Genomic DNA, 107,020 nt, shown 5'->3' with positions numbered 1-107,020 from the left:
CATTTTTAATTAATAATTGATTCTCTTTCTGTATTTTTACTCAAAAAATTTAAACCATAACCTCAAATTGTTTGCTTCTTAGGTACCTTTCTTGGGAGCGCGTCACAAGTATTTAATTATTAAACATAACTTATTAATTACCGTCAACTGGGGCTATTTTGTGCATCCGGGGGCTATTTTGTGCACGCGAGTTTTTTAATAAAAAAAATTATTAAAATGAATTATTTTAATCTGCTATTTTGTAAAATGAAAGTTTGATTACATGACAATAGAGAGCACTAAATGTCATTATTTAATTCTTTGGTAATTAAGAGAAAAAAATTTCTAAAAACGGAAAATTTGTTTAAAAATTTTGAAAGTTCGGAAAAATTATACCAGATCTTCTAGAGTTTTAATGTGTCTCATAAACTGTGTTAGACATTTGTTTTCAATTGTGTTGTGATGATACATACGTAATGCGCTAACTTTTTATTCATTATTTTAAGAGAAAAGTGTAAAAAACTGAAAAACCAGGATTCCATGGGGCTATTTTGTGCACTTAAAAAAATCAAATATTTTTCATAAATATTTTATTTAGTAAGTAAAGAAGATTCTGTTTATCATTTTTATACATTTTTGTCTTACTTTTCTGTCAAAAAACTGTAAATACGTTAATTAAAATCATTAAAACGATTAAAAGCTCAATCGGTGCACAACGTAACCTCAAAAAATGAACATTAATTAATATTTATAAGTTTTTAAAATTAGTTTTAAAACTATTTTCTCGTTTCTCTTAAAATAACTTGAAAAGCATATTAGATATTACATTGTTATCTATTTAACCTTAAAAATATTTATTTCAAGTTTTTTAAAAATATCATTCAAAACCATTAAAAAAGCTCCTATTGAAATGATGTTTTAAAGTTATTTATAAGTGTTTAAACGATCATTTTATAATTATATTAGTATATTATTATAAAATATATATTAAAAAAGAAAAAAATGTTATTTACTATCTGCGTAATATACAATTTAAAGAAAGATTGTTAATTTTTAGTTTGTTCAGATTTTAGCAAAATTTTAGTGCTTTATTTTACATTTTTTGTATAATATATCTACAAAAAAGATTTTACTAGGTCATTCTTTTTTTAACTTACTCTCAAATATATACACAAAAGATTTTATGAAGCAGAAACAATTAAAAAAATGTTTATGCAACATTATAGGAAAACAAAGTTCGATGCACAAAATAGCCCCATCCCGGGAGTTATTGTGTGCACAACTTTCAATGACTATAACTAAGACAAAAAAATTTTTTTCTTTGCCAAATTTATAGGAAAGCTTCAGAAGGATGTCCACAACATATATCAAAAGTTGATGTTCTTTATTCTCTTAATTCTGAATTTATATAAATCTTTGAATAAAAAAAAGCTATTTGGTGCACAAAATAGCCCCGGTTGACGGTATTTTAATTCACAATATTATTCATGTACTCCATTCACTTCATCTCGTTTATGAGCGAATTTTTATGCCGTCTAGGCGGCAATTAAATGAACTATATTGGCGCGAAATTCAAAAAAGGGAAAAATTTAATTGATATAATATATTAATATTAATAATATATAATTAATTAAAAGATTAATTGTATAACATCGTACCAAATAAATTCCAGAGAAAGTCTATATAATATAGAATGTTCACTATTGAGTTTATATATACAATTATTCTATCGAATCATTTTAATAGAATTTTGTAGAATTTTTTTGAATGGGAACAATTCAATTTTATATATACTGTTATGAATCATGTACTCGACTCATCATTTCATCTCGTTTATGAGCGAATTTTCATGCCATCTGGGCGGGAATTTTATGAACTGTTTTGGCGCGAAGTTTTAAAAAATATAAATTTAATAAATAATATATAAATATTATTAATATATTAATATTAAATTTTAATTAATATTAATACTAAATTTTAATTAATAATAGCCATATAATTAATTAATATAAAAAACTGTGGACATTTTTTACCTAATATTTTACTATTGCTAAGATAATTTACCTAGATCCGGCAAGGGTCCTGGTGGCATGTGGACGAACTAAAAAAGTTCATTCCTAAGAAAAGGATAGACATATCTGCATCATTTTCTTACTAATGGGATTTTATAGTTAGTCCACATGCCACCAAGGCCTTTGCCGGATCTAAGTAAATTATCTTAGACTATATATAGTATAATTTTCTTTTCCACTCCTCTCATGTAGGTTAAAACCTAAATAATAAATGCAGACAGTAAAATTTACTGAAATGGCGCTAAAATTTACTAAACCAACAGATGGCCCTGCTATTATCTCTCACAATTTATCCCCTAAAAAAGCCTTAAAACTTAACCTTCTTCTCTCCAAATTTTCTTCCTGCTTTCACAGAAATTCATCAAAAACAAAATTCTAACAAATCCTCCAAATAATTAAATTATCTATAAAAACACTTGTTTAATTAATTCGATACAATTACCCTCTTTTTGTTAGACACAGTGTTAGACAGTTAGACAGACAAACAGATAGAAGAAACTAGATAGAAAGAAAAAAAAATTGGTAGAAAAAAAACGAAAGAAAAAATCCCCTCAGAAAAACAGTTGGAATATAAGGTTCATTAACAGAAAATTGATAAGAATACATTTTTCGAAAAATATTTGTGCGTGGTGAAACGTGCTGTTGTAGGCGTGTACACGACAGGCGTAAACGATCGAAGAACCTCCTCTAGATTTAAATAGGGCTATGTCTGCCCGGATGCTGGTTTGAAAAAACGGACCAATCCGCGATGCGAGACGGCCACTACTGGGTACCTAAAGTAGGCGCGACTGTGGGCGCCTGTATGTATGCGACACCGACTAACATCATGATCCCCACCCTTGCGCCCGCGGGTCGTCGCGACGGGCAAAAGCAGCCGTTTCCGGGGGTTCCCTGCCCTGACTTTCCTTGTCTTGCTATCCTTACCCACGACAAGCCACCCCAACGTGACGGTTCTTCAGTTGCATATCGTCGCGACTACGACACGGACACATCACACATAATTATATTTTAGACAATTTTTTATTTACCTTTCAAATCGTTTATTAGATTCTTAACCACGGGTCCGAACTCTCATCAACAACGAATTTACCGCATAAACAAATCCCAATTGCCGCAAATGTGTGACAAAATTTTATTGTTATTTTTTTTTAACTTTTTGACAAAAAGTGACAAAAGTTTTTATCGCTCGTACTGATAAAGTGTGATAATAATAAGTGATCAAGATTGGAAAATATAGAGTGGATCAGTGATGAATCATCGACAATGTTGAGGAATCTCTATATGCACATAAATGAGGATAGCGCAAAGGCATCTGGGGACGTTCAATTCTGAAATCCGATCTTTTTGCAACGCGGATGAAAGGCTCAGGTATCCCTTAAAGAACGCTGTCTCACTTAACGGCAGAAATAAGACCATTCAGGTTTTTGGAGCTCAGAATTATATTATTGTAGTCGAGAAGTGTGCGTCAATCCTTGAAGGATCATCCAGATGTATTAGAGAGTTTTGGAATTCACTGGACAGTATTCAACGAAAATGTCACTTGTGACAATGTGCTCTAATTAGATTTAGATTATTGAGTATTTATTTAAAGAATAAGAGAGAAACTTGAATCGAAATGTATTCTAAGATGTCCTTCCTTTAGGGAAGAGAAAATTTACTAGAAAATTGAAAAAATATAACTGTACCTGATTACAACGAAACTAATCAATCAACGAAGGGGTAGATTTTGAAATTGGTGATAAATTTTCTATGCAGTGGGAGTGAACATTCGCGGTAGACATTCCGGAGGTTTGCCGTCGCTCGCCAAAAAGTCGCGAATCTAGCCGTCGCTTCGGATTTGCACTGGATTGCATTACGATTTTTGAAACAATGGAAATTTACGAAAATACTTAGAATTTGTGTCCTGTTTTAATAAAATGACTATACAAAGTTTAATAGAAAATTTTTCAAATCGAAAAATCATAGTGTGATTAACATTCTACTTTTTTGATTAACGTAAACAATATAAGTTTTTCGAATTTATTATTTAGAACATGAAAATCAAGTTACAAGCAATAGCAACTCCGTGTTTGCTACGAAAGTAGCTTCCGCGGGGTGAAAAACAGTTTTAATTAATTTTCAATTGTGAAATGTTAATTTAATCCATCAAGATTCATCCGAAAGTAACGAAAATGCCGCAGCGATCGCCATTCGCGATCCAGGAGCTGCTCGGCTTAAATGGTAGCGGTGCCGATCGAGGATCACCGCAAGGCTCACCACCGGCTGGAGTGTCGGCCGTCTCCTATGCCCCGGCGACGTCTCATCATAAATTATGGGACTACATGCCATCCCTGACGAATCATTTGGGCACAATAGGAAATCTTGGCAATCTGGGCAATTTAACGGCATCGCGAATGGCATATTTGAATGCCCAAGCGGCCGTCGCTGCGGCTTTTTTACCACCACCGCATCCCCATCCGGCGCATCATGTTGCTCATCATCAGGTACATCAGCCAGGCCAACTTCCGTCTCCTGGTGTCAATGTGCATCCGGCTACACATGCGCAACATGTAATTTCGGGCACTGCCTTGTCCGCCAATCACAATCAACATAGTCCCAGTCAGCATACACCTCCTCAGGGTAGGTTGTTGTTGTTGTTGTTATTCTTGTTATTGTTATTAACTTTATGGAACTGCTCATTATGTTTAGTGCTCATCATAAATGAATACACATATATAATCCAAAGTAGAAATTATCAAATTATCTTCATATCCGGATATAATCGCGGAGCATATCGAAATCCCCTATTATATTCTCTGAAATGATTTCATTTGCATAATTGCACACTGTGTGCATTCATGTCTAAAATTTGCAATTGTACACGTACACGATACTGTTTCTAACGTAAATTTTGGATTTAAACAATTGAGTTTTGCATTTGTTATAATCTATAAAGGTTAGTCAATATCATTTTCTGTTTGAATCGAGTACAACATTATAATGCATTATTGTAGTACTCTAACCATTTGCATCACGGATTGTACGATCTAAAATTTACAGATTGTACCAATAATACAAATGCTATTATTTGCAGTATGAACTGTACTTTTATTAATCAGACGTAATACGAATTGTACACTAGAATCTTTATGCCTTTTCTTTGAAGTTGCTTCTAAATAATAAAGTTATTGTTAACTCCTCTGTTTCGGAACAATTTCAAGTACAAAATATTTGTAAGCTTTAAAATTGAAAATTAGATTGTACTATCTGTAATACGGATTGCATCATTTGAAATAAGTTTAATTCAGATTTTACCACTATTATTGTAGTTTGCAATTGTATTTTTTAAATAAATGGCATCATCTGCAATTAGCAATACACAATTCGGAATTTACAAATTGTCATTATTTGTAGTAGGAAAATGTACCATTTTTAAAGGATGGCATCTGCAATTTTATGCCTTTTGCCTTGAAGATGCTTCTAAACAATAAAATTATTGTTGACTCCACTGTTTAGGAACAATTTCAAGTGTAAAATATTTGTAAGCTTTACTGTACCAATTGAAACTTGCAGATTGTACAATTTGTAATTTGAATTGTACTGATAAAAAGTTACATAGATTGTACCATTCGTAATAAAAATTGTACCATTATTTGAAGTAGACACTGTATAGTTTTTAAAAAATTGACGAAGGGCATCATCTGCACTAAGGAATTTTGTATTTGGAACTTACTGATGTTAGTATCATTTTTAATACAAATTGTACAATCATTTGCACTTTAAATTCTATCATTTTTACACAAATGGCATCATCTGCAATAAGAGTTGTGCCATTTGCAATAAAAATGTTCCAACATTTGCAGTATGACTTACATAATTTTTAATAGAATGTTATTTGTAATACGGATTGTGCAATTCGTAAAACGGATGACATCATTCGCATTCGTTCCTGAATTTTTCATCACAGATTTTATGAGTTGCTGCTTACAGATTTTGAAACATCAACAATTTACAGATAGTACCATTTGCAATATAAATTTCAAACTAGTAAACTATAAATTGTTTTATGAAGTAGATTTCCCCAATTTCTATTTGCAATTTGCATCATCACTAATTTACAAATTCTATACTACTATCAATACGAAGTGTTCAACTTACAATACAGATCGTTCAACCCTCACAGTCCGCATTTACAATCATCTACTACTGAAAATATAGTACATTTCGAATTCCTTCATCCACCCAACTCAATTTCAGATTATATGTAAATACAATTCCAAGCATATCCTACAAATAAATTAAGCAACTCTACAAACTATTTTGAAAATTAACGATTAGGCCGAAATAAAAACTCAAAAGATGTTCGTCACCTACCAAGTTGCACATTCCTCACTAATTGCTCTTCCTACTTTTTTATACTAAACTATAAATTCTATTTTGTATATAGTATATACAATAGTAAACGTTACGTATACTGATACATAATGCATTAAAAATTTTGCATAATATTTGCTTTTTGAGATCATTTTCTAATAAAAAACCTAAATTATGCATTGTTGTAAAAAAGAGAGTAAATAAATTGCAACAAATAATAAACAAATAATTTTTAAACATTCGAAATAGAACTCAAGATGAAAGAATAAAGGAAGAGTAATAAAAGAAGGGAATATAGAGAAGGGAAATACTATAGAAAAAGGAAAGAATATAGAGAAGGAAATAGTATAGAAAAAGAAAAAAAATATAAACAAGGAAAAAGTGTAGAAAAAAAATAATATAGAGAAATGGAAAAAAATATAGAGAAAAGAAAGAAAATTGAGAAAAGAAAGAATATGGAGAAAGGAAATAATATACAGTCAGAAAGAGTATATAGAGGTTCATTTAGAATCTTTGTCGCCTAATGGAATTGTCTATAGTTATATTATATATACGTTACACCAGGAATATTCATCGGCTTAAATTCACCGTAAAGGATCTTCATGTTATCATGAAGATGTTATCACAAAATCAATATACCATGCACCAATACACTAACGCTAACGACCCCTGAGTCAGAAGGCTAAAGTAAATTTATAGGTGTATCAGTGTTGCGTGAAACGAGCACTTAACACGCCATTTATGGCTATCACTTAACAGAGGGCCACTCAAGATCGAATTACCGAAAATCGAACTTTTATTCTATCAACTTTTGTCTCCTCAAGATCCACAATCGGGGTCGTGTGTTCAGATGTCAGACAATTTACGGAAACTATTTCACACTTGAACTGCATCTGCCCTCTTTCTCTATTGTTACACACTACACTTTTCAGTACATATAGTATGCCCATCCATCTATTATATGTTTTTTATTGTTCACAATTCATTTTCCAATGCATTCACATCTATAAAAATTACAATATTGGGAAAATTAAAATAAAATTTAATAATTGAATAAAAAATTTCGTTTTTCTTTTGCAACACATCATTTTGTAATTAATAGTAAAGAAAGTGAATAATAATGATAAATATTTCAGAACTTCTATATGCAAACAATTGAAATCGATATTAACGAACAATGAAGTGATTTTTTCTTCAACTTTTTTCAACTACAATGCAAATTTTCTTTATAACTTCATCAATGGTTTCGTTCCTTCATTAGTTCTGATGATCCAACTCAATTATAAACCAACACAATTGAACACAGCAAAGTGATAAAAATTTCGAGTTATTTTATATCCCTCATCGTTAAAGAAAGAAATCTTTCCAATTGGCGAGGTTTATTATTGAAAATTCTCGAGTCTCAAATCAATTACCCATTATTATCTCATCATCAATGAAATGTTTTTCCAAAGACGGTGCATTATATATATATATATATTAACAGTATATATATACCTATATACACAGCGCAGTTATATTCCCTTTTCAATAATAAAAAAAAAAAAACCAAACACGTTGAGAAGCAACGAATCTTTTCATTTAAAAAAAAAAGAAGAAGAAAATTACGGCTAATTGTTTCGTTCAATGAGAGGCTGGCATTAGATAAGCTCAGCGATGAAAAACGAGGTCTTGGGGATGAATAAAGAAAGAATAATATAAAAACAGGAAAGAAGAAAGAGAAGAGTGTAGTGGGTACACTGTGGGAATTGAGTATTTTCATCAGAATAATCCCTAGCGTTTTGAATAATTAGTGGTATAATGAGTTGAGTGTTGGGCAGACCTGCAATGTCTCACCAAAACACAAAGAGCCTGAACAAAACGTAAAAATGGCCGCTCATCAGCAAACTGTTCTCAACCGCGTTCTCGTTTCTGTTATTTCATTCTCTATAAATGAATCAGTCACTTTTTCATTTATAGCTATTTATCAGCATTTATAAACTAAATATACAAAATTATGGACTCGGGAAAAAATTATATCGAAGAAAAGAAATAAGTGATAAATCGATAAAAAAATGTTTACAAGTTCTTTCTGTTTTGAATTAAATTATTATTAATTTATAAATATTTAAACACCAGTAATATTACTAAATTCAGTACAGAAATTCTAAATATTATTCATTATCCAATTGTTATATTTTATAATAATTTGGAGATAACAATATTCTAAATTATTGATTGATTTATAAATTTTAGTAATTTTTAAACTTATTTTATTTTATATTGTTTTTAGAAATTTTTAAATTTATTTCATATTATTTAAAATAATTTTCAGGAATTTGTAGAATGAAACAAATAATTTTGTAACAAAAATTATTTGAATTGCTATTTTTCGTGCAGAAATTGATCCACTCTTCCCTATTTAAAATTTACCATTCTAACAAGGCACCAGTTAGGTACTTATTTGAATCAAAAAATGAATTACTTAACTTATCATCAAGTAAATCTTTACTTGAAACAAAAGAATTTTTAACGAGATCAAATAAACTCTATTCGAATCAATACTTTTTGCATTTGAAGCAAAGACTATTTTACTGATGGAATTAAAATATATTTTATTCAAATGTAAGTTTATTTGGTACAAATAAACATTTATAGGATTCAAATAAATATTTATAGGATTTGAATAATTATTTATTGGATTCAAGTAAATATTTATTAACCCCTTCGCTGTTTGGAAAAATATTCATTTTAGTGCCTCAAAATGTCCATCAAAATCTTTTAAATTGTTATATTATTTAAAAATAATAAACAATTATTTATTTATTACTTTTTCTAGTATCATTAATACCTATAGTATGTGAATAATGATATGAAAGAATTTATTTTATAATTTAAATAACAAATTTCTATTTTTTGCTAAAACTTTCACGACCCAACGTTGGGTCGTTAAAAGGCAACGGGTTAAAATTGTATAAATATTTATTAGATTCAAATAAATATTTACTGCATTCAAATAAATATTTACTTTACTTATATATAATTATTTATTGCATTCAGAAAAATATTTATTGGATTCAAAGAAAGTAAATAGCATTCAAATAAATATTTACTGTACTTTCAGAAGTATTTATTGCATTCAGATAAATATTTCCAGAATTCAAATGAGTAAATAGCATTCAAATAATTATTTACTGAATTTAAATAAGTATTTACTGGATTCAAATAAATAATTCTACAAAATAATTTTACTTTTATTTAAATATTTAATGGATTCAAATAAGTATTTATTTTACAATGATCAAAGAATCCACAACTAGAATCAAGTAAATTATTTTCAATACTTTATTTATTCAAACATTGAGTAAATAAAATAAAAATATTATAAATATATTATTATAAATAAAATATATTTATAAATATAACATACAAAATAAAAAAAAAACCTACTTAACTCACTTTGACGCTAGGGACGAAATTCACACAATCGGATCGTCAAAAATCTACCTTAGCGACAAAGAAACTAAAAAAAATTTTTACTTCGTACGGCAGAATAATGTTTCGTGGTTTTCAGAAGGTAATGAGCGCCGAAATAATTATATGAAGTAAATAAATAATAAATTGATGCAGGACTTACAGAACGTCAACAACAAGTTAAGAATTTCGCATATTGGAGTAAGTGGATTTTGAGAACGATTTTCAGGTATCGGATTACCGAGACAGTACAAAGAACCTACCCTTCCATTCAAATGTCACTCTGGCACCTCGTCTTACAGTGAGAGCATTTAGCGCGCTTCGAGCAAAACTCTTTTTATTTATTATTTGTCTTAAGTCTTGAGGGCAGACTTAAAGACGAGAGCACAGACCTCCGAAGACCCCACACTACTATAAGCGAATAGCACATTTCTCTAAATAGAAAATTATACACATAAATGCGTGTATATAATATATATATATATATACGTATATATTATATATATTATATGTGCATGTATATAATATATACATAAATATATATAATATATACTCGTATATATATGTAGATGCACATATACATACACCACATATATAATTAGATCGATCTACCTTGAATCAAATTCTCAACACCTTGGATAATTAATCACTTCACCTTGAAACACATTCCTCGTCTCATAGAAATCCCAACGTTTCTTCTATTATTCAGAATCAATTTTATAAGCGCGATTGCTAGTCAAAATAGATTTAGAGAAAAAGGACGGATGTTCTTTATTCTAATTTTTTAGAGCGCACGACACATTCCAAAGTTTCTAAAAGGGGAAAAAATATAATCGCGAATCTTTGTTTATAAACTGAAATTGGTAACTATTTCTACTAATTCTCACTATAACACAGGTTTGCCACAAAACATGGATTTTAAAATTCCATAACTTTTTCAGGTTTTTCAGACCATTTTTTAAAAAATACCAGACCCTAAAATAAAATTTTTTTTGATAAATTTTTATCTAATTACGACAAAAAGTATAAAATCCTTCAAAAGTAAATTATTAATAACATAAGTTATTAATTTCCAATTTTATAAACAATTAAAATTTAATTTAAAATTTGCGAGATTATTTGTGATACACTCCGAAGAAAAGTATACCTATACCTTAGAAGCAAATCGTTTTAAGGTTATGTTTTTGTGTTATTTTTAACTGATTTAAAAGTTTTTATTTAATTTTATAAAACGAAATTTAATTTTGATTAATTATTTCAGTTGTAATAAAGATTTTAATATTAGTTTTTTATATTGAGAGTTAATCCCGCATTGTTTCGTTCAGAATATTTTACAATTCAACGAGTATTTTAAACATTTTAATAAAATTTTTGGATTTCTAAAATGCATTTAAAAATATTAATTTTAAAATTATCCAAAGGATAATATTGACCAGAAGAAACTAAAATTTAGAAAAGCCACATTGATTTCAACTCTATAAGCACTAAATTTAAAATCAAAAAGTTGTACAATATCAACTTGAAGACTTGAGATTCTTAATATTGAAATAAAAAAAATTGAATTTTTAGAATAAAACTTTATAAAATTCCCTGACAATTCCAGGTTTCCCAGATTTTCCAGGTTTGTGGCAACCCTGTTAACACTTTGCTTATAGATGAAAAAAACTTTGCCTAGATCAGCAATAATTTTCTCTAAAATAGTGAAAGTCTTAATTTTAGCAACTAAAAGTTTCGCTAATCTAGTGAAATTTGTTGCTCTTCCAGCTAAAGCTTTTTTCAGTAAATAAAAAAATTACTAGGATGAATGCATCAATTGCTGCGGATGCTTCAGTTAATACGCTTTTGTAAAAAGTGTAATTATTTATAACAAAAGAAAATGTAATTGTTTCAAAATATTGAAAAACATTATTTTGAAATTTACTTTATAGAATTATGATTTACATTTTAAATTATTAAAAATACAATAAATAATAAATAAAATACAATTACATTACTTAATTTTAAATTCTGACTTAACGCAGTAATTAAAACATGAATGTGTTTTAATTCCTGCAAGCAAAATAATGCTCTATTTTTACAGAGTATTAAGTTTTTTAAATTTTATCTTAATAAAACAAACTAGACCGAGAAAATTATGTTTAATTTATGTTTAATTCAAAAATAATTTTTGAATTTCTTTGATATAAATATTTCTTTTTCTATGCCCAGTTACGAAGCAAAAGTGTTGCGAAGCAAAATTTTTATTCGTTTTTTGTCTTAATTTGCTATCCTTAGAAAAACTGCAAAAAATGACTACAATTCCACAGTAATTGATACAGTAACCCTATAAAATAAAAATAATTCTTCTTTTGCGAAATTTTTCCCCCTTTTTTAAGAATCTCGTTAAGAATGCTAATTTCAGATTGAAATCTACCGAACAAAAAGCATAAATAGCGTACTAAATTTTTTTTTAGTCACACGAAAGGATAAATACAATTCGCGCATATTTTCCTTTTTTCTGTATATTATAAAGAAAAAAATTCAAAATATATGCACGAATTGTATTGTTTGAAGAATTCAGGGAGATTTTTTCTTTTTTATAGTAGCATAAAAGTCAAGTTTTTTTACCTTAGAATATAATATCTTGGTGAAAAAGAAGGAGAAAAAAAAATATCGATTTACACTTTTTTGAAAACTCTCGCTCTCTCACTCTCTCTCGGTACGTTTGAAGTTGGCAATCAAGTAGATTGCCTATCAACGCTTGAAAAACTCACGCACCTCTCTTTTTCCATTTCCTTTTTGCCGCTTTACTTTCACACCCCTTCGTATGCTTTCCCGCATTCCCAGTTTCTTTATACAAACTCCTTTCCTTTCTCTGACTTAAGGTCTTTCCAATTTAACAATTGTAAAACGCTCGTGAATATTCACTTGGCTAATATAAAACTCACACACATTTATACAATAATAGTCTTGTGCTTTCAAAAAAAAAAAAAAAAAAAAGAAAAAAACAGAAAAAAAACTGAATCTCTTAGTGACTTGTTTATAGTGACTTGTTTCTTCAAAAAATGTTTATTATTTTTGCAATGCATAAAGTCAAATTAGTCTCGAAAGTAGAGTAATTATTTCAAATGAAGTTTATATCATAATAAATTTGTTATTTAAAATTAAATTAATTAAATTAAAAAATTTGAAGATCATTTTATTTAATTAATACCTATTAATTAATTATTTATATTTAAATACTTTAATTATTTAATTATGTTCTATAATTTATCCTTTGTAGGTTAATATTTATGTAAATTATTGTTAACAATAATAATATTATAATAATCCTAATAGAAACGAACTATAAAATTCTGACTCTAGGGGGACTCGAACGCACGATACATAACGTCAATATTTGAATGCTTTAACGATTGTGACCAACCCGGCTTTGTCCTAATTTTTCCCGGTTTTTTTTCTCATCAAATTTAAATTTATTTGATTTCGATAATAAATAAATCTACAAATGGCATCCAAAATTTTAATTAGAGTTTTTATGAATAATTCAATTTCTTTTGACAAGTTTCTTTAAATTTTTTGAAAATAATATTTTTTAAAAAAATTTTAATTAAAAATTTGAAAAATAATTGAATTAAACAAAAAATTTTTTTAATTTTTTAAAATAATCTTGTCTGTTTATAATTATAATTGAAAATTTTATTAATTCAATTTTATTAAAATGTATTGATACTAATTGAATTTCTGCAAAGAATTTTACTATTTATAAAAGTAATTGAATCTTTCCAAAGAATGTTATTATTTATGAATATAATTAAATGTTTGCGTAGAATTTTATTAAAATTTTGAAATATAATTGAATTGTGGAGAACAATTCAATTATTTATAAAGATAATTGAAATTTCGAGAATTTAAAAAAAAAATTTAAACATAATTGAATTTCTGCGAAGAATTTTATGAAAATTTTTGAAAATAATTGAATTCTTGTGAAGAATTTTTTTAAAAATAATATTCAAAAGAATTTAGTAAATCTGAAGAATTTTGCCATTTATGGAAATAATTTAATTCTTGAGAAGAATTTTTTTACAGTTTCTAGAAATAATTGTATTATTTCGACGAATTTTAATAAAATTTTTAAGAGTAATTACATTTTTCGAGGAATTCGATTAAAATTGTATTAAAAATAATTGAAATTCTGCAACGAGTTTTACTATTTATGAAAATAAATTGAATATATTGCGAAGAAAATTAAAAAAAAAGAAATTATAATTATACGGTGACTAACATCCCTTGATTATTTTCGAAAAATTTAAATAAAATTCTTGAAAAGAATTTAATTATTTTTTAATAGAATGTAAAGAAATTTCAATTATTTCAAAAATTTTCAATTATTTGTTTTTAAAAATTCAATTATCTTGAAACAATAGAATTGAAAAATTTCAAAAATCTTATTTTTTAGAATTTTCAAAAAAACATTGCGAAAATTCATTTTATTAAAAAATTTTAAGCGTGTATGTTTTTCTAAATTAACTAATAAAAATTTTAATTATTAATCTTCGCATTAAGAAACATGAATACATTATAACGTGACTCTTTATAAAATTCAATTATTTATCAATTATTAAATTTAAATACTTTGAAAATTCGTTTTTTTTAAAAGTTTTTAATGAAATTCTTTAACAAATTTAATTATTTTCAGTTGAATATCACAAAATTTCTATTAATTCGATAATTTTTTAAAAATTTATTTACATACTATTTTTGAATCAGTGAGCTTAAAAATACTTTTGAATCATATTGATTTTATAAAACCTAAACTTTGATTTTTTTTTGTTTTTTATTTTAGTAAATACATATTAATTGTTAACGTTCTAAAGTAGTAAACGAATAATAAGCTGCATTCTGAAATAAAATTTTCCAATGACCCTGAATTATATTACAGAATCAATAAAAGTTTTAAATAAATTATATAATAAAAATCATTCAGTGAAGAGTTTTCAGAAAAAGAAAACCCTTCCAATATGAAAATATCCGTTTTGAGTTGAGGGATTTTGAATTAAAAATGAATTAACGCACAATATTCATGGAACGTTTGTTAAGAACAGATCGATAATTATTAGTATACTTGAAAAGGTCTAAAGAGTCTGGAGCCCCCTGATTCGACAGGTTTTGCCACAAAGCGTATACTCCAGCAAAAAATCTTCCCTGAATTAGCAAATTATGCATTCGTTTTCGTTTTCACTTGTACAAGTTTATGTAAATTTTTATGTACACATTAATGAGAATATAAAGTACATAAGAAATCGAATCAATCTCAAATTATTCTCTAAATTTTTATTTATTCCCCAGAGAAAAAAATGTTCAACTAAAACAGTTACAAATTTTACTATATTAGCGAAATTTTAATCTTTGTTAATTACCTAATACTTTCGCTATTTTAGAGAAATTTATTGCTGTTCCAGGTGAAGTGTTTTTCTGTGCTTGAAATACTAAATCGAAACTAAAGAAAATAAGAATGTATTTAAATGCTATTACTACTAATTATTTGCTTAATAAATTGATCAATAAATAAATAAAAAATTACTAATTTTAAATTCTCTTTAAAGAAGACTTTTTAACACAAGAAATTGTTTTTTATAAAAAAGAAAGTGTTATTTCCACATCAAGAATGATGTTTAAGTGCGAACTCGCATAAAAATTAACACCTTTTTTAGCTGTAAAAACAATTCTATTAAGAGAATTTTCATTTATTAATATGAAATCAATTTCTTCAAGTGTCTTTGTGCATATGTGCGCTGAGTTTGTTTGTAAATTTATTGGAATTTATATTAAGGGTGTTTGCAAAAAAAAACCTCCTTCAGTTATTCAAATCAAAGTGCGAACTTTTGCTATCGCGTGTGGAAAAGTGGATTGCAATTCAAATTAGCCTCCTTCAATATATTATAACCGATATATCGTTCAAAAAGCCATAAAACTTGGAAAAAAAATTCTCCAGAGCATATTTTACATGACTCGAAATAATAAATTCACTAATTGGAGGGGTTATTCAAAATTCATCAATACATTAAATCTATTGAACATTTCTTCAAGTTCGTACTCTTTATACCTTTATATCAAAATAAATTAAAAAAGTTACACTGTAAACACTGAAAAAAATTTATTTGATTCAAATAACGGACTATTTGTCTTTTGTCAAATAAATATTTACTTAAATCAAATAATTTTTTTTTAAATCAATTAATTTTTATTTCAATCAATTAAATTGTATCTGATTCAAATACCGAAATTATTGGTTCAAATACAATTTAATTGACTTAAATTAACTTGTTCTTAATAATAAAATTGTCCATTTTCTCTATCCTAAACCTTTATTCGGAGTGATCGTTAACTACAATTTTTAATTAAATAAACTTTATTTGATCCAAATAAATATTTATTTGATAATAGACAAATAATTGGTTATTTAATGTTAAAAAAGTTTTTTTTCAGTGAATACACACAGAAAGAAATATTTAACTCAGAGCCTACTAAATATTTCAATTGTTTCAAACTTTATTTTGTATAAATAAAAATCTTATTTTTGTTGACTAAAATTTTTATTTAACATAAATAAATAATTTATTAAACTCTTTATTAACCGGAAATAAATATTTGATTTAAATAAAATTTTTCTCCAAGTGATAATTCCTACAATTTTTTTTTTTTTTTGTACAAAAGGTTAAATAAAATTCTGTACTTCGAAAAAGAAAACTTAAAAAATTATCCAATTTCCGTAATGAAAAATTCCAAATCGAATACAAAACCTTCGCAAATTTGAAAATAAACACCATTATTCTCTCAGCGCATTAAAATTCAACATTTTAACACGTTTTCTCGACTAAATCGTAAACTATTTCATCACTGAAACTCAATAATTAATTCCCTTGAGAGCGGCACGTTTAATTAAAAATTCCTGTGCTGATAAATTTTTTCAACATCTTTGAAAATCAATTAATTAAAATAAATTACAGAGTGTTAATATTGAAAAATTTAATACAAAAAAAAGCAAGAAAACAAATACGGGGCAAAGTTTTCCCCACCCCCTCTCTTTTTTTCCACAAAAAAAAAACATATAGATTTAATTCAAAATTCAAGTTCAAATGCAATGCGGTACACCAATATAGCAGCTTATGCAATTGTGAATGCAAATTAAAGGAAATTAAACAGTTAATTAAAGCACGAGGAAGACTCCGAGGGAAGTTAATTGAGATTCTTGGGAGATTTGTCGTGTGGAATGTCTTAATTTAGTCCCTTAAGCGTCCTAACTCGCCTTAACAACTTAGAATAATTGGATAACACTGCCGAGAGGTCGAGCAAGAAAGAGATGGAAAATAAGAGGAGGTTGATGATAAGAGAAAAAAGAAAAATTAGAGAAAGGGGGTGGGGAGTAAAAGAGAGAGAGAGAGACAGAGAAGAAGAGAAGCTATTTGCAATGGTTGAAAATTCCAGACTCAAAAGAACACTTTTTAAACGTACCTCTCCTATATACTTCTCATCCTTTCATTATCGCCAGTTTCTCCGATTAATTCTTAGACTCCAAACTCTTGAAATTACATTCAATCTAAGCATTTATAATGGAAAAAGAGGAAAATAAAACTTTTTATTTACAAGTAAAATTAATCACTACGAGCAGAGGAAAAAAAAAGTCAACTATTAATAAATTGCCCTGAGGCATTATAATGACTCGATGAATCGTGCTACTTGAAAATAATTATTACTCAATTCAGATATAATTGCAAATATTTTATCAAAATGCAATTATTTTATATAAAATGCAATTATTTTATATAAAATGCAATTTCTTTATTATAAATGCAATTATTCTGTTAAAATACTTCGATTTCATTATACATAGTATAATAAAATTTTTACAATTAAAAAAACGAAGAGAAAATTTATCCACGAGATAATAATTTTGTAACGTACAATTAATTACATTTGCAAGTGTAATTAAAATACCCACGAAATTTATCCTTTTAAAGTGTCTAATTCTCTTTATTAAAATATGTGTAAGCTTACAAAAAAAGAAAAGAAAGTCACGATTAATTACACCCTATAAAGAGAAAACTTTATTTTAGTGGATTTCTCTATAATTTTAATGCATATTTTCCTCTTATATATGGTTTCAAAATAAAATTCTTTATGATTTTCTTCTCGCACACCGAAAAGAAGCTTCACCTGCGGAATAGTTATACAATTTTCACTAAATTAGCAATTTTTTTGGTTGTTTCAGTTAATACTTTCGCTACTCTAGACAAACTTATCGCTGCTCCAAATAAAGTTCTTTTTCGTGCAAGTGTCCAGGCATATTATTTGACAATAATTGTGGTTGCGAATTGACAAAAAAAAGATGTCTTGATGCACTAAATCGAATTTTTTCAATTTAAAAAATGTAATTAATAATTAATTACTTACACGTTAATTAATTAATTAATTAATTAATTAATTACCTTATATATTTATTTGTTTTCCTTGAATTCAATGTTTTTGACATTAAACCTTCAAAGAAACTTTGTTATTTATTAAAATTAATAAAAATTTATTAAAATTTATTAAAATTTATTTATTTTATTTATTATTCTTAGAGATGACAGTAATTTTTTCATGTAATATTATGTAACACAGTCGATTTTAATTTTTAAACAAAGAATATTTTTCAAATTAGGTAAACCATTATTTTATTATTTTTTTTGTTATGTATATTTTTTGAAAAATTTTTTCTGTTAACTATTATTGAACATTTTTTTAAATCTTTTTCTGTAGTCTGTAATTGTTGTGAGTTATAAATGAGAATTTTAGTTAGACCTCTATTTTTGTTTTAAAATTCTATGAATTTTCTCATATTTGAACTGAATTTTACGAAAAATTAGTAAAATTTCCTCCAAAAATAATAAACTTTAGTAGTATTGAAAATTGTTATTTAGACGAGACAAATACTTTTACTATTTTTGAAGAAAAATTATTTTAAAAATTAGAAATATTTACTTTATTAAAATAGTAAAATTTACTCCGAAAATGATAATTTTTTAATAACAAATTGTACTAGGTTCGAAGAATACTTCAAAATATTTTAATTAAAAATTAACTGTAGAAATACATAGTAAAATTTTCTTCTAAAAATCGTAATTTCCAGAGTAAATTCTAATAAAAATTAGTAAAATATATTTTCAATTAAGTAAAATTTGTTCTGAAAATCAGGGTTCCCAATAATTTTTTCTTGTAAAAAGGGATAAAGAAAACAAATTTTTAAAAAGGGAATTCATTTTTAAAAAAAAGAGAATTTCTCAAATTAAATAAAAAATTATTATATTTTAACATTTACAGTTTACTATAAATGTTTTTTCTTTTTTTAATCAAACATTTTTGTTCAATGTTTTCAGTTAGTTATTGATAGTTTTCTTATCTTTTTCTGTAATTAGAATTTTTTTAAAAATTTTAAATCAAAATTTTTTTTAGAACACTAATTTTGTTTTAAAATTCCATGTATTTTATTATATTTGAAGCAAATTTCAGTAAAAATTAGTAAAATTTACTTTGGACTTGGTAAAATTTTCTCCAAAAATATAGTAAAATTTACTATTAAAAATTTTTATTTCCAGAATAACTTTTATTATTTCAGAAGAAAATTTCTTTAATGAAAATTATAAAAATTTACTTCAGAAGAAGTAAACTTTACTCTGTGAATAATAATTTTTAAACGTTCGAAGAGAACTTAAAACATTTTTTTTAAACATTCTTTGGCCTAAACATCAAAGCAAAAATTAAAACATTTTTATACAAGAAAGAATTGTGGAAATAGTAAAATTTGCTATTAAATATCGTTATTTTAAGAGTAAATTTCATAAGATCCGAAGTAAATTTTACTAAAAATTATTAAAATATACTTTCAACTCAATAGTAAAGTTTATTCTGGAAATAGTAAAAATTAACATAAATTCCAAACACTTTGGGTTTTACTTTGTAAATTATAAAAGATTTTTACGTTTGATACCTTGTATTAAAAAATTTCAAAGAGAGCAAAAGAAATTATTTTCTTTAATTGAACTAAAAAAATTTCTAAAGCTTCCCTGTTAAGTTTATTAAAGTATTAAATTGCAACGAATTGATACGAAAAATGTGGATCAATTAAAAAATTGAGTCAAATTTTTGTTTTCAATTTAATACATTCAAGAAAATTGTATTGCAAAAGAATAACAATTATTTTTGTAATTTTGCCTCATCGAAAAAAGGGAGGTAAAGGGGAAAATATGCATGATTTTAGGTGTTTCAGAGGATTTTCTAAATTTAAAGGAATAAAATTAAAATTTATAATAAAAAAAATAAAAGAAAAAAGAAAAGAGGAAAAAAGACAAGAGAATAAAAATATTCTACAATGAAGAATAGAATATTTTTGTTTTGAGAGGATAAACTGCAAAGATATTAGAACAGCACTTTTTTTCCTAATAATTATGAAATTACTTTTTTCAACACATGAGATTATCATTTATTACTCATTTGCCTTCAAAACAACTCAATACTGAAATTCAGTATAAATAATATATTATCGAAAAATAATTTTCTAATTTTCTCTGATATAATTAAATTTCCCTCACCATGGGCAATATTTTCATTCGACATCATCATGATATCGAACGAAAGAAATGATTAGTTCAAAGCGAAGTAATCGAGGGAGAGTGAAAAGCCTATTATATATATATATATATCTCAATGGCGAATTTTCTCGTCTGGTGAGGAATGATTTTTCCTAATTACACCCTCCACACAGTATTGTCAATCATTTTGACCCTCAATTGCAGCAATCCTTCGTCTAATCGCATAATCCGCTTCGACAAATCAATTTCAAACCTCGGAACAAAAGCGCTGTCGCGTCTACTCCCATAGTCCCTTTTGCGTGCGCCTTCTCGACAGCTGCTAAAGGAAAAGGGCTAACTGACATTCAAGCAATCTTAGATCGAACTGTGAGAAGTTCTCCATTGTTTCACACATTCTTCAAGTACAAATCACCAATAGTCTTTGCAAAAAAAAATAATAAATAGATGAAAAAGCCAAAATTCACTCGAAATAAATTCTAATTGAATTAAAAGTTAATTTAAAAAAAAGACTTTTTATTTGTTTTAAATACAAATTTTATTCAAATCAAATTTTATTTAAACCAAATAAAATTTATTTAAAACAAATAAAAAGTCTATATAGTCAAATATATCTTTTCTCTGGGTGTAATCAGTATAGAAATCATTATTTATTAGTAAAATTTATTAAATCAATAGCAAAAGGTCATTCACTGTTTTAAATTATAGTAAATATTTACTACACTGAAAAAAAATTTTATTTGATCCAAAAATAACAGATTAGGTACTTGTCTATTATCAAATAAATATTTACTTGAATGAAAGAATTTTTATTTCAATTCAATAAATTCTGTGTTTCAATCAATAATTTCAGTATTTCAAGCAAATACCATTTAATTGACTCAAATAAAAATTGTTTGATTGCAGTAAATATTTAATTGATAATACAGGGTTGCCACAAAATTTAATTTTGTCTTTCTTTCCCTGACTTTTCCTTGACCCGAAAGAATATTCTGATCTACTCTAAAAATGATAAGATACTCAAAAAAATGATCTATTGCATTTATTTAAGAATTCGACGAGAATTCAATTATTTAAATGCATAAATAAATAATTTATTGAATAATTGAATGTTTCTCAAAAATTGAATTCTCATAAAGAATTTTATAAACAAATTTTTAAATAATTGAATTTTTCCGAAGAATTTTAATAAAATTTTTAAAAATAATTACATTTTTTAAAGAATTCGATAAAAATTACATTACAAATAATTGAAAGTCTGTGATGAGTTTTATTGTTTATGAAAATAATTAAATTCCTAATCAAATTTTTGTTATTTTTAAAAAATTGGAAAATAATTGAATTCCTGTGAAATTTTTATTATTTATGAAAATAATTAAATGTTTTCGCAGAATTTTATTAGAATTTTTTTTTAAATAATTGGATTCTTTTGGAAAATTATATTAAAATAGAAGATAATTGAAAATTTTTAATAATCGAAAACTATAAGAATTTTATTAAAATTTTTTTAAATAATTGAATTTCGGAGAGAATTTTTTTTATTTATTAAGATAAATGAAATATTGCTGAGAATTTAAAAAAACTTTTGAACATAATTGAATTTCTGCGAAGAAATTTATTACAATTGAAAATAATTGCATTCCTAAAAAAATTTATAATATATGAAAATATTTATGAAAATAATTAAAAATTTGCGTAGAATTATATCGAAATTTTATTTAAATAATTGAATTCTTTTAGGAAATTTTATTAAAATAATAAATAACGAAAATCATTAAATTGAGGAAAATTTTGAAAAGTAATGGAAATTTTTCGAAGAATTTTATTAAACTTTTTGAGAATAATTGAAATTTTGTCAAGAATTTTATTAAAGTTTTAAAAATAATTGAATTTCGGAGAAGAATTTTATTATTTATAAAGATAATTGAAATGTCGACAAGAATTTTTCTAAATTTGTTAACATAATTGAATTTCTGCGAAGAATTTTATTATTTTTGAAAAAAAATTGAATTTCTGCAATCATTAAATGATTGCAAAAATTCAATTATTTTCAAAAATAATAAAATTTGGTAATTTCTCAAAAATTCTAATTTCAATTAAACTTTTCCCTAATTTCCCTGATCAATTCTACTTTCCCTGACCTGTGGAAACTCTGTAATAATAATTTTTAATCGGTTATTTTATTCATACTTATTCTATTTATTTCATCGTTTATTTGAATCAAATATTTTTTTTTAAATGTAATTCAAACGTACAGAGAATAACAAGTACATTTTTCACCGAGATTAAAACTAGAATTTATTATTTATTTACATGTTTACTAATTTATAAATAGGGTTTTCATCTCGTAAATTTTCACCCTTTGACGCGTATAGTGAAACTGGTGGCAACTTCCACAGGGTTCTCAAAACCCTCGAGGGACCTGCGGGACGTTAATGAAATAACACGGGAATTAGTCTCGGACATTAGCAGCAAACTGTGGCCATTATCGTGCAGTACCTATACGGACAGTACAGTGGCTCTCGGTTTAGTATTTAGCCCTTCATCGCACCCCCCACCCACCCTATTCCCACAAATACACACACCACACACGAACGAGTCATCGCATCACCCTCTTATCCCCTCTAAGACTCCTCGGGGAAATATTCTATTTGCTAGCTGATCGAAATTCCCCTTTTACTATCTAATAAATATTCCACAAAATACATTTTTTAAATAGCTCGAAAATACGTGACTTTGAATTTATTACTTGCGACTTTTCTACATTTTTAGATGGGAGAAACTTATTATTATTGAATAATCGAGAATTTTTTTTTACACTGAAAAAAAATTTATTTTATTCAAATAACCGATTTCTTGTTTTTATTAAAGTCTGCAAAGTTTTGAACTTTAAAATGAACGAAATATTTTCAGAAATTACCGATTAATTTTAATTAATTAATACCGATGAATAGGAATGGAAAAATTTAAATTTTACATTTAGAAAATTTTTAATTCTTTTTTTTTTTTGAGAGTGACGCAAAATTATTGTGAAATAAAAATTTAATTCGAAGAAGAAGTAAAATAATAACGTTTCATTTGAATGTTTTGAACTTTAGAATCAAGTTTTTTATCAAATAAATATTTACTTGAATTGAATAATTTTTATTTAAATCAATTAAATTTTCCATTTATTTTAATTTAGTTCAGTTTCATTCAAAAAGAAATTTCAAATTTTGAAATTATTGGTTCAAATTCAATTTAATTGATTCAAATAAAAATTATTTATTTGCTAATAGACAAGTAATAATAATTAGTTAAAGTTAACTAATTTAGAAATAGAGAGAAATGTTACAAAGTGAAAATTACTTGTTACAAAAAAATATGTACTTGATAATAATGAACTAACAAATTATTTAAATTCAATAAATATTTTTCCATTGGAACTAGATAGTTACGTAACAAAAGAGCAAAATAGCTAAATTCGAATAATACTTTTTTATTAAATAATAAATTATTAATTAATTTTAAAGTTTAATATACATAATGTGTATTAATTTCTATTTATTTATAGGTATATAATTTTATGTAATATAAAAATTTATTAATTAATAAATAATAATAATAATTAATCAATAGTTATTATAATAACAAAAAAATAAATTTAAATTCAAAGAATTTCTGTGCGTTAAAACATAAAACAAAAAGAACCATAAAGTTTAAAAATTACGATACAATTAAGTCGCCCATGGTCGTAAACGTTAAAGCGTCTCTTCGCGCGTATTTGGGTGTTAAGGTTCGATCCTCCCCGGAGTGTAAATTTTTTTTCAGTTTGCACTAATTTTATTTGTATAAAAAAGTGACTTCTTGTTTTCGGAATTAAAGTTCCACGTGAAAATCGAATTAACTAATAAAAATTCAAAATTCCCAATGGAGATAATGATTCCTAGACAAAAAAAGAAAAAAAAATGACAAAAAGAAAATGGAATAGAGAGACAGACAGAGAGGGAAAGAAATAATAAAAAGACAGAGAGAAAAAGAGAGGGAGAGAGAGAGCAATGTTTTATATAGATTTGAAGATTGTATAAAAGTATGAAACATGGGCCAATGTGCGACATAAGATGTATACGCTCTCTTGTGTACTTGAAGGGTAAAAAAACTGTATATAGCATATATACTTGTCGATACATAAGTAAAGGTATATATCGCATACATCGGGCTTTCAAGCGTAGCAGAGTAAGTCGCTCAAATTGGTATGGATTTCCAGTCCAACACCTCGATTGTCCCCAGTGAAGAGTACTTCGCGAGTATACATGAATTCACGCCTCGTCTACACGCGTATTGCGCGCGCGTTTCTCATTCCTATATATACCTACACCCTCCCTCTCCCCAACCCCTTTTTCCCTGCCCTACCGAGTCCACTCTCTTCCAATACAGCCAGGGTTGCTTATCCCTTCATGCACTTGCAGATAATTATATGTTTATGTCTCTATTTCTTTTTTTCATTCCAGCAACATTTTTTGCCTAGCACAATTTTTCTTCTCTTTCCCCGAAAAATGTATAATCTAATATTTAAATTATTATATTTAATTTTATCCAGAATTTTATCTATTTTTTAATGAAAGATATATTTATGAAATCTTTTTTTTTTTAATATATAAGAATATTTTTTAAAATTTCTTTTATAAATTTTTATACTCACTCAGGTTGCAATTTAGTTGAAACAACCAAATTTTAAATCAATCAACTAAATAAATGCATTAATATGCAGGGTGTGGCTAAAGTACCTAAACCAAATAAAATTTATTTAAAACAAATAAAAAGTCTGGTTCTGAGCCAAATATACCATTTCTCTAGGTGCACACCCTGTATACAATTAATCAAACATTTGTATGGTTCAACTAAAATTTTACTTCACGGGACGAAATTCTTTCTTTCAAGATAAAATTCATTAAACTGTGTCTAATATTTATTTAAATAATGTAAATATTTATTTATAATTTATATTAAATGAAACCTTTTTACAAGTTTTACCTTTTTATTTATAAACCTGAAATTTAGGCTTTTAAACAAAATAGAGCATTTTATTCAAACTTAATTTATTTTTTTCTTAGTGTTCCTACACCCAAAGTAATATTTTATTTAAACTCAGTATTTGTTTCAAAGTCAGAAAATGATTCAATATAGTTTAAAATAAAAATTCCATTCCACACAAACAAAATTTTTATTTTTTTTATTAAACGGCCTTTAAAAAATTACCACACACCCTTTCACACTCATAAAACAAAAAACTATAAAACAGTAGGGTGGCCACATGTCAGTAAAGTCAGGGAAATGTCAGGAAATTTTTTTTTTTTTTTTGAGAAATTAATAAAATTGAAAAATTTTTTTCGATTTGTTTTCAAAAATTGCAAATTTTTCGACTTTTCTTCCAAATATTGCAACAAAATACCACATTTTTAAGTATAAAATGCATCTTATTTCTATTTTTATATAGTGCGAAAAATAACTATAAATAAATCTTTCAAAAATTATTTTTGAATAATTTCTTAAGATAATTAAATTTTTCAAATATATCTATCATAAAAATCTTTTTGAATAATTGAAATTTTGTAAAATTTAATTGAAAATAATTAATTTTTTTTAACTATTTAGTCACAGTTTTTGAAGATTAACTTTTGGAGAATTTTAATTACAAATTTTCAAAATAATTGAACTATTAAAAATTTTAATGATAAATCTTGTAAACTTAATAATGAAAATTAATGAAAATTTGTTCCTAATTTTTTAAAATTCAATATTTTTAATTACATATTTCCGAAAATATAAATAGATACCTACAAAAAATATTTTAGAATTATTTTTAACATTTTTGAGGAAAAAACCATGATCAAAATTTTTAATTAAAATTCAATTGTTTAAAATATAAAAAAAAAATTAATATGTAAGAATTTCTTTATTATAATTTATTAAAAATATTATATTTTAATAACTTAAGAAAATATCAATAAAAAATTGAGTTTTTGTACTTAAATATAATTGAATTCTAGAAGAACTTTCTAAAAATTATTTAAAATAATTGATTTAGAGGTGAAGTTTAGTTGAAAATTGTAGAAAATAATTGTATTCAGGAAGGATTATAATATTGTAATTTTTTTAAATTATTAAAATTCATAAAGTTTACTCATTTTCTGTAAACTTTCATATTTTCATGTAAAAAGAATTTTGTCGGAGAAAATAATTTGAATTTTAGTAAATTGTCAGGGAAATTGATAACTGAAACTTGTGACCACCCTGTAAATTAATAATTTATTAGGTTCAGAGTCAAAAACTGTTTCCTATAGGTGTAGTTTTTTCCTACGCTCAAAAAAAATGTTTTGCTCACAACCAACTAGAATTTTTATTTGTTGTAAATAAAAATTATATTCGAATTAATTTACAAGATTCAAACGGTTTTTTTTTAATTTTATGATTTTCTTTAAAACATTTTTTTTTCACGAATGATTATCTTGAACATCAACAACGGTTTTTCAAGGATATCAAATTGAGACAAAAAACGAATCAAAAATTTGATACCCTTAGAAAAATATAAAATTTGGAACTGCTCCTAGTGAAGATATTTTTCCGTGACGATATAATTGTAAAAAAATGTATGAAAGTAAAAGGGTGTATTGAACAAGTTTCCACCCAGTTCTCTATATGTATAAGTAGCAGCTCATTCGGTGAGACCTACACTTTTTTGTCGTGGGAATAAATGATGCATGTATATATGTATGTACATTCACTTAGCATATATAGGTGAGAGTGTATGAGTATGTATAAAAAGAAAAGCATTCCGTTTCCCGTCGACCGCACAGATAAGAGGTAAAAGGTGCGAGAAAAGTGGGACTCTTGCGAAGAAAGAGACGCCGAAAGTATTTCGATCTCTGGGGATTATATATCTTGTCATTTTTCAACTTTACATTTTACAAGCTCAGAGCAAAAATAAAGCAAAATATTACAAAAAGACGCAGAAAAGTGCCTTCGTTTCTGCGCTCATCGTTTTTTGAGACAGTTTTTTTAAAATTTTATTTCTTATGACTAATATTAGAATAATATTTTTTTTATTTTACTTTTTAACATGATTAATATTTTTTATATTTAACATAATTAATTTAATCATTAATATTGTCATAAATTAATAGTCGAATTAAAATTTTAAAGAGATAAAATTAATACTCAATTTTTAAACTGTTTCATATTAATAGTAAAACCATTTTTAATAATTTAAATCCATAATATTCTAAATTCAAATCTGCAGAAAAGGCAAAAAGTTAATGAAAAATATTCTTTGGAAATCTGATGAAAATTTCAATAAAACAATACTCTACAAAAACCAAGAGACTTTCCCGAAAATTCGAAATACTTTCCGCATGCAATCTATCTGGGGAAAAAATTCTCTTTCTTTTCAAGTAATAATTTTTACCAAAAAGAATATTTAATGTAAAAAGAAAAACACTCACCGGTACGATGTGTCTTCATAGTTGTCACTATCGAGTAATGTTGACTTTTCATATCTGTAAAAATAGAAAAATAGGATTAATTTAAAAACAAAAAATTTCACATTCAAAATAAGAATGTTAAACGTTTCTTTACTAATTTACATTTAAAAGTCAATAGAATAAAACAAATTTTATAACTATCGATAAGTACTAAATTTTATGTGAGGCTCTAAATAAGTAAATTTTTTTAAAAAATTCCAGAAAATTCCAATTTGTCTAGATTTTTGATCTAGGAAAAAAACAGTCTGAAACCGTTTACATAATTATATTAAAACCAAAATAATTGAAAAGAAGCCTAATTTTTATGCTTAAAACTTTAGCTAGAAAAAATTTAATTTAAACCAAATATGATTTATTTGAGTTGAATAAACGTATATATTTATCTCAGAGCCTACACGGAAAAAAATTAATCTCTAAACTTGAAATAATATTAATTTGAAGTCCAATGAAATATAAGTGTATCTAAATTAAACATTATAGTCACAATTACTGTGATAAATTGTGTTTGATTCTGTCAAACTTTATACCAGAAAACGCCATAAATTCACATCTCTGATTTAGAGATTTGTTAATTTCACAACTTTTTTTATATGAATTAGGTACATTGTGTTTTAAGTTAATCAGTGACAAAAAAGATTTAAACCATTTTAATTAATTAAGTATTAATTTTATTTTCAAATATCCAAATAAAAGCGAAGGTCTGTGAAGGAAGGTCTGTAAAATTTGTAGGTTACAATTATCGCCCGACAAAATACAGCACTGACTGATTTAAATGACGTGAAATAGGTAAATAAACATTTTTCAACCACTTTTTCTCTAAACACAGACACTTTTTACAAAATAGGCCAACATACAATGGGTAAGAATCTTCTTAATTACCTAAATTCAAAAGATGGTTTAAATTCATGCAGAAATGCGGTTGTCAAGCGGTTGTAAAATGTAAAATTGGAAATGATTGGAAAGTAATGTAATGACAGACAACAAGAAGCGGATTACTGCCAGCCGCCAGAAGAGGGCAGAAGCATGCAGAGAGCACAATGGTCCAGGTGTTATATTCTTAGCATTACATCACTTTCCAATTTTACATTTTACAACCGCGTTTCTGCATGAATTTAAACCATCTTTTGAATTTAGGTAATTAAGAAGATTCCTACTCGTTGTATGTTGGCCTATTTTGTAAAAAGTGTCTGTGTTTAGAGAAAAAGTGGTTGAAAAATGTTTATTTACCTATTTCACGTCATTAAAATCAGTCAGTGTCGTATTTTGTCGGGCAATAATTGTAACCTACAAATTTTACAGACCTTCCAACGCCGTTAAAACAAAAAAATGAAATAAAAATATAAAATTCGTATTGTGCTTTAAAAATATCCAACTACTTTTTTATACTTGTCAATGTATAGTTCATACAGGGAAAACAATATAAATATTTTGTGAATAATTCTCACTCTAAATTGTGATAAATTATAAATTCTTATTACATCGAGTTATTACAAAAATAAGAATTATATAAATATACGACTAAAATTTTTAATATTGTTTATTCAAATAATATATTAGATTTGAATTTATTGAAGTAAGTTGATAGTTTAGAACATATGTTCCATATGTCATAAAATTTGAGATTCCTAATATCATTTTTAGGCATAAGAAATACGTGTTCTTCACAATACTAATATTCGGATTAGATATAATACCAAATTTCAGTTTTAGTGATCTGCTTACATCTTACGTCCGATTCCAGTGATAGTTTATGCCTAAATCTCAGATTTAATCTCTAATTTAGAGATTAATTTTTTTCCGTGTACTAGATTATTAATTTATTTGAAATAAAAATTTTATTCAACACAAAATATAATTTTAATTTGAACCAAACAAAATTTTATTTGAACCAAATAAAATAAACCAAATAAAATAAATTTGAAACAAAGAAAAATGTCTACTTGTCTCTGAGTCAAACATATCTTTTTTCTGTGTATAAATTAAGTTAATTTTTTAGCGTAAAATCATACTTTCAAGGCTAAAATTTAGCCAAAAGTGGTTCCAATGCAAATTGGAACCAACCAAAAATAATCCAAATTTTTCAATATGTATTAAATAAAATTTATTTTTTACAGTGCTCTATATTCTATTGAAGATCAATAAAATTTGACTCATTTTCAATGATTTTATTTTCACGATTTCTGTCAGTTTAAAAAATGATGAAGGAATCTGTTAAAAATGATTAAAACTAGACTGATAATTCAATCATCCTATTCATTGATTTTTAGGGAAATCTCACTGTTTGAAGTCGTTTGAAAAGAGTAACTATGAAAATCAATCAAATTTCAATGATCTTCAGTGGAATCACTGCTTCACTCTCTAAATTTGAATAAGTTAAAAATAACTGATTTCGAAGCGCAAAAAGTAAGTCACTAATTCAAATTTTAATATTTCCACTGACCATTTAATTAAAAATAACTGATTGTCAGTCAAAAGTAATTAATGTTTCAATAGATTTTTTAAAACTGATTCAATTTGTTAAGTTTAACTAATTTTCTCGTTAATTTTTACTGAAAATCAGCTGTTTTTAACTGATTCAGAAGCAAAAAGTCAGTCTCAGATTGTCAGTTAAAACTATGATTTGTAACTAATTCAAATTTAGAGAGCATTCCCTAAATTTGAATCAGTTTAACATAACTGATTTAGAAGCAAAAAGTCAGTCACTGATTGTCAGTTAAAACCATGATTTTAACTGATTAAAATTTAGAGAGAAGATTTCGAGAGTGCGTTAAAATTTATAATTGCAAAATTGAGATGAAAATTTCTAAAATCTTAGTCAGAGAACTTCACTCTAATCACAGTTTTTCTGCAGATATCAAATTGAGACAAAAAACGAATCAAAAGTTTTGTCAAGCAACATTTTAATTCGTTTTTTGTCTCAATTTGACATTCTTAAAAAATCTGTGAATAGAGAGTTGAAGATTCAAAAAGAATAAAAACTCTTCAATATTCCTGTTAACGGGGATAATGAAAAAATCAAATCGTCCCTTATTGATAAAAAAAATCAGTAAACCAATTTGAAAAAGTGTGTCTTGAAAAAGGACGTAAATAACGTTAAGTATGGGCACGCGCATTTTCTAGGAAAAGACCCATGAAGATGAAGAAGAAGAAGAAGGAGGGGCGGTGAAGAATTCATTCAAGGAGTAACCGCAAATCCTAGTATAATACTAATAGGACTATAATAGGGTCAATAGGGCTTAGCAGCACTGCGACAATAAGATCTTGTCAAAATACGCTTGTAACACGAGACTTAGGTACTGAATTTCTCAATGGTTCCCCATTTTTCTATCTCATTCCAGTCAATGCATCAAGAGCCATGATCACGCTTTTTCATAATTTTTTTTTTTTCATTCTTTCTTTCTCACTGTCAACGTGTCTTTTTTTTCAATCGAGCCACATTCCTCCTCCCTCTTTTCACAAGTCCCATTACCAGGCATTATTAGACGTTTTCGAAAAATTTCGAAAGACAAATTTTCTCATCTGCTCTATGTATACATACACAATATAAAGATTTGTTTTTCCCCTATGGACCGAAAGCCTTTAATCTAATTACCAATTTTTCCCATTGGGATTAGGTAGTGATTTTCTCATGTAAACAGAAAATAATCAACCAAAAAAATACTTTTTTCCTGACTCTAAAGAATGTTCTGATTTACTCTAAATTTATTAGAAATATACATTCAAAAATGTTTATGAATATTTTTAATTGAAAAATCATTAGAAAATCGTTAATACCTACTTTTTTTAAATAAATATTTAATCACTCTGAAAAAAAATTTGATTCAAAATAACCGATTACTTGTCTATTATCAAATAAATATTTACTTGAATCAAATAATTTTTATTTAAATCAATTAATGATATTTACTTCTAATAATTTATTTATTGGTTCAAATACAATTTATTTGATCCAAGTAAATATTTATTTGATAATTAACAAATAATCAGTTCTTTGAATCAAATAATTTTTTTTTCAATTCCAAATTTTTCAATTCTTTTTTTAAAAATTAAGATTTTCAAAAATTTTAAATTTCAACCCTTTTGAAATTAAATAAGTTACAAGATTTTTTATTGTCAATTCTCCAAAATTGTTGTTCTAATTTTAATTTAATTATTAGCTAGGATTTTTAACTAAAATTTTTTTCTAAATCAATTATTATTAACAATTTTTGAAAATTATATTATTCAAAGAAAAAAAAGTAAGTTCACCTAAAATAGTTCTGAAATTCACTTGTTTATAATTCAATTTTACGAAATTTCCACAATTCAAATATTTTTCAAGTAAATATTTTATTTAAATATTATGTTTAATTCAGAATCATAAGATAAACGAAGACATTCAGACAAAGATTCTTTAATGTTACTTTAATATTTAATTCAAATAATTTTAATCGACACAAATAAAATTTGTATTTGAATCAAACAAAATTTAATTTTAACCAAATATAATGTATTTGAAACAAATAAAAATTCTAGTTGGCTTGTCAACTATATCTTTTTTTTGCATAAATTAAATCAATTTTTGGGGTTAAAATCATAATCTCAAGTTTAAAATTCAATGAAAAATGGTTCCAATGTAAATTATAATTAAATAAATTATAATTTTTCGTTGACTGTATAGCAAAGAAATAATTATTTTCTATTCAACATTCAAGGAAAATTTAAATTTGAATTAAATACTCTATTTTGTTGCACTTGGGAAATAATTTGCTTGAAACAACGAAATTTTGGTTGAATCAATAAAATAAATGCTTTGCTATACAATTAACCAAACATTTGTCTGGTTTAATTAAAAATATGCTTCAGATGACCAAATTTTTTCTTCTGTCCCAACATTTATTACTCAGAACCAAATATTTATTTGAACCAAATAAATATTTCTGTTCGTTAAACAAACTTTATTTACAATAGCTTAAAAATAAGGTTTACACAACAAAATAGAATAGATGATTAAAAAACATAACTTTTTTTCTAAGTGTTTATAAATTTATTTTATTTTTATTCTAAATTATTATATTTATTTAAAATAAAATTTATTTCAAAAAATATTAATTAAATAAATATTTATTTAATTTAAATAAACATTTGGTTTAGTTCGATAAATTTTGCATTCTAATAAAGAAATTTAATCAAAATTTCGTTGTTTCAAACAAATTTTTCTGAGTGAAACATTATTTTCTTAATAAAGCAAAAAAAATTAACTTATTCGTAATATAAATGAAAACATTTATATTTTTATTAATTAATTTATAATATAAATTTAAATAGTCGATAATAAATAAGTATTAAAAATTTTAACACCGACGGGATTCGAACGCATATAACACATAACTCGCACTGCAAAGTGCCTTAACGACTACGACCAATGCGTATTTAGACAAAAAATTTTCTTTTCTCAATTAATAAATGATACATATCAATGAAAAAATAATTTTCAAAGGAAGAGGAAAGTAATAATAATTTCTAAAAACACGTAAATTATGTAAAAAGTCATTTAGAAGGTAAATTTAACATTTGAATTATTTTTTCAATTTGAGAAAGTGGTTGTTGGTACTGAATGTAATGCGCATTGTTCATGAATCATGAGTGGTTGATGACGATTCTCGTGAGCCCTTGTTGTTTCCTTTTTTGTCGAATTAAGCTTGTTAGCTTGAATGCTAAAGTAAAGTGAGTGTAACTTTAGGAAAAGTAAATTTTCTTGTGTTAATTCGAGAAACATCTGCGCGCAAAAAAGAAAATCTCAGTCTCCCCGTTGTAAAATACCGGCTCGTTAAAGCAATTTTAAGTTGGGAGAGTTTCGAATCCCAATGTCTTCTTCCTCTTTTACACCCTCCTTTTTCTTGCACGTTTTCTTTATGTCTCTTTCAAATATATATAGATATAGATATAGATATAAAACCTCCCCCCAACTTTCTTAATAGGGAAATCTTTACCAGTCTTCTTCCCTCTTCATTCATTTTCTCTTTCGCCCTTGTGAACTTAACCCGCGCTATTTTCACGACGAGTTTATTAGAAAATGCACAGCTACGTTTAAAACACTCAAACAAATTCTTTTATGCTCCATTTAATTTCACATTATAACCTCTTTTCAATAAATAAACGATTTTTCGAGCAATTTTTTCACACAACAAAGTGAATGAATTTTTTAAAAAAAAAGAGCCTCAAAGGTTTATTTCAAATTTTTTTCACAATTTTTCTTGAAATAAAAGAAAAAAGAAAAATGAATTAAAACTTTATGAAAATTGAATGTTAAAAAATGTACGCACGTCACTTCGGGTGTTCGTTGAAAGAAAGCTAACAGCTTGTGTATTTAATTGCATATGTTAGAATATAACGAAGTTGTCCATATTGGAGGAAAAGTGTGAAATATTTTACATATAGTCAGAGAGAACGAGAGAGGGAGAGAGAGAAATTACAACCATATTTTAAATCCATTATTTACGAATATATTCACGTTAGGGAAGTAGTTGAGAGTAAAACAAAAGTTTCAACAGAAATGGACCAGTACAAAATAAGTGACGCTTTAGTGCTCTTTAAATGCAAAAATTCGTCCCACTAAAGAATTAATTAAATTTCCAATTACGTCCTGGAAAATTCATACTAAAGGCACACGTACAGAAAATTAATTCATTTTAAAGGCTGATTTAGTGCTTTTGCCAAGTTTTAATGGAATTCACAACGCTAATGAAAATTCATGGTTATTTTATTACATTTATATCTGTCGTTGAAATTTTCCATTTGCAAAATATAATTTCAAAAAATATTTCTACACTGGAAAATTATAATTATTTCTAAAAGCAATTTTATTACAATCAAAGGACTGTAATTCCTTTCTGTTCTTAAAATTGAAATTATTATTAATAATAATAATTTTTAAATACATTTAAAAATTTTCGTTTAATATTTCAAATTTTAATAAACTTATAACATCTTTTTTGGTATAACTCTTTCTTCAAAAATTTTGGTTGAACTAAAAATTTAGTTGTTAAATTAACTAAATTTTGCTTTCAATATTAGAATTTTACCAAACTTTGAATTGAAAACTACTAATTTAATGGTAAAAATATCTGTTAATTGAAATGAACCTTTTTTTGTTTGCTACTCTCCAAATGTGAATTGGTATAATTATTTATTGTTTTTTTAATTAGTAATTGTCTGATAATTAGAGAATTTAAATAAAATTAAAATTATAAAAATTAAAAAGTAAAAATGTTTACTAATCTGAATTAGTGACATACTTTTGCTATTGAATTAGTAAATTTTACTAATAAATAGTAGGTAGTTTCTACTAATTTTCTAGTAAAATTTACTAATTTAAAAGCAATAAGTCAGTTGCTAATCAAATAAGTAAACATTTTTACTAATTCAAATTTGGAGAGAAATTAAAACAAAAAAGCACTAATTTATACAGTAGATAGTACGTTATAAAATTATCGTTGATTTAAATAAAACTTTGGTTGCAATTTTAATAAATACAAAAAATTCATTTGACTACCAAAAAGAAGAATTATTTTATTCAAATAAACTTTTTCTTTCTACAGAACAAAATATTTGTTTAAGGAAACAAAGAAAAGTTGAATAATGTGTTTGGCTCATTGAAATAAAACAATTCAATTGGAAAATTTTGCAAAAATACATAAACATTTGTATAGCAAAGCAATTATTTGCCTGATTCAACCAAAATTTGGTTGTTTCAAATAAATTTTTTTCTGAGTGAATACATTATTTTAAGCTTTTCCTAGGTATTATTTTTAAATTCAATAATAATTTTGTTGGATTCAAGTTTCAAACTGAAATTTGAATATTAGAAATGAATTTTCCACGTAACAAATGTTAATTGTAAATAATCGCATGTAAAACTTTTTTTAGGGGGCATAGAAGCCAATGATATGGTTAAAATCAGTGGTCACGATGGCGTCACTTGAACGAAGGGAAAAACTCATTTTATATTCATACATGCTCCCACGGATGATTCTGATTCTTCCGAACCATTAAACTTAGCAGCATCACCACGCAAAATGATGTCGTGTAAAACACGGGGCGACAGGTTGCAAATGATTACTCGCGATGTCATTCGCTACTATACACACACATATACATAGATACCTAAATATATACATAAAGGAATAATAATCTGTTCACTCAACTTTTCTTTCGGCTCACATTACAAGCACTTAAATTGCAACTCGTTATTTTTCAATTACATTAATTTTGAAATATGATTTGTAATAATATTCCATTTGAATGAATTTCTCAGATACTGCTATAGATAATGCTAAGATAATCATAATATGTATCATTAGAATCTTATGATGTAAATAAATAAATAAATTAGAACCCTTATTAAATAATATTGTAATTACTGAATTAATTCGTTTCAAACTTCGAATATTTTTTAGACACTAAAAAAATTTATTTATGTAAATCAGGCGTATTAGGATCACTTTACCTATAGCTGTATAGGCGCATACTAAGTTCTCCCTTATAGACCAGCGGTCAATAAAGTGCCCATTATTGCCCTAGGGCAATATTTTTGAGAGCAATAAATTGACCGCTCACAGTTAAATAAAGTACTTAATATTATCCTAGGGCAATAATGATCACTTTATTGACCTGCACAATGTACTATTCTAGATAAAAATTCTAATTTTTAAAAAAATATTCTTTAACTACAACAAAAAAATGTGTTTGAATTTGAAACAATCAAAATAAATGAATTGCTATACAAATAACCAAATATTTGTTTGGGTTTAACTCAAAATTTGCTTCAAATGACCAAATTTTTTCTTCAGATCCAAAATTTATTAAACTGAACCAAATGTTTATTTGAATCAAATAAATATTTGTGTTCGTTAAACAAACATTATTTAAAATAATCTACAAATAAGGTTTACACAAAAAAATAGGATTTGATTAAAAAATTTTCTCCAATTGTGAGTATAAATATTTCTTAGCTGAGTTTTTTTCGCGATTATATGTTCAAAAAAATTTTGATGAAATATTTTGATAACAGAGAAAAAATGTTCATAATTGCATTTAATTCTTGTCAATTTTTTCTCATATAAAAATGTCCTTCATCATTAACTCATATATTTCAATTTTGCCACTTTTCCTATTTGTATAATTTAAATCACCACCGGTTTTAATTCTTTCATTTTGAAAGTGTGAAAAAATTAAATCAAGAAACTGCCTTTCAGTTCTCTTTTAAATTCCTTACTTTTCCGTGAGCTTCTAAAGAAAGCAGCGCGTGTCTTAAGAATATGAAAATTAAGGTAGAAATTTTAATTAAAACCTAGTTTAAAAATTTCATCAAGTTTTTTCTCCCTTTTTTTATGCTTATTTTCATATTTTTTAACTTTTTTAACGAGACCATAAATATGGAATGTATACACATGTATAAATATATATATTTCTCTATTAAATTTGAAATATATAGAAATTTTTCTCAGCAATACAATAAAAATGTAATGGAACACTTTTTCAAATATATATATATGAACGTGTATTCTGAAATTAAAAGAGCCTAATTCAAATGTGTGGTGAACGCATCCGTATATATATTATATTTATATATATAGCAATTCAGCTACTTTCCTATAAGATGCGGAATTCGCCGTCTCTTTTCAAGAAAATCGATATCCTGTGGATTTTTTTTTAAATCTTACATGAAATGCCTCAGTAAGGGAGTGGTATTAGATTTCTTGTCAAAACATTTCGAAAATTGGTTCGCGAACGACAACCCACCCGATACGCCCACTCTTTCATTGAAACGCTAATCGGTAACAGGATATTTTCTTTGCGTGTTCTCAAATCCGCTTATTTCTACGGAAAGTGCCTATTAAGAATTAGGGGACTAGAGATTTTAAATCTTCAATTTTGACAAATTTCAATATCAGAGAATTTCATTCAATGCAATTATCACTTTAATTTAATTTATATGAAAAAGAAAATTTTCTTGTGTGATTGAGAATGTATATAAATTCTGACAAAAAATAACGGTGCACTTCGAAAAAAATTTGTTTGAAAGAACAAAGTCTTTAAGACTCAAAAAAAGTCGCTTTAGTCGCATAAATTTACAACAAAAGTCAAGAAAAGTCGCATAAAATTTCCAAAAAAGTCGCATGCAATTTTAGAAAAAACGACAAAAAGGAAACACGAAATTGTCAAAACTGTAAAAAAAATCACATTTCTCAACATCGGATACATTAATATCGAACAATCAGGAATAAAATTTAAAAAAATTTAATAAAATTCATAGCAAAATTTTAATTAGGTATTTTTAACATTTTTTTAAAAATTCTCTTTAAAATGTCAATTACTTTTATAAATAATAAAATTCTTCTCCGAAATTCAATTATTTAACAAAAATTTTAATAAAATTCTTGTCAAAATTTCAATTATCTTTATAAGTAATAAAATTCTTCTCTGAAATTCAATTATTTTCAAAATTAATAAATATTCTTCGCAGAAATTCAATTATCTTCAAACATTTTTTTAAATTTTTCTTTAAAATTTTATAAATAATAAAATTCATCATAAAAATTTAATTGTTTTCAAAATTATTTTTTCAATTCTCCTCAAAATTTCAATTATATTTATAAATATCAAAATTCTTCTGCAAAATTCAATTACTTTTAAACACTTTTTAAAAAAATCTGTTCAAAATTTCAATTATCTTCAAGAGTAATAAAATTCTTCGCAAAAATTCAATTATTTTCACAAATTTAAAATAAAATTCTCCTTATAAATTCAATTATTTTCAAATATTAATAAAAATATTTGTAATAATTCAATTATTTTCAAAAATAATAAAATTCTTCTCTGAAATTCAATTATTTGCAAAGAATTTTAATAAAATTCTTGTCAAATTTTCAATTATCTTTACAAATAATAACATTCATCCTAGAAATTCTATTATTTTCAAAATTTTTTTTAAATTCCTCGTTAAAATTTTTATTATCTTCATAAATAATAAAATTCATCCTGGAAAATTAATTATTCTCAAAAGTTCTGATACAATTTTTTGCAAAATTCAATTATCTTCAAAAGTAAGAAAATTCTTCACAGAAATTCAATTATTGCAAAGAATTTTAATAAAATTGTTGTCAAAATTTCAATTATTTTTGTAAATATTAACATTCTTCTGCAAAATTCAATTACTTACTAATGTTTTATAAATTTCTTCCCAATAATTCAATTATTTGCATAAAAAATAATTTAAAAAAATTTTTTTTATAAAGTCTTAGAATTTAAATTAATGCTTTTATCACTCGGTCATCTTTAATTATTATAAAATGTGAAGACATCGATTGCTCCGAGTCGAAGACTGAAACAGAACATTTTTTTGACTCAAACTTTTTCCTTTAAACTTAAAAAAAATTTTTTAAATTTCATTCGCATTTTACTTAAAAAAATCTCGAAAAAGTCGATTAGTCGCATTTTTTCACAAAAAAGTAAAAAAAAAACTAAAAACTTCATTTGGTTTAACGAAAAATTTGCTTTAGATTCTTTCTTCAATGAAACATTTTTACTAATTCAACTTTAGAGAGTGATTTTAAAATTATGAGTGTTAAACTATTTATAAAAATTAAAAACAACAAAAATAATCTAAACTATGTATTTAGTTTCATTAATTACTTCTTTGAATTAAAAAAAAATAAAGACTGACTAACCAAATGCATCCGGTTTTTGGAAAAATTTATTTACAAAGTAATAAAACTTGCTAAATAAAGTGCAGAAATTCTAACCAGCAGTTATAAAAGTACTTTTTCTTCCAACCAACCTAAAGTTTATTAATTTAGCTAAAATTTTCTTTAGATGTAAAAACTTCTACAAAAATGCACATAAATTTCAGAGTTTTACTACTTTTTTTGTTAAAACTTACTAATTTTTGCTAAAAGTTACTTCGACCATAGAAAAAATTGACACAAAAATACGTAAAAATTTCAGACAGTAAGGGTAAATTTGACTTCCGCTAAAGTAAATTTTACTATACAATTTTTGCTGAAAGTGGCTTCTACCAGACCAAAAATTGTGCAGAATTAAAATGTTTACTAAAAAACTAATAAAACCTATACTTTATTCATTTCCCCAGTATAAAAATATGGAAAGAATATGAAATGATTAAAAATAAATATCTCAAATCAATATAAAATATTCTCCAAGATCTTGAAATATTTTTATCCCCAACGAAACGTCTTTCATTTTTTTTCTTCCTTCTTTTCTTTAAATATACTCGCTTTAACAAGTCCTGACGAAACACTTAGAAAATTGGAGGAGGGAACTGAGTGAAAACGATCGCAAAATGGGAAAAGGAATAAGAAAAAAAATTTTTTTTTGTGGTTCTGTAGACATACGATGCTAAGGTGCTTTGCGAACGTAATAGTCCAATTTGTCGGTAAAGGAAAATACGGATGGTTGCTGAAGAGTAAAAGAGCTTGGGTCTTAGTAGTTTATACACATATATAAAGCTAAAGTGGAAATAATCCAAAGAAAAGAAATACGATTTACACGTTCAACGTCCAAGAAAATAATAATTAGTGACTGTTCTTTTTCTTCTAGAATAAGAATTTTCATTTACACACCAGACACACAAAAGGCACCGCAAAGAAAAATAAAAATTTTCTTTCATTTTAAATGTAATATATATACCGAATTTTTACACATATGATCCATTCAGTAATGAGAAATTTTTTCTATACTTTCTTATAATTTTTCTCCTAAATTTATTCTATATTGTAAATAAATATTATTAATATTTTCGAAGGAATTTTTTTAAATATTATAACTAATATTGACGAAGAGGGAATAAAATAAATATATCTGAGATTTCTCAAGTCGAATATATATATAGGTATAAATATTTGAAGTGCACGCGCGTCTCATGTCTGATCCAATCATTTCATTTCCCCTTTGCGCCCTCATGAAAGAAAGATATCGATTTCATCGTAAACGACTGAAAAAAATTTTTTTTTTCCATGAAAAGAAACGTATTAGACAGGTCTGAAGACGAGAAGAGGTTGGTGCTTAGGTTAAAAATGAATGTAGACAGCTTGCTCTTATAAACGACTTTAAATTATCCGAAAATAGAATTATAAAGTCTAATGTGAGCGTGAATCGTCTTTTTTTCTCATAATTTTATCGACAAGTCACGAATAAGTAAAATCCTAATTTACCTACCACATAGAACCTAAGGTCTAGAATGTAGAATTACATAGTCTAAGACAAACATTTTTCTTTCTTTATACAAAAGCCTTTTTTTATCCAAAAAAAAATTTGCATCTTAATTTAAAACTGCCTTAAAATAAAACTTTCTTTTTTATATTTTCTATGTAATTCTTTGATAAAAAATAGAATATTTTTCTGAGGTGTAAAATATTTGTACATATACAGAGGATCATGAGTGAAAAGGATTAAAGCGAGACAGAAATAAAATTGCGGAAATAATATAAAAATACATGTAAATTGAAGTATATATAAGAAGGCACGAAAGAGAGACAAGGACAAGAAATATATATATACACATGCGCAACAAAATTCAAGGGGTAAAGTGAAAATCAAGGAGGAATTAAGAGTCGAGGGTGGTAACGTTGGAGGAGGCAACAACGATATTAATTAAGAATTAACACGCTTACTAAAACTGCCTTTAGTTAGTAAAAGCCAGAGTCTCGAGTTGCGGTTCGTTTGCACTCGTTTCAGATTTCCGTTACCGGATATGAAATTAAATTTTCAAAAAACTTTTTCTCTTCGCAAAATTCATTAATTTCATATAATATAATTTTCACCCGAATTTATTTATTCGCTCAATTCAATTTTGCTAATGACTCCACTGAATTAAATCGATAAATATTTTATTATAATTAACTATGAAATTACAATTTTTCAAATAAAGAAAATAAGAAAAATTAAAAAAAAAATTAAAAATCTAATTTTATAATTATTTTTTACTAACAAATTAAATATTAATAATTGACTTCTGTAATATCTCACTTAAATTGTTGATTGTTTCATGAACAAATTGTTATTGTCAATATTGGCCCAAGATTTTGAAAAATATTTTTGACCATGATACAAAGAGTAAAACTTATTCAATTGGTAATAATAATTAATGTATTATTTTTGTAAACATAATAATTATTAATAAATTCAGTGAATAGATGTTGTTTTTCGTTTCGACTTATTTGAGTAATTTATTTAAAATTTTATAATTTACTTATTTTGAGTCATTATTATTAACAATACAAGTTCATTTATAATTGTAAATGATTATAATTATACAACTGATTTTAATAAAATTCTAACGGCTGATTCTTATACCCTGTCCACTTCATCTCGTTGACGAGCGAGTTTTTTCGCCCCCTAGGCGGAAATTCACAAAATTACATATAATGGCGTGAAATTCAAATTCAATAAAAGCAAATAAGTGAATTTTGTCAAAAATAAAAACTCTTACTAATTAATCTAGTATTCAAATTTAGGGTTTGGTATTGCTTCTTAAATTTACAATCCTGGGCCAATACTGGCTGATTACAGAACAAAAAATCCAGACCGAAAAATCTAAGAAAAAAAGTCCAAAGTACAAAAAATCAAAAATAAAAATATCCAAAGTCAAAAAATCCAAAGGTTTATACTTTTTACTCTATAAAATCAAAATTTAAAATGCTAATGTTAAAATCGCAGGATTTTAATTATTAACATAAATAATAAAATTCTTCACAAAAATTCAATTATTTTCATAAATATAAAAAAAATTCTCACAAAAATACAATTATTTTCAACAATTTTGATAAAATTCTTTACAAAAATTCAATTATTTTTTTCAAAATGTTATTCCAATTTAATTGCTTGATTAATTTAATTATTTTCAGAAATTTAAAATATTAAGTTTACCTATACATTCGATTCACAGTTATCGAAATGAGTAACTCAAAAAAGGTCAATTTCATTCAAGGCAACCATTTAGATTTTTATATCTTAATTTTTTTCATTGGATTTTTATTTTTTTTTGGACTTTTTGACCAGGACAAAAAATCTAAAAAATAATTCCAAAGTGAAAATATTTTTTTTTACTTTTTTGGATTTCATTTACTTTAGATTTTTTGGTTTGGACTTTTTGTTTTGGACTTATGTTCAAATTTAGTTGGAATTAATTATAATTTTTGGAAACTAAAAGTTATATTATAATTAAAAATTAAATAATATTAATAACAGGTTTCTATTATATCCTATACTGAAAATTTGTTTTTTTTATTAAATCACTTCTTACTGTTAATATTGGCCCAGGATTTCGAAAAATTAATTTTAAACAATAAGTTACAAAGAGTAAAACTTTATTATATTAGAAATAATAATTCAATAGCTTTAGAAGCAACAAATTATATTAATAAAAGATGTTTAAATTCATTCGTTTCGCCTAATGGCTTTAGGCCATTAGGCTAAACAAATGAATTTAAACATCTCTTATTTATTAAAAATAATAGTTAATCTTATTAGTCATACAACAAAAATTATTATTGAAAATACAATTATTAATCATTTATAGCTGTAACTGAACTGAATAGAATCCTAAAGAAAGCTAATAATTATATTCCTGTTTACTTCATCTCGTTTATGAGCGAGTTTTTTCGCCCCCTAGGCGGAAATTCACAGAATTATAACGGCGCGAAATTCAAATTCAAAAAAAGCAAGAAGGCGAATTTGCGGATAAAATTTTTGAACTAATTAGTCAAATGTTAATAATAATTAATTACAAATAGTAATTAAAAACAATAATTAAAAACAGTAATTGAAAACAATAATTAAAAACAGTTTTCAATTAATAAACGATTGAAATGACTAGTAAACTTTGAAAAATAATTTCCAAATATATACCAGTCATTTCAATATCAAAAAATGAATAATATAACTCAATTCACAGGCAAGAAAAAACAATTACATTGTCATTAGTTTATTATTTTTAAGGCACTCATATTTCAACAAACTCATGCCCGTCTCGCTCAGTAGGTTTCAACACTATTTGCCCCTTTTTTCCCCCCTTTTAATAAACATATATAACTCTAAAGAATAACACAACTATGTTTCTTCAAAGAACAATGGTAAAATTACCATAATACATATGTTCTAATATTATTGAACGCCCAGGTGAATAAATTGACCAATCGAAGACCCACACACATTCAATTCTCCAAATACACACATGTGTGACTTATCCTGTTTTTATTAAATTCCCCTCCACCTCTTTTAAACTCCCCCTTCCCTATCAGGAATACCAGTAGAGCGCGCGGACAAAATCGATCCTCCCGCGAGAGTACTATATAGATACGCAAAATATCGTGTGACGTCACACGTTGGAGGCCATTTTGGCTCAGCTGGTCTCAACAAAAGGTCCTTGATGCCAGGACGCCATATCCTGCACTGGAATACAATGAACAATATATATATATATATGTACGTACACAAATACATATATAACTCACGTATATATATGCGCATATAATTGCTCATGTATTGCTGCCTACACACAAGTTTACAATTTCTATGCAGAATTTTGGAACCCCTTTGACTAACTAAAGACGAAGAAGAAGAAGAGAGGGTTGAGCCACAACTGGAAATATTTTGACACATGGGGGCGTGGTAAAAAGTAATCGGGGCTCTAGTGAAAAATTTCAAAATCTCACCTTTCGCTTATTCTCCTCTTTCTTCTTTTTTTTGGGAAAGAATATATATTTAAAGCTATACCAAATAAAAATATATATTATATTGAGATGTATCGGGTTATAAAAGGATATATACTGATTTGAAGATATCGACTTCTATATCCGCATCTAGGGTGAAATATTTTAGAAGGAAACGTGAAGATAGAAGAAACGAGCGAGGGAGAGAGAAAGAGAGAGAAAAGTGAGAGAGGATTCTCATATTGTGGGTATAGGGGGCTTATTGTGTGAAACCACTGTGGGCATTGTCACCTTTTGAGTGCTGGAGATTCACACCTCTCTTGAGCCTCGTGATTTTTCACCGGCTGCTTTATTCAACTGAATGGATGAACAGCCTAAAGAAGACTCTGTCAATGTGGATTCTCGGTTCCAAAAGGATGAACCGATTGGTGAAAAAAAGGAGTATATGTGGCTGAATCTTCCCGAGGATTTGTCGCGAATCGAGTAGTGCATGAGAGTTTGGAACCCCAAAATGTACAAGGGGAGGACCTGCGACTCATATTTACTCATCTCTTTCCATTTTCACCCTTTTTGGAATTTATTTTCTCATTGCTAATTCTCAATTTTTCTCCTAAAGCTCTTCAGACTCATAGTTATAATATAAAGACATTCTTTGACTATACTATTTTCGAGAAAACCAATTTTGGTTTTTTTTCTTCTGTAAAAAAATAAAGTAACTTTTACTATACAATTACTATATACAAAATAAATTCATTTACTATCTGAAATTTTGCGCATTTCTGTTATGGTAAACTTTACTATTTCCGGAGTAAATTTTAACAAATCCGAAATAAATTTTACTAAACTCGAAGTAGATTTTATGAATTATAAAATTCATTAAAAAAATGTTTTGAATCAAGTAGTTGAAATTTATTTATGATCAACGATTAAAAGAAAATTTTCCAAGAGAAATAATAAACCATTTTGTTCAAGGAAGAATCTGACAAATAATCGAAATAGAAGTTAGTCCCATGTCAAAATTTTGAATTTTAAAAGAAAATGTCACATTTTTAAATTTCTTTTGGTAGAAGCGTAAGGAATTTAATTTTCTACATTTTAAATAATTTAAAGTTATATTTGAATACAAATTATACTTTTTTGGCAATAATAAATAAATTAAGTAACATAACCTAAAATTTAACAAATGCTTCTTATTGACAGAAAATTGTAATTGTTCTTCAAATGTTTATAATTAAATTCTTCGCCTTTCCACCAAAACGAATTTCAAATTTAATTTATCTTCTTCTTTTAAATTACAAAATTATGACATTGAACTAACTTTTGTTTTGACTGTACATCAGATTCTTCCTTAAAAATTTCTTCTACAAATGGTGTATCAAGAAACTTTGTAAAAAAAAATTTTGTATATACCTAGAAATTTAATTAAAATTTGCTTAGAAAAAATTATGTTTTTTTAAACCATTGATGATAAACATTGTAAACTTCACCAAAGTTTTGAATCAAAATTTTCTGTTGTATAAACCAAAGTTTTAGTTTATTTTAATATTTTTAAAAAAAGTTTCTTTAACCTAAAGAAATATTTGGTTTAGTTTAATAAATTTTACGATCCTAAGAAATAATTTGGTCACATGAAGCAAACTTTTAGTTGAACTAAACAGATATTTTGTTAACTGTAGATAGAGGAATGTATTTATTTGGTTAATTCCATCAAAACGAATTTTCAACGAATTTTTTCCTTAGTCTAGAAATATGCGGAGAAATTTCAAACTAGTTTAGATTCAGTTTCTCGATAGTAAAAATTACTTTGCATTTTTTTCGGCAATTTTTTTAACGCTTATGTGCTTTAAAATGTGATAATTTTGTATAATTAAATTAATTTGACTAAGAAAACTAAAAATCATGTTGAATTATGCTCCAAAAATTCAGAAAATTCAAGGCCAAGAAGTATTTTTTTAATATAAATATTTTCAAAAATTAGTGACAGCAATAAATATAAAAAACGTGAATTGAACAATATTTAAAACTTTATGAATTAACTAGCAACGATTCGCGCGGCTAACTTCCTGATGCCTTTTTTAAATAAAATTAAATTACCAATTTTAAAAATAATAGAATTTAAAAATTTTCTAATTTAAATTTTTGTTGAAAACACTAAAGAAATTCAATTTTTGAGAAATTACAAATATTTGCAGAAATTCAATTATTTAAAAAAAAAAAAATTCATATAAAACTCAACTGTGTTCAAAATTTGAAAAAAATTCTCGTAAAAATCCTAATTATCTTTTAAAATTACAAAATTCTTCTCCAAAGTTCAATTACTTTAATAAATATCAAAAAAATTCTTGTCCTAATTTCAATTATATTTTCAAAAATTTTTCTAATTTCAATGATTTTCAATATCTACTATTTTAATAAAATTTCACAAAAAGAATTCAATTCTTAAAAAAAAATTTTAATAAAATTGTATGCAAACATTTAATTATTTTCATAAATAACAAAATTTTTTTAAGGAATTCAATTATTTTCATAAAAAATAATTTAAAATTCTAGAAAATAATAATTTAATTAAAATGATGAAAATAATTTTGATGAAGTTACAGTAACAATATTCTTATGATATAAAATAATGATATAAATAAATAATGATATAATAATAATTTCTTAATCACAGATGTTTAACAATTTTCTAATTTTTTTTAGAAGTAAAGAACAAAAATCTGCATAATTTCAATTCGACAAAACATAATGTTTAACAAAATTTTAGTCTTTTAATGAAAAGAAGTGAAAAAAATTTTGATGATTTCTATTTGCCATTATAATTTTCAATTAATTATAAAATAAAAATAATTATGACATAATAATAAAATATACAATCAGTACAACAGTAGTATAACATTTGAATTTAAAAACGAAATAATCGAATTTCCTTCATTTTAAAGCTCAAAACTTTGGGAAAAAAAATTCGCTTCTACATTTATTTTTAAAATTTAACTCTAAATCTGATTAAGTAAAAATAAGTCATGCACTAATTCAAGTCAGTAAAAATTCCTATTATGCAATTCTTAGTAAAATTTTACTATTTTATTCAGAAGTTTCAAATTATTTTACTCAACTTTTAGTGGAAAATTACATGTCCTTAAAGTTTTAAAGGTTTAAATGAACGCCGATATTTTTGTTACTATTTTTAATTTGAATTTCACTAAAAAATATTGTAATAAAAAAACTTAATGCTTAACTAAGAAAATGTTGAATTTACACTATTTTACAAGCCATGTTTGAAAACATTTAGAAACAAAAAATAGTTTCGTTCACTTGAACATTAAAATTTTCAGTGAAATAAAATTACTAAAAACAAGTAAAAACTTAATACTCTTTCAAATTAGTGGATTTTTCACTAATTTTTGAATTTTAAAAGAACACTTCACGACTACGTCAAATGTATGAACTCGTGCACAGAAAAAAAACGTGTCGGACAAGTGAAGGGAGGCAAAAAAAAAGAGAAAAAAAAGTAAAACCCATAATGCATTTTGTACTCCATAGGCGACGAAAGTCGGTCTTTGAAAACTAAATTTAGTTTGACATGTGCGAACGTAACAGTGTCTGGCGCCAAGCAGTAGGAGAATACACGTTCAGAAATATTAGGTTACTCCACAAACACCCGACGGTCAACACCTTCCTGAAACGTTACACGTGTGTTTGCATACACACGTAGAAATTGACGATGCAAAAGAAGAGAACTACTTTCAAATTGGTCCTTTGAAAGCCATCACACACGGGCTTCTAAAACAGTTCTTAAAAGATTGTTTCAAGAAAAAAAAAAAAATTCCTGTGCTTTCATGTGATGCTCTAAGGACTAAAAAATAAAGGAGACATGAGATGCGGTACACGTCAAAACCAACAAGTCAAAGATTGACACTTTTTTAAAGATTTATTTAAAGATAAAATAAGTCAGCTGCTTTACAATATATATACTCTTGTGTAGTTGATTTTATTCTTTTGTTTACTGTATAACAAAAGTTAAATCACTTCCACTAATTATATGCATCAGAAAAGCTAGACTCGAAACAGAACCGGATTTAGTAACAAATTAGCAAAATTATCTATGAGGAAAGTTTCGCTAACTATTTATAGTATGGAAAACTACACTCTATACGCGAAACAGGTTCAACTAATGGAGAAACTAAAGCATTCACTATTGGAATTAGTTAAATATTTATTAACTTTTACTCAGAGTAACTTTCGCTAGGAAACAGTCATTACTATATAGCAGGAAAATTTACGCAAACAAATTCTAAACTTTCTTCACTAAAAAGAACAAAATTTTCTAAACAAAATAATTTCTAATGAAATTAACAAAAAATAATGAGTTTTACGTTTTTTTTATTGATTCAACAACATATTTTCTGTACTTCTATAAATCTAAACAGCACTTTAACCTATAAAGTCAGAAAATTTTATTAGCTTCAAATATCTGGCAATAGTTTTCAAAAACAATTTCTTAATTTTAAGATAATATTTATAGAGCAAAATGTTATTTTAATCAAAATCAAACTTAGAACGAAAAAAAACTTTAGATAGTGAATTTTCGGGGCAAAATATGGATGATAATACGCAGGGAAAAAAATTATCTATTTAAAAAATTATTATTAAAATTATTTATTTTTTTATTATCTATTTAATTTAACATTTAGCTACTTTAACCGATTTTAATTGCTATTATAAAGATGACTCACGGTTTTCAAAATTAAGCCCTTTTCGAAATTCATTCTTCAATTAAACATAAAATATTTTTTTTTAAATAAAACAGATCTACTAATTGTTAAAGAAACTTAACTAAAATTTAGTGAAATGTAGAACAGACCCAACGCTTTTGTATTACTCCTTAAATCTGAATTAATTAAAAGTTACTAATAAAATGACGAAAAGTAAGTAACCAAATGATTCATTAATAATAATTTTACTGTTGTAATCAGTGAAATTTTAATAATTGTTACCAAAACTTTACTAACAATTAGTAGAATTATTTTATTAAGAATCAATAAAGCAGTTTTACTAATAATTTATTTAAAGAATTTGATGACTAAAAAACCAGTAAAATTTTACAAACAACTAGCTATATTTAACTAAACAAAATGGGAAAAAAAGTCGGAAATATTTCCAACAAAATTTGAAATCTGTTTAACTTTTAATATAACAGATTTCAAATTCTGTTGGAACTTTAGGAGTGGATTTATAACTCAAAAAAACATACTCACAACTCCTAATATCATTTACTCCCTAAATTTTTTGCAGTGCAATATTAATAATAATTTTAGAACAGAGAAAGAATGTTTCATCTGGAACATCAACAAATCTTACTATATTAGCAAAATTTTTAGTTGTTTCAGTTGAGGCTTTCGCTATTAATAGAGAAACTTATCGCTGATCCAGATGAAAATTTTTTTCTGTCAGGTTTTTAATTATTTTTTAAATACAGAAAATTATGCCGAAATTTTTTACATCAACAGTTTTTTTAAGGATATCAAATTGAGACAAAAAACCAGGGTAGTCACAAGTTTCAGTTTATCAATTTTCCTGACAATTTACTGACATTAAAATTATTTTCAAAATAATTGACAAATAAATGTTTTTTTACAGGAAAATATGAAAGTTTACGGAAAATGAGTAAAATTTATGAAATTTAATAATTTCTAAAAATTACAACTATAACACTTTTGAATTAAATTATTTTCTGCAATTTTTAACTAAACTTCATCTCTAAATCAATTATTTAAAATAATTTTCTGAAAGTTTTTCGAGAATGAAATTATTTAAATACGAAAATTCAATTTTTTATAATAATTATAACTGTCCATGTTTTTTTTCAGTTTATAAAGATATACCTAATATTTTCAAAAAATAAAAATTTTTTGAAGAATTTTTGAGCATGATTTCTAAGAAATACTAATAAGTCCAAAAAAATAAATTTTTATTTGCTTTATTAGAAGATCATTAAATCTTAAAAAATTGTGACAAAAAAATTCTAAGAATTAAGTAGTTTTTAAAAATATTTTAATGTAATTTTTCAAAAACAATTGAATTTTTTAAAAGAGTTTTTGTACTATTTAAAAAAACTAATTAATTTTTTGATAAATTTTAATTAAATATTTTGACATGATTTTTTTCTTCAAAATGTTAAAAATAATTCTAAAATTTTATTATTTTTTGTATGTATTTGACTTTTTGAAAATATGTAGGTAATTAAAAGTTCTGAAAATAATAAATTTTAAAAAATTAGAAGCTAATTTACATTGATTTTCATTTTTAAATTTACGTTTAAAGACTTTTCATTAAAATTTTTGATAATTCAGTTATTTTTAATATTTGCAATTAAAATTCTTCAAAAGTTGATTTTCAAAAATTCTAACAAAATACATGAAAGAAATTAATTATTTTCAATTAAATTTTACAAAATTTCAATTATTCAAAACCTTTTTAATTGTATATTTCAAAAATTAAAATAGAAAACTGATTCAAAAATAATTTTTGAAAGATTTGTTTATAGTTATTTTTCGCATTATAAAAATCGAAATGAGTTACATTTAATACTAAAAAATATGATATTTTGATGCAATATTTGGAAGAAGAGTGGAGAAAGTCGAAATTTTTGAAAATAAGTAGAAAAAATCTCAATTTTCTCAATTTCCCTGACAAAAAAATTTTTCCTGTCATTTTCCTGAATTTACTGACTTTACTGGGCCACCCTGAAAACGTATCAAAAGTGTAGCGAAGCAACGTTTTGATTCGTTTTTGTCTCAATTTGATATCCTTAGAGAAACTGTGAATAATTTAAACTTATTCATCAAGAATAAGTCATTATCCCATAATACTTTAAACTTTCTCACGCACTTATCCGAAATTATAACAGAAAACAAAAGATATATTAAAATTCATCAAACATTTTCTTTCATTGAAATAACTTAATTTCTTAATGGACATTTCTATGATAATTCCATTGAAGTAGTAGTAGTGACAGCAGCAGCAGCATAATAATAATAATAATCTATCTTAAACAAAGCAAGTACGAAGAACACCCCTTTATTTAGAAGTGGAATACCGGACGGTTACCAGTAATTTTCAGGATTATCGCGTAAAGTCAATGCTCATTGTACTGTCCGGTAGTAAGGATGGGCAGGGGTTATTCTGTCAGTCGACGTGAAAGGGTTGAAGGAGATCCAGCAAGAGCGAGTGAGAAAGAAAGGAAGGATAGAGGAGAGAGGTGTTAATGGGGACGAAGAGTAGAAGTGGCTATAGCCTAGAGTCGTGTTAGGGCCAGGGCCATTAAGCTTAATGACATAATGAAGTAAATGGCTGTGCATGCCATACCATGCCAGGGACTATAGCTTATAACCACCGCACCCCCGCGCAATATACTGCGTGCCAGAAATTCCTGACTTATGCCTTCGGCACTTGTACTGTCCAAAGGGTTGGAACATTTCTACCGGTGGCGGTGGTTCTCTACCAAATGTGTCGGTTATAGTTGTTGACAACCCTGTATTTTAAGCTCAAAAGCCAACTGCGAGAAAATTCTACCGATATATGAACAGAAACTGCATTGCAAGGATGAAATTTACAGACGAGAGTGATTCTGGTTAATTTAGAAGCAGAATTTAAGATAAACTATATACAGTACTAGGAAAGATAAATAGATGAAATACTAGTTTAGTTTAGTTTAAAATGTTCTTTAACTTATTACTTATCGAATTTGTTTCAAAAAACAAAACATGTCATTATTTCTTCTTTATTCGTTTGATGACTCGTTAAAAGAACCCCAACCCCCAAAATGCCGCATCATCATAGAGAGCGTCGACACTTATTGTCATTAATTTTCTGGTAATTTGGATCGGAGCCAACATTACAACCATGGAGTGGTATATATTCCCATAAAGGGTTCTTCAGATTTCTTTGAAATTGTTTAACAAAAATCTCAATTTTACCCCAAATAAAATTTAGACTCTCTTTTGTTCCTCATATTTTAATCCTATTTTGATTCTCAAAAAAGTGCAGCTATTTTCAAAGTCTGATGTTCACACTGAAAGAACATCTTCGTTTGATCCAAAAATAAATTGTTAACGAAAAAATCTGTTTGAATTAATCATATATTATGATTAATCATATTTATCATATTGTAATCGTAATAAAGTAAATACCAATTAATTGACTACAATAAAAATTATTTAATACAAATAAATATTTATTTCATAATAGACAATTAATCGTTTATTTGCATCATAAATTCTTCTTCAGTGAATTAAATTGTTTTGAAAATGAATTTATAAATTGGTGATGTACAGAAATTTATAGATTTATATATAAGATTTATGGAATTTCTTTATAGAATAAGCAATGTTAGCTCTCTAAATTTGAATTAATAAAAATTAATTAATAATTAATTAATATTTATTCAGGGCTCGGATCGTCTTTAAGACTCAAAAAAAGTCGCTTTAGTCGCATAAATTTACAACAAAAGTCAAGAAAAGTCGCATAAAATTTCCAAAAAAGTCGCATGAAATTTTAGAAAAAACGACAAAAAGGAAACACGAAATTGTCAAAATTGTAAAAAAAATCACATTTCTCAACAACACATAAATTAATATCAAACAATCAGGAATAAAATTTTAAAAAATTTAATAAAATTCATAGCAAAATTTTAATTAGGTATTTTTAACATTTTTTTAAAAATTCTCTTTAAAATATCAATTATTTTTATAAATAATAAAATTCTTCTCCGAAATTCAATTATTTAACAAAAATTTTAATAAAATTCTTGTCGAAATTTCAATTATCTTTATAAATAATAAAATTCTTCTCTGAAATTCAATTATTTTAACAAAAGTAATAAAATTCTTCGCAAAAATTCAATTATATTCAAAATTTTTTTTTAATTTTTCGTCAAAATTTTATAAATAATAAAATTCATCATTAAAATTTAATTGTTTTCAGAATTTTTTTTTAAATTCTCCTCAAAATTTCAATTATGTTTATAAATATCAAAATTCTTCTGCAAAATTCAATTACTTTTAAACACTTTTTAGAAAAATCTGTTCAAAATTTCAATTATCTTTGTGAATAATAAAATTCTTCTCTGAAATTCAATTATTTGCAAAGAATTTTAATAAAATTCTTTTCAAAATTTCAATTATCTTTATAAATAATAAAATTCATACTAGAAATTTAATTATTTTCAAAAGTAATAAAATTCTTCGCAGAAATTCAATTATTTTCAAAATTTTTTTTAAATTCCTCGTTAAAATTTTTATTATCTTCATAAATAATAAAATTCATCCTGGAAAATTAATTATTTTTAAAAGTTCTGATACAATTTTTTGCACAATTCAATTATCTTCAAAAGTAAGAAAATTCTTCACAGAAAATCAATTATTTTCAAAAATTTTTTTTTCAAATTCTCTTCAAAATTTCAATTATCTTTGTAAATATTAACATTCTTCTGCAAAATTCAATTACTTACTAATGTTTTATAAATTTCTTCCCAATAATTCAATTATTTGCATAAAAAATAATTTAAAAAGTTTTTTTTTATAAAGTCTTAGAATTTAAATTAATGATTTTATCACTCGGTTATCTTTAATTATTATAAAACATGAAGACATCGATTGCTCCGAGTCGAAGACTCGGAGTGATCGATTTCTTCATGTTTTATAACAATTTTTTTTAAGTTGTTTAATTTCAAAAAGGTTTGAATTTGAATCTTTTGAAGAATTTTAATTCTTATGGAAAAATAATAATTAAATATTTATTTAAAAAAGAAGTAATTGATGTTTTCGAAAAATTTAAAAGAAATTTGTAAATAAATGTAACAGAACATTTTTTTGACTCAAACTTTTTCCTTTAAATTTAAAAAAAAATTTTAAATTTCATTCACATTTTACTAAAAAAAATCTCGAAAAAGTCGATTAGTCCCATTTTTTCACAAAAAAGTCGAAAAAAGTCGAAAAAGTCGCACAATCCGAGCCCTGTAATTTATTAAAAAAAAAGTCGTATTAAATTAAATTTATTAACATTTTAATTGATTCAAATTTAGAGAGCGTGATATTAAATTTAAAAAGAAATTTAGACTTAAATTTTAATAGAAAGTAAAAATTTTTTAAATCGAATAATCCTTTTTAATTTAATAATCAAAATTTGATATAAAAATTTTTTATTCATTAAATTTGAATTGAATTAATTCCTTATCCGGGTAAAAATAACCCAGTGTGTCATCGAAAGTTTAAAAATTCTGAAGTCCTATAGATCCTAATGGACTTATTGAAATCGTTGAAAAAGTAACATTTGTAGCTTCAATAGAGCAACTCAATTGTATGTAACTACGTGGAAAAATACAATTTTTGTTTTCGAATTTAAATAAAACTGTTTTAGTCCTCTATTGCCCTCTTTGTAAAAAAAAGTTGTGAAAAAATACCTGCACGAAAAAAAGAAAGATTTACTTTGATTTATACAGCACTAAAAAAGACTTATTTTGTTGCTCTGACAATTCAAATTTGTTGTACTAACAATAAATATTTTTAAGCAACAAAAAATGTAAAACAAACGAAATTTGTTAATTTTATAGTAAAAAATCTTTTTTCTCTAATTTACTTCTAAGCACAAAGTCTAAATTTATTAAAGAAGAAATTGGCTCAAGGGAAACGTATATCTCTCAATTGTAAAGATTTATTCTAAAAAATTATATTCTTAAAAATCACCAACAATCTATTTTCGAAATGAGACCAAGTTGGCCACTAAGCATTCAAAATTAGTAAAAGATCAATTTTCAAGACAAACAGAAAACGAGTTTCTCGGTTAGCACATCTTGTCACTCTATTTTGTTTTCAGAAAATCCGTTAAAATTGCCCTATTCACCCATTATTCTCTACCCGCGCAGTTATTTTAGGACCGAAACAGAAAACTAATATCTTTGGGAAAATGTGCAAATCTTAGCGGAAAATTACCTCCACTAAAGACACATATGTCTTCAACTCTCATCATCTTGAAATAAAAATAACACTTTCCCATCTTGATGGAAATATTGGTGGGAATATAAAATAAATAATTTTTGAAAACAAATTCTCTCAATTTCGACGAATAAACTACGAATTGACACCATGAATGAATACCAGAACGAAAACCAGTTTGATTTAAATTAAAGTAATGAAAAGTAAAAAAAAAGACAATGTAGTTGGATGTCCCGTGCCTCACACAAGACTCTAGCAGCAAACAAAAACACCTAAGACAAAGTAGAACATATTCTAAATCTCAATTAGAGTAAAAAAAAAGATCTTGTTTTCGGAGAATCAACACTTCTCCCATTGTTCCTCCATGGCATCTCAATACCATAACCATCATAATATTCACACCGAGTACAAGCTCAAATTTCACTATGGCTTTCGAAGAAAGAGTCGAGACACGCACTCCTTTAAATCTTCTGTCACACCGGGTGTGAAATTAAAAAAAAGAATAAACGAATCTAAAGAACTTCCTTCTCTAACCATTTCACCATATACATCTAACAAGGAACTTGAGGACTCTGATCCATGTTTTGCAAATGGAAAATAAAAGAATTATTTCACAACTTCGGATTTTATATATATATTCAACTCTCTAAATCTTAATCAATTAAAAATCACTGATTTGACAGAAAAAGTCAGTCACTGATTCAAATATTAATACTTCTATTATATTCAATAGTTGATAATCAGTTATTAGTCAACCGATTAAAAGTCAGTCACTGATTCAAATAGTAATGCTTCTACTAATCAAATAGTTCGTAATGACTAATAATCTGTTGGATTCTTTTGTAAATTATGTCAAAATCAAAATTTTTTCGATAACTAATGCAATTCATCAAATTTGACTATTTACTTAGTTGTTTCTTAATAATTTCTGAAGCAAAAAGTCAGCCAATATTTTACTAACAGTTATTTTAAACTAATTCATATTTAAAGAGCATGGTGTGCAGCTTCGTCTAATTAAATTCAAGAAATCGACGAATTAAAAATTTGAATTGCAGATGTAGAAAAATGAAATACTGGTGAACAAATAAATGGATATAAGCATAGATAACTGGTGCTAGAGTATATCAAGCGAATCGACTACACTTGCAGTCTGCAAAGAGAAGATCCCGAGGGATGTTTCGGTAGATTAGGGACCCTTCGTTTTTGCTACACATGTAACACTGGCTAAAATACTTGTAAAGAAACATAACATAGGGAGCCTAAGCTGCTAATGCTACCGCGATGTTTTGTAGGGTCGAATTAATTTGCTCAATTCAATCGATTTACAAGAAATTTTTTTTGTTTCACTTTCCATCAATGTCCATAAATATCCATAAATATTCAATATCCTATTTTATATTGTAGCCCTCATTAACTTATTTTAATTTATATTTAAACTTTTCCCACTTTTAATAACTTTTCTACACAGTAAAAAGAAAATCTCAATTTAAGTTCAGTCTTAAATTCAGCATTGTCTGCATCAATATCAAATTCTTAAAAATTCGTTCAGTAAATTCAGCATTGGCTGTATTAAAAATGTTACATCTTAATTTAAGATCCCTTAAAATAAGACTTTCTTTTAACTGTGTAATGAATTTGCGACTCAAAAGTCAAAAAGTAACTACTATCTAAATTTGAATTCGTAAAAATTAAGCCATTAATTCACAATATTAAGAATTTGTACTACAGTCAAAAACATTTATTTGCTTCAAATAACTAATTAATTGTCTATTAGTAACTAAATACTGACTTGAAACAAATAATTTTTAATTTCATAAAATAAATTGTATTTGAACTAACACCAAGAATTTCAGTATTTCAAGCAGATAACATTTAATTCACCATTTAATTTTTAGTGTAATTTTTTAACATAGGGATCACAGAGATTTTTTCATGTAATATTAGGTAAAAAAGAGAAATTTAATTATTAAAAAGGAAATTAAATTTAAAAAAGGGGGATTTTGAAATCTAACTAAAAAGTTATTGTACTATTAACGTATACAGTTTATTTTAAAACTTTTGTCCCTTTTTTCTTAATTGCAGAATTTTTAAATAAAACTGAAAAAAAAATTTGATTCAAATAACGAATTACTTGTCTATTATCAAATAAATATTTACTTGAATCAAATAATTTTAATTTTAATTAAATAAATTGTATTTAAATCAACAATTTCACTTCAAAATTAATAAACTTTAAATCAAAATTTTTGCGAAAACAGTGCTTTTGTTTTAAACTTTCATGAATTTTATTATATCTGAAGGAAATTTAAGTAATAATTAGGAAGATATAATTCTGCCATGGTAAATTTCTCTCCAAAACTAATAAAATTTACTATTACAAATTTTAATTTTTAAAATAACTGTTACTGTTTTCGAAGAAAATTTCTGGATAAAAGTTAGAAAAATTTACTTTAAAAGTAGTAAAATTGACTCTGGAAATAATAGTTTTTAATAATAAATTGTACATAAAAAAATATATTTGACTCAAAGCCAACTAGACTATTAATTTGTTTCAAATAAATTTTATTTGGTTTTAATAAAATTTAATTTGGTTCAAATAAAAGTTTTATTCATGTAGATTGTAGAATAAATAATCCAATTGACTTTAAGACAAATACATATTTATTTCAAACTCAAATAAATTATATTTGGTTTAAATAAAATTTTTTTCTGAGTGTATTACGTACGAGGAAAATTCTAAAAAATTTTATACAAAAATCGACTATGGAAATAGTAAAATTTGCTATATTTAAAATTGTCATTTCCAGAGTAAATTTTATAATAACTCAAGTAAATTTTAATAAAAATTAGTAAAATATACTTTCAACTTAGTAAAATTTATTTTGGTAGCAGTACAAGTTGACAGATGTTTCTAAAATTAAAAACTCGATGAAAATAATATCAAAAGATTTTGAAATTTAAAAAACTAAAAGTTCTCCAAAGTTTGCAAAAAGTAGAAATTTTTTCTTCAACGTAAATAAAAAATTTCCTAACTGTTACAAAAAAATGCCAATTTTTGTAAATTTTTCTTTAATAAAAGAGGAGAAAGCCTAATTTTAGGTGTTTCAGAAGATTTTTCAAATTTAAAGTGACGATAAAGGAGAAAAGAGGAAAAAGCCGACTAACCATGATCCCGGTACCTAATCATTGTTCCCAAAAAATTTAGTAAAAAAAAATTAGAACATATTTTGGTTCCAGTAACTTTTCCGGAAGTCACTTCCGCCAATTTTCCATAAATCCTTCCACATGCGAGAGTAATTACAATTATATAGTAATTTAAAGAGTTATGAAAATAAAAGTAAAATCAATTAAACAACTCTCCTTAGACTCTATACATAACAAAGAGTGAAATTGCATATATGGTTGATGAATAAATAAAATGGGTGAATTCGTTTTTTTTCCTTTTAGTAAATAAATTTTGAGAGAAGAGAAAGAGAGAAAGAAAACGAAAAAGAGTACAGAGTGGAAGTTGAAAAAAGCAAATAGATACAAATTTTCAATTACCCGCGACAAAGACGTAATTCCCAGTATAAAATGTTCTTTCGTGACGTTGGAGAGGTGGCTATTCGCGGTAGTGAAAAGATTTTCAAATTAAATTTTGGGATTAGTACCCGGACTTAATACGGCCAAGTGGCGGCGTAAGACGTCCCGTGGGAGTGCTACGTGCTACCCGGGACTCCTTTCTCATCCCACGGGACGACATATACCCTGTGTGTAACGACGTGACGACGAGAAACGCACACCCTCACGAAACACTTCGCACGTTTCCATTTGCTCTTCCACCCCCCTCCTCTATTTTCCTCCTTCATGCAACACATCTTCTTTCACTATCGTCTGCATTCACCCTTGTAAACTGTCTTTCTCTCTCTTTCTCTCTCTTTCTCTCTCTTTCTCACTTTTTCCCTCTATCTTTCTATCTCTCCATCTCTCTTTTGCTCTTTACCTCCCTTCCTCTCTCTATCTTCCTCTCTATTCGAAATCGATTACATAAAATACGATTAATCAATTACCTCTACTAATATTTTGACATAAATTGTAATAAATCATCGAAAAAGTACTCTATTTAGTGTTGAAAATAAATATTTTAAGGAGAATGTTTCGCCTTGAATTTGTTAAATCCACAAAAAAGAAATTAGTTTAGAGAAAATTGCATTGGATTAAAATGAATTGCAAAATTCTTTCTTTAATATCGAATTAGATTAAATTAATTTCAATGCAAGTTCAGGGAAAAAGTCAGTTCGCTCAGAGAAAAATTTGCTTGAAATATTCAAGTTTTAGTTGAATTAACTAAATAAATACATTGCACTGAAAGAAAATATAATTTATTTAAATAAACTCTTTAAATTTGAATTGCACTGAGAAAACATTATACTCGTTTCAAGTAAAAAAATAATTTTAAGTGATTTTGTTTCATTGAAATTAGTTTGTAAAAGCTTAATCCCAATATATAGCAAATTTTTACTACCTTGATACAAAAATAATTTGTGTTTGAATAATTATGCTTAATTCAAACATATTTTCTGTTTTGGTTTAAACAAAAAATATGCTTAAAAATTTTATGTTTGATTCAAACTTAAAAGTTGTTTATAAATAATTTAAAATCAACCATATATTATGTTTGAATTAAATATATTATTTCTACAAATGAACCAAAAAATATGTTTGAATTAAAGTTAAATTTTTTTGACTGTATAGCAAAGATATTTTAAGTTTGATTTAAACAAAAGTTTGAATTAAATAAATCGTTTTCTCAGTGTGGTAAAAATATTTACTAATTAGAATTAGTGACAGACTTTTTGCTATTGAATTATTAAATTTTACTGAAAAATAGTAATTTCTACTATTTATTCTATTTATTAGTAAAATTGACTAATTCAAAAGCAAAAAGTCAGTTACTAATTAAAATTACTAAACAATTTTACTAATTGAAATTTAGAAAGAACGATTAATTCTCTATTTATGAAAGAAATATTTATTTTTATCAAGGAATTTTTATTTAAGTCAATTAAGTTATATTTTCTTAAAATACTGAAATTATTGATTCAAATATCATTTAATTGATTTAAATAAAACATTAGGTTTGAATCAAATATAATTATCTTCGTTATACAGTCAACCAAAAATTTTTGAATTTTACATAGTAATTTTGATTCTATTTAACACATAATCAGTTTGATTCAATCAAAATTACATTTAATTCAATCATAACTTATGTTTAATTTTAATTCAAAAATATTTTTTTTGGTTGGATACTTATTTTAAAATAAAAAAAAAATTTTCTCAGTGTAGCTGTCCGAGGGAAAATAATTAAATAAGTAAAACAAATTAAAAAGTAATTTACCAATTAAAAACCAATTTTAGAATAAAAATAATAATTTAAAGTATAAAACAAATAATTTAAACATAAAAGAACTTTTTGCATAATTAAAAATTGATTTTAAATATAAAAATATTGATTCAAGAATAAAACATTGTTCTCAACAAAATTTTACAAGAAAAAAATTTGAAAATTGAATTTAACGGAAGATTTATCATAAACATATATATACGTAAGTACATTCAGAGCGTAATAAGTTTTAATTTGTTAATTAAAAAGTGTTATATTTTTAGCGAAGAGGTAATGCGACGCAAATTTTTTTCAGAGTAATTGTAGCGGAATTAAAAAGTGGAATGTAAAAACAGTTCCTAAATTGAACACTTGTATTTAATTAAGAATTTATATCTCGGGAATTAATTGAATGTATATGACGTTTGTATTCTATGAAAAAATTCCTATTGATGGAATAATTTAGCCGCGCAGTCTAGTTTTATATACACGTGTATTTATAAATTTAATGCAGTCACTGAATTTTGTCTTTAAACGAATGTAATTAAATTAATTTATTTAATCGCAATTAAATTACACTCAAATTGAGAATTTTTTTTTCTAACATATATCGTGAAAAAATAAAACCTCTTATTGCCCAACATTATATAATTAATTTTTTGTAAGGAATGTGAAATTTTTTATTTTACAAATTTAGATGAAATTAAATTATTATTTTTGTTGTAATTCAATTTTTTATGTCTAATTTTTTTAAATTACCAAAATATTTGTTAAAGTTCGAACTCTATAAATTTTAATTAGTTGAAAATAATCAAATTTTTTCAATGACTATCAAGTTGAGACAAAAAATGAATCAAAAAGTTGCTTCGCAACATTTTTGATTCGTTTTTTGTCTCAATTTGATAGTCTTAGAAAAAATGTGAATTAATTTGATAGTAAAAAGTCAATCACTGATTTAAATAATTGATTAAAATCAAAATTACTACTAATAAAATAGTTAATAACTAATGATTAGTTACTTTGACTTTTAGTTTACGTCAAAATAACTAAAAAAATTTGTAACTATAATACAATAAGTGAACATTGGCTATTTTTTTTTAGTTTTAATTAATAATTAGTAGCAAAGATTTTACTAACAATCAGTTATTTTTAACTAATTCATGTTTAGAGAGAATTACTGTTGTAATTTACAATTAAAAAAAGTTTTTAATTTATTCTTTACTTTAAAAATGATTTAAATTCGAAAAATGTTGCTCAATAATTTTTCTCTAAAATTTCTTTGAACCACAAAAATGAAAAATTAATTTTTTTAATATTTAACATATTTTAAAAAATTAAAAAGCAATAGTTTGCAAAAATAGTAATTTTGAAACATTCATTTTTGTTTCAACATACGTGTTTTGATACTAGTTGGTCATGAAAAATAGAGAAATAGATTTTTCTTCACACCTCAGTAGAACAAACTACGTTCAGTCAGACAGGGAAACTCAGAATATTCAGTATTCTTTCGGTTAGAAAAATATTATCTTACTCACATCTAATTATTAATTTACAAAAATGGATTCATTTGTTATTGAAGATTAAAAATTTGCTAAAGCAATTAAAAATACTGCAAAAACTATTGTCTGACTGAACACAGTGCTTTTCTCCTTAATCGTACAAAGAAATATTTTTGGAGAAAAATCAACTTAATAAATTAATCATAAAAAAATCATTCGAGGCAACCAAATTTTTATAAATATTTTTGGATAAATTATCCAAAATTGTCATCAATAGATTCAGTAAATCCTTTAACAAAATCTTTTATTTTCTATTTAAAATCTAAGTTCCTTATAATTTAAATATTTAATGCCTATACACACTCGAAAAAAATTTATTTGATTAAAATAACTGATTACTTGTCTGTTAGCAACTGATTATTATTTACTTAATCAATAATTTCAGTACTTCCAGTAAATACCATTTTATTGATTTAAATAAAAATTATTTGATACAAAAATAAAAATTTAATTGATATAAATAAATATTTATTTGATAATAGACAAGTAATCGTTTATTTGAATCAAATAAATTCTTTTGTCATTAGTTTACGATATTTTTTAAAATTACAAGGAATTTATTAAAGAATAAAATAAAAATTTCAAAATATCCAAACCCTATTTTTGTATTACTGTACATTAACCGTTTCCGACGGTAGCCTTCTTTTAATTCATTATCCACCAACAATTGTACTTAAACCTTAATACCTACTTAATACCTTAATACAACAAAACTACTCATGTAAATAATAATAAAAAAAAAAATGACAGCATTCCATTAACACCAAGAACGATTCATTAAATAATCATGAATGTTTATTCTTTAAATGAAAATCCAACAGGTAATTTTTTAATGGAGGAAAAAGAAAATCAATGTCAAAAGTTAAATGGAACTTCCTTGAACTAATTTCTACTTTGACTAAACTGACGGAAATAATTCTTATCTTTCTCTCTCTCTCCCTCCTTTTTTTTATAATTCCATCAGATTATTATTCTTTGTTAAGAAAAGCGCCAAATTGAAATTTATTATAGAACAGTAGGAGAACTTGTGTGTGTTTGTGTGTTTTTTTGCTCATACACATAGAGTATAATAACGAGTTAAGTTTAGCTTAAAGCTTTAACAGCTACTAAGGTAAAAGCTCATTCTATCTTACTCTTAAGCACGGAAAACAAGCTGTGTTAGATGAAGGGGGCATTTTGAGAGCCGCCATTGGCTATCCACGCTCCTTTATTGCCGGTTGCCTGGTAACCAACCCGCCACTAACACAACCCCTCATTTAGTACCGACCTGCACCTCCACCACCACCACCAACACCCCCTATATTTCCACATCCCTTCAACGAATCCTTATCAATGTGTGGGTGTTTTATCTATGTATGTACGTGTGAGTGTGGATACGAATGTATAAGGCACAGTTTTCCATGTGTTTGAAAACGCGTTTAAAGTAATTTGCGAGTGTTGAAACGCGTTCCGAGTTCACTTGGGGGCGTCTCGGGGTGTGTATAGGTTCGTGTACACACGTATAAATATACATATGTGTATATATTTGGTAAAATATACCACTGTTTTTTACACATGTGTGCAAGGGTGCTCGTCCAAAGCAGACATTTGCCCGAGTATATCATACAAGCGAAACCATTATTTAAACCATTTATTTTTATACAAGCGAACTATTTATTTTTACACTAAAATATATGGTCAAAAAAAATTATTTTTTAAAACTATTGCTTAAAGTTTTCAATCATAATGAATAAATGATCCAGAATGAATAAAAATATAATTGCTCGTATTTTGCATATATATTTGTCTTGCAACTAAATAGAAATTTATTTGTTGTAAATTTTATTTGGTTCACTGAGAAAACGATCTATTTGATTCCAACAATTTTTGTTTAAATCAAACTTAAAATATCTTTGCTATACAGTCAAACGAATTTAAGTTTAATTTAATTGGTAATTAATTTATTTATTAATTTATTAAATTTTTTGATTCATTTAAAGAAATTATATTTAATTCAAACATATTTTAATTTTTTTGATAATAATTTACAAAGATTCACCTCAGCATTACGTTTGAATTAAACATAGTTATTTAAACAAATAATATTTTTGAATCAAAATAGTAGATATTTTCTATATATTAAGATTAAGCTTATAAACTGATTTTAATTAAAAAAAATCACTTAAAATTATTTTTATATTTGAATTAAGTATAATTGTTTTCTCAGTGTTCAAATAAAAATATTATTTTCTCTCAAAATAAATTTTTGATGCGAAATAAAATTTTTATTACTAAACAAATAAAAAGATTAGTCGGCTGTGAGACAATAATATATTCATTTGACAAAAATATAATAATAATAAAGACTAATTATTAGTTAAGTTCCACTGTAAACTAAGAAGTATTAAAAAGCTGAAGTTGAAGTTTAAATTATAACAGTAAAAATGATTAAATCAATCAATTTTTGGATTAATTTTTTCCGTGAAAAAAATGTCTAAATCATTTTTAAAGCATTTTGAAAAATAATCCTTCGATGAATTATTTTTAAATTATTTTAATTTCAATATTTATCACTAACAAAAATTTATTTCATTCAAATAACTGATTATTTGTCTATTATCAGATAAATATTTACCTGAATCAAATAATTTTTCTTTAAATTAAATAAATGATATTTGCTTCAAATACTAAAATTTGATTTAAATACAATTTACTTGATTTAAATAAAAATTATTTCATCCAAGTAAATATTTATTTGATAATAAACAAGTAATCGGTTAATTAAATTAGAAAATTTTTTTTCGGTGTAGCTTATATCAAAATACCTGAAATTTTATATAATCAAAATTGACTATTTTCTTAATTAATTATTTATTAACAATTAGTTATTTTCTACTAATAAAGAGTTATTTTTTAGTAATTGCAGAAAGCAAAAAGTCAGCAAGGATTTTACTAAGAATTAGTTATTTGTGACTAATTAAAATTTAGAGAGAATATGCCAGTAAACTTTACAAATTTGAGTTAGTGAAAATTGAGTCCCTATATAATTCATAATAGTAAGAATTTTTAGTCATTTTTTATTAAAACTTTAGAAAAAGAAATTCGAACTACTAAACTGAATAAAAATTATTTGATTTAAATAAACGATTACTTGTTTATTATTATAAATAAATATTTATTTGCATCAAATAATTTTATTTGAGTCAATTAAATGGCTTTTGCTTAAAATAATGAAATTATTGGTTCAAATACAATTTTTTAGACTTAAATAAAAATAATTTATTTAATTAAATATCAAAACAGTAATATTTTATTAAAAGTTAGTGGATATTGTTGCTAATGTGAATTAATAATTTAAGGGGAGACCCCACCTTAATTTTGACCCCTTTAAAATAAAATTATTAAACGAGGTAATATTTTTTTTCTTGCATTATTTTTAACCTGAAAAGATATAAGATGGTCAAAAATATTTAATTTTAATTTTTTTCTTCTGACCTATTGCATATTATTGCAAATCCATGCGAGAAGTTGTTTAGAATGGTAAAATATGCATGGAAAAAAATTTTCGTTAAATAATATTAAAAACTGTAAGAGAAGATCGATTTTTTAATATTCAAATCTTTAAATTTTGCCGAAATTTCGAAAGCCTTAAATCTTTAATTTTTTTCCAAATTGTGTATATTTACGTAATTTGATGCTATTATTCAAAAAACATTGTTAAAATTGACATTTAGCTCATTTTCGTGGTAAATTCCATAAAAATCATAGTCCGAAGCTTTTATGGTATACTTTATATATACCAAAATAAATGCAAAAAGCCATGATTTTTATAGTTTTTACCATGAAAATGAGCTAATCGTCAACTTTAACTATGTTTTTTCGACTCAGAGCATCAAATTGGAAAAAAATAAAGGTTCAGGACTTCTGAAATTTCGGCAAAATTTAAAGATTTGAATATTAAAAATCGATCTTCTCTTACAGTTTTTAATATTTTTTAACGAAAATTTTTTTCCATGCATATTTTACCATTCTAAACAACTTCTCGCATGGATTTGTAATAATATGCAATAGGTCAGAAGAAAAAAATTCTAACCTCTTTAAAAATTAAAATTAAATATTTTTGACCATCTTATATTTTTTCAAGTTAAAAATGATGCAAGAAAAAAAATATTACCTCGTTTAATAATTTTATTTTAAAGGGGTCAAAATTAAGGTGGGGTCTCCCCTTAGATTTAGATTTATATGTAAATTTAAATTAATAAATAACTAAATAGTCGTCCTCCAATTCAAAGTAGTAAATGACTTTTACTAACTTTAGTCATTTTTCACTAAAACTTTGGTAAAAAAATTTTCAATTAATAAATAAAAGAATTAAATTCTATACTAAAAATTATTAAACATTATTTTTATTTATTAGAATTAATAAAAAACTTTATGAATCAGAATTGGTGAAAATTTTAACTAAGTAGAATTAGTGAAAATTTTTATTAATTAGAATAAGTGGACGTCTTTTCACTAGCTCAAATTTAAAATTTAACTTCAATTATCATTATCAACTTTTAGTTAATTAGAAACAAGATGATTTATTAAAGAATTTCATATGTACGCATGTCTATAATTGGATGCATTATACTCTATATATGCATATTTATAGAATTTTGCATGTTGTCGACTATTAAAATTCATAATTAAGAATTAAGATATTTCTTTAACTTATTAGAGCACTGTGAATGAAGTGGGTTCAGATAGAGATGTCAAGCACTGCAGTTGACAAGAATAAAAAAAATAACAAGAATTATAGAAGTTAAATTGTATAAGATTAATTAAAAATAGTAATTACGTAAACTAGATTCACTGTTGTGTAATTAATAGAAAAAAAGACTCTTAAGTTGTTTTTACAGGTAGTCAATAAACTAATTAAAAGTGACTTGTTACTTTTCTCATTACTGCGTAGAAAATCAACATTTACAATTTAATGGAATTCTTAAACAAAAAATTCGTTTAACAGAAATTCTCAAACTCTGCATATTTTGTGAGGTTTTATTTTTTCACTATTACTTCACTAATATTACTATTAGAAATTATTTAATTACTTGTTTCAAATCGGAATGAAAAACACGTCCAATTGGGAGTTATTCGAATTCAATAGATAAATGCATACTTAAAAGTAAAACTTACTATTGATTATAAATTTTAATTCCGAAAATATTTAATTTAGGGTTAAAAACTCACCGGCATAGTTTCTCTTTGCAGAAGATGGAGTTATGAGCATTACTATTACTTTCATTACATTATCATTATTAATGTTGTTATTATTATTATAACAATTATTTCCATTCTGTTGTGACTTCGTTCGCTTATTTCATTCATTTTATCTGCAAAAAGAAAAGGAAAAAAATTCATAGATTAATTCAAGTGTGAAAAAAATAAAATTTTAAAATCCGATTAAATTCTACCAAAGAAAAAAGTGCAGATAGAAAAATACTTATATAAAAAATCGTTAAAAGAATAATTTCCAAATAAAAGAAATTATTATTATTAATATATATATATATACGAAGGGCGATAATGCATATACAGACATATAATCAAAAGTCGTATGGAGTGTTTGTCGTTGACAATTTATGTTAAAGTCAAATTAGTCAGAGGACATATAATTAGATTAAAGCTCTTAATTAATGGATAATTAATTTTCAACTCTGGTCGTGCTTGGCAGCAGGCATATGACCTTTCCCAGGCAAACTCAACCTATTTCAAATAACGGGAGAAGGCGAAAGCTTATGCGCAGAAAGGGTAAACTTACGGCGCATTGTTTTATAGAAAATCATGTGAGCTATTTGGTGACGCGTGTAGCTCGTTAATTCCAATTTCATTTATATGCATACATATAATTGATAATTATTTGTTAAATTACTTAATTGGACTACTTCGCAGTTCAAATATATTTCCTATACTGCTTTCCTATATATAATTTATATATTTACACTAATATTACACACTAATTTACACTAATATTAACTACAATTTTGATTAAGTTACATATTGATTACATATTCAAAATTTTAACTTTGCATATTTAGGGAAATTAAATGAAACTAATTTTCCAAATGTGGAAAAAATAGGTACAAAAAATGTAAATATTAAAAAATTTCCTAATCATTAAATTGTTCCATTTTTTCATCTGCTATAAAAGCGAACAAAAATAAAATTCTTTGTGAAGCAAATGAATAATAATTTTATACAATTTAATTATTTAAATTTTTAACCGAATGTGAAATAAATCCTTTTTTGTTTTTATTTAATTATTTTTAATGAGAATTATTTTTATCACGATATTATTTTTAAAATATCGACTCTAGCGTTATGTGCGTATTTTTGTTAAATATTCACATTATAATAAAAAAAACCCATCCAAATAGACACGTTCGCAAGCTATTGAATAATCATTAAATCTCCCAACATTCAAAGGTAGATATATTGAAATAATAGGTAATTTGATATACGATATGTTGTGCGTTTCATATCTCTTTAGCACATAACCATCCCTATAATTATCAATTACTCATATGGTTTTGCAACATAATGAGTTTCGGATTTATCGACGCATGCTTCAAATCTATATATTTATATTATTACTCCATACGTGATTCACGAAATGAATGTTTATTTTCAATTTTATAGGAAAATAATTATAAAAATATTTTTCGTATTTATATGTAGTTGCTCAATAAGATAAACCTACTGATAAGATTTATTAAACAGTTTCAATTATACATTCTTTAAATCCATGTGAAAGTTTCAGTAAAATTTTAATTTATTAATCTTTTATTATTTTTACAGGATTAGTGCACTCTATTGATGCGAGTAAAGATTTTACGGTAGACGGCCTTTCGGGATTCAGTAAAAAGAAGAAAAAGAAGCGTCGTCATAGGTAAGGCTCTTAAATTAATTTCTATCTTGAATAATTAATGGAATGATTAACTGGAACTGATGTAAATAGAGAAGTACGTACAATATTTAAAATCTTTTTTTTAATGAACCATTTTTTGATTAAAATAAAAAGGAGCATTTGTTAACTAAACAAAATAAAAAGAATAAATAACTCTAAATATATCATTTACTCTGTATCAAAATTTAAAAAAATGTAATTCTAAAGATACAATCAGACACTTGTCGCAGTGTTCATTAAGAAAAGTGTTTTTACTCTTAACAAGAGTATTCTATACAGTTCAAGAAGAGAATGTTCGAAACAGATATTTTGTTAATTATTATTGGCTTGATTTTGTAATGAGGTATCTCATTATAATGTTTTATTCGGTTCACCATATACAGTACATACATATCTATATTGTAATGAAAAAAAGGGGAAATCTGGGGCTAAATTATACATCCGACTAAACGAAACGCTACACGATCGGCAATCGACGGTGTGTCAGGGTCTTAACGAGATGATGATCGTCCGGGAAGTGACTTTCAATTTTTGAAGAACTTTCACGCCTGACAGATGTCTGTTCGCACGGCGCAACCGGCAATTTGTCGAATTAACGTTAATTGGATGTCTTGCTTATATTTCACTCAACTATTTCCATCACACATATTTGAACATAATTATAATGTCTTGTGTTTCTTAATTTCAAATTATTTAAAACGTATATGATCATTCATAAAATAAATAAGAGTCTATTTTGAATTCTAGCTTCATCTCAATTATAAAACTATCTCATAGCTTGACAAACAGAAAATAGTTACAATGCTCTATTCAGAGAAGAATTCTTCGAAAATTTAGATCTAGAGAAAAGAAATAAATAAGATCCCACAATTAATTTTTCCACGAGACCAATTTTTGTTTAGATTATATATAAAGTATTCATTTAATTATATTTATACTAAATTAACCCACAAGAAATTTCTTATAGAAAGAAGCTATTCTTTTTTTTTAGAAAATTAGATACTTTCACAAATAGCTATTGAATTTCCTATTTCGGTTGTTTTCATTACCCACGGTCTAAGCATAACACTCACAACCATTTATCTTTTGCCAGAAGGCTAAAGATATTATTTTAGGCAAAAATGAGCTAATTTGAAACTGCCAAAACAGAAAATTAGAAATCTCTAATTATCTCATAGAAGACAAACAAATATTTAGAGCTAAATGAACTGTAAAAATTTAACTACCACACAATTAAGGAATAAATAACAGATATTTCTTTTCTACTAAATACCTATAAATTTGATATCGAAGAGTTTTTGTTTTCAATTGTATGAACGAATATTAGGCGGATTCAGTCAATAGAGTTAACTTTAGGTAAAAAGTTGTAATGGCATATAACTAGGTTCATATGGTTGTTGCTCCAGGACGATCTTCACGTCCCAGCAGTTGGAGGAGTTGGAGACTGCTTTCAAGGAGGCCCATTATCCCGATGTCTATGCCCGAGAGATGCTCAGCCTCAGAACCGACTTACCGGAAGATAGGATACAGGTAAGAGGACGAATAAGTGCGAGCATTTTGTTCCCTAACTTTTAAAAGATTATACACACAAGCAAACAAATTTAAATTCTAAATTATATCCATATTCATTTTCAGCGGATTCTTTTATTTAAATTTTTCAAATGTAAATTTCTCAATGAAGAAAAATGATCGTTATATTACTCTTTGTTATATCATTATCATTAGTATATTATTGTTAAGAAATAATTACTTTTAGCATACTTTTGTTAATACAATATAAGAATATTAGTGCTAATATATTACTATTCGCATACTATTTTTAATAAATTATGAAAAGTATATATTATTATTAAGTAAATTATTAATCATATCATCTTTGACAGTTTATGTGTATATAATTTTTTAAAAGTTAGTTATGAAATCTGATAATCTAACAAGACAATAAAAACAACTATATATAAGATGCAAGAAACAAAAGCTTACACTTTAAAAAAAGTCCTAAGGCATTTAAAGCTTGAATTGTTTTTTTAAAATTCAACACATTTGGACTTGAAATGAAAGTAAACTTTCTTTAGCTTTTAAAAGCAGTTTTCTAGTCTGAAATTATTTGAATAATAATCATTTAAACAATTATTTGAATTAATGTATAAGTTTTAGTAAAAATTGGGTTGAATAAGAAAGGCATGTTTTACAGTATATAAAATTTACCAAATGTCACAAAAAACCAGTTAAATATTCTCTATCGAACCTACACTTGCATTAACAGAATAAACGTTAGAATACCCTTGAGACACTAACATATTTTTCAAAGCAGGAATGTAAAAATATTACAACAAATTATATTAAAATTTTACAACTATGAAGAATTCTTTAATATTTAAACCAAAAATGAAACTTTGAGACTATTTCATCAAAAGAAGACAAAGAAGAAGAAAACGCTTATTACATATAACTAACAATTACGCATAAAATTCAAACTGAAAGTATTCTATAAAATTATAGAATATAAATAAAATGTTATTTTCCAATTACAATAAAGTTTTGTTCTAAACTTCATGTACATTATTTTTTATGTTTAGTTATAATTAATTATATGAATCTGTAATTACTTTATAATATCTACTAATTTTTAATAATTTTTCTTCTACGGATCTTTAATAAGTTTTTTTATTCTGAAAGAAAAATGCAGAATTTAAATATATTATTAACAGAAGAATGTTTTTAATTTGGGATATTTCCTCTCATTTTTTCAATATCTCATAAATAAAGACTACAGGATTATGTTATTATAATTTCTGTATAAATTTTATCTTACTATGTTGTTCAATTAATCTAATTAATTCTTCAATCATACACTAAATTTAAACTCAAAATTATCAAAAATTATAAAAGTACAAATGCATCGTAATACAAAATGGGGGCTTGATCTTTTTTATCAAAAATATGATGCCCAAGATATATATGTACATTATTATCCAATTATTATAATCGAATAACAATAATTGCGTCCCTAAAGAAGACTATACCTAACGCAAATACTTTTGGAGAATGTTTACTTGTCGAACCTTAGTGATTATATTTTGATACAATCAGAATACAATGAAGGGGTAAGTATAGGGTGGAGGTAAAACGGGTTAAAGGAAAAGGTAGTAGGGAAGAGAAACGCGTAACAGGGGTGCGCGCCGTTAGAACCGAATGTAGTGGCGCGTACATATCCCAACAAAGCGGCCATTGCAGGATGGGTGCGGTCCCGCGAGCCAATCAGCGCGACAGGCCGCGGTATGCTGGCCAATCAGAGTACGCCGTCGCAACCGTCTTTTGTTTCTAAGTTCCCCGCGAAAGGCGACACAATATAACGAACGCACTGGGAGAGGGAAACAGACTGGTAATCGTTAACGAGATATTTTTTTACAAAACACTCTTTCATCCCTCTCCCTCTCTCATTCACCACCATTTCCTCCTGTTTCTCTAGATCCTATCCTCCAACCTCCTCTCTTCCCCTCTTTCTCGATTTCTCAAATTCCTAGAATTATTCTCTCTCTTGCCTTCAATCTTTCTTCTTCTATTAACTACATCCTTTATTCTTAATACCGTGTACACCTTTTCTTCAAATTCCTCCACCATTACACATTAGCTCCTTCCTTAATCCCCTTCTCTTATTTTTTTATTTAATTTTTCCTCACTCACACTGCTCAACTTTTTTTTCGACCCCATTTTGAATTTTACTCCATTTGCAGTTTATTAAATCTTTTGGATTAGAGTTTTGAAGGACTCTTATTGTTTTGCTCTTTCCGTTTTTCTTCAAGAATTGCCCTTCACCTGTTTGTATATAGTTCTCTATCTTATTCTTGGTTTTCTTACTGAGGGAAAATTTTTCAAGTACGTGAACGATTTATTTTAAAACGGATATATTTTTCCAAATAATGTTACTTATACGTTTTTGCACATTATGTTTTAAACGGTATAAAATATTTGATTAAAAATAAAGAATTCGAAAAAGTAGTAAAGAGGAAGAACCAAAAATGATCCGGATAGATAATCTTTTCGAAAAGAAGTTTTTTGAAGACACATTCTTTTATGGAGGATAAAATTTTATCATTCACATAAGAAATCAATAGGTAAAGAAAAGATTATTGAAATCTCGTGCCAACTGAATTCAGTGCCAATGCGTTAAAATTTTGTGGCAAGAATAATGATTATTCGAAAATGGAAGATTTGCCCAAAACTATATATACATATATATGTATACCGTTCGAGATTCAAACCGCCTGCGGTGAGGTTAATCGAAATGTCTCTGGCAGACTTCCGTGTCCCGATTCTTATTAAGGGTAAAGGGACTTCCGGTGTGTTGGACCCTTTGCCCAACACAGAGATCACTTAAATGGCATTTAAACCACCTTTGTAACGAAAATGCGATAAACTGACGTCTGATGTTGATATCTCGTTAGTCTGATCTTATAGATAAAGTGCGCGACGTGAGCGAGAAGAGAAGATCTAGAAGACGTCCGATTGGCGCCGAATCTGCGGACAAACGCACATAATTTTAGGGATTTAGTCTCAAAGGTACTTTTCGAATTGCAAAGGGATGATGATTTGTCGACGTCTCGTCATAAGGGTGCGAAAATTATCTTCCTGGTTTCATTGGCGTCTTTCACGCGTTCGTTTTTGTCAGGATCAATATTATATGCGAGTATCAGAAAGGGATGAGAACGAAAATGGGGAAGAAATAGAACCAGAGACAAAGATTCTTGGGGTTGCTGGACAAAATTACCGCGAGTCGGTATTGGATTAATGTTACAAGACCAATCACAGCAGCTTTTATTCCTCCTCTCTATAACTAACTCAATATATCCCCGATTTCATATCGATTCATAACTTCTGCTCTATTATTGTATAGACAACTAATATTGCTATAATATTTATTTTAATATTCTAAACACGTTTAACTTTCTTTTCGTATAAAAAATTGTGTACTGAAAAGAACTCGAAGCTTTTATTTTTTCGATTCATTATACCTCTCGATAAGTTTCATTATTATATCTTCCACCATTGATGCTCTGAATAAAAGTCCTCCCCAGTTTCAATCCTGAGATTGGAAATTACTTTTTATTCTAATAGCCAATCGGCAGGGCATTGGATTCATTCGATAAACAGACGGGTTTCGTTTCTTTCACTTCCTCTTTTAATAATGGGGGAGAAGAAAATCGATAGTCTGAAGCATCCGTTAAGCGTCTTATTAGCGAAGAATTCTGACATAGCTCACAATCTCGTGGTTGGTTATATACACTATATATACGTTCGCATCGGTGAGAAGGCAAGTTGGCAAAAGCAGAAGAAAAAAAACCCTCCATTGAAAAAAAATGTTCTTCAAGTAGCGGCGGACGTTTTGCATAAGGCGCAAGTCATCTATATTGTAACTCCTTCAGATATCCTCATCTGAAGTCTTAACTAAAATTTCTGACAGAGGTTGTAAGCAGAAAGAAACCTTTTTCTGACAACAGGGTCCCATTGTTGGGCCTTCGATTCAAAACTAATGTCTACGCCTGTCTTTAAGGAAATGTTGAAACTGACTCGTCTATAGTGGCTATTTCTAAAAATGACTCAAAAATAATGACTATAAAAATAAAAAAAGAGGTCCTCTTGAAGATAAATTTTGTTTGGAATTCATTATATAATAATATGGGAAAAGTGGAAAAATAACAATCTGACTGGACCAATTTACTTCATTTGTTAAAAAAAGTTTCCATAGAGAACTTTGATGATTTTGTCATGTAAAATAATTTAATATAATCATTAAATTTTTAGTGCCAAAAACTTGAATAAGATGAATTCAAATTCATGTAATTATCAAAAATAGTAACAAGATTCCGTCTCATAAAAATATCGTTAATTGTTCAAACTTGGAAAATATAATCTCCCAAGAAGACTATATAACGTTAAAGAAATTAGCATGAATTTCCCGTATGGATGGTAATCATGGTGAATAATTTTCGTGAACTTACGACGTTGAGTATCCACTAAACATAAACATGGCGGGGAATTGTCGGTAGTCGGGTCGTTGGAAAATTCGCGGGTCATTTGAGCCGTTTACGCGCCATTACCCTTTCTTAGTCGGTCCTCGACGAATTCAGGAGAGGGCAAAAGGAGAAGGAAAAGCGGTTCTAAAGCCACGTGAACGTGACTTGGATCCTTGTTACGTAGTACTTTCTTCGAAGATTATACCCTCATCCTCTCAAACTACCTAGCCCAGAGCTTTCTTGAGTCTCGTGCCACCCACCCCTCCACCGCCCCCTTCAGCTCTACTCTCAAGAAAAGCTGCTCGAATTCAGACGGAAAGCAACGAAGCTTTGGTAACAGTAGAAGGCGAACTCCCAATAGCCGTTATCGTCAAAGTTACTGCCTGTTTCAAAAGTCGACGCCGGTGTCCGGAAACTTGCGAAATAATGCAGTAACGCTCTCCGTCCAAGATGGCCTACGAATGTCGGTGATTTTCCTGTGAAAATCGAATTACGCGAAACTTTTTTACGACTATGCTCACTGGAATACAATTTGAGAGACGGAAAAATGATGAAGAGTATACGAGATGAGAGTCAGTATAAAGTATAAAGAGACGCGTTCTACCAGGCGGCCATTTTGTTAGAGAACGTAATACGCGAACTTTTCAAATGAAATTGAGTGGAAATTGAGAAAACAACTTCGTATTTTCACATTTCACATTAAAATTTAATATAGAATTTTATTCTCTTATTGCAATAAAGTTTTGTTCTAAACTTTACGTCCTTTTTTTTACGTTTAGTTATTATATATATAGTTTCCTGAACATTTATTTGTAAACAACAACAATATCTGCAAACTATTAATAATTTTTCTTCTAGTGATCTTTAATAAGTTTTTTTTTATTCTGAAAAAGCGTAGAATTAAAATATATCAACAGAAGAAATTCTCTCATTTTTATGCAGCATTTCCTATACAGCTCCTAATACATCTTCTATCAAAAGAATGTCCTCTAATCTAAATTTAATATTATGTAAAGAAAACAAAATTTATAATAATGTTTCTGAAAATTAATTGACCTTTTTCACTAATACGAATAGAAAAGGATCAATTATATACTTTATTTTTCTTTCCATTCGTATTCGATGAGTAATGAAAAAATGTTAATAGTGACAGGTGTGGAACATTCTTTGGAAGATAAAAAAACAAAGAAATACCACTGGCACAATATTTACATTTTCAAGTGGCGGTCTAACACTATGCAAACAATAAAATTAAAATTGATAATTAGCCTTTGCAGAACACTGTTAAAATAAATATTTTTATATTTATATATCGTTTAGAGGTTACTTGAACAATTTGAAAAAAAGCTTTAAATCTTTTTAAGGAGGCAATCAAATTTTGAAAAAGAATGTCCACCTACACTTATTCTTATAATAATTTTAACTAAAAGAAAACAAAACTATTTTACGTTCGATTTATTATTTTTAATAAATACTTTGCTTTCGATTGAAGAAACTTTTAAATAATTAATTAAACCGAACAAATATTTAATTTAGAAATAATAACAAGTTCCTTTTCTTCTATTTATGTATTTTAAAATAAAAATAGTTTTAGAAAAGGTGCATAAAAATGGAAATTATTTTTTCGAGATGCTTTAATAGTTCAAAGGCAATAGATAAAATTTTTTGTTGTGAACAATTATATAAATATTAGAGAAACATTAAACATAATCAATAAATTCAAATTTATATATAGAGAGAGAGAATTAATGAAAACATTAATTTCTACACAATATCTCGTTGAGAAACACACGAACTGTGCAAAATCTAGGAAAATAGCTTTCCAGATTTAACAATGAATGCAAATCGAATCGAATATAATTCATTAGCATTTTCGCGCGTGATTGCACTATCGCATAACGGATCACCATGAAATTGGGAGTTAGTCACCGCACAGATATTGATTTTGTCTTTTGGGCACTCCGACAGAACCATTACAATCATAACCAAAGGACTATGTTTCTGTGTGAGTCTCTTTCCGATACCAAAGAGGGGGGTTACAAATCTACCACGCATTAAACACTCGAGAGATTCTCTATCCTCGGACGACGCGAAAATGATGACGAACTTCGTTGAGAGGATGTCTATATCATTCAAGCATATATTTTACATCTTAATGCGTGTATATATATATGAAAATAACGAGAGTTAATAATTAATCCTTTGATTAGGAATGTAAATTAGAAATGGAATTTGCATATTTTTTTTTATTGTGAAGATCATACACGACCTTTGTAACGAGGAAAAAAGTATTCAACAAAAATACGAAATCATAGTCTCTTTCGGTAGTCATTTACTTTTTTTCTCCAACCCTTTACTAGTCCCCTTGTTATACCTCTTTCGAGTCTCTTGAGCTTTTGGTGATGAAAGCTCCTCTCGTCCCAACTCATCCTGACGTGTTTCGCTATGTGACAAAAACGAAATTGCCGAAAAATGAAGAGCAGAAGAGCCAGTTTCAAAGGAGAGACAAGAAATATCCCGTCCACTATCGGACGAAACGTTCAACCACATTGATGACAAGTGCGATTAAAAGAGTGAAGACAAAAACGCTTTAATTTGCAAGACACACGAACAATGCATTTCAAATTTACTTTTTTCCATTTATTTTTTTAAATATTAAAATTGCATTTCTCTTTCCTACGGAATTAGATTTCAATTCAAAATAAAATTTAAATACGAATATCAATAAGTATTTTTAAAATATAAAATAAAACTACATTATTTTATAATAGTTACACTACCTTCGGAAATTATCAGTGCAGCTGCACGCGCATGGACGAAAAACGCAGACCAAACTTTAAATCACAATTTTTTTTTTTAATATTTTTTATTTTAAAACTAATGTATTCAAAAACATCGAATTGTTGCATAGAATATTATCAAAAGATTTGATAATAATAGAATTTCGTCGAAGAATTTTATTATTTAGAAAAATAATTTTAATTCTGCTAAAGAATTTTGTTAAAATTTTTTAAAATTCTAATAGATTTTTTTTGAAGATTTTTAAAATTTTTTTTAAAATAATGGAGTTCTTTTACTAATTTTAATTGAAAATTTTGAAAATAATTGAATTTAATAAAGAATTTCTTTCAAGTTTTTAAAATAATCGTGTTTGTTAAGAATTTAAATTAAACATTTAATTATTGATATTAAAATTTTAGAAAATAATTCATTTCTTTTGAAAAATTTTATAACGAATTAAGAAAAAAATTCTATCCTTTAGTGAAAGTTTCTTGAAAAGAATTGAATTTTTGCAAAAATTTTACTATTTAACAAAATAATTCAATTGTTTCGAAGGATTTGTTAAAATTTTGGAAAATAATTGCACTTTTTCGAAAAATATTATTAAAAATAAAAAAAATGGAATTCTTTCATGAAATTTTATTAAAATTGTATTTAAAATAATTGAATTTTTGCAAAGAATTTTACTATTTAGAAATGTAATTGAATTTTTTCGAAAAATATTAAAATTTTTTTAAAAAATTGCATTTTTTATGAAATTTTATTAAAATTGTACCTATTAAAAATATTTGAATTTTTACAAAGAATTTTACTATTTATAAATAAAATTGAATTGTTTCGAAGGATTTATTAATATTTCATAAAATAATTGAATTCTTTGGAAATATTTTATAGCGAATTAAAAAAAATTGAATTCTTGCAAAGAATTTTATTAAAATTTTTGAAATTAATAAACAAGACTAATTAATTGGTAAATTAATTAATAGTTTAATTTTTTTAAGTTTGAATCTGAAATTATTCAAAAATCCATATATTTGAAAATAAAAAATTTTGTAATTTGCTTAATAATAGTAAAATAAATTAAATATTACGTTCCGCGCGTAATATTTGCCAGTGATATATAACTGAAATTTTTAATAATTTACACAAATGTTTCAGCAATCAACAAATTTAACAAAAAATTAAAAAATTATAAAATTTTTTTGTCAGTTTTTTAAACTTTGGCATATTTTTTAAACATTGCAGACAAAATTTAAAACTTATATATAGGTGTCATCCTTCAAGTCTCATCTTTAATTTAAGACCACAAAACTTAAAAAATCTTATTCGGTTCACAAGATATCAATGTGAACGTTCTAGCTTTTTCAGTCAAAATCCGTACAAAATCGACTAACTCAATGCATTTCTCAAAAAACATGCTTGCGTTTATAATAATAACTCTCGAACCGAATAAGATTTTTGAACTCTTTTGGTCTTAAATTAAAAATGAGACTTTAATTATCACTCCTAGGTAAGTCTCAAATTTTTTCTGGAATTTTGAAAAAATATGCAAGAGTTTAAAAAAATTTTTTTAAAAATTTATTTTTTAAAAATGTTTGTCAAATTATTATTTGAATGAATTTTTAAATTATTTCATTCATGATCTGAGAGTAATTGTTAAACAAAGTAACAAAAATATAAAGAAACTATCAAAATTTAAAAGAAGAATCAAAAAGAGAATAATACGATTGCATAAATTCTAAATTTAGAAACTATAAATAAATTATTGTTATATGCAAAATAATTTCTCTTCATACGTATATTACATGTATAACGAACTATATATATTTTTGTATCATATGATCTCTTCTTAAGATCTCTCGACTTTTGTTTATATGATGTCGATAAGGTTCGACTTGTGGAGTCGCTTATGGGATGACAAATACAGTACTGTAACGTTTAGTCCCTTGCCGGCTCTTGCCTTGTGAAGACTTCTTTAAAATACATTTTTGACTTTGCTTAATTACAATTAACTATCTTTTATTTAACCTGAACTGCTTCCCGTTTATTTAAATTCCAAAATAAATTGATAAACTAGATAAACAGGGAAAAATTAATAAAAATTGACTCTGATAAATCGAAATTAAAATCGAATTAAGGACACTTGAAATGATTCATGTTGATTATTTCCAGAGGGTAAGGGAATGAAGGACACTGCTCTCATAAATAAAAGCAGGTCCATTGGTTATGAGAAAAGAGTATAATGCACTCCACAAAGTGTCACCCACGCAATATGGGGTGCACATATTGTTGTCAGTAACTCTCATGAATTTTCCATTAATTCTAATACTTGTGGGATTATAGAAATATTAATTGACAGAAAATAAACATCTAAATACGATAATCATTAATTAACCCAAAGAAGTATTCAAAATTAATAATTAAGAAAATGAAAAAATACATTAAATATTACCAAAAATGGAACATTATTAAAGAAGAAAAAATTAAAAATTACAGCAAAAATATACTAGAGAATTAAAACAATAAATGAAAATAATTTTCAAACGATTAAATAATAACTGTTTTTGTTAAATTTTCGAATTAAATTTAATTGCGAGTAAAATTTTTCGTATGTGGCCCTATTTGAATTAATGAAATGCTTTCTCACCCAAGGGTGATAGACTAGGCCTTTGACTTGAATACGCACGGTGATGTGTACCATGAGAACGTGTCTGCCTGACAAGTGATTTCGATCCCTCTAGCGCATCAATTATTTATATTAATAGAGTAGCCGTAAAGTCGTAATTCTGTCCCTCGTAAAGTCATGAAAAGTGGCTTAGAAACCCTTCGCATACCAGCAGGATTATGTGAATGATCTTTATTATGGTCTCAATATCTTTTATATTTGATTTCTAACCTCATTGCAAAACTCTCAATATAATGTTCTATATCATTCACATTATGACTGTTTAATGTGTGGAAAAATTTCTCAATTAACTTTTATTATCCAGCAAATAATAGTAAAATTATGTATCTAAAAACTATACCAAAAGGAAATATTTTCAATTGAAGTGATTTTGAAGTTAATTTTTTCTGAAAATTTAACTTATTGAAACCTAAAATTCTAACGCAGAACAGAAAACACTAATGACAAATTATGGACAAATTATTCTAAAGTACTGCCGTTTAATTTTTCCATTTAGGAAAATAGTTTCTACAATTTATTTCACGTTATATATAAAAGTTAGAAACTTGAATTTCCAATTATTTTAAGCACCGCAGTTCTTTAGATTTACAATCGAGAAATTCAGAGAGGGAAAATTGGTCATATTTTGTCGAGAGTATATATCTAGTTGGAAGCTGATTTTAAGGACGAAAAGATCCGAGTCCCGTAAACGTGGAACAAACAAAGCGATGAATTCCAGTTGGGCGCGTCTCACCCCAAAAATTAACCGATAATGCACATCGAAAAACAGTCAGTTCGGCGACGACCAGTGCGGGTTCTCTGGGTGATTTCAATGTAACGGGTGGCAAATAAATAAGGGTCTTGTCCCAGCACGCGCGCATTGCCTTACGAAACGCGGGAGTAAATCTCGAGTGGAATATCCAGCAATTTGGGCGTTTCCCAATTGTCAACGGGACCCGCTTATAAATTCTAATAAACCATCGTAACAGCAATTGAGAAACGAACTCACGATAGAGTGAGAGAGAGAAAGCCAAAGAGAATTCAACATAGTATATAGTGCGCGGGAGTAGCTGACAGAGAGTGGGGTTTTAGGATTCTGCCAGTACCAGACATAAATCTTGTCTAACCAAATTACTGAAAAGCATGAACCGAACTTCCGCCACGCCCTCTTTACCACGATGAAATTTTGTAATTCCCATTCTCGAACAAAAATCCTCACCAAATTGAATCAAAATTACCTCTCACTGATTTTCATTCCGACAAATTCCACTTCTACGTAATTTATTATCCAATATTGTGATTGTTTCTAGATTCTTTTTCCCGATTACAAAAATATACTCATTCATCTAGTTCAATAATTTTTTTGCAAAAAAAATATAAGTCAATTTTTGAGGTTCGATTATTCATAAATAAAATTTGTCAGCCTTGCAAAGCAAGAACACACTTCTGATGATGCGCTGTGGGTACTGAATTTCTCAGTTAATATTTTTTTTCTTCTACTTATCTTTAATAAGTTTCTTTAATAAGATCAACCAGGTTGCCACGCAAACTGGAAAACGTGAAAATGTCAGGGAATTTTTATTGAAATCCTGGAAAATTATTGTTTTTTAAAGTTATTGTGCTTATTCTTGAAATCTAGTTTTTCTTAAATATTTCAAAATTAATTCAATTTTAAGAAAGTTGCGTTTACAATTTTCATAAATAGATAAACTTCAAAAGGTTGTAATTTGAAATTTTGTAAAATTTCAATTTTTAATGAATTAATTAAATTGTAATACAAACACAGGAATTCTATTCTCTACAAAATCTTTATAAATTTCTTCGCAATAATTCAATTATTTTCATTAATAATCAAATTTTTTAAAGCGATTCAATTATTTTCATAAATAATAAAAAATTTTATAGGTTTTCAATTATTTTCATAAATAATATAACTCACCGCAGAATTTCAATTATTTTAAATAAAATTTTAATGTAATTATTCTTAAAAATTTTAATAAAATTCATCAAAGAAATTTAATTTCTTTAAAGAATTAAATTACTTACAAAAATTTTAATGAAATTCTTTTTAACAATTTAATTTTTTTCAAAATAATTTTAATAAAATTCTACGTAGAAATTTAATTATTTAAAAAGAAATTTTAATAAAATTCGTCTCAAGAATTCAATTATTTTCAAAAGTAATAAAATACTTCCCAAAAATTCAATTATGGTTTAAAATTCGTCAGAAGAATTTTAATAACCTATTTAAAAATTTGTTGATAAAATTCTTTATGAGAGTTTAATTTTAAAAAACATTCAATTCTTCAATAAATTATTTATTTTTATATTTAAATAATTAAAGTCTAGTAGAATTTTCTAATAAAAATTGATTTAAATATGAATTTCAGTTAAAATTTTAGATAATAATTGAACATTAAACTCTCTAAATTTGAATTAGTAAAAATGTTTACTAATTTGAATTAGTCACTGACTTTTTGCTTTTGAATTAGCAGATTTTACTAATAAATAGTCGTTTCTACTAATTTAATAGTAAAATTTACTAATTCAAAAGCAAAAAGTCAGACACTAATGCCAATTAGTAAACATTTTTATTTTTTACTAATTCAAATTTAGAGAGAAAGTATTATAGCGTGAATTTTTAGAAATAATTGAATTTTGAAAAGGTTTTAAATATTATAATCTTTGAATGCTTGAATTTTTTATCCTTTTAACTGACAATTGTGTAGATTTAATTTTTTTTTAAAAGTTAAATAGACTTTTTTTAAAGTTATTTGAAGTTTTTATTTTCTAATATATTTTTGATTGAAGAATTTCTAAATAATCGATGAAATTTCGTGAAATTGAATTGTAAACAAAAGAATTTGGAAATTTTCAAAGAAATTTTTCAGAAATTATTCAAAATAACTAATATAAAGAAGAATTTTAGTTAAAAATTCTGGAAAACAATAATTGAATTAAGTGATGAAAGTAATTTTGAATAAGTTGCAGTAACAATATTCTTATAATATAAACTAATGATTTTATCAGTTGGTCATTTTTAATTATTATAAATTATTAATTTTATTATTACAATTATTATAAAACATGAAGATATCGATTGCTCCGAGTCGAAGACTCGGAGTGATCGATTTCTTCATGTTTTATAACAATTTTTTAAAAGTTGTTTAATTTCAAAAATGTTTGAAGTTAAAAATTTCGAAATTCTTAATTCTTATATGTAAAAATAATAATGACTAAATATTTATTTAACAAAGATAAATGTAACAATGCGGAATACAGTATTATATGAAAGTTCCATGCATTTGTAAAAATTTATTGGAATTATTTAATTTTATAAAATATAAATGTAGTTTTAAAAACCTGGAAAAATTCCGTTTTTTAACCTGGAAAAGTCAGGGAATTTGAAATGAGCAAAAGAACACCCTGAGGAGTAATTTTTCAAGCAAAAAAATGTCAAACTTAATGTCATAAGTAATTCACATCTATAAATAATAAATGTTCTCTCTGCACAGCCGATTTAAGCACAAGTCAATAAAACAGAAAATGGAAAATTCAGTTAAAAATTGATCAGATCTTATTACTAAATCATGTATTTCATTAGTGTCACCAGGCAAGGGAAACGAGTACCTTTTCTTGTCCCCCCTAATTTTCCCCCTGGTAACCCGGTTAGCAAGTGTTCCATGTAATGATGTTCCGACGCGTGGCGCATCACAGCGGGACATCCCCCAACCCCCATCTAGTCTATATCTAACTTAACTATTAATAGTTAGTGAGCGAAAAGGTGAAATTCGCGTTTGCATTATGTGGTAAATAAGTCCTTGATATTCGGGGGGGGGGGGTTAGTTGCTAATATGTTTCGCACACTCGTTACTTATTTACTCACATTAATTGGCTTATGGGGTGCACCGAGTTGTGGGAATCTGATCTCACTGTCCACGAGACTTTCGACCCTATAAATTTCATTATCTAATGCTTCGAACAAAAATTATCGTTCTATAACTTGAAATATTAAATTTACTCATCACGATTTGATTTACAGGGTACATAAAGCGGAGCAAGTTAACCATTAAGACGAAAGTTCATCTTTCTCCTAAGCGAATAAAAATGATTTTTCTGAAATTTATTTAATTGTTAATCTAGGGTTGACACAAAAATTTAATTTTGTTTCTCCCTGACTTTTCCCTGATTTCCATAGACAAAATTTTCACTTTTTCCCTGACCCTGAAGAATATTCTGATTCACTACAAAAATTATTAGATACACCCAAAAATGTTCTGTTACATTTATTTACAAATTTTTTCAAAAGTAAAATTATTCGAAAACATCAATAACTTCTTTTTTAAATTAATATTTTATCATTATTATTTTTCTATAAGAATTAAGATTTTCAAATTCAAACCTTCTGAAATTCAATAACTTATGAGACTCGGAGTGATCGATTTTTTTCATCATCTTAATAATTTATCGACCGAGTGATAGCATCATTACTACCCGTGTAGAAATCACCATGCTATGCCTAAAATGATTATTGGCCCTAGCTTGGACCTAACTTGGCAACCCCTTTTTATATATCCTAGGCTGGTCCTAACTTGGTACTAGCTAGGAGATCCAGTTATGACTTAGAAAAATTTTTAGGAAAATAAAGTGTCAAAATTGATACATGAAAAACATGTAAAAATTGATAAATATTCTCAATTAATATTTATAAAATTAATTGATAATCATATTTGTTTAAACAATTTATTGTTTGACATAAATCAGAAAATTATACAAATACTATAAAATAAAGTTAATTTATTAATTTATTAATTCAGCAATTGTTTAAACAAATAATTGTTATTTACTAACTTTTTACACAATCAACCTAGAAACTAGCAGTTTTTTCTAATTTTGCAATAAGTAAATACTCAGATTAGTTAATTGCAAAATTTTAAAAGACTACAAGTGTCTAGACGCTTTATTGTCTTAAGAATTAATAAATAACAACAATTTTTTGTTTAAACAAATGCTGAATTGTTAAAATTATAAATTATCTTCATCTTTCACTACTCAAGTGTAATAATCGCGAAGTTAGATAAAAAACTGCAAATTTTTAAGTAATTTGTTACAAAAGTTAATAAAACAGCAAAATTTATTTATTTATTTAAACAGATACAGACTGCAATATAATTATCATTTCGTTCAAGTTGGTGCTAAACACTAAGAGATATTGCAATTCAAATGTGGGCTGACCCACCCAGGTCCAACCCAGGACCTACCCGGGCTTCCTAGTTTCATTAGCAAAAATTTCTAAGTCCAAGTCTAAAAAATTTTTGCAACAAAAAATTAATGCTTAAAATTGTTTAGAATAATGAAAAACGTGTTTTTAACATAAATTTTTTTGACATTTTTTTAAAAAGTGGATCACCCGCTTAATTAATTAGGAAAAATTTCCAAGTCCAAAAGACGAATATTTTTTTTAGACCAAGAAATTAATGTTGAAAATGATTGAGAACAATGAAAAACCTGTTTTTAACGAAAATGTACAGATATTTTTTTTCTTGATATAATATAAAAATATTAATTTTTGAATTTTTATATTTGGATATTATTTTATTATTATTGTTGTTGTTAAACTATTTTTTTTATTTATTATCGTGTATTAGTGTCAATAATTACTATATTGAATCATCAAAAGCAAGTCCACAAGTCACTGACAATAAAAATTTTGATCTCAACTAGTTTCATTAGCATAGTGGTTAGGGCGTTAGTCTCGTAGTCCGTAGGTCGTAGGTTCGATTCCCGCGTGCGTTAGATTTTATTTACTTCTTAGGTTTGCGTTTATTCCGATTTTTCTGCATTGTATTCGTATAAGTATGCAATTTAATGATTATATATACTGTAAAATAATTTAATTAACAAATTTCTAATTTTTTTTATAATTTTTAATGTATATATTAGAGGAATATATATTAATCTCTACATATACTAACATTATTTATGAATTCGCTTTTGGTCATCACTTAATTGAAAAAAATAATAATTAATTAAAACTAATACTTATTATTAATAATTTAGGTTATTTCTTTAACAAATATTATTAACTAATTAAAATTATAATGAAATAGAAAATACTGTCTGAGATGGTCCTTTCTAGGTCCTAAAATGGACCCATAAACTGGTCCTAACTAGGCTCCCAAGTTAGGACCAGGCTAGAATCGCATCACCACCCATTGTTGGTCCAACCTACACTGCCAACCTAGGACCAAGCTATTAACAGGGCAAAATAGGTAGGACCTGGCTAGGACCAATTTTCATTTTCCACACGGGTAGACTCGGAGTTATCGATTTCCTCATGGTTTATAATAAATTTAAGATGACAGAGTAATAAAATCATTATTTTATATCATAAGAATATTGTAAATATAAATTCAAATTTTCAAATATTTTAATTTGAACCCTTTTAAAAATTCAATTATTTCTAAAAATCCACGCTATGATGCTTTTAATATTCAATTATAATTTAAAATTTTAAAGGAAATTCATTTTTAAATCAATTTTTATTAGAAAATTTTTCAAACAATTAATTATTTAAATACAAAAATAAATAATTTATTAAATAATTGAATTTTTACGAAGAATTTAATCAAAATTTATAAAATAAATTAAATTTATGCAACGAATTTTATTAAAAAAGTTTTTAAAGAATTAAATTCCTGTAAACAATTTTATTTGTGAAAATAATTGAATTCCGGAGGAAAATATTATTATTTATAAAAATAATTAATTTCTTGTAAAGAATTTTATTCAAATTTTTTTAAATAATTGAATTTCTCAGAATTTTTTAAAACTATTTGAAAATAATTAAATTCTATTGAGAAATTTCATTAAAAAATTGAAAATAATTGAAATCAGACGAAGAATTAAAAAAAAAATTTCTTTAAATAATTGAATTCCTTGAAAGATGTTTACTTTTAAAAAGAATTAAAATTTTGGAAAATACCTATTTTATTAAAATTTCTTAAATAATTGAATTGCTTCGAAGAATGTTATTTTTTACGAAAATAATTAAATTGTTTCGAAGAGTTTTACAAACATTTTTGACAATTATAATTGTATTCCTATAGGAAGAATGTTATATTTTACGAAAATAATTTTATTCTGTCACAAATTTTATTATAATTTTTCAAATTTATAAAGCATTTTATCAAAATTTTTTAAAATAATTGAATTCTCGAGAAAACTTTTATTATTTATGAAAATAATTGATTTCTTGCGAGAAAGTTTATACAAATTTTTTTTAAATAATTGGAGTCCCATACAAAAATGTATTTATTTGTGAAAATAATTGAATTCTTAACAAGAATAGTATAGAAAATATTTGAATTGTATGGGAAAATTTTAATAAAATAGCAATATTATTAACTAAATGTTGTAAAGAATTTTTTCAAAATTTTTTTAAATAGAATTTTTAAAAGAATTTGATTTAAATTTTTCGAAATAATTGAATTTCTCAGAACTATTTTTTTCAATTCTCTTAATATATTTGAATTCTTTCGAGAAACTTCATTTAAAATTTAAAAATAATTGAATTGGTGCGAAGAAATTTATAAAAAAATTGGTAAATAATTGAATTTCTGTGAAATTTTTATTAAAATCTTGTTTAAATAATTGAATTCTTTTGTAAGATTTTATTAAAATAAGTAGATATTAAAAATAATTGAAATGAGGAAAATTTTCGAAAATGATTAAAATTTTGCTAAGAATTTTATTAATTTTTTTTGAAAATAATTGAATTTCGGAGAAGAATTTTATTATTTATAAAAATAATTGAAATTTTGACGAGAATTAAAAAAAAAAATTTTGTACATAATTGAATTTATGCGAAAAAGTTTATCACTTTTCAAAATAATTGAATTTCTGTAATCAGTTGTTCTTAAAATTTCTATTTAAATACATTAAAAATTAATATTTTCTAAAATTTGAAATTGAAATCTGTGAAGTTGATCTATTTATGAAAATTGTAAGCGCAACTCTTTTGAAATCCAATTAATTTTCAAATTTTTAAGTAAAATTATTCATTAAATAATTTCTAAGTAATAATGTTATTTCTTCAAGAATTAATTTATTTAAAAAGAAATTATTTTCAGAAATAGAAAAAATTAAAGGTTTTTTTTATTAGAATTCTTGTCAATTTTATAGTTTATAAAGCAAAGAAAAAAGACACCAAAATTCAAAATTTTCTTGTAAATTATAAACGTATATAATTTTTTCCAGTACTTTTAATAAAAATCCCTGACATTTCCCTGATTTCCCTGACCAATTCTAATTTCCTTGACTCTTCTCTGAATTTTCTGACAGGGAAATTGTGACAACCCTGTAATCAAATGTAAGAGCATTTGAAAATTTAATTAGATAATTAGCTTTTAATTTTCTCTGAAATATTAATTCAAAAACAGTTGTAGATAAATCATTAACAACCCTTTTTTAAGAAAAGGAAAAATAGAAAAGAAAGAAAGGAATTATTAAAAAAAAAAAAATTTCTGTGAAAATAGGTAAATTTTTGTAAAACTAACGTCATTCGATTTTCAATGGTCTTGAAATTGAGCAGAGAAATTTCAAGTAGGCCATTGGTTCTCGGGTATTTTTTTTTTATAGCACTTGGTCGTTTCTTCTGTTCCTTGAAAAGGGTACACTGTGCGCTCGATGCCTTTTATTGGCACAACTCGCGCAGAAATGGGATCGATTCTCATGGTAGGAGGAGCGAAGGAAAAGCCTTGATCCGATATCTCATTATTGGTCGATCGTAAATTTCAGTCACCGGAGGAAAGTAACGAGATCTCCAATTATCTTCGATACCGTACGACGGTGTGCGCAAATTTGCACAGGTAAAGACTGTAAATCCGTAGTTAATATGCGAATCGAGTATCACCTCTCATCCTATATATATACTATATGTATGGATGTGAGAAGAGAAGATTATATATGCCATGTGCAGCAATAACACACGTACACACCAATTTTCCAAATTCATCGACACGTTTTTTTTCCCCAATGACATATCGCGACTTAATGAATAATAAAATGTGTAAATTGTTTTCGTCGCACCCATACACATGATTGTCATTATTTTTCAAGAGCAATTAACAAACTTTGAGTGATGACACTCTAAATGATAATTTTTATCGGATTATTCGTTTTATTTCTGGGGTGAAAAAAAGGACAAAACAATTTTTAAATTAATAGTTTAAAAATTAGGGAATATTTCCAAATTTTCCAAATTTTTTTGCATAAATATTAGAATTTATTTTTAGAAGTAAAAATATAGAAATAACGAAAGAAGTCCGAAAAAAAATCAGCTCTGTATTTGATTAACAACTTTTCCTTTCTCCTTTTTTTTATCAAACCGAGAATACTTCACATTTGAAGAAAAGTTTGTCCTTGAATGAAGAAAAATAAAGTTGAGCAACCGATTTCTAAGATTTAAAGAAAACTACCCCGTGGTTTCTTTTCAACTAGTATATATAATGCTATCTCTTTCTATTCTCATCCCTTAAACTCTCGCTTTGACATCCTCCCTTACTTCACCAACGTTTTCCAACCTCGCTCGATCTACCCTCCTCTCTTTATTTCCATTTCCATTCTCATCCTCTTGTTTTGGTCCAATAGTCAGTCGACGGTCTGATCGATGATACGCCAACAGAGTTCTGCGCATGGTCGTCTAAATACAAACTCGCTCCTTATTATACGGGGTGTGCCAATAAAGAGGAGGAGGAGAGGAAATAAAATAAAGAAAGAAGGGATAGATACATAGAAAAAAAAATTGCCCCCCCCACCCCCCTTCTCCCCTCTGCCCATGTGAAAATCTTTATCCTTTTATGAAAAAGCTAAAAAAAATTTCCTTCTATACTCGAAATCAGATCGAGAAATTTGTGTTACTTTCTATAAAGAAAAGTAAAACATAAATATTTCGAATTACACCCGAATTGTACATTTTGTTGATATTTATTTATCTAAATATCTTAAATTTTAATATTTTTAAAGGAACCTATTATTCCAAAGTATAGATCATTTTCATATCATGGCTAATAAAAAGAAGATACGACACAAAACTAACTTGTTAAAATTTGTATCGCATATAAATATAAATATTTTAAATTAAAAAAAACATTTTTCTGTAATTAAATAAATATAAATAAACTTGGAAATAAATTGCTAAAAACTTTATCAAAGTTGACACAAAAATTTGATTTTGTTTTTCCCTCATTTCCAGACAGAATTTTGAATTTTTCCCTACTCTCTATATAAAACATATTCAAAGGGAATTCAATTATATAAAAAAAGGTAATTTTTAAAAGTAAAAATTTTATTTAAAACTTCAACCTTTTTTAAAAATAAAATTAATTATTATCTTCAACTTTCCTGGATTATTTTCGAAAATTGTAATAAAATTCTTTGAAAAATTCAATTATTTTTAATAGAATTTTAGAAAATTTCAATTATTATTTTAGTAATTTGCAAACACTTGTTCATAAACATTCAATTAACTTTTAAAAATAGAGTTACAATATTTTAAAAAACTAATTTTTGAAAATTTTAAATAAAACTTTTCGAAATTTCAATTTTTTAAAATAGTGGAAATTTAAATCTTTTTAAAATAGTTTAAAACTTCAATAAAATTTTATTATTTCAGAAAATTGCAATTTATTTTAACTAAAATCTTTTCTAAGTTAATTATAATTAATAACTTTAAGAAAGTTATTCTAGAATTTAATTATTTGAAACAAATTTAATTATTTACAGAAATAAGAAAAATTTTTTAAATTGTGGAAAAATTCATTATGATTCAATAGTTTTTAAGAAAAAAAAATTCAAGGTTAAGTTTCTCAAAAACATTTTTGAACACCAAAAAACGGAATTTTAGCAACCCTATTTATAGACAAAGAATTTCGAAATTGAATAAAAATTGAAGAATTAAAATAAAAAAATATATTTAACCTTTCGACTCTTAGCTATAATAAAATTAAGAAAAATGAAACAAAATTAATTTTTTTAATTTTATTTACATCATTTTTCATAACTTTCTTTGCCAAGGGATGCAAAGTTAAATATTTTTTTTTATTTTTATAATTCCATTCTTTTCAATTTCGAAATGTTTATTTACAAAGCTTTATGAATTTTATTTAGAATGTAGTTTAATTTAGAATTTACATAATTTAATAATTGATCAACAAATTTTTTTAAATTAATTTAAAATATTTAATTTTTGATGAAAATTTTTAAAAATAAGTTTTTTTTCAATTTTTTTAATGTTATTAACTAAGGGACGAAATATTAAATATTTTTTATTTTAATACTACAATTTCTTTTAAATTTCGAAATGCTTTGTTAATAAAGCTTTTAGTTATTTATTCTAAATTTTTTAAATTTATTTAATCTAATACATTTCCAACGCAATTTTTTCTTTAATTTAAAATTACTTTTTTGTGTTCGACCTTTTTGTTTTGGAAGTACCTAAAGGATATTTGAAAATGATGTAAATTAAATAAATTTTAAAGTTTAAAATAAATGACAAAAACTTTATAAACAAAAAGTATTTCGAAATTTAAATAATACTTCTTAAATTCGTTTAAGAAGAATTAAGTAAAACTAATTTTTTTAAATTTTTTATCAAGAACTGAATATTTTAAATTAAAGAAAAAATATTTTGCAAAAGTATTAAATTAAACAAATTTTAATCTTTAAAATAAATTGCAAAAAATAAAACATTTATTTATATCAAAACTTTATAAACAAAGCATTTCGAAATTTAAAACAAATTGAAATATTAAAATAAAAAATATTCAACGCTTTTACAGATAAAATCATTTTTTAAAATAAAAGCTCCATTTTTTAGAACAAAATGTACGCAATTTTTCTATCAAGAGAAATACCATAGAGCAATTTTCCTGTAAATTTAGATGCTAAAATTATGAATACCACAATATGTACAATTCGAGCTTTAACAAAACGTTGATTTTTAACTCCATCGTTGTTTTTTTTATTTTTTTTTTTTTTTAATAAAAAGCAACAACGTGTTACACAAGTTAAGCGCGAGATGAATGTGTGTATATGAAAATAACTAGTGACCATTACAAAATCTATATACTGCGTGTATGTATCGTTAAAAAGCCTTTAGTTTGATCAAACGTAAGCGGAAAATAATTCCAGGGTGGCAGTTCAAATTGACAGGGCAACGCGTTTTCATTCATTTGAATTACGTTCCAATTCTGTCAGTGACTTTAGCATTGTTGCTACAAATTGGTACACGCCCTTCCCTCAGGCATGTCCCCCTTCTACTGTCTCATCCACATGGTCCAACAAAATGATTCGTGCCTAGCGTTTTAATAACATTCAGTTATCGTCACGTACGAAAAGTTTAATTCGGATATTATATTCATATAAAGAAACCCCCTAATAAAGCCAAACGCAGAGAGACATTCATTTCATAATAAAGAGAAAAATAGTTATTCAATAAGCGATATACATTTCTGTCTTTGACAGAACGCAACACTTTATAGAAAATAAATTATACACTGAGAAAACCATTTATTTGTATGAAACATATTTTGATTAAATCGAGCTTGGAATATCTTTTCAGTAGAGTCAAATGTATTTAAGTTCAATTAAAACATTTTTTGGTTCATTTAGAGAAATAATATATTCAATTCAAAAAATAAATTTTAGTTGATTTTTAATTATATACATAATCAACTTTTGAATCCAATATATTATTCAAACAAATAATGCTTTTAAATCAAAACCGTAGATATTTTCTATAATATTCTTTAAATTTGAATTAGTGACTAACTTTTTGCTTTTGAATTAGTAAATTTTACTATAATAAATTAGTAGAAATTACTATTTATTAGTAAAATTTATTAATTCAAAAGCAAAAAGTCAAATTCAGATTAGTAAACATTTTTACTATTCCAAATTTTAGAGAGTTGGGATTAAATTTATAAACTGACTTTAATTAAACAAATTAAACAATTTAATTACACAATTTTTGTATTTTAATTAAGACGTTGATTAAGTTTACAATGTTTATAATAATCAACGTTTCAAAAAAAAAATAATTTTCTATTCAAATTTTTGCCTTAAAATTTTTTTTACAATTCTGATTAATTAATTCTTGACTCAGTTCATCGTCTATTTAAAGAATTACGTTACAATGATAAATATATTTTAAAATTCGTCAGTAAATTCTCACAAAGAGATATTGTTTCAAACATTATTTAGAAAAAACTTTTTAATTTGCAAAAAATATTTTTCTCTATTTCATAAGTGTTTGAATTTTAATTTATTTTTATTATTTCTAATTTCATCATTTATTAATAAATCAATTATTAAGTAATCTATTTATTTATATATTCAACTTATTATTAATTAATTAATTTACTTTCTTTCTTTTAAAGACAGAAATATGATATTGTTAAGTACATAATTAATTTGCTTCTTTCACTATATAAATAAGAAAATTTGAATCGTCGGTAGACCAACTTTTTTAATTATTTTATTAGAAATTAAATTTTTTAAGTAATTAAAGAAAATAATATAACTAGTAGTTAATCACTATCAGCTTAATATTGAATTATAAATAATTTTTAATGAATTTTATTATTATTATTATTATTATTATTATTATTATTATTATTATTATTATTATTATTTCCACACTTAATAAATTTATTTAAATATTTCATTCTTTATTAATTAATTAATTGATTAATTATTTATATTTACTAATCAACTTATTGTTAAATAATTAATTAATTTGTAACTAAATTTTATCTAATTTAATCAATCAATAAATTTTATTCTGCTTTATAAAAAATACATTTTTTGTATCAGGAGAATCTTATTTAATGAATAAAATCAATTTTTAATTATTTAGTATTTAATTAATATGATTAATATCAGTTTAGTAATTAATTATGACTAATTTTTTTTAATGCTATTATTATAATTCTATTTTTATATGCTTAATAAATTAAAATATTTTTTTTAGTTTATTTATTAATTAGTTGCTAATTTATTTATTTATTTGTCAACTAATTGTTCAGTAATTAATTCTTTAAACTAATTTTAACTTAATTTAATGTAAAAATTAATTTGTTTAAAATTAAAAATTGTTAAATGTGCGGATAAAGCAATTTATCCGAATTTCAAGAAAAAATGAAAAAAAATATTTAATAGAATTTACATTATTATAATTCTTTTAAATATTTTATGTAAAAGATAAAAAAAATTAATAAAATTACTATTTTCGTGGTCATTTGCAAATTTTTGCGAATTTGAAATTATAATAATACAAAATTTTTATTTTTAAAACTGCGAGGACTAGAAAAGCAATAGAAAGTATTTTTAAATCAATTATTACTACTTACCAAATCAGCAAATATTCCAATTGAAATTGATTTGGAAAATTAGTTGCAGGATCGCCTCGAAGATCATCTAAAGTATTTTATTTCCAGTCAGCAATAGAACCTAAAAATTAAAAATTAATTTTGTTAATTTATTTTCTTAATGTAAATAATTGTATTTTGTGTATTTATTTTCCATTGTTTACATTGTTCAATATCGAAATATTCCAATAATATTATTAATAAAATCCGAAAATTAAAATTTTTAACTATAAAATAAAAATTCTCAAGAAAATTTGTTCCGCTAAGAATATTTTCTTTATAGACGTATTTTTATTCATTTCCTTTCGTTAATAATCATTTTATAACTCTCAAAATATACATCTACGCAATCTAATAAAGAAATTAGATAGGAATTTAAAAATAGAATATTCTGATTAAAAAATAATTAGAAAGAAAAACGAAATAAATTTATTGTGACCGTTTAGAAGTTTACACAAAGTTTAGGTCATTAAAACTGATACTTTGCGAGAAGCAGGGAGAGTTCGGATTTGCCACGCGACTCAGGCACAGTAGGTGGTCGAATTGAAAGAATCGTTAGCAAAAAGTCTAACTGGATTCTGGACCATGAAGAATTGGATAACAACCTCATTCCCCTTGCTTTCTCGCTTTGGAGATTTTCTAGTTTGCTTGTTAATCACAAAACTGAACTGACCTATTCACGAGTTTGATACCGAACAAAGACCGTACTGAGACTTTAGTAAATGGAATAATTAATTGCCACTGAATTGAAATATTCCTAAAAGGATATCACTTTTCAAACTTAATTTACTTAATTTAATAATTTAAATTTGATAAATTAAATCTTAATTAATTAAAACCTTCTTTGAAGAAAACAAAAACAACACAAACAAGCAAAACTATAATCTATTTATGAAAAATAAAATTTCTGTCTTATTTCGCTAAGAGAAAATCTTTTTCAATTTTATTGCAGGTGTGGTTTCAAAATCGAAGGGCGAAATGGCGAAAAACGGAGAAATGTTGGGGCAGGAGTACCATAATGGCCGAATACGGTCTTTATGGGGCAATGGTGAGACATTCGTTACCATTGCCAGAAACAATTCTAAAAAGTGCCAAGGAAAACGAATCAGTTGCTCCATGGCTTCTAGGTAATACATCAACACCTAATTTATTAAGAATTTTTAATTTTTTTGCCATTTATTTTCCGCTTCTTTTTAGTTATCGAGAGTTTCGAATTCAAATTAGAATGTTCCAAAAATGAAAAACAAAAATTTTTGCGAAACATAAAAAAAGAAACAATCGGATTAAAGAAAAAAAAAAAGAAATATAAATGTGCCAGAAAAATATAAGAGATAGAGATTAACAACATTTAAAAATGATTAATCTTTCGAAATTCTCGAATCTTTTTCTGTCCATTTCTATCAGCGCAACATTCTAAGTCAAGCAGCTTTAGTCAAGATTTCGAAAATAATCAACGCGAACTGATTGACTGTGGCCCTGTAGGGATGCATCGAAAGTCCATTGAGGCGGCGGAGCATCTAAAATCGGGTGGCGAGGACAGCGGAAACGACCATCCAGGAAGCGGAAGCAGTCCTCACCACAATCATCATCAAGGAGGGCCTACCAGTTCAGAGAGTGGACAGGAGAGTCAAGACGGCATGGGTCCATCTTCATCCTCTGGTAAGTACATACAATCATTATTATTATATTTAATATTTTATACCAACATTCATTCAAATCACAAATACCTATTTAAAAACAAAATTATTTTCTCTAATAATATCAAACTTTTAAAAGGACACAATATTTTGGCTTTTACAAACAATTTCGAAATTTAATTATTGGAATTTTAATCGAAAATTGATGAATTTGTTCTGCAATTACTAAATTAAAAATACTAGATTAATAGGGTTGCCACAAAAATCTGATTTTGTTTTTTCTGATTTCCTGACATAATTTTGACTTTTCCATAATCTGATCCCTATAGAAAAAATTCAAGAGAAGTTCAATTATAAAAAAAGATAGGCAATTTTTTTAATCGAAACATTAATTAAAAAGTTTAAGGATGTCTATACCTATTCACAAAAAAATAATTATCCACTGTGGCAAACTTTCCTCAATTATTGTCAAAAATTTCAATAAAATTCTTTGGAAATTTAATTATTTTTAGTAGAATTTTAGAAAATATCTAGGGGGAAAGGTAGTTTTTTTGTTGATAACTCATTAAAAAAAAAAATAATTAATTTATATCAACATATCATCGGAAAGAGGGCCTAAAAAGCTACAAATTTGACCCATAGATAATTTAAATTGGCAAAAAATAAAATTTCTACATCAAATTTTAAAAATGATGTAAAATCAACGTTTCGAAATTTATATAGGCTTGCAGGTTGACCCACCTTGAAAAATTGATAATAATATGTAAAAATTTAAATAAATTTATTAAATTTTACTTACATTTAATGTTTCTGAACATAATAATTTAAATTTAAATTTTTTAAACAATTTAATTATAAATAAAATTTAAAAAAAAAAATTTTTTTTTTGAAAAATAAAAAATCGTTTTTTAATTGAAAATCAAATGAAAAACAAGATATGTGAAAAAAATGAAATTTCGGAAAGCGTGTAAATTTACTCCAAATTATCAATTGCATTATTATTAATTGCAGGTGGTGCAACCTGCAAGTCGTAAAGTGAGTCAACCTGCAATTTTGAACTCTATTTTTAAATCGATGAAAAAAAATATTAATTCATGATATTTTAAAAATCCATTTTGGATTATAAAAATTGATTAAAAAAGCAACTCAGAAAAAAATTGTAACTTAAATTATCTATAAAAAGATTTTATTTGTTATCACATGAAAAAGTCGCAATTTTAATTTTTCTATTTTTCCACAAAATATCACTTTCAGAATTTGTTTAACAAGAACATTTTTATTGCTTCTTTTTGCTCCAAAAGAGCATAAAAACTAATAACTAATTATTTGACAACAATATCAGTCGCGTTTTTAATTATTGCACTTTTAGATTAAAAAATAACGGAAGTGGGACAACAACCTGCAAGCCTTTTCCCTATTATATCAAAAATTCCCAATTACTTGTTTTTAAAATTCAATTATCTTTAAGAAAAAAATTGAACTCAAATATTTTAATAAAGTTATTAACTAAACTACTTACTTTTCAGAATTTTAAATAAAATTTTTACGATTTTAATTTTTGAAAATAATTACACTCATTACTCGATTATGAGTCTTCATAAAATTAAATTATTTGACAATTATTAAATTAAAATTCTTTAAAAATGTACTTTTTTCAATCTCTTATGAAATTTAAAAAAAAAATTTAATTATTGTCAATTTCTTGACAAAAATTCTTCTCCAAATCAATTATTTTTAATAATTTATTGAGAAACTTAATTGAGAATTCAATTATTCAAAGAAAATAAAGAAAGTAAACGTAAACTAATTCTAAAATTCACTTGTTTACAATTCAATTTTACCAAATTTCGATTATTCGAAAATTTTTTTAATTAAATATAAATATATTCAAAAATACAACTAATTTAAAAAAAATTGAATAAAAGTTTTTCAAAAAACTTGTTTAGAATTTTTAATTAAAAATATTTAAAATTCAAATTTTATATTTTACTTTGAAACCTTTTGAAATTCAATTATTTAGAAAAATTGTAACATAATTCATACAGTTTATTTATTTTTACAATTTTTAAGTAAAATTATTAGCCAAATAATTTATAAGTAATAATTTTATAATAGTTCTTCATGAATTAAATTATTTTATACAAATTTAATTTTAAATTCCGTAAGGTTCACTGAAAAGGAAGTTTATTTGATTCAAATAACCGATTACTTGACTATTATAAAGTAAATATTTACTTGAATTAAATAATTTTATTTGCGCCAATTAAATGGTATTTGCTTCAAATACTGAAATTATTGGTTCAAATACCATTTAATTGATTTAAATAAAAATTATTTGATTCAAGTAAATATTTATTTGATAATAGACAAGTAATCGGATATTTGAATCAAATAAATTGTTTTTTTCAGTGTTTAATAATTGTCAGAAGGAGAAAAAACTTAAGATTTTGTATTAAAATTCGTGATTTCAAAGGTTTTCTTATTTAAAAAAAACCAATTCGAAGAATTAAATCGTACTGTTAATATTTTCAAAGGTTTTGCTGACCATGAAAGTCCAAACATTTTTTTATGAATTCTAGAAATTTAGTAATTTTCAAGTATTTTTGATAAAATTCTGATTTCTCTGAATAATTTTATTTTCCCTGTATTTTCTCTGATTTCCCTGACCTGTGAAAAAACCTTGTTAGTAAAAAATTACTAATTATAAGTAAAAAGCTACTAATTAATTTGTTGAAGCTGCTATTAAAATTAGTAACTTTTACTAAATTAATTAGTAACCTTAACAAATTAATTAGTAGTTTTTCTACTACCAATTAGTAGTTTTTGACTAAAATTTAGTCAAAATTAACTAATTCAGATTTAGAGAATTTCGAGAACTAAAACCAGAATTTTTGTATTATTTCTAGAAATCTGATAAGTTTTTAGTTCTTTTGATATAATTTTCTGACATTCCTCTGATTTTCCTGATCAATTTCATTTCTCCTGACTTTTCCCTGAATTCTCTAATCTATGGCAACTCTGTTAAAACAAAAAAAAACAATTTTAAGCAATTTAATTCAAGGCGACACTGCATTATATCTTATTTTCCTAATTGAAAATTTGCTTATAATTTCAGGTGGAGTTCAGGATACGGAGCAGCTTAGAAATGAAAGCATCGCGTGTCTGAGAGCGAAAGCTCAACAACATCAGTTGCAGTTAAGTTTGCAACCGGCGGCAGCACCCGGAAGTACTTCGTATCAAACTGCAGCACAACCCAGCACGCTTCACGCCACTGTGTAAAGAAATTGGAAATTACAATTTCAAAGTGAATATCTTAACTTCTTGTTTAACAATAAACTTATAAACAATTGTGTTTTATCAAAAATTAAACAAGACGTTGAGAACTTAGATGCCTAAAACAAAGAAAATAAATGAAAAGTGCAAAAAAAAGCGTTAATCGCAAAGAAAGCATTTTTTTCTTCAAAATTTAGTAAAATTACCGGACAAAAAAAATTCAAAGTCATTGAATACTATCGATTAAAAGTATTTAATCTACTCACGTATAATGTCTTTATAGATTTTTCCCTGAACAATTCGATTATTATTATTATTATTAAAATCCGTAATGAGTAAAATTTCGCACAAAAAGAATAAAATTTTATACGGTTGGTGCTGGTTCACAAAAACCAAATGTTTGACGTTTTTTCAATTTAAGAAAATATTCATAAAAAAAATTTTCTTCTTTCAACAGTTTTGAAAATTATATAAATAAGAATCATAAATTCTTTACTAAAATTTAAAACATGTTTCCTTATGGAAAACAAAATTGTCAATTTGTTTTCGTGTTACTGCACAAAAAAAAAAGAATAGTAATAATCGAATTTTGGAAAATAAAGAAATAAGCCTAATCGACAGCAACGAAATGAAAAAAAATTCAATGTGAATCTGAATTGAAATGAAATACTTAATGCATCGACAATTGTAAAATTGAAAAATAAATCGAATCAAAGAGTGAAGGTAGCAAACGGTACTTCGAATATCTAAGTTAATAGCTATCTTTTACATATATGTAAAAAGAAAAGAACTGCGTGTAGATTTTATCTCTGAAAACTTGGCAGTAGTAGTTATTCGTTAATTAAAAGAAAAAATACAAGAAATCCTCCGTGTCGCAAATCGAAAGGAATTGCTTTGAAGACAAAAAAAATTATAAGTGAATTACGACGGGCAATATTTAACCTGACAATACAATTGAAGGATATAGGTACTTTTTTATAAATATATTATAATTACAAATAAAACTTTAATCAAAGATTCTATATAATACATTCGCTATTTTGTTTTTTTTTTAATTTGTAGTTTTACGTTTTTCATTTTTTGTTGAACACTTTTGCATGACATTGAAAAGTTTTTATGGAATACGGAACAAATTACAATTAAATGACGATAATAGAATAAAAATACAAATTTTTTTTCGAACAGGAAAATTTTTTCTTCTAATTCAAAAAATTTGACTGTAAAAAAGATTTCGTTTTAATTAAATTTACTCCTCAAAATTTGAAAGTTTTCATCAATTTTATTAATAAAATTTTAACGTAAATTAATTGTGTACATATTAAATATAATTCGAATCAATTAAAAAATTCTAATTTAGCCGTTTTTAAAATAATTCCAAAAAACGATATTTCATTGACAAAAAAAATTATCCCGTTAATTTTATGTAGCTTTTAGCTTAAATAGACGCAGCTTTGTCCATTTTTCCACTCCATTTGCAACCGAGAATTGTGCAATTTGGAGTCATGCAAAAGTGCTCAATTCGTAAATCGAATTACATTTTCCATTCGCTTTTGCAACGAGTCATGGATAAAAGCAAATAACGACTTCAGTGACTTCAATGATAACTCGCAACGAATACCAGACGTCAGATTTTTAAGGAGAGAGAGAGAGAAAGAGTGAGAGAGAGAAAGAAAAACGAAAAATTTAAATAAAAAGAGGAGACCTAAAAGATACTCAAGCTCACATCGAAAAAAAAAAAAATGATAATTCAAAGGTACCTATTGTGCAACTTTCAACGAAAACTGTCGAAGCTTGTAAAGGATAGCGGTAATGGCAAGTGAAAATGAGATACTGAAACAAAGTAAATATGAATAAATCCATGCGAGGTGAGAGGAAATAATTTGTGAATGAATGTATGTGCGCGACTGAGGGAGCGAGAAAATAAATGAAGCGAAAAAAAACAATTTGAAAGAGAGAGAGAGAGAGAGAGAAACTGCGACAATTGAAATGAATTTTTAACAAACTTCCTATACCCGAGTACTTAAAGAAAACGTAACTGTTGTCAAATGTGCAATATATCAACATAAGTTTTAGATTCATAAGGCATTATACTTTATAAAAATACCAAGGTGGATTAAGAGGATAATGACGCTCCTCGGAAAATGCGATATTTTTTTCCAATTTTTATCGGAAAAACGAAAAAAAAATTACAATTTGTATACTTTAAATAACACTGAAGAACAATAATTATCTATATTTCCAAATATATTTTACGATTCATAAAACTTGAAATTTTCGCATTTTCGTACATGTGAAAAAAATGTCAAAATTTGGAAAAAGTTATTTAATATAGGTATTGTTAAATAATAAAAATAAACCCATTTTATTAAAAATTGATTCCAAATATTTGAATATATTTCTCAAAAGTTTAGAAATTGTACAAAATTTTTCTAAAACAAAAAATTCGCTTAAGCAAATTTTCAAAAAACGTGAAATATTAACAAAATGTATAATTATTGTCCTTCAATGATAGAATATAATTTTGTCAAAGAATTGTCACTAGAAATAAAAATAGTAACAATTCTTTTAATAAGGTTTTTTTTTTATTTTCAAAATCTAAAAATATTGAAATTGCGGTATTTATACGAAGAAATTTACAATTATAATTAAAATTGTGCAAAGGAAGATCTCTATAGTTAATTTGATAAATACGAATAATAATTAGCAATATATTATGCTAATTGAATAATATATTTTAATTCTAATGTACATCCGAAAAGCATCGAATCCTTTTCCTCTCCACTGTATATAAATATATAAATACGATTAAATAAATATAAAATCCGATATATGTGGTCGCGTCGCGTTCGGTCGATCGAATTCTTTCTGCGATTTTTTCAATTGTCTTAAATAAAAGAAAAAAAAGAAATATAAAATACTTGACATTTCCATTATTATTACATATATGGATATGTCAATGTCATAATTGTGATAAATATACTTTTTTCTATATTTTGCGAAGAAAAACGATTATATAATTGATTATTCTGTTTCGTGTGTGAGATATGAGGATGTGCAAGAGATCTGTATTTTATAAGAGAAATGATATTCGAACGCCTTGACGCGAACAGGCACTAGATTATACACATAATGTATAACGCGCTATTAATTAAAAAAAGAAACTAAACACGAGAAAAAAAGGTAACCTCATACGTTCTCCAGAACTAAAGAATAAAAAAATTAAATAAAAAAAAAAATTAAAACAAGACAAAAGCACTTTAGATCACGTTCAGGATTCCGAACGCCCCGAACGCATACATAGTAGTCGGCTAGTGTATTTAAAAATAAAGTTTCTGAACAATGAACAACAAATATACACCTGTCTTCTTTTTTTCCATAAAACCTCCTCTCTAAAAGTTTATTAATTAAATCTATTCATATTCTGAATATTCTACTTAATTACTACGGACAATTTTTTCAATTTATGTTGTTTGATTAAAACTCTGATTATAGTATTGAGAATTTTTCTAAACAGAAAATGAAAATTTATAAAGAGCATTTGTCAAGAATTTTCATTTCAAATAGAATTTCAGTTTGCATTAGAAAATTAAACGGTATTTTTGATAATGCACTAATGATAAATAAATAAATTGAATTATTTAATGAAAACATAATAAAAAAGATTACTTACCAAAAACTCGTACACTGTAAATTCATCTCGGTTTTGAGAATTCATACCACATTTTTCTGCAACTGTGCATTGAATTCATTAGCTACAATTTGGAATTTTTCTGCAACTGTCCATTGAATTGATTCATCATAATATTGAAATGCTTATACAACTGTTCATCAAACTGACTCGTCATAAATTGAACCTACAAAAAAGACTAATGTTAATAAAGAAATATTTGGATAAATTAGGAAATAACAAAAAAAAGCATTTTCTCATATTTAATAATTTATAACTAATATTTTAAAAATAAAGAAAGTATTGTAAAAAATAACAGATTTTAAATTAAATCACTTAAAAAAATAATTTGGAAATTTAATTTAATTTCGTAAATAAATGTCAATTTTTTGACGGGAATAGAAATATTAAATAATAAGTAATTATTTACAAATTACAGTAAAAAATAATTATTAATTACAATTTATTTTATAAAAATAATATAGTGTAATAAAAATATTTTATTTATTCTCAATTTAATTTAATATATTGATATTTTATTTATTCATTTACTTTTTTTTAATTTAATTTTATTCATTCGCCTGTTAGCTTAAAAGAATGAAACTAATTAATATAGAGAATCGAATTAATTAAATAATATGTTGTTTTTGAGAACTGGAGATTTTTTTACTAATTTGAAAATAATTATAATATTTATAATATAGTTAATAGCAATAAACCTGAAAATAAATGTAATTGAATGTAATAATTAACGAAAAATAATAGGAATGATGATCGTAAAAGTGAATTACTGTTTAAATTATTATTCTTTCAAATCAAAGTAAATAAATAATTAATTAAATAAATAAATATATAAATTAAAACATAAAAGCAGGATATAATGAACCTTAATCTAATAAATATAAATAATTATAAATACAAAATTTAATTAAATTAATTTAAATATCTCGAATCAAATTATATAATATACCTACTCAATATATTTTGCATAAATTTATGAACAAAATTATTGTAAGCTCTTATTGTTAAGATGCTTAACAAGTATAATTAATATTAAGTCTTGCTGAAACTTGAATCTTTACGAAATTATGATTAAAATATTGAAAAATCTCACGTTGATAACAAAACAAATTTTTAGGTTAGAAAATAATGTAATATAAATTACAGGGATTAAATATCATTGAAACTCCACTCTAAAGTAAATAATTTGTTGCATAATTCAATAAAATTAATCAAGAATTGCAAATTTTGTCATTAAACAATTGACTAATTTCTATAAAAATAAAAATTGTCACGAAATTTTGTGGACAATGAGAAAACATCGGAATTGTCTAATTTTATTTAATTAACTAAAAAGCTAACCTTGTTTACTTTATTTAAACATAATTTAATTATTCTGAAATTCATGAAACATCGCTAATAATTATATATTTACCTAATTTGAATCAGTTAAATTTATTTATTTCTTCCACTGATTGCAATTTTTGACAGGTATGATTTTCGTGGCCGCCGTTTTGATTACCTGTTATCATACATTAAAAGGGGAGGAAAAAATCAATAATCGGAATCAATATTCATATACATATACGCATATGTAATTTTCAGTTCAATAACTTTAGATTAATTAATGAAAAGTATCAACAATACTAATAATGGGGTGTATCTGACACTTTTGTTATATAGGTTATAAAACTCTGCGACGACGCAGTAGTCACAGCAATGGGTTTTAACTTAACAAGAACCCGTAAAGTGACAAAAAAATAACTTCTTAAAGATATACATATTAATTATTAATCACAATTCACCATGAAAATAAAGGTTGAGAAATGAAAAAGCTGCGGAAAAACACGTGATATTTACTAAATCTAGAAGTTAAGGAGGCGCAGCCAATCGCAAGGACACGCAAGGAGAACTTGCAATGAAAGGAAAAAAGAAAAATTCTTGGAGCTGCGCAGATCCTTCGTCATGAAGCGCCATCTGCGGTCTACTGTAACAGTAAAAAAACGCAGGGTATTTACGTTGCTGAGAGAGAAGACGGCGCAGCCAATCAGAAAACGCTTTACTAAACTCAACAGAATAATACATTAGCGCGCAACTGACAGACTGCGATACTAAAATCGGAATAAATTATGTTTGGAAGCGGAATAAATACCGCTTGGACACTTTATTTATATATTAAAAACTCATTTTTAATTAAAAAAGGAAAAACAATTTGAAAATAGTAAATTCCCATAACACTTGTTAGGTTATGACAGATATTCCACGATAAAAAAAATGCAAAAAATATTAGATATTGTTTCGTAATTACTTCATTGTAGTATACAGTTAACAATGAAAAATATCAACAATTAATACGATTTTGTTAACTGTCATAACAGTTAACCTGCGAAATAAAAGAAAAATATCCCCTTCAAGTTGCACAAGTATAATTATTATCGAAATAATTTCAACAAACTGCAAGGAGCGAAGAAAAACAGTTTAGACTTACCGTAATTATGAACCAAGATAGCGCATACAATAAAAAAGCACTGTAGAGGAGTTGAAAAGAAAGAAAAAACAATTTCTTCGAGTTGCGCAGATCCTCCGTCATGAAGCGCCAAATGCGATGTGCTGCCGCAGTATAAAATCGGCGAGTATATACGTGGTACGGGGTGAAGACGGTGCCCGCTTTCTGATTGGCTGCGCCGTTCAGAGGTGAAGACAGCGCAGCCAATCACAGCGGCGACGTCTGTGCGAGGCTTATTTCAAAAAAGATAAACTTTTCCAAGGCAAAAACCACTTCAGAAGGAATTCGCATCGAACCATCCTCTTCCGATGACTTCAGGAACTTGATTAAATTACTAAAAGAAGAAAACCTACAGTTCCACACCTGGCAACTTCCCTCAGAAAAACTACTTCACATTGTACTAAGAGGAATTCCGGAACCAATTGAAACCGATCTCGTCAAACTTGAACTCGAGGATTTGGGATTTCATCCAGCAACGGTCTTACGTATGAAAAGAAGTAAGGACA

At 25.7% G+C, this 107,020-nt stretch overlaps 1 protein-coding gene across 4 annotated transcripts; it reads left to right on the top strand.

The window, feature by feature from the left end:
* The first annotated feature begins 2,984 nt into the window (after nucleotides 1-2,984).
* LOC122501558 (visual system homeobox 2-like) lies at nucleotides 2,985-100,846 on the top strand. 4 transcript variants are annotated; one of them, XM_043611115.1, is made up of 6 exons: nucleotides 2,985-4,670; nucleotides 69,431-69,521; nucleotides 70,946-71,069; nucleotides 96,384-96,558; nucleotides 96,914-97,090; nucleotides 100,184-100,846. In XM_043611115.1, exons 1-6 carry the CDS (start codon nucleotides 4,223-4,225, stop codon nucleotides 100,345-100,347), a joined length of 1,179 nt encoding a protein of 392 aa, XP_043467050.1. In that variant the 5' UTR covers nucleotides 2,985-4,222; the 3' UTR covers nucleotides 100,348-100,846. The 4 variants fall into 4 exon arrangements, with proteins under 4 accessions (XP_043467050.1, XP_043467047.1, XP_043467048.1 ...); XM_043611112.1 differs by having other exon boundaries at nucleotides 96,836-97,090; XM_043611113.1 differs by having other exon boundaries at nucleotides 70,940-71,069.
* The last annotated feature ends 6,174 nt before the right edge of the window (nucleotides 100,847-107,020 follow it).

This window comes from Leptopilina heterotoma, unplaced genomic scaffold (genome assembly GCF_015476425.1).
Source record: "Leptopilina heterotoma isolate Lh14 unplaced genomic scaffold, ASM1547642v1 Lhet_211, whole genome shotgun sequence".
Taxonomy (NCBI): Eukaryota; Metazoa; Arthropoda; class Insecta; order Hymenoptera; family Figitidae; genus Leptopilina; species Leptopilina heterotoma.
The sequence above is the reverse complement of the archived record's forward strand: the minus strand, read 5'-3'. Positions and strand labels throughout refer to the sequence as shown.

Excerpts from the sequence above, each read along its gene's own strand:
- LOC122501558 (XM_043611111.1), top strand. The coding sequence starts at position 4,223 with ATGCCGCAGCGATCGCCATTCGCGATCCAGGAGCTGCTCGGCTTAAAT. Across the intron at positions 71,070-96,383 it reads TACCGGAAGATAGGATACAG|GTGTGGTTTCAAAATCGAAG; the intron begins GTAAGAGGACGA and ends ATTTTATTGCAG. Across the intron at positions 96,559-96,835 it reads AGTTGCTCCATGGCTTCTAG|CGCAACATTCTAAGTCAAGC; the intron begins GTAATACATCAA and ends CATTTCTATCAG.